Source organism: Hyalella azteca, unplaced genomic scaffold (assembly GCF_000764305.2).
Source record: "Hyalella azteca isolate HAZT.00-mixed unplaced genomic scaffold, Hazt_2.0.2 contig15360, whole genome shotgun sequence".
Taxonomy (NCBI): domain Eukaryota; kingdom Metazoa; phylum Arthropoda; class Malacostraca; order Amphipoda; family Hyalellidae; genus Hyalella; species Hyalella azteca.
In genome coordinates, this window is record NW_025945216.1 from 110371 (window position 1) to 241253 (window position 130883).

The following is a 130883-nucleotide window of genomic DNA, read 5'->3' on the forward strand; positions in this document are numbered from 1 at the left end:
GATCATTTGAAATGATTGTCAGTTACATCTGAAGTGGGCGGCGGATTGATAAATCGTCGCGTATCGGCTGCTTGTCAAGTGTCTACGATAAATGCAGTCAATAGACCGTCGCTGGCGGCGTAACGTAGTGGTTGGCAAGTCCTCAGTCCTCGATGAAATGGGATGTTGACTTGCCCAACAAGCATCAACAACTTCTGGCGCTATCTTGTGATGAGGCTCAAAATCTGCAGTATTTCGAGATCGAATCTCTAAGTGGAACAGCTGATCAAATTATTTGATGATCCGAACGGGGTTGGCAGCATTGCCTATAGAAGACTGTCTATTGAATTCAAATGAAAAAGTCCCTTTTCTGTAGAAACATTAAATATTGGGCTTAAATATTTTGGTTATAATCAATGTGTAAGGATTAAAAATAATGGAGAGTCAGTTTTGATATGCTTACTGCAAATTATGCATTTACCTATAAACAACTTTTTGAAAAAAGCTTGGACATATTTTCCAGCGTCTTGATGTATTTTATAACGAGAAAATGTTTCCCCGAGATAGAGATGCATTTAGCACGTTGGCCGCGGTTACAGATTTGGTCCGTTTGCCGTAAGGGCGACAGGTTCAAAACTTCAAAGTTCAAACTTGTATATCATCAGTTACCCGGTAGATAGCGAGGAGAAAAGTTGTGTGCAGCTCTGTAGAGGTAAGTTCTGTCTTTGTGTCACGTAAAATTGATGACCATATTTGGTGCACATCGCTCATGGCTGAAATTAGTCACTATTTCTGGCGATGTGTAGGTACAGATGCAGAGATGGATTCTTCAAGTGGAAGCTGCAGTAATGAATCAGAATTGGAGTTAGTCCGAAATCGTTCCTGTTCTAACAAAAAGTGAAGAAGAACCTCCAGAAGATTTATCTGTGAATGAAGATGAAGCACTGTAGTGTAGGAAGAAAGCAATGGAAAAAGTGCGCCTGATACACGGATTGCTGCTAGTGCAACATCAAGACAATATCCTTTTACAGGCAAAGAAGAACTTTGTCAAAAACCACGCCAATGCTGGTCCAGAAATCACACTAACGCCAATTGAAACTTATAATCTCTTTGTAACGGAACAAATTATTTCTGAAATAGTAACAGAAGCGAACAAATATGCTGATCCAGTTTTGCAGAACACGAAGATTACAAGAAGATCGCTCCGGAAATGCTGGACTTCCACAAATGCTCAGAAATAAAGAAATTTTGGGGGCTAATAATTGCAATGGGATTAGTACGCAAACCAAAGCTGGAACTCTACCGGTCCAAAAAGACAATTTATGACCATCCATTCATCTGCAATATCATGTTAAGAGATAGATTTTTATTACTCCTACGTTTCGTGCGCTTCAATGATAATGTTTTTTCTGATAACTCAAAAAGGCTTCATAAAATAGAACCACTAGTGCAAAAGCTAACTGACAATTACAAGTCAACATACACACCTGGATCACGACTCGTGCTAGATGAGTCAAGTATCCCATTCCGAGGCAGAGTGAAGTTCAGAGTTCCTACAAAACATTCCAGGAAAGGCACACAAGTGCGGCGCAAAGCTGTATAAGCTTTGCTCAGCTGATGCCTACACTTGGAACCTTCACATATACACTGGAAACATGGAACGGGAAGCCACATTCAGCCATTCTGAATCTGTTGTTTTGAAGCTATGTCAGCCCCTTCTTGGACAGGGTTCAACTATTTTCTGACAATTTCTATACATCTGCTCCTCTAGCTGAAAAATTGTTAATCCAAAATCACTGCTAAATACAAAAGTGAAAGCAGGAGAAATGGTTTCACAACAGAACGTCGCTGGCATCAAGGTGTATCATTGGAAAGACAAGCGATCTGTCGTGTGCCTCTCAACTATTCCAAAGCACGCAGATGCATTAGTTCCATCGGGTAAGAAAAACCGTAATGGCGTTGAAATTCTGAAGTCAGAATGTGTAATTGATTATAACGCAGCTAAAAAAGGCGTAGACATCTCAGATCAGATGACTTCCTATAATACGGTTCTAAGACGAAGCACAAAACGGTACCGAAAAGTGGCAATTGAAACTGGCACATCAATTGTAATCTTCAACAAGTACTATTAGAATAGAATAGAAGTGTCGGCACTGAAGAAATAGTCCCATAGGCCTATTCTCGCACTTCGGTTTAAATAACAGTATTTAGGGAGCAAATAGCAATGTTTCTCGTTACAGACAGCCATTCAGAAAGTGTAAAATATTTACGTAGATCTCAAAATGTCGAGGGGAAAAGAGGCCAGCACACTTTGATTGAACCAACTACAACTAAAACCAGGAAGCGCTGCCGTGAATGCTACAAAATGCTCTCAGCAAATGAGGGAAGTGCCGTAGCACGGGTGAAAACGTTCTGCGATGGCTTTGAAGGCAAACCATACTTAATTTGCATGCGTTAATTGTTTTGCAATCACGCATGCAATATAATGCTGATGGCATCACTCAATGTTCGTAGTTTCAGAGGAATAAGAAAATATTTTATTTTGCATCTATGCAAAGATAACAACATTTGGCTCTCGTCGATGGACACGAATTTTGTCATTTTGGTACAAATGCCTTTTGAAAATAAAACTATTTCTCCATGCAGTAGTTCACTTTAAAGCCCTCCCAAACAGGCCTAATGAGTTGTATGGTTGAAATAAAAAATTCGAAAGAAAAATATGAGTTTATAAAAATATGTAATTTTCATAGTCATGTGCCACATATGTCCACATCGCGATTCTGGAAAGTTCAGCGTGTACATATATGGCGCACATCGCGGCCAACGTGTTAAGAAAGGTCTGAAAGGCATACCTATTCAGTGAAGCTTCGGTAATGGGTGCCGCTGTCTGAGATTATGTGTGGAATCTTGATACTCAAACCTCCAGCACTATTTTTTTCTCGAAGAGCTTTCATCACTTATTTTCTTTTTTGAATTTCTATTTAATTAATAGAGAAAATTGTATTCTATTATTGTAAAAGTTTTTTGTTGATCTTAGATCCCTGCAAGGGAGTTTTCCTTCAGTGTTCCTTAGAGCGAATAGGACGAGAGGATGGCTTCCAGGAGGATTCGGTGTTCATGGCTTCCTGTCTTAGCTCTTCTTTTGGAACTCGTCTTCGGTGCTCAAAAAGCTCCGAAGCCCCCGCATCTCATTCTCATAGTTGCGGATGATCTCGGTGAGTAAGAAGCCTTAAGCGTACGGTATACTTACGTACAGGATAACGACGGATAGTTGTGATATATTTGTTGAGAAGGCAAATTTTGACAATATCTACCCACTATCAGCATAGTTTCGTGTGCGTTGAAATCGTATGCAAAGGTTTCTGGTGTAAAGCTGGTGAGGCTCAACATTAGTATGAGAGTTTTCGTTTTTTAGTCACTGCAGAGAATGTATGTTGATTCCATAGTAGTTAAACCATGCTTATTCTTAAAAAAAATTAATAATATGATTAGTTTTTCTTCTTTTAATTAGTTCGAGTTGCGTCATTTCTCACACTGCAGGCTGGAACGATGTTTCATGGCACAACCCCGAAGTGATAAGTCCTCATCTGGGGAAATTGGCCAGCGAAGGTATCATCCTGAACCAGTCGTACGTTCAGCCCATCTGCTCACCGACACGGTCCGCCCTCATGGCCTCACGCTACCCCTTCACCATCGGCAGGCAGGTAGGGGTCTAATTTACCCTCATGGCCTCACGCTACCTCTTCACCATCGGCAGGCAGGTAAGGGTCTAATTTACCCTCATTGCCTCACGCTACCTCTTCACCATCGGCAGGCAGGTAAGGGTCTACTTTACCCTCATGGCCTCACGCTGCCCCTTCACCATCGGCAGGCAGGTAGGGGTCTAATTTACCCTCATGGCCTCACGCTACCCCTTCACCATCGGCAGGCAGGTAGGGGTCTAATTTATCCTCATGGCCTCACGCTACCCCTTCACCATCGCCAGGCAGGTAGCGATCTAATTTACCCACATGGCCCCACGCTACCCCTTCGCCATCGCCTGGCAGGTAGGGGTCTAATTTGCCCTCATGGCCTCACGCTACCCCTTCACCATCGGCAGGCAGGTAGGTTCTCTTTCACCATAGATTGAAACGTTGGCACTAGTTTACATAAATTAGAAAAATTTTCATATAATCAAACCCGATATCGTGGCTGCACTTGTACATTTGAAGGATTAAATTTATAGTGTTTTCGATAGTATTTTGAACAGATGACTGATTGTTACTCCTACTACGGGTTCAGAAAAACTATAAATTATTCAATGGAAATAGCGGTTACTATCCCGTCATCTCGCTAAAGCAAATACTCTTGCTCTCTGGATGCAGGGCGACGTGATCTACCCTATGGACCCCACGGGACTCACGCTCAACTACACGATCCTGCCGCAAGAGCTCAAGAAGCGCGGCTACGACACGCACGCTGTTGGCAAGTCAGTTGCGGTTCATAGAGTGACTGAAATATTATGCAATGATTGTGAGATATGATGATAAAATTTGATGTGCATTATTGTATCATCAGAGAACTATTATGTCATTTATCATTAAATATATTTTAAGAAATAATTAAAAGATGTGTCATTTTCGAAAAAAAATACACTTCCATAATTTAAAATTCCATATTATAAAACAACAAATATTGAAATATAATTTATTCTCGATAATTGATTATTAGTTGTTAGGTTATTACCTATTTTAAATTCAATCTATTAATTAGACAATTTCAGGCGTTATAATCGATATGCACGGATGTACCAGATGGCACTTGGGCTTCTGCAAGTGGGAGTACACACCTACTCAGCGAGGTTTCGACTCATTCTACGGCTACTACACGGGGTCTGAGAACTACTACACTCATTACCGTAACTACTCCTACGCGGGCAAGCATACAGGTGATATATTGGTATACAATGATATTGGGGTGATATATTGATATATTATACTACACACAGGTGATATATTGATACTACTCCAGGTGATACAATGGCATGCTCGACTGTAAATATATCAAGGGGATTCATTCGTTACGTAGTTATAACGTAATATGAATGTTTAGTTTCCTTGCCAGGAGATTATATGAAATTCTTGACTTATATATTTAAATTATGATATTTTTCTTATTAAATTTTATTGCCTGTGTTCGGTACAATATTGCGAGTGGGTGTTCACTGAAATTGTTTCAACAGTTAAATTTATGTTCGAGCTTGGAACTAAATAACTGATGTGTCATATTTTTAAATTCATATGAACCTATTTACTCGAATTAAATTAAATGTGTTAATCTTTAAAAACATCATGCAATATAAGTTGGCATTTTACTTCTTCATGGCTGCACAGAAGCCGTTGACCGGAGAGAGTCAGGTTACGACTTCAGATCCAACACGTCCGTGAACTGGTCAGCGCAAGGCCAATACTCTGCGGTAATAACCACCTCTTCAAGTAAAATAATATCCCACCCAATACGTGCTAATGTTTCCAGCAAGTTGACCGAAGAAATGATAAGATAATAGCACATAGTAGAATTTATCTCCCTTTGTCCGCTTACATCTTCTGAAAACCATCTAATTGCATACCAGATCTTGTTTTAGAGGTATCAAAACCTGCATACATTTCATTGCGAAGAAATCGATAATTTTTTATGCAACTGCTTACTTAGATTTTCTGGGACTTCTTACTTGGAAACAGCTTTTTATTCGTGCCTTTTAGGTAAGAAGGTTTGCAATTTTCATGCAGTTTAAATTGTCTTCGAACTTACTCCAAAATTTAAAAGTTTGTAAACTTTCCAACCATTAATTTTAAATTTTCAAACTTATGATTTATTTTAGCAACACAATCATAATCTCAGAATCTTTGGTAAAATAAAGCGTAGAGAAGAAAGGTGGTAGAGAAATGAAGGTGAGGGATTGGTGAGGTCATAGAGATGTGAATGTCGTGCATGGAATGGTGAAGTTCATATAGAAGCGAAGGTCGTAAACTGGTTAAAGTCGCTGAGGGTTGAAGGTCACGGAGAAGAGACGGTCTGGTAGATATGAAGGTTGAAGACGGATGAAGAGGTGGAGGTTATTGATTATTGAAGGGCAAAGGTCATGGAGTGATGACTGTAAAAAGGGACTGTCAACATATCCTCATCAGCTCCATCTTGCCTCGTCCGGCAGTTCCTGTTCGCGGACCGCGTGGACGGCCTCCTGCGCTCACGTAGCCCCGGCACGCCGCTGTTCCTGTACATGCCCTTCCAGAGCGTCCACGCGCCCCTGCAGGTGCCCCGCAACTACTCCGACCTCTACAAGAACATTTCGGATGTCAACAGGAGAACGTACTTAGGTGGATATCTTGTTTTCTGAGAGCAGGTGACGTGCTTAGTTTCAGATTAAGAAATATAATGAGAAATATATGCTCAAATTCGTCATTGATTTGAGATTGTCGAGTTGACGATGGCGCATGCATTCATGATCCAATCAAGTGGCGTAGTTAGATAATGACGAATTATTCAAGCAAATATTCGACCTGCATGACAGGTTTCAGCGCTTCTACTAACAGTGCTAGGCTCGTTGATGAAATTCATCAACAAGCACTATGTTGATGAATTTCATTACTATCACGTTGCAAATTAGTATTGGTAGCATTGCACTTGCACCGGTAGGTATGGTGACCGCCATGGATGAGGCGGTGGGCAGGATCGTGACGTCACTCAAGGAGACTGGCCATTACGACAACTCCGTCATCGTCTTCACCACTGACGTGAGTCACAGCGAGTTATTGGCCTCTGTAGATATTTTCAGGTAGAGCAAATAGCACTGACTTGGCCAAGAACCTTGCTTAGGGTATGCGTACAGTTAGCTTATACCTTCATTGTTTTTCTATTCAGAACGGTGGTCCTACAATATCAGGGTCCAACAACTGGCCTTTGAGGGGCAACAAGACAACGCTGTGGGAAGGCGGCACCCGCGGCGCTGCTTTCATCCACTCACCCATTTTGTCGTACCCTGGATCCGTCTCCAACAGGTTCGTGACTGGGAGGCCGTAGTTAAAAATTCAACTTTATCTGTATGACCATGTCCTACGTAATGCACACCATGTCCTACGTAAGGTGTGATTCGTGAATTTGTTTCTGATATACCTTCTAGATTGTTGTTGCAAGCGTAAGTTGTGATTCATTGTTACAGATATCATTCATAACAATAGTTTGTTTCGCCCTCAGACTGGTCCATGTGACGGACTGGTATCCAACTTTTATGCATCTGGCAGGCATGAGTGATCCCCAAGGCATTGATGGCCTCAACCAATGGGAGGCTCTGAATAATGCTTCGTTGTCTGATGCGCGGGATTTTTTCGTGTATGATCTCGATGAAACGAACGGTATTCGGGCTGCTGTCAGGTATGTGCCGTGAACATTGTTCACTTTAATTACTTCGTGAAATTTTGTTCTCTTTGCATTCTTCATGCGTCCAATTGAAAAACGTGGCGCTGTTGAAGTTAAGCATGAAAAATATTTGTGCGTCACTGATTAACATTTTGGTCTCTACTTAGCAATTAAAATTCATATTAGACCTTCGAAGTCGATAATTTTTATATAATCAGTGCATACTCTCGAAAATTATCCATTAAAATATTCTATTTTTTAGTGCCTAGCGATTCGATATCAAAATGATTTCTCTGGTCATTTTAAATTCAAGTTCTCAAACAATGCAAATTGAAATTGCGGTATATATAAATTGTGGTCAAATGAAGTAAAATTTATGATAAACTTGATATATAAATGTGCGAAATTTCGCTCAAAATAATTTTCAGTAACATGCCATCGAAATATTATGAATTAATTTTTACCTCATGGTTTCAATCTAAAAATTTTTCTCTGGTAGGTGGGGAAGATACAAACTGATTGTGGGAGACCCTGGACCTTCCTCTTGGTCGCCCCCAACGCATATACAAGAGGTGACCCCAGCCCAGGAGGAAGCAAAAACTACAAACGAAGAACTTCATGCAAATTCCATTTTCTCCACTACTTTCCGTAAAGCTGGAAAGAGAACCAAACGTACCGACGCCGCTTTTATGCGAATGGCCGTAGAATATTTCACAGATAGACTGATGGACATGAAGGACATTCTCAAACCCTCTTCAAGACTCACCGAATCACGAGCAAGCAATGAAAATCGCAGAGACGCGACGCACGTCTCCGGGGACAGAGTTCAGAAGGACAAAGTTCTTCAGGAGGAACTGAAGCGTCGCTATCGCTTGTCTTCAGGAGCCAACCTGCGACTGTCAGACTTCAAAACTGTTCAAGACATCGTCGTCGCCAACGTGACAATGCAGCTCTACGATGTACTCGGTAAGAGAAATTTTCTCTGTTTGGTATTGTGCACGCTGAAATCTGTTATTATTTTTGGGAAGCTATTACTAGATATATTCAGATACTTTGGAAGATCGTCCGCCTCCAATACTGTGAAACTGCGCATTTTAGATACGTCCAAATAAATACCAAATTAAAATCAATAAATACCTAATATTCATATTCAGCTTCAATATTATTGTTTGAAGAATGCTATAAATTGTGTATTCATAAGAACGTTGACGTGCAGACGACCCCGACGAACGTTTGGACCTGGCGAAGGTGCGCACTGACGTGGTGCACCTACTGCTGGCGAGGCTGCAGGACGAGCTGCCGCGTTACCACCCCAGGGAGGTGTACCCCGACGCCATCCTCGCCGCCCCCGACAACTATGGCGGCACTTGGTCACCTGGCTGGTGCTGAGGCGCTGGCTGTTCAGGGGAAACAAACATGAATGTTAATAAAACTGAAATTGAACGTGAACATGTATGCGTATGGAGAACAAAATAGGCGAAGAACTCAACAACGTAATCTTTTTTTGAAAGCCAATCTATAATTGTCAGAAAAAAACTTTTAGAGAGATACAAAGAGGAAGTATTGCACTCAAAACATAATAATAGCGGTTTCAGCGTTTGTTAGGCTGTAGTCCTATCGCCGATTCTAAACATCGCAGAAGATTCCCAGCTTGTTGCGGCCTTGAACACGCAGCTCAGTGCTCCAATTCTGCTTGCTGTCATTTAAATGCATTTTTTTTGTTCATACAGTTTTTTTCAATAAGATAGTATAGTGACTATGAAGATGATAATGCTGGTGACGGTGATTATGAGGATGGTAAGATGCTCGAGACTCAAGAGATGAATTTTGTCAAGTATTGTTGGGACTACAGTAATTCATCCGTCTCGTCTTTACTGTGTTTCACTCTCAATGAGTGGCGCCAGTCCGTCAGCGTGGTAGTGTATTTGATGATGTGAGTTGTTATGAGACAAGCTACACCCAGACGTGATGGGAACAACTGTTGCCCGAGTGTGGCACGCACTGCTGAGGCGTTAATTGTACAGGGGTGGAGGTGGGGGACCTAGTGCGTGTAATTTGGAGCTTTTGGATAACTGGTGCTGCCTTGCGATGGCGTCGGGAGGGGATGTGAGTTGAGTTGGGGATCATATGTTTTGATGGTGGACCAAGTTTCGTGTAATTATTGGTGAAGAACTGTGTTTATTGTAGGAATGTCGCATTGTTCGTGTAGTGTTTGGGAGAACGTGAAGTCAGGTCAAAGTGTGTTTGGGATTAATTGCAGGACTTTGTTTTGTACTGTCTGTTATTTGGATATCTTTGATTTTGATTGGGTGTGTAACGGTATTGGGGGTAAATGAGGGATGATCTGACACAGGAGAAGTATAACGTCCGTTGTATGTTGGGTGGGAGGTGGTAAATCTGTGTATTTTGTGTAGGTTGGTGAGGGCCATTGTTTTTCTTTTCGCTATTTGAGACTTGAAGCCGCGTGTAGTGAAGTATAAATCTAAAACTGTTCTTCTGTTCGTGTATGAATAGTGGGTGTTGTCTATGAAGATGTCGGAAGTCTTTCGTCTAATGATGAGGATGATTTTAAATTTATTTGTATTTGTCTTAATGAGCCAATTATTTTCGAAGGTGTTGATCTGTTGTATGGCGTGCTATGTTTGTATTGATGTGTGGTTGTGTGGGTAATGAATGTCCTATTGTTATTTGTGTTATGTCATCTGGAAACGCTATGTGTTGGTTATGACTTATGTGGAGATGGGAGGTCGTGGGTTGTGAAGCTGTATAGTGTGGGGAACACACTATACACTATACTTGTGGGGACAAGCCTCTTGGGGGACATCTGTGTGGAGTTGTTTGGGGGAACTATGCAGTTACCTATTCTTATGGATGCTGTTCTATCTGTAAGGTAGTCTGAGAGTGTTTTGGTGAAGGACGGGTGAGGGTTGAATTGAATGATCTTGCTTTAGGTACTTCTATAACTGAAAGCTCAAGATTAATGTTGCATTACGAACACTCTAATACACCGGACGTTGCTGTCCGGTGTCAATCTGGCGTCTCATTATAATCATTATAATGTATGTAATTTAAACGAAATATTCGCTTGACCAGAGAGAGATTGATGACATGAGTCAGCATCTGGAAGACACGTGATAGATCGCGCGATCAAGACCTTAGCTGTGGGCGGAAGCCGAAGGCTATATAAGGGCTACAACCTTAAGTAAGGCCCCCGCAGTAGTTGATTTGCACTAAGCGATGTAGCGTGCCGGTAGAGTTCTCCGACCTTATGGTCGATGCCGTTGCAATTATACCTCTGTATCGAACTCCTGTATAACCACCCCGTATATAAGAGATGTTATCAGACGCACGTGTCTTACTTATCCTCCACGACCTTAGTCACGTAACCCGATCCTCAGGTAGAGCTTAATCCAAAATGATCTGGGACATTGCTTGCTTTACCAAGCTTAATGCGCTTGAACAATCGAGTGAATATTCCTGAATGTTCAATATACGCGGCAGATTCAATAATCTCGCGGGGATAATCGTACGATATTCCACGCTAGTATAGTAGGCCCTTCTTCTACAGTGTGAATGAATGATTTACAGCTGAATACGCTTGATATTCTTACTTTGCAAGGGCAGTAAGAAGAATATTTAATTGCTGCTCCTAGTAGCCACCTCAAAGCGAAGAAATTTAACGATGACATTTGACCCCATCCATACGCTAATGTTTCCTGCTCATACATTGAGTGGATAAAATTTATGATTCGACAAAGGGTCATTTCCTGGACATAGACCTATGAATTTCCCACTTCCACTTCCTCCACATCTTTGCCCCACCACTCATCCCTGCGAGACAGGCTCTTTAGCTGTGACGTTTCTACAACCGAATTTCAAGTCACAACTCCACATTGAGCATGGCTAAAGAGTGGCAGTTGAAACTGCAACAAAGTTGAGCAGAAATGTGCATATTTTAAAATAGCACGATTGCTTATGTTGAATTATTACACATCTTCAAGATTTGTTGCAAAGTTTAGCGCTAAAAGTGATTTCTTTGTGAGGTAAAAAACTGAGAGCTTCGAGAAAAATGTCTGCCTACTGAAGTTCGAGTAATGAATTTTCAGCTATTTGTGTCGGAGTACAAGTCTAACAAATGTGCGCAAATTAGAGCGATGATCTTTGATGTGAATTAGGGATCTGTCGAAAAAAAGATAGTCTAAAAACTTTTACAGTAAGTTTTTGAAATCTAGACCACAAATTTAACATTAACTTCAAATCTGAACACAAGCGCGTAAGCAATAGTATGAAATGGGAATTTCGGTCGTGGAGTTCAGAATTTGATATAGTATACAGTATACTTAGTAATGATAGGCTAACTGATGCATGTTTGGGAGCAAACCAACGCTAGAACGACAATGGAAGGAACGACTATGCGAAGAAAATCTACGATATGAATAAATGATACAAGACAAATCCTTTAAAATTTATCTTGGTTAGAATAAACGTATCACCTATCTGCAACATGTACTGCGAGCTGTCGGATTCTAGCGTAACTTTTATGTCTCTTGCCTTATTTCCCTGTAAGAGGAAGCACCCGCTTCTCCTATCGCCCTCTAGCTTCTGGTCTTCGGCTCGAGCAGGTTGCTCTCTCTTTCGGTGTTGAAGTAAACCTTAGCAGAAGACTTAGCTTTCATTCAATCCCACAACCGTAAGACTATCATGCCGTCACAAAGTGATAACGTAACAATCTTGGTTACAAGAAAACCTTAACCCGCGAAGGCATACAAGATCGGCATAACACCAACATTTCTAGGTGATTGGGGGAGCAAAATATGCCTAGTACAATTTGGAGTGAATAGAGTGAATCGTATTGCTATAAACTTAGATACACGATAAGGAGTGCGCACTTCTTGTCGATAAATAATTGATTAATTTTTTCAGACTCATTGTCTCTCTATAAACCATAAAATGTGGGTAAAGTTAGGAATTTTTAAAATAAATTTTTTATTTATCACATTTCAGTAAGTTAAAATTTTATTGTCATATTTCAATGCATTTTCAACTATGAATAACTTATTTTGCACAAATCCATGTTCCAGCCAATTTTAACTAGTGTGGAAACCTCCTATTTTAGTTTACTTGCGGCTGTATAATATTTATAATGAATTTAATGTTACCTTTGAGAGACATACATTTTTAACATCCTTCGTAACGTAAGTGTACCTCGTTTTAAATTTAACCTATTTGGTCGAAGTTTATTACGGCAGTTGATGTTTATAAGCTTCTGCGACTGGCAGACGTTCGACCCATTGAAGTTTGTTAAGAAATCTGGTGCTAGTGCGGCCTAAGTTAAATATTGATCACAGTTAGTTTTAACAGGAGAACGATTGTGCTGTTTTCAGAATGATAGGAAGAAAGTATTGTTAAGGGGAACGTCTACACCCTAAAATCATCTCTGTACGTTGATTTATGCGTTCACCAAAGATCGCGAATTTTTTGAAGAGCTACGTTGCGCCGAGGCTTTAACAAATGTCTAAGGGGCGAAATTATCTGCCTTCACATTATGTGCTCTCTTTCGCCGACTATCGGAGTATCGGCGTGGAACTTCAGTCACCCCGAGCTATCATGCGGGAAGATGTTAATGCAGTCGTTCTCTGTATCTCTGCCTGGCTTCCAACTAAAATAACGCCTAACTTTAGTATCCTAGCTACGATAAATGCCTAAAAAGTTGCCTGTATACAGCGCGCGGCGACCTTGTCGGCAGTTTTCGGCTGTCCTCAACAGTTGAACCTGCTCTCACTGCAAACCGATATCTCCTCCTAAAATTTTCGAGCTACAGCATTGAGAAATATACCATTCGATTTGCAATGAAAAGATGTAAAGAATGGTAGTAGTTTTTTTTGTAATTTCGAAATAGTTCGGAAAACAATTTGCAAAAAGGGGGGAAGGGGGGGGGAATTTACGCAAAAATCCCCTCCCGACCAACAAAAATAAAAATTTCGAAAAAACTGCAACCAATCGATAGATATGGTCTTTACGAATCGAATGACATGTGTCTCGATGTTGCAGCTTGAAAATCTTAGGACGAGATAGATTTCTACAGTACCCCCATAAGGCCGTTTTCTAAGAATTTCACATTTCCTTTCATTTTTTTCGAAAAATTTACACGAACAAAAAAGCCTTAGATTTCGGTTTTACATATGTATATCAAGTTTTAGAACGATCCATCCGTAAACAAAAAAGTTTGTTTATGGGAGTAGACGCTCCCCTTAAAACAAGAACAAATCTACTAGAGTTCCCTAGTGGATTTAATTGAGCTTTGCAGGCTACACCTTCCATAAGCCAATTCGTTTTACTATTTCAAATTTTGACATTACTGCATTGAGTGGTTAGCTGAGTCCGTAATTTGGAAATAAAAAGTGCAAGGCATCTCGACCACTGAATCTAGCCAAAGCTGAAAGAAAAAATTGCTTCTGTAAGAAAAAACGGGCATGACGTCTTGTCCTGGAGGAAAATCATACGTCGTTAGATTCTTTTCCGAGCAGTTAGGGTCTTTTCTGAACAGAACTTCCTAGACATTCTTAGTTCTCCTTTATCATCCTTGACGTCGTGGGTCTCTCTGGGCTTATTTCTAGGTTTGCCACGAAGCAATAATTTTATTTAAATAAAATGTTCGAGCTTGTTTTTGGAAATGCAATAGACGCTTTCGTTTTTCCGCCTCCTCCCTTAAAATAAATCTTGACAATGGAGGGGTGCCTGCCACATTATGAGTTACCCGGATCAAGCACCTGCAAAGTTGAATGCATCAGAAACATAATACATTTTATTTCCTCGCGTTAGATATCAGACGATTTTAAAATAATTATAACTCTGAGTTTCACATAGATTATATTTTTTTGTTATTCATAGAAAGACGACCGCTCGAATGACATAAGCTACGGTCATTACCGATTTTACGTGGCAGAGATGAATACTTTTTTGCGCATGGGCATTTTCCATGAAGATATCTTAATTTTAATTTCATAGATTTAATTTTTAAATTAATTTTAATTTGATAAATTTGAAAAGTTCAATCACTTGACATACCCTTTTCATTGATCTCGTTTGCTCCGCCTGGTGATATGATGGTATAATTTTTAATTAAACTTAAAGTTTACATTGACAACTGTTGCTTTATTGATTCACTGTACATCGTACATCTTTAATAAATGATCATTTATGTTGGGTGTGAATATCTTGGAGAATAATTTTTCAAGTACTCGTGTTTCATAACTAAATTTGTTTTAATGTTTAATTATATACCGCTGTTCAAAATACTAACGTACAGTATCTCCCATCATATAAGGCTTCTTACAAGCACTTGAATTAAGATCAGCGAACATTCAACTTAGAGGGCCTGGCACCACAGCCGCTTCCTGTTGTTCAACTTGAATTAAAAGATGCTATATTTGCCGTGAGTTGTTCCCCTTGATTGCTATTCATCATTGCTTGCAGTGAGCTCTTTCACTTGGCGTGCGTGACTTCGCTGTCACAAGTATTTTTGTACTTGTTAGGCAGCCTTTGGTCACACTCGTGATTTATTGTCCATGGTTCGAATGATTAAACTATAGTTGAAGATTGATTAAAGTATTTGAAACGTTTTCAGTAAGCGTTTACGGTTCGAACTTTTTGCATAATTTTGAAGATGAGAAAGTTGGAAAACAAAAGGTTGAAACTTGCGCTGGTCATCACATCAGCATCACTGGTTACGATGGCTGTGATGAGTCGTCATATCCAACTTCGTGTTGATGTCGACAAAAGAGTGCCTGAATTTCATACACAGAACACAGGTACGGGGTGAAATAAATCAAGATATGTTGGAATTTAAATGAAATTAAATAGGGAACGGTGACAGAAAGAGATGTGAAAGCTAAAAATTCTCAAAGAATTTCCTGATATTTTTTATTTCGGGCAGAATGAATTTCTTCGAATTACTGTTAATTCTTCAATTGAAGAACTCTTTCAATGGTTTATAGTGAAGCCTGCGAGGCAAATTCTCCCGTCTTGAAGTATTTGTTCCATGAACCATTTTTATAGTTAAATAAATGGGCGTTTCGAACACATATAAGAGGTACGAGAAAGCTTACACATATAAGTCGTACGAGAAAACAATAATAATCATTTATTCTTCCAGGACTCGCCGAGAATGAAATGTATCTGCGAAGAACGACGAATCTGGCACAAAGACACAATGATGTCCATGTTACGTGTCAAATTTTTGAAGAAAAGGTAATTTATGTGTAATTATTCACTCTTCTTTGCTTAATGGTTGTAAGTTTTCTCGCGATACTACAAATTAACAAAACTGAATGCAGAAAAGATACGTTTGAAAAAATGATACGACACATAGACGATTATGATGACGACTAACAAATAATTTTTTAAACGAGATAGAATTTTTCGTGTTTCAAATTTACCGACATCAAATTAGGATTTGCAGAAAACTGTGGACGTGGCGTGCGAAAACAAACTGTCGGACTTATGCATGGCAATACTCCCCTTATTCTGACAGAGATCAGGCTGGAGGGCGCATTTGTCGCCAAAAGTCTTAACCTCAACTATAAAAAAATATACGCCCCTTGAGAAAATCATTCTGGGAAGAGCGACTAAAGTCATATAGTAGGAAAAGTTAGACAAGAAACTAATTTTTATGCCTCCAGACTGAGGCATATTATAATTTGTTTACTTCTATTCCGTGGAATATATTATCTTTTCATTTGCTCTTATTTTTTGTGCTCATGCGTACTAATCCCTAGTTTAGTTTTCTTCCATTCTTATCGATCGAAAACTATTTACTGAAAATTGGTAAATCTAGCCGGCAATAGATCATTCATCACAAATCTAAAAACCAGTTGCTCCTGTTGATCCACGTAGATTTTTGTCCACATATTAAGGAAGCAATGGTAGTCTGCAGGCAGAGTGAGGCACGATTTGATCCAGTGTCTTCTTTGCAATTATTTGTTCAAATAACCTCAGATTAGTGAACTAAACCAACGGCTGACGAGGATATCGAAGTCTCTGGAGCGTCTGTGGTGTGCCACAAAAGACGTCATGAGCACCGGCGGCTTCTGCGTCACCGCAGACAGACTTTACACCGGCGGCAACAGCTTCTTTGACCCGGAGGTGAGGCAATACACCGGCGGCAACAGCTTCTTTGACCCGGAGGTGAGGCACTACACCGGTGGCAACAGCTTCTTTGACCCGGAATACACCGGCGGCAACAGCTTCCTTGACCCGGAGGTGAGGCAATATACCGGCGGCAACAGCTTATTTGACCCGGAGGTGAGGCACTACACCGGTGGCAACAGCTTCTTTGACCCGGAGTTGAGGCACAACATAGGCCATAACAGCTTCTTTGACGAGGATTTTCGCCATATTCGCGAATAAAGACTAGATTTAATATATGCTATTTTTCTCTTTAATGAGGAAACATGGACTATGAAACAAAATATTCTTCAAGTAGCCTCTTCTTTCTGAGGATAAACTTTAATGAAGACATTTCTTGAAATAATCTATGGGTCTTCATGGGCCAATTCTGGATAGCACATAAGTATTTTGTCGAAATAATTATTTTTTAGGTGATTATCAAAACAGTTGGAGCCTTAATTTATTGGTGCTCAGTGAAATAATTTGTTTTTATTTTGCCCTGAGTAGAAAGATATCTTAGCGATTATTTTTGTTGCTTTAGAAACGATAACGTTTGTTAGTTCCTTCTTTCTTTGGTAGGCGCATGCACTAGTTCAACTGTCTGTGGACACCAAATACAGAAAAATAATATATTGTAAAACTAAAGCATGAGTAAATTTTTTCAGTCATTTTTGACTCTATAAGAACTAAAGAACTAATAATCGAAGAGAACCGAGTTCTATTCACCGCCCTGCCAGCCTTCAGAACCGCGATGTGTTTGACTGTCGGCAGATGTGTTACTTCGTGGAGGCGTTGGTCGGCAACGTCTCGATTGCGGACTTCGGTGCAGGGCTCGGCAAGTACGGCATGTGCTTCCTGCGTAAAAACCAAACGGAATTTCGACTGGACGATAAACAACGATCGCAATACATCGCCGACTTGCAAACGGATTTGAACGATATTCAGAACAAGCCTCAAATCGTCTATTCCTGGCATGGTACGCGCAGCCTAATTTCCAACACTACTGCAACCAGTGTGTCAATATGTGTGAAGTTATTATTTAATGATTATTTTCTTAATGAAATTTTGCATTTGCATGTCACTTAATACATCAGACAAAACTAAATACGTTTTTATCTCACTGATTGCAGCCAACATAGTCGGTTCTTCTAATTACAGTCAATATTTCTGGATTTCGCTGCAAAACTTTCGAGAAATATTGTTATTCATCTGAGTCATTTCCAGGTCACTATCGCCTTTATCAACTCAATTAGTTACTTGGTGTAATTTTAGAAAGCCAAGTAACCAAACATTTTTGGTGTTTCTTTATTCAAATTTTCTTGATTATTTTTCGAATTTATACTGAGACCAACTAAAACTAAAAGACAAAATTATTATATGGTGTGGCAATTGGGATATCGATATTTCGCTTCATCACTCATCACAATCGTTCACTCTCATTATCGCTGAACACTGAAATCCGGCAATGCGAGCTATCCTGTGGAATTTGATACAATTTTTTCATACTATGGACGCATGGCAAAGATTTTTTGTAATAAGATTTTGAACGAATGATTCCTGATACTTTTAAACATATATAATGCGAATGCTCATGTTACTGAAAACCCTCAAGTTATAATTTAAAGAATACGATTTAAATTATTTTGAATTATTTCATCAACGCATGATTACTAGGATTTGACTGTACCTACATTGTTGTTGCTGCGGTGTCACCAGGAAAGAGTAGTAGAGAGCAATAGGTGGCGCAGAGTGGCCAGAAAGAGGAAGTAGAAGTAGAAAAGACAATAGGATATATGAAAGGCGCATTGCTCATGATTGGGTGAGCTGTAGGTGACTGGGGTCTGTTGGAGGTTGGGAGGGAGGGGAATAAGCCGTCAGGGCTTTTGATGGTTTATGCAGGCGGGTGATGAGGAGGTGGTGGTTCTTTATTTACATTATTTTACATACGGTTTCGCTTTTTTTCCTTAAGGGATGATATGATGATGACGGAGGTGATAACGATGGTGATGATGGTGATGATGAGGATGGTGAGTCACTCGAGACTCTGAGGGTGGATTTTGTCAAGTATCGCTTGACATTCATTAGTTCACTGATCTCATCTTTACTGTGTCGCTCACGGTGAGTTGCGTCAGTCCGTCAGCGTGCTAGTGGATAGGATGATGAGGGTTGTTTTGGGACCAGCGACCTACATAAGACTTTGGACCTTTTTTAAATGACGTGACGGAATAGAACTTTCTTCTTAACTCAAATCGCGTTAGTCAACAGCTCTTGTGTCGCTCCTCAGCAACGCTACTCTGCTGCTGCCCGCAGGTTTCGACGGCGGCATCGACATCGAGGAGGTGAGCGGCGGCTTCATCGCGCACGCCGACCTCAGCGAGGAGGGACTCTGGCTCGGTAGGAGGTGGGACTGGGTGATGAGCATCGAGGTGGGGGAGCACATCCATCCTAAACATGAGGACTTCTTCCTTGATAACCTCATCCGCCATGCTTGTGCAGGTAATAAGGAAATGTGTATCAGATGACGTCCTTTTAATTCTAGCATTTTATGCACTGGCTCGCAAATGAGGTAGCAGTTATTCTTTTCCTGATCATTATTAAATAGCTGTTGTGCAAAAGATACTATCAAATTAAAAAGAAATTATAGGACGCAAGAAGGCAATCTTTAAAATTATATTTTAGCCTGTTCTTCATAGTAACCAGTTTTGTAAAGGAATGAGAATGAAACGTTCCAAAAGTAAACAAAAATTCATCCTTAAAAAATTCTACTGCAGTATCATTAATGCCCAGGGATAATTTTGACGTGGGCGGTGGAGGGCCAGCCTGGTCACTACCACGTCAACAACCACAACAACGATTACATCAAGCAAAGGATGCGCGACAAAGGTCTCATCGTGGACGAAGATGCCGAGAAACTATTGAGAAGACTGATGAGGAATCACCTTACCAATACTTCCATGGTTTTCAGACTCCCCAGCTCAAGATCATGTCTGACCAAATAATGTTATTTTTTTGTGTCAAACTAAGATTTATTTGATCACCATCGAAATATTATACCTGATTAACAGCAAATTACTGTGGACTAATTGCCGCTGGTTGTCCAGTCAATTGAGTCAGCTTTCCCTGGCGTATAGGCCAAGTTGTAATGAGTAACCACTGTGATTAGCTTCTGATTTTTAGTCAACTTAATTGCGGAAGATACTTATTATGGAATTTAACAATATATTAACAGATATACATGTTTAACAACATTATTAATTACTTAACTGCACCTCGTTTGAAAATAATCTATTTGGTCGAAGCTTATTACGGCAGTTGATAAGTTTCTGTGACTGGCAAACATTCGATCAATTAAAATTGTTTGAGAACTTCTTTGCTAGTGTGATAATAATTTCAGTCGAACGACAATGATCATTGAGTTTCTTGAATTAATAAAAAGAAAGTTTTGTCGACAAAAAGAACAAATGTGAAAGTTCACTCATTGATTTGCTGAAAATTTTTTGGCTACACCTTTCAAATCCTATTGCCTATTGGTATTTAATATTTCAAATTATTTTAACGATTCTGCATCGAGTGGCCAGTTAAGTCCGTAAATTAGAAGTAAAAAGTACAAGATATCTCGACCAGCGAATCTACCCAAGATTGAGTGAAAAAATTGCCTGGTGGAAAAAACGGGCATTAGGTTGTTTGGCCTGGAGGAAAATCATAAGTTTCTTGAGCGTTAGGTTCATTTCCGAACACAACTTCCTAGAAACTCTCAGTTCTCCTGCATCGCTTTGAAGTAATACCCATTACATTGACTTCGTTTGCTCCACTTAGCAGAATGATGGTATAATTTTCTAGTAAATTCAGAGGTAAAATTGACCATTGCTGCTGATTTGACTCACTACACATCATACATATTTTATTCTTGATTCATGTTGTAATTCATTCATATTGACTGGAAAAAATTTGTTAGAATAATTTTTTAAGTACTCGTATTTATTATCAAATTTAAATATTTATACATGGATATTAAATACATTTAAATTCAAAATTGAATATTTATATTTAATTTTTGATTACCGCTAAAAAAATACCTAGCAAATCTAGCCGAAATCTAAAACTGCTTATCAGAAACACAGGGAATAAGTTTAGTGAGCATTCTACTTTGCCACAGCCGCCATCAGTTGTTCAATTTGTTTTGAAATATACCATAAACGCCCTGAGCTATAGCACTTGATTGCAAGATGCCAAAGCCGCCGTGAGTTGCACTTCACTGTCCTGCGTGTCACTGCATTCGTGAGGAAGCCTTCGGCCACGTCTGTCATTTTATGTTTATTGTTTAAATTATTTAACTGTGGTTGAAGGTTGATTATATAATTTCAAACGGGTTTCAGTAACAGATTTAGATTAAACTAAGAATAATGTTGAAGATAAGAAAGTTGGAAGACATAAGGTTGAAGATAGCGGTGGTCATCACAACGGCATCACTTGTTACGATGGCTATGATGAGCCGTCACATCAAACTTCGTGTTGCTGCCGTTAAAACAGTGCCTGAATTTCATCCACAGAACACAGGTACGGTAACATAAATCCACTTTCGTTCGGATTAAAAAAACAACAACTAGGGAACGGTGACAGAATGAGTTGCGAAAGATAAAAATTCACGAAGATTATCCCGATATTTTCTTTGCTTCGGAGAGGACGGATTTCCGCAAAATAAAGTTATTCATTCCATTCAATAACACGATCTGCAGTTTGAAATGAAACATACGAGGAAACTTGTACAGTCTTATTGTATTTGTTTTTCGCCCCACTTTAATAGGTAAATCTTTCAACAATTTGAAATAACTCAGATAAGTCCGAGAGAACTTCAATAATTAGCATTCATTCTAACAGGACTTGAAGAAAATGAAATGCATCTTGGAAAGGCAACGAAATTGGCAGAAAGGAACAATTATTTTCATTTAACGTGGCAAAGTTTTGAAGAGAAGGTAATTTAATAATAATCTTCTAATCTTACATACCTGCTTAAATGTTATAAATTTCATTTCGATATTATAAGTTTACAAATTTGAATGCAGAAAAGACGCATGAGAAATATGCTACGACATATAAACTATTATGATGACGACAAGGTGACTGATAAAATGGGGACTTTTTTCCCGGGGGTTCCATGTTTTTTTAATTTGTAGAAAGCATATGAAAACTGTGGACGTGGCGTTCGATAACGAACAGTCCGACTTATGAACTTTTACGCCATATGAAAAACAGTGCATCGAGTGGCTAAGTCATAGTAGGAAAAATTAGACAAGAAACTGCGCGGAGAGTTCGTTAAAAAAATTGACTTTTTCTGCGCTCAGACTGAGTCTAATATGTTCTAATTTCGATTATTCACTTCCTTGGAATATCTTAAATTTTTATTGATTTTTGTATTTGTGCAAGCTAGTTCCTAGTGTAGCTTTTGAACTGTATTTAGCGGTCGCAAAATGTTTACTACGAATAGTTCAAGCTAACCGATAATAATAGTTCATTCATCAGAGATTTGAAAACCGGTTGTTCATTTTGGCCAATGCATATTCAAGTGCACATATAAAGAAAGCTATGGTAGACTGCAGGTTTAGTAGGGCTTGAATCATCCGTAGTATTTTAGATTAAGCACGATATTATCCGGTATTTTATTTACAATTATTTGATCAATTAACTTTAGATTAGTGAACTAAACCAACGGCTGACGAGGATGTCGAAGTCTCTGGAGCGTCTGTGGTGTGCCACGAAAGACGTCATGAGCACCGGCGGCTTCTGCGTCACCGCCGACAGATTCTACACCGGCAGCAACAGCTTATTTGACCCGGAGGTGAGGCACAGTGAATTCAAGCCTCTGATTTTTCTCAAAACATCTAGACATAGGCCTGAAAATTTTGTCATCTATGAGATTACAAGCTAGATTCATGTTGCTATTGATACGATGTTACGATGATATGCTATTCTCATCGTAAATGAGGGAACATAAACTGTAAAATAAAATATTCCTAAAGTTATCTTTTATTTCTGTAAGTGAAACTTCAGTGAAGAAATTTTTTGAATGAATCACTGGGTCTTCATGGGAAAATTCTTGAGAGCACATTATCATATGTAAAAATAATTATTTTCGATTTTCAACATACCAAGCACCTGGTTGAACGATTAATTTATTGGTGCTCAATGAAATTAATTTTTGCGATTTCGCCCTGAGTAGGAAGTTTTCTAAGCGAATTTTTTTGTTGCTGGTGTAAAAGTAGCTTGAGCCTTACGATTCTTGGGGGGCTCGAACACGAGTTGCCACTATCATAGGACATCAACTACGAGTAATAAAATTCAATTAGACAGAAATTAAAGCAAAAGTCAGTTTACTCAAAGCTCTATTCACTGAGTTCTATTCACCGCCCTGCCAGCCTTCAGGACCGCGATGTGTTTGACTGTCGGCAGATGTGTTACTTCGTGGAGGCGTTGGTCGGCAACGTCTCGATTGCGGACTTCGGTGCAGGGCTCGGCAAGTACGGCATGTGCTTCCTGCGTAAAAACCAAACGGAATTTCGACTGGACGATAAACAACGATCGCAATATATCGCTGACTTGCAAACGGATTTGAACGATATTCAGAACAAGCCTCAAATCGTCTATTCCTGGCATGGTACGCGCAGCTTAATTTTCAGCATTTTTCTCCAACCGATATGTCAATATGTATGAAAATATTTTCAATAATTATTTATTTCTAAAAAGAATTGCATTTGCAAGTCAGTTAATATTTCGGACAAAACTTACTACGTTCACAGCTCATTGGTTGCAGCCAACATGACACCAATTTTACAAGTTGTAGTCAATATTTCAAGTTATTCATACAAACTTTCGGGCGCCAGTTTGTATTCGTACAAATCATTTACTGGTCAAAACCGCCACGACGGGCTCATTCTGTTAGTTGGTGTACTACATTTTTTGTTTTGTATTACATATTTTGTTTTGTACTACATTTTGTGCTCAAAGTCAAAGTTTTTGACTTTGAGTTTGTTTTGTTACTCGAAGTAAAGTTACCTTACATTTTTCTTAATTCAAATTTTCTTGATTCGTTTTCGCATTCATACTCGGATTGCACTTGATCAATTTGAACAAAGGCAAGTAACATGATAATAATTTGTTGAGGTAATTGTGATATTGATAGTTCTCTTCATTGCAAATCACAATCATCTATTGTCATCAACGTAGAACACTCAAATTCGACAATAGGAGCAATTCTGATAAATTTTATCAATTTTTTCTCTTATTGTAGAAAGAGAAGACTTTGTTGTAATGAAATTTTTCACGATTGATTTTTGATACTTTTAAAAATTTGATATTCAAATTATGATGCCATTAAAAACCAAATATATTATTTGGTATGAATCAATAAGTGATTTCAATGACTTCTAATGATTTCATCAAGACATGATCACTAGTTTTCGACCGTCCGTACGACTTAATTTATTTGTGTTTAATAATCAAATGACGAAAAAGATCTCTCGTCTCAACTCAAATCGCGTTTGTCGGCCCGTATGTGGCAGAAAATGAATGTGTCATGTTGTCCAAATAGTGACACACTTTCTGCGCGTAGCATTGATACGCTATTTTGATGCGTAAATTTCGGTCAGGATTACTCGCACAAGGGCAAAAAGTGTATCACAATTCGGATAAAGACACTGAAATCTTTGGGCGTTTGCCGGAGGCCAGCTTTGCCCAACTTCACACTTTGTTTATATTTCTTTTCATGGGTAAGCACGCGAGAGGACATAGCAGCCTCTGCTGTCAATTGCTCAAAGCCATATAGCGCAATATGTCCACACCCACCGCTTAAGCGTATCCAAGTTAAGTTTGGTTATACTCACTTATACAGCATCTGCCAAGCCTACTCCGACCTAAACTCTTCTGGTCTAACCTACACAGTACACACGTAACAACATTTCTCTACCCAAAGCAAACCTGAGCGGACCTGACCGAACTCAATTGGCTACAAGGAAGTTGTGAGAGGGAGCCTTTAAGCTGTGTGTCACTGGTCTAAATAACCGTGTTCCAGTGTAATTAATCTGCGGCTTCTAGCTCTGTGGCTGAGTAAAGTTGTTGCACGGTGAGGCTGGGCGTTGGTTCCAGGGCTAACTTAACAGTTACATTTTTGGCCCACAGCTGCGCCGCCAGTTCTTAGTGTGTTCTGCTGCTGCCCGCAGGTTTCGACGGCGGCATCGACATCGAGGAGGTGAGCGGCGGCTTCATCGCGCACGCCGACCTGAGCGAGGAGGGACTCTGGCTCGGCAGGAGGTGGGACTGGGTGATGAGCATCGAGGTGGGGGAGCACATCCATCCTAAACATGAGGACTTCTTCCTAGGTCACTACCACGTCAACAACCACAACAACGATTACATCAAGCAAAGGATGCGCGACAAAGGCCTCATCGTGGACGAAGATGCCGAGAAACTATTGAGGCAAGTGACGAGGAAGTACCTGATCAACACTCCCATGGTTTTCAGGCTCCCAAGCCCCAAATCGTGCCTCACTAAATAATGTTATTTATGTGCCAAACCAAAGAAGGAATGTGATCGGCCACTGTCGCAATATTAAACCTGATCAACTGTAAATTTCCCTGTAATAATTAAACCTTAATAATTACCGTGGCTGCCCAGACAACTGAGGTTTCCTTGCAGTCGCCACCAAAGTTAGAGTGTAAAAGATCAATCACTCTCTAAAAAGAAAAAGTCCGCCATGTTTGTGAAATTTGAAAACACAAATCACTTGGAAATTTGAGCTTTTTACGTGATCAAAATATTGATTTCTGTTATTCATTTTGGGGATCATGATGGAAGCCCTAATTGAGTAACGTTGAGAGGCCTCAAAAGCGTTGGGCGGAATAATCGTATTTACGTTTAAATATCAACAATCGCTCGGAAGTAAAAGTGTAGTGCAACACTACGTAGTCGTTTATCAGATGCATAAATTTTTAAGCTTGGTGACACCAGTTGTTACAAGTTTAATTTAAGCTAATCACCCCTGGGATCGCCAAGGAGATTAATTTTTGAGCACCGGTATAAATGAGTATAACGTGTGCTGAGAAGCACCTTGAGGAGTGCACAGTAGAGTGATGAACTCCTTCACAAGATTGGCGTAAGCAGAGTGGCTCCACCACTCAGAGTTAGAGTTCAACAACATCATTTGAGTGATGTTGTTGTCCTAACAGCGTCAGCAGACCTTACAACGCATTTGAGGAATGATGCTAAGCTAACGTCATCATTGGACTTCGCATCGCATAGAAGCTATTCAGATCGTGCTGCAAAGTTGATTGATTTCGACTGATATTGACATTAAGAATTTTATTACACAACCTGCATACGTCATTTAAATATGAAACAAATTTGCAATGTGAGACATCTATAGAAATAAGCTTGGTACTGGACGAGGAAAAGCCATAAATTATTTCCTGAAGGCATAGAAATGGTGGCTGAAAACTTTAGCTGACTTCTGTAAAAGGATGTTACATTACATTACATTTCACGAAACATATCCTTGCATGCGAATAATTTAAATAAATGCATCTTGTTTTGGTCTGAAATGCTTAGCACGGATTCAAAATGAATTACTCATAGGTTATTCATCAGTAAATGCTCCTACAGCGACATTGGCTTATGTTCAGAGCGCGTTTCGAACTACACAAATTTAGTCCCATTTCACGATGATATAAAGTTATTGAAAATTGTCGTTAAAACAGAAATTTCTTGCCATTTATTGTACACAAAGAGTAGATTAAACAGATAGAGAAAATAAATCTCAGGTTGGCTTATCTGATCACAATGACGTATCAAAAGAGAATTTTTCTCGCAAAAACTTTCTCGTTCCAACGAGGCTTTTGAAATCCCACATGAAAGAGTCCGGTTGAAATTAAAAGCCATGGTATATTAACTCTGATAATAATGTAAAGATCTTTCGATATGTTTGCATTTTAAACGAAATTTCATTGTTTGGTGGTTAGATATTTTCCTTTTTAGTCGCAGTTGTTTAAGCAGTTATGTCATCGATTATATCTTAGCGTTTCAGCACCAGCCAGGGGACCAGGCTCCTCCAAAGTTGCTGGGGTCGGAGGCGGGGTCGGCGGCCGGTTGATCCCTTGGGGTGTAGCGCGGCAGTTCGTCTTCAAGCATCGCCAGCATTAGATCCACGACTATCGGCTCTGCGTCGGCGAGGTCCACTGACTCGGAAGGGTCGTCTGAGAAAAGGGACAAAGGCAACTTCGTTCAAAATTCAGATAATCATAAAAGTTTCTCCGCCCAAACGAAAACCGTTCTGATGGATCATCTTCATCGGCTAAAAATGCAATTTGATAAGTGGAATTTGCATTGAAATTCATCTCAAAACACGAAAACGCTAAAATTTTAACGTATTCTGAATAAATTTAAAAGACATGCTCTACTTGACTATTGCTTTGTCAGGGAGCTTAGGAAAGATTTACTTTCACAACATTATTCTAATTCCTCACCAATGACGTCAAAGAGCTGTAGAGTCACGTTGGCATTAGCAAATATGTTACTGGACATGCGATTGAAAGGAATATGAAAGCTTGCTGTCTTCAAGCGTTCATCTCCAACTGCATTGTCGGGAACTGTGTCAGATGTAAGCTTTAGGGGGCCTTTTTGATTTTCAGAGTTTCTTGCTTCGTCATCTCGATGTTCAGGTTTGATTCGGTGCTTGAATTCTTCCCGAAGTGGAGGAGAAGGTGTGATTTCTGACGATCCAGCATTCCCAACGATAAGTTTATATTTTCTCCACCTAGTCGGAAGAAAAATTGTGTTCTTCAATCATTGATCCATTAAACATACGCACGCAATTTTGCATTTAGTTTATCTAAATAAGAATTACCCCGGCTAATCAAGGAAAGCTGAGATGACTTAAATCGATTAGTTGTTTGCAAATCATTATTTCTTCAAGCTGAACATGATTGAATGATAAAAAATCACAGTTAATTAGAAGTAAGATTTGAACTAACATTGATTAGATGCTCACATTTCCCTATTAGTTGGACCTCTGGCACAGTGACATACCTGACGGCTGCGCGTGGGCCGTTGGTTTGGTCAAGATCGTACACGAAGTAATCGCGCGCGTCTGGCAGCGACTCGTTGTTCAGAGCCTCCCATTGGTTAACGCCGTCTATGTCGGCTGGAGGCGACCCGCCAGCGAGGTGCACGAAAGTCGGATACCAGTCCGTTACGTGTACCAGCCTGATGATAGATAGTAGTTTGTAAGAATACATCCAACGGTTTATATCGTGTGAGATCTTATAAGGGAGGATTAATTGAGATGTGTATATACATTCAGCTCGCTTACAATATCTAGTGGTTTTATACCTGAAGCGAGACGTCTACTCCCTGTCCCTGGTTCCTGCATTCGATATTAAAAAAATGAAGATGTTGGCATTATTTTTCTCATGCTGAAAGTTGCCCATTCATCTGGGAATAATATTAGCACGCAATTGACATTCCGCACCTGCTGGAAATGGAGCCTGGGCGAGACAAGAGCGTCGAGTGGATAAAGGCTGGGCCGCGGGTGCCGCCCTCCCACAGCGTCTTTTTCTTGCCCCTCAGAGGCCAGTTGTTTCCCCCGGCCGAAGTTTGGCCGCCATTCTATAAAATATGCAAAATAAATTCAAATACAAATAAAAGCAAGAAGTCTCGATATCTCACGTCAGTGGTGAAGACGATGACGGAGTTGTCGTAATGGCCAGTCTCTTTGAGTGACGTCACGATCCTGCCCACCGCCTCATCCATGGCCGTGACCATGCCTGAACATTTAAGGTATAAACCAGAGAGACCAAAATAAATACAATAAAATTAGAAGACTGATAGCGGTTGCTGCGTTCAGAGAAATTTGCGGGTATTTCGGTGCTAAAAAAATATTGCACATAATTAGAACAAAAGGACTCATATTTCAGTGAGATTGAGTTTCTAAAGCACGTGAAATTAGTGAGCGCAGCGCGAAAATGAATGCTTACTATATGAGAAAAACAAATGAATGATTGGTGCATTTTGAACACACAGTGCACTACAGTGGGTACAAAAATTATGGAACTTTTTGTCGATAAAATTGTGAAATTCGCCAATCATTATTTGTTTTGTGGGCTCACAGCGTTACTGTCTGGATGAAAGTGTCACTGTCTGGATGACAGTGTCACTGTCTGAATGACAGTGTCACTGTCTGGATGACTGTGTCACTCTTTGATGACAGTGTCACTGTCTGGATGACAGTGTCACTGTTTCGGATGTTTTCTTTATTAAAAAGTTCTCTGACCACTTCCCGAGTGAGTGATAAGCTCTGATGTATCCCTAATTGCATCCATTGAATAATACGAGCGTGCCAAGCAATATACTGTATATTTCGAATCGATTGCTCACCGAGATAAATCTTCCTGTCGTGGTCAGAGATGTTGCTGTACAGGTTAGAGTATTGGGCAGGCACCTGCAGAGGCGTGTGGACGCTTTGGAAGGCCACGTACAGAAATAAAGGCGTTCCAGGGTCCCGTGACCTCAGAACTGCATCAGCTCGGTCTGAGAACAGGAACTGCAAAAATAGGACGAAATGGAATTGATTCAACGAAATGATAGGTACATGTTTTGATTTGATATAAACGCATTTGTGATGGTGCATGGGTACTTTGTTTTTATGCTCCTATATAGCTTTGCTATTGGCGTTGTCTCTGACCAAAAGTCGAGCTTTATCTAACTTTGATCAACGTGCCGTGAATTACCGACGAATAGTTACCGCTGGCCGCCCAGTCAACTAGCGTGTCACTTCGGTAGTCGTAGCCTGCCGCTCTAGGAGTCCCGGATGCTGTGGATTCTGCATTATGCAGAGGACCAAAAATTAAAGATGATTATGTTCATACAGCCAATGATGGAATATTTACAAAGTTTTAACACTCAGAAGATCTACAAAATTACTTATTTTTCAATTTAGTAGAAATCATAATTGTTTGTAGAGAGACTAATACTCAAACAGGTTTTTAAGCTTTCGCATTGTTCTCATCATATCCATTCGCGTTCCCCACGTAACTTTTAGACTACAACACTTTTGAATCTAAAGTAAAATACCAACGAATGCCTCATCGAAGTTTCGTGTGTGAGAATAATAGTCTTCTGCTCCTAAGTAGAAGCCAGAAAACGTGTCAAAGCCTCTGTAGGTGGGAGTGTAGTTCCAGTTGCAGAAACCCAAATGCCACCTGCATGAAGAAATTTTATTTTTCTTTAGAATTACTTGGACTCTACCCGCACTATTGGTCTTACAGGCGATTGAGGTAAACTAAGCAAATACAGTGTAAATCGGAGACTAAATGATATGGTTGATATTATTAGATTTTTAAAGGAGATTTTTCTCAAAAACTGCGTGACAAGTAATTCACGAATACTCACTTGCCAACAATATGCGTGTCGTAGCCCAGCCGCTTCAACTCCTCGGGAATAATGGTAGTGTTGAGGGTGAGGCCGGTAGGCGTTGTCGGCTCAATTATATCTCCCTGTTAAATAGAATCCGTTATTTCATATCTAACTGTATACCTACGAAATGAAACATACACAAATCTTAGAATCGTTTTATTGTCGATCTGTGTAAACACTTTATTCATTATTCGGAACACTAACTCCATCCGATAATTTCTGTTTTTTGGTCTTATTTTTTATTTTCCATACCAAAAGACTTAGATACAGCTTATAAAATAATAAAAATGTTAATTCAGCATCGTTCTGCTAATTAAATGTCGGTTCATTTTTTATACTTAAAATGTACTTTCCACGCTTCGAAGATAATGACGATATGAGAGCGAGAATGACTTGAAATTTTCTCTAAAATGACGAAAAGGTATAATGATTGAAACAGTTCATCAGCTAATGTTTCATTACAGCTGTGAGGGCAAATTAGACCCTTGCCTGCCTGCCGATGGTGAAGGGGCAGCGTGAGGCCATGAGGGTAAAAAGCGTGAGGCCATGAGGGCAGACCGTGTCGGTGAGCAGATGGGCTGAACGTACGACTGGTTCAGGATGATACCTTCGCTGGCGAGCTGCGCGAGGTTCGGACTCACCACTTCGGGGTTATTCCACGCAATGTCGTTCCAGCCTTCAAAAAACGAAATGGAAATTTTGACATAAATTATCAAATGATATTTCCAGCCGTTTGTGAACCTTAAAGCAAAATCAACTTACAACTGAAACAACTTGAAAAATTAGCTTCAAATATTATTCATAAAACACAAACTGTAGGCTAACAGATAGTAATGACGAATAACATCTGGTCTGTGTCACATCGCGAATTTGTACCCAGTTCAAGGCACTTTCATCACGCGTTAACCTTGACATTATTCGAGACTTTGAGGTACGCAAAAGTTATTTACGTGTGATTATGGGTTAAGGACAAAAGAGATCCAGACAAAATGGTTCCGACAAGATTGTTGACCCATACTCACCCAGATCATCTGCTAGGATGAGTATAAGGTGAGGTTTAGTTGCCGGAGCTGCACCTTCAGACAGCGTCGATGCGTGCAGCAGCAGCAGCGATAACAGAGCGCATGACGCCCGCATCTTTTGACGCCTCTGCATGTGGATTAAACGAATTCAATGCAGAAAATTCAGAACAAGTAATCACCAAAGTATTATCTGGGTAGATTTTTTATTTATTTGATTTGTAGTCTTTATATATTTAAGTGAGTTTCACTTTCTCAGATTTTTGGTAGCATTGAGTTTATGAATGTGAATAAATTAATGGGTGATAAGAAGTTAATATGAGTTAGGCGACACTGTCGACACATGATAACTTCTCGAGTAAAAATGATAATGTTTATAATTAGACGTCACCCAATCATGTGATTATTATCTGAATCAATTATGGCTACGGCGAAAAGTAGGTTTCGAGTTGTATAAACAGCAAATAGATTTCAGCATAAAATATTCTTGCGCGACACTGATGAGTGGTACCTTGCTTCGAAAAATTTTTTCTTAACATCAACGCGAACAACCAACTAATTATAGTTTAAATTAGGACGTGGTGATTGCCCCAATAATTGGGGAATTGCCCTAATATTTGAGAAATTGCCTAATATTTGGGAAATTGCCTCGCTAAGACGGGACTTTGGATGAAAATTAGAAACACGTGAATAATGTAGGGACGTAGCGTGAGGGACGTAGCGTTTTATTTATGCCTAACACATAAAAATGTATGACAATTTTGAGATTTGGGAAGGTATAGAAAGCGAAAGAAAATTGTATTGAAGGCGCTGAAACGTATATAAAATGTGCGAAGTAGATTAAGAAAACGAATGCAGAGAATGAGCGAAAAATGTCAGCCAAACTCAACGAAAACGTATTGAAAATTTAAAGAAATAAAGTGTGAGGATGACGTGAAAAATATTCAGAAAATGCTTAGAAATTCTCAGAAAATTTTGGAACCCTAGGAAATTGCACGGAAATGAAGGAAAATGCAGACACTCGAATAAAAATGTTTGAAAATTATGTATTGTTTAAAAATTAGTGAAAAATTGTGGAAAATATTTGGAAACTACTTTTTTATTGCAATTCGAAAATAAATCACAGATATCTTAACTATTCCCAACCAGCTAATAATAATAATAATAATAATAATTATATATACATTATTTCTACTATCACGTCCCTGGCTCATTAACTGTATGAACATCGAGGAGCGGGTTGGTTGCAGAGCAGCAGCTCAACCAGTGACCGGCTAACTTGAAATGGACAGCTGGCTTGCAGGGTAGCTTATCGTACAGAACTGCAATGTATCAGTAAGCAGCGCCTCTGTGCTGGACAAAAAACAGGCCGTAATCTTATATCTCGTGGGAACCTTTTCAACTGTGCTGCTCGGACAATTTTGGGCTGTTTTGAGAGAAACGCTGTATTGTGTCACTCTTCTTTTTTCTTCAAAATTTTCATTAATCTCCGGTATTTTACTTGAACTATAATAAAGTACCTGAGGACAAGAGATAGAATAGCATTACGAAAGTACATACCAGTATGTATTTTATGCATGTATAATTGTGCATAATACATACTCAATCCTTCTATCAATGTGCGTAATGATCAACAGATAAAAGTTATTTTTAAGTAACGTTGCTCTCAAATTATGAATGATTGGAGTACCTCAGGAATCAATCTCAAAATTTTGGTTATTTGGGAAATTTGTGTTGCTTATACGAACAATAATACTAGTGACTGAAAGCTGTTATCAGTCGCGAAATACCTCAGCGCTACCTCTAGCTTCATTTAATTTCACATAAGTGTATCTTATTTGGTTGCCTGTGGCTCAGTTATTATGCTCGAAAGTAAAGAGCGTTGAATTTTTCAATAGTCATTCTCATGTGTCTGAAATGCTGAACGATACCACACAGATAGATCACGTACAAAATAAATGATAGAACTATGGCTTCATCTTTTAATCCTATATTCTTTCATTCGTACTCTATGTTGATTGACGAAGACCTTAACCTCCTCAACTATATTTACACAATTTACCCTTGTATAAACTCCCTATTACGAGCTTCTCACTTCTGGCTTCAACGACCATAACATTTGCTATCAACTATCATCAAACATTATAACCAACCTTCTTCACAAGAAAAAATAATTTAAAAAAATATTTGGCAGGTGTTTTTCTGAATGCCTAGAAGAATAATTGATATTTTTGGAAAATGAAAATGTACTTCTCTACTCTAACTCCAGTGTAAGGACTTATTAGATATTTTAAAAGAATTTATAACAGGGGCAGGGTGGCCCAGTGGTTACATAAACGCTGAAACCGCTATTATATTATTATTATTATTATAACACTACTTTGTTCAAATCATAATTAACCAATAATTTTAAAGTGAATTCAATGCTTAGCAAATTTGCCACAGTTGAACTGTAAAACGTTTTTATTTTCAGTTTAAAACTTTACTGCATGAATACAATACTGAACTTCATGAGTCCGTCGCCATGACGTCGCACATTCAGCTGTGCGCAGTCATGCTGACCATGGTTGAACTAATACAAGGTTGACCCACGCGCAGCTGCGCCTTGCGCATGTTATTTGTTAATCCACCCGTGATGTCACCTTGGTCGTTGTGACGTCACCGTGTGATTTAAACTGATTTGTAACACCTGTTTTGCTTAACATATGACTAGTTACTGCAGTAAATACATTTATGGGGCCATTTTATGAGGTCAATTTTTTCATGGTTGAACTAATACAAGGTTTTTCCTAGTTCAGCTGCGCCTTGCGGATATCATTTGTTAATCCAACTGTGACGTCACCTCGTGACGTCATACTTATTTGTAACATCGGTTTTGCTTAAAATAAGACTAGTTGCATGCAGTAAATAAATTTTCTTGTGGCATTTTGTGAGATTAATTTTTTTATAATGCTTTAGAATTTAGATGACATAAAAACAATGCGTTGATCTACACTATTTACATTTTGTGCCTCTAGAGATGAGCAGAACGGCGAAAAATCGTCATCGCCGTGCGTCAAACTTATATTAGTTCGACCATGATGCTGACGATGTGACGGACGTGTGCCCGAGAGTGATTTCAAAATGATGTAAATAATGGCGACAAATCTTTCCAAATTAGCTGAAGCCATTACATGTGCAGGTTGGCTGAGTAATACGCAACCATTTCAGTCGTCTCGATCGAAATGAACTAACTATCATTCGTTCCGAAAGATAACTAGTTTATTTATGAATTTCAGGTAGTTTCGTTCAGAAATGAGCCACTTAAAATGTGTACGGTTGTGTAAATGTGGCATTTTTGATCGTATTGAGGGAGTTGTAAACTGTTTGGTTGCGTAGAAGATACGTTTTTTTTGTAGTTCAGTCAATAATGAAATCATGTGAAATCTGCAATGATGCCAGTCGCAGAGTATTGATGGTTATATTTTGAATTTAGAGAAGATCTGTTCAGAAGTGAAGGACTTGTGAGCAGAAATTGGGTTTTGCTCTTAGGAATCGGCGACTGGCCTAATAAACGCTAAAACCGCTAGTACATACATTAACACATATTAATTCCATCCGGTTAGATGGACCGTCAGTCAAAAAGCGGATTGAACTACTTGCCTTCCGGTTCACGCAGATTGGCACTAATTCTCGAGCATTTTGCAAAGGAAAATGTCGTCCTCACGCTTAGTTAACCTTCGAACCGCCCGTCAAGTTAAACCTATGTTATCATTAGATAGAGCTGAGGCAAGGACCCGTGTAATAAATCTTTATAAGGCTTGGTACAGACAAATCCCTCAAATTGGTAAGTACTATTAGCTACAATAATACAGTTTATCTCTGACCGTCGTGACCGAGATTCTCTATTACTCCTATTGAATATTCTGCAGTCTGTACTCCTAGTCTCCTACTATCAGTAGGCAGTACTAGGTACTGTACCAGTATGGCAGTACCATACTACCACTGTATGATCTGTACCAGTAGTTTCCTCAATTCTAACATGATTGGTCATCTTTTAGGCAAGTCAATAATGTAAGATTGGGCTGTGCCGCTGTGGGAATAGCTATAGGCCTAGGTATTAAAAAAACTCAAGCTGGCAGGCACTGTGAAACTATAGAAATGGTGAAAAAAAGAAATTGAATGTGTATCACCAATTTCTTTTCACTTGTTTGACAAATTGGTACATTTGATGTTCTTATGAAGTTATGAGTTATGACCTTTTCTTAGCTATTTTCTTTAGTGAAATATTAGAAAAGTTGCTTATTTCCCATTTGCAATTTCTGAAAGGTACCCATGAAACAATAGTTTTTACCTGCAAATTTAGGGAGCTTTTGCCTGATTACCTATTAGGTTGATATTTCAAATAGGTTTCTAATTCTATTCATTATGATTCTATTTCTATATTTCTATAGGGTAGTGACAAGAGAAAGGACTTTTAAACAACTGAAGTTAGGAATTTTAATTTAAATTTTGATTAAAGACAAATAGGCACCTAAAAATCTTCTATTAAATGTAAAGGTAACTTCAAACAAATAACTTAAAATCTGATTATTTTTTGAGATTTCATATCTAGAATGAAGTATGATTTTGCAAGTGTCAATTGTTGAAGTAGCAAGTTGCCACTTTCTCAGAGTTGGCAAAGCAATACAATATAACATACACATATACAATACCACACACACAAATTGCAATCCACAAAATAAATTTAAAATTAAAGAATTAATTAGTAAAATATTCTGCTTCAGGAGGTTGCAAAAAATGCCAACGATGAATGATTTAATGACTAAGACCTAATTTTGTAGATTGCACAGCTACTGGCATCATGGCATGACCTCAACTCAAAGACACTTTACTCATTTGTTCATATTTCAAACTTCACGGCTCACTCCACCAGTGCTAAAGACGTTAGAACTGTGTATCTCAAGCCATTAGAATTGAAAATCTTTGCAATATTGCTATCAAAAAGATTCATAATAAAAAATATTCCCTATATCACAATAAAAAAATTTTCTCAATATCCAGGCAACAGATGATGTGCCACTATGTTTGCCAGCTCAAAACCAACTAAAGCATTGGAGGAGGGACCTTGTGGTGACATCGCATGCACAACATATTGTGTGTGACGTCACATGCCATACATCATAAAGTAATTATTTGTAGGAACATTTGTAAGCAATTCTTGACCTAAAATATGGTTTAATTTTTTATTAAATTTTATAAAATTGTATAATTAATAATTGTTTTTGTTTAATATCAACAACTAAACTTGTGGTCAATTAATTTGATTCTATAATAATTTTCTTTATGGCTGTAGCTCCTAGAAAATTGCTTACAGATAGATTTTTTTACATACTACTCAGAAAGTTGTAATGAGGCAATTCACATGACATGAGTTTTCACATTTTACATGGAAACATGGGGATACAACTTTTATGATAAATTAGTAGCATAAACACATGTCTAATTCTTCACATAAGCAATCATTGTCAATAGACTTTCTTATAGTACTATACATATGATTGGACCAATTGGTTCTAAGAGCAGTTTTGAGCAACAAATATAGCCAAATTATAATTTATTTGACCATTGTAAATTATAAGGATAAGAGAGATACTTAGAAGTTTCTCTATGTTAACAGCATTGAAATCCATGTGGAAACATGATTTTTTTTTATATTTTTTAAGCATTTAATGACTTGAGTCCTGACCTCAATAAGTTCTTTCATTTCCCAAAATTTCAAATTTCTTGTCAGTTGAATCCTTTGAACTTATGTTGCCTTTGTTGTTGACCAACGCTGTTTAATGTTTATTTAGTATGCCATTGTGTCGTGTGAGAAGTGGTGTTAGTGTGCTGTGGACCAGTCCATAAACATTGATAATTGACTCAAAATCTCAAAATACCATGTTCTTTTATGTTAACTATAGAATTGCATCATGATGCACTGTTGAATTACATCATGAGGTATCTATAGTAATATAAAAGAACATGGTATTTTGAGATTTTGCCAAGAGATTTTGAGAGACCATACCAATGTTTACAGACTGGGCCACAGCACAGTAGCACCACCTCTCACATGACACAATGGCTTACTAAATAAACATTAGACAACATTGGTCAACAACAAAAATAAAATTCCGAGGAGCAACAATGATTTTGATAAAGAATAAAAAATTTTAATAATTAAAATCCATTTACTGGTTGCTCAATGAATGTTGAGTTTTATAAATGGAGCTTGAATAGGTAATTATGTTAACAGTTTCAACTAAATGCTTAACAGTGTAAGTCAACTAAATATTATTAAATGTACTATATCACTGAAATGCATTGACTTGCTAGGTACTCAGTAATAAAGTACAGTTGGTTTCATCACTTGAAAGTTTATCTATATTGACAGATTTCTTGGACACAGAAGTGTGTTACAGCATAATCATACATTAAATTGTGTGTTCCATCATAATCATACATAAAATTGTGTGTTATAGCATAATCATACATAAAATTTAGTGTTCCAGCATAATCATACATAAAATTGTGTGTTCCAGCATAATCATACATAAAATTGTGTGTTCCAGCATAATCATACATAAAATTTTAAAGCTATTTATAGTCATGGCTAGGAAAGTGGATATATTTTATTACTAATACACCTGCTGTTGCAAATGAATGTGACCTGATGTATTGGATAAAAATCTAGAAGTGATCACTCTCTAAAAATAAAAAATTGGCCAAAATTTTTGCATCAAGCGAACTACATGGCTGGATAAGCCTGCATCAATTTTAATATATGATCAACCTCTATATGATCAATAGAACAATTCCATGCTTCAAAGATACTGCATTATGAAAATGGTAGACCATGGTTGACAGTTTTCCTTCTCCATGGATAGAAATTTTTTATCAATATGGCCAATGTGAACAAGAAATATATATATAATTAAGGCCTAGATTGCATTGTGGGATTCTTAAAGAGATACAAATATCTTTGTCAAACCGGTCTTGCTCCACACCTGAGAGGCTCTGTTAAAAATCCCATTGTGCATATAATTTTCATGACATCTATTGTGTAATTTTCATGATTTAAAGGCAAACTTAATTTTTTTATTTTGATTTATTCCTTGGTCATTTACAAATCTATATATCATGTGTTGAAAAACTTTCACCAAGTGAATAATTGGGAGATCCCTGGAAAGCTACCCAGTGCAACTCTGACTGAAACTTGTTGAGTGGCAACAATTGAAATCATAGTTGAGTAGTTTAATATATTTTAATTGGATTTTTAAATCCTGTAGGTACCTATATATTTTATCAAGGACCCAATTACTGGCAGTAATCAGGATGCAATATCCAAGTTACTGTAGGTATATGTTGGAGGCACAAGTACTGGAATAGTATAGGTGCACTAGCTCTTGCTAGTGTAGGTATATATATACGGTACAGATTATCTACTACTTTATTATGGTCTGAAATTAACTTTCTACGGCATGGAACATGGCACTATTTTGACCTTTTTTGTGGTAAAATTTCAAGTCAGATATTGTCAGCATAATTTCATCTTCTTTTGTTTTTACTAAAAGGTTCATTGAAAAGAGAATTTTTTTTTACATGAAGGCAAAAGGTGATGTTGGTTGAATTTTTTCAAACCTGACCTGTCAACATTATTAGTATGTTGATAAGCAAAAGATAATTTTCTTCACAACATAGCAGGTGCTAATGTGTTATCTGCTCCTAATTCTTCCCTTCATTTCCAGCAATTGATTATGATCTTCCAAAGACACAATCAGAATGCAAGAAGAAGCTCAAAGAAATGTTCATGAAGAACAAGGACGTCAAGGACATCAGAATAATTGATGCTCTAGTTATAAAGGTAATTTTAAATGACATTATTACTAAACTGTTTCTTCATTTCATTTTGTGAGAGGTATTAGTTTTGAGTGCTTACAGGATGTCATCAATTTTGTTCTGTACGTTTTGCATTATGATCAGCATTTTTATGCTGTGTTTGTCCAAATGTTATCAATACTCATTATTAAATTTTATTCTTTAATGGAACATTTTGAAGATAAAAATTTTCATTGCATTTAAAATTCAATTTAACTTGATTTACCTAGTATTTTTTGTGTATTTTCTTGACTTGCATTCAGCAAGTTTAAATTCATATGGTGATAACAGAAATTCATTAAGTCTATGCTTAAATTTAACTAATAGTATTCAAAATCTTGGAATACTAGTTAAATTTTATGTTGGCTTCAGATGTATTTATTTTGTTCCCTTGTCTTGACTGAGGATAGTAATAGCAATAATATTTACCTTTAGAGTTATCAGTTACTTGGCAAGTTAGAGAAACAAGGGTCATGCGGAAAGTAGGTAGTACCTGTTTGGGAATTGAACAAAAGGTAGTAAATATTAACAAATGTAAACATGTTTTTTGAAAAGAACATGTATTACACTACTTCTCTGCATAATCTCCAGACAAATTTAAGCATTTTTCGTATTGTATCACAAGTTTTTGTATACCAGTGTCATATTACTCCGCCGCCAGTGTTTCTGGGATTGGCAAGGTGTAGGTAATGCTCATCGATTTCATGACCCGTGGAGACACATTCAATGCCAATGCATACTGTGCAACATTAAAAAAATTGTTCAAAATTGACCCCAAAGTCTGTTGTCTACTGGCGTCATTCTCCTGCACGATGATGCCAGGCCGCATACGGCTCGGATAACACAACAACTTCTCCAAAAATTAAAGTGAGAAATTTTCGACCATCCACTCTACAGTCTGAACTTGGCTCCATCAGATTTTCATTTGTATACGAAACTCAAGGGTTTCGTGGCAGGGACAAAGTTTCAAAATGACAAAGAACTGAAAGAACATGTGACTGCGTATCTCAATACACTGGCGGCGGAGGCATATGACACTGGTATACAAAATCTTGTGACACGATATGACAAATGCTTCATTTTGTCCGGAGGTTATGTAGAGAAGTAGTGTAATACATGTTCTTTTCAATAAACATGTTCCGTCAACTGGGGTGACTTCGGCTGCCGGGGTAACTTCGGTCGCGTTTTTGATTTTGTTTTGCAAACAAAAACGGGGTCGTAAACGCCGGGGTCATAAACGCCAGGGTCATAAACGCCAGGGTCGTAAACGAGGTCATAAATGCCGGAGTGACTTTGGCCATCGTTTATGACCCCGCTTTAGTTTGCAAAACAAAATAAAAAACGCGGCCGAGTCACCCTGGCGGCCGAAGTCACCCCAGTTGACGGTTTACATTTGTTAAATATTTACTTCCTTTTGTTCAATTCCAAAACGGGTACGTACTATTTTCTGGATGACTCTTGTAATATTAAATTTGTGTTCAATAATCACCAAAACCAAAAGAGGATTTAGAGTCTTTAAATGAAAATCCTTTCATTATTTTTATTTGTGGTCCTTGACCAAATCCAGGAGAGATACTAATGAGATGTACATTCCAGGGCCAGATGGAACTGAAAGAAACTGTGCAAGTGTGGAAGCAGAAGCACGGAATAATGGCTTTCTGGGCCCCAACTGTTGAACCCAAGCCAAAGGATTTCATGGGCAAGTTCTTGGACGGTCACAACTGAAATTTATGTTCAGTTTTAATCTGCTTAATTTGTACAGATTTATTCTGGAAGGAAACTCAGCTACCTAATATTGTGTGCCACCTGATTGACTATGAAAATTTTCAGGAGTTAGTTTCAAGGTTTAGATGATGCATTGCATGCTAGTCTTGAACTGAGTTGAAACATAATTTGGCATCATTTGTCACGAATTTGTTTCTCTCATGTAGGTAACATTTTATTTTGAGCAATGAGATAAATATGTTATCAATTATTGATAGATGCCATTTCCTAATTATATTCTTTGTTATGCAATGCAAAGTTTGAAAGGACCGAAATTATGTAAGCAAACTACAAGCTTTATTTTCCCTAGTGTTGTGATGATGCTGCCTATCCGTACCAGAAATGTAATTATTTTAAATGAGGTGCATAAATTACAATAAACTTGAAAGCAACACAGTTTCAATTTAGTTCCCATTCAGTAGCATTGAGAGAATCTTCACTTCTGAAGCTTTTACAAGTACCTACCAAATTAGTTGCATTGCACAATTAGCCTGATTTATATGAAATTTTGGTTTAAAAAGAATATCTCATGCTAATTCAGTTATGAGTGATAAACTAGCTTTTTGTAATTGCGGCAAAGACCTGCTTGTATGCAATCTTGAAAACCGCATTTCAAGTATCACTCCGGACTCCAGGTATCTGGTTGCCCAGGATGCTCTGATTCTTCACATCATGTAGACCTTGTTCTCAGTACCACTTCACAAGCTGGGCTATTGACACTATCTCCGAGGTGTGATTCTCAGTACGGCTTCAGAGAACGGGTCCTCAGCACCATCCTGAAGACCAAACTCCATTGAAGTGACTTGGATCCCCGGCAGAGGACGTGGGTGGTTCGTGAGGCTCCACATATTTCCGTAACTCGGGCACGAGGCGCCCTAGAATTCCTTCCAGTATCTCAGGCTCTCTCTCTGCCAGGTTGTGCCGCTCATATGGGTCGTCTGTGGGTTGCGAGAAAATTTTTGTATTAACATTGTATTTTAATTTTCTCCCTTAATGCCTTGTCAATGTTTAAGATTGTTTTGTCCAATTTTTGTGTCGATTTGCAATTGTTCGGCTATTCCCTTGTTTTGGTGACTGGCAAAGCTCGACAGGAATGCCCGCTTCATATAGATTATATGTCAAGTGCCTGTACGTAATTTATTCAGGAAAATTTTACTTCACTGATGTTAGCTCGTGACTGTATATGAAATAGGCCCTCTAATTCTAAGTTTTCTGAAGCCAAAATGGCCCCACAACATTTCTCTCACAGTGAAAAAAATTCATTCGAGTTTTAAATACAACATTCTTATTTTTTGGAATGTACTAATCATATACACCTGCGAGGTTATAGAGGTGAATGGGTATCCCAGACACGAGAAAATCGTTGGCGCTGCGGAAAGTGCTGATGTCTTTTTTTCGGTTACCGACGACTCTTTGTGTAGATTTTAATTTTATTTTCGTAGGTTTGAGCCTCTTGAAGGCCTTATGTTGAGCCTTCCTCTCCTTCTTGTCTGCCTTAGTTCCTTGCTTGCGTGCGTGTCTACCAGGATCTTCGTCCTCGACAGATGTGTTGCCCGTGGGGAAACTTCGCGCGTTGTCATCGCGACTCTCCAGCTTTTCGTCATTTGTGCCGTCGTAGTCGTATTCTGTGCGTATATAATACGATATTACTCTACATTCCTCCAAAATGTATTCATTATGAAATGGAATTGGATATACGGGAATAATTTCTTGACGAATAATCTCGATGTCTGCGTGGGGACCTCATTGAAGCATACAAGTTTACTCATGGCTCATACAAGGTCCCAGAAGGATTACTAGAATTTGAAACAAGAACCAACACCAGGGGTCACGGCAATAAGCTAAAAAAAAATTGCGGTGTAACACGTCCATGCGACAACATTTCTTCTCGCTTCGAGTCACCGACTTGTGGAATAGCTTCCCTGATCGCATCGTATACGCTCCGAGTATGAACGCCCTCAAGAACAGACTAGACGAAGCTATGCAGGAGCATGTGTTCAGTCCTAAAATGCCTAGCAAATTACGGACCAGGCAATAAGTCCAGAAGGTATCTCAATCAATCGGGTTACCAAGGCCAGAAGGTATCTCAATCAATCGGGTTACCATGGCCAGAAGGTATCTCAATCAATCGTGTTACCAAGGCCGGATCCTTTGTGAATCAAGTTACGAAAAATTCAAGAATCGGCAACAGGCCATGGGCCTATTTCTTCAATGCCGGCACTTCTATTCTATGTAGAGTGAGTAGTGAGTGTCATCAGATGAGGCAATGTTTCTGAAGACTTTAGAAGTACGTTTCTCGCACATCAACATTAGTCAATCTGCGTTTTGGAATGAAATAAGGAGAATCACGTTTTGAGTTGACATTTGCTTCAACCTAGAGACGTCAGCCAAAAGGCAGAAGTGAGAGTGTACGTAATTTAAGTGGAAACACTTAAGTTATAATAATTCAACCTGGGCAAGAGATCATTACCAAGTATAAAGAAAGCAAACGAACGTGTGTGCTATCTCGCTGTTCGTTCAGCATGGCATGCCGAAGTTAACGATCTAGACTTTTCGCAGCAACCAACCTGTTGAAAAGACTGCTCATGTTACGAAGAGAGTTGCCGACTAGCAAGCACGGGCCTCAAATAATGATTATACGAGAAGCTGCTGAATACACGAAAAATTTTTTTACGAAAGATCTCTACGTGAGGATCCAATAAACCAATCATAAAACGAAGGAAATGTGTGAAATTTTATAGGTCATAGGCTAATACTATCAGCGAACTAAACTTGCCTACTGGGGGCCCAAAATCTGCCATGTCTGTGGAGCTGGACAAGTAGAGCTCCTGGTCAACATAGCGCGGTGCGGTATCGTTGATACGAGGCCTTGGTGGCACGATGCTCATCGCTGCTCCTGAGTCGAGGAAGCCCTCGAGTGTTGCCTCGGTGATGTTTTCGTACTCCGGTGGTACCCCCCAGCCCTTGTCCTTGAAGTTACCCAGTATAACTTTGTAGTTCTTGTACCTACAATGGAAGTGTGTGTATCGTTTGGCATGATGTGAATACTGTACACATAACGCATTGAAAAAAACGTCTTAATTACACGTCATTTATTCGACGTAAATTATGGCCGTCAAGATGTTATGCCTTATGCAGCTGCAGAAATTATCGGGTCTTAATTGGATGTTATGAAATAATTAACTTACGATAGCTGAACAGAGCGATCTTTTGAAAAATGTGATCAAAACCGTAAGAAAAAATTCGTAATTACCTACGACTTCTCGTAGTGACGTCGTGATCTTGCAGTATATTCTGAGTAAACGACCTTCATTGAACACTGATTCCATTCAGGAATTCCTTGAGGTTTCAAAGCACGTAATCTTAGCGCCCCACGTTGCTAAGCTAGCTTGCGTTGCTTTCGGGTTTGATTGAGACCAAAATCGTAGCAGCTCTAACTAGGCACTGGCCTAGCTAAGGCCGGGCCACATTCCTGCCTCTACTCTCTTCGACCGCTCTCGCTCAGGCAGCATCTGAGCTGACCGCCTAGCTAGCTAGCTGAGGCCTCTGTCGTGAGGGACCGCCATGTGGGACTGCACCGGTGTTCTGGCGCTACACGTCGCTCTTCAGTGCTGAGGCGCCTGGTGCTATTGACCGCATGGCAAAACTGAGGCTCCTGGGCTGGCTCCATAGTATTGCTAAGGCCCAGGCTCTACTCACCGCAAGTCAGTGTTAAAGTTTCTGACCCTACTGACCGCATGGCAGTGCTGAGGCCTCTGTGGTTGGTCATTTGGTAGATCATTTGTTGGCGCGGTGGAGGTGCGCGTCCGTTCAGCGCCTCCCATTGGTCGACGCCGTCCAAGCCCTCACTCGCGGATGCGGGTGCCCCAGCTGCTCTCAGCAGTGTGGGATACCAGTCGGTCGCGTGGAAAAGCCTGCAGTAATTCAACGATTGCTAATGCGCTGTCTTTCTGTTATTTTACATGTGGACGAGTTGCGATAGCTGAATCGGGATGATTTTTATCTCTACACCGATATAAAAAGTGGCTATTGACTGGTCAGACTTTTGTTTTTGCTAGAAGCGTTCTTTCTTTTCTTTAAAGATCAGTCATTGACTGGCCTCCTGAACCGATAAATATTTTGGCAGTTTCTGTCACACTAGCGCATGAATAAAAATTCTAAAAGAACTACAATATTCCAACCATAATTATTATACGTATAAAATTGTAATTGCTTGCAACATTTGCAATGGAGTTGACTAGGTCTGACCCAGCGTAAACAACTGGCAAATGACCTATAAGGTTTTACCCTGTTTAGACAACTGACCAGGTTTACCCTGTCTGGACGAGTAGTAAGTTAAGTGACCTTGCAGGTCTTACCCTGTGTAGACAACTCCTCGCTGCGCTAGTCTCAGCGAGCTCACCACGGCTGGCACGCGAGTTCCGCCTTCAAAAAGCGAACCTTTGCTGCCCCTCAGGGGCCAGTTCAGCCCCATCTTGTTCCAGGAAGCTCCATTCTGGTACATGCAGATGCATTGAGATCACGAAGTTTATGAAGCATTTTTTTCATTCTCAAGCATTGTTTATGTAAGGAAGCGTTTAAATGGCCGGGGGTTCTTCAAAGTGCACCTAATTTTGGAGGAATTTAATTGATAGTTAGCCTCATCCTTTACAAACGTTGAGCTGACAACACAGGTAATGAATACGAGATATCATATCAGTCGTGGCTTCCTCTACCCTGCGGCACTAGTAAAAATTATTTAGTGATGATTGTAATTTAGTGATTGTAAATGTGATTGTAAATGTGATTGTAAATGTTCAGTTTTAACTCACATCTGACGAGAACACGATGATGGAGTTCTGGAAGTGGCCGGTCTCTTCGAGAGCTGCCACTACTGAACCGACGGCGTGGTCGAGCGCTGATACCATGCCTGCAATGGGAGGTCAGTGATCGGGATCCGGTATTTGCGTTCAGTGGTGAGCTTAAATTTAGGTTATCCTTCTCATGAATTATTATTAGCATTTTAATATTATATAATATCATATTATAAATAGTCTGATCCGTTAAAGCTTGTTATTATATATTGTACAGACATTGATGTGATAAATGAAAATTTACCTGGTGTACACTTATTCACTTATATGACGCTTATTCTGTGATACTCATAATCGATATCTACGGAATTGTCATGCTATTGAGCTCTCTCAAACGGTATTATTTCTTGCCTAAGAATGAATGAAAGCTAACCAGGATCATAAAATAAATAGTAGTGGCAGCTTTGATATTGCCGTGCTGGCCTTTAGCCAATTCAAAACTAGTACGCCACCATTGAGATTTCGATCAAAATTTTCATTCTCATGCAGCTGCGGGTTTAGAACATCCAACTCGCTGCTACAAACTTCTTTATCTTAGTCACTCGGCCGTCTCGAATATAAAAATAAGAAATAGTAAAATGTTTAATCGACCATTGGCTTGCAAAATCTTGTAATCAGATCAAAGTTCAGTGCCTCCCCACCCAAAATAATCCTCCTTTTAGGGTTTGCTTCGTGTGGGTAGAGTTCCAAAAACCGCCTGGGAACCTGTAGGGGACCGTGCGGGTTCTGGAACGCCGCGTACAGGAACAACGGATCTTTAGGGTCGCGCGATCTCAGCAACGACTTGATTTTCTTCACGAACTCGAACTGGCGAAAAAAATGTGATATTTTAGCGTCACCTTGTGGATAAGCTGAATATAGTAGATTTACAAATGCCAAAATATTATTTGTGATGAGTTGAAAAATTATCTTGTTGATGGGAACCATTCAACGAATAAAAGAAGCCTTCAACGAAGTATTTTTAAATCGTACTTCCTCATACGTATTCTTCTAATCAGGTCATTATACTCCTGTAAATCTCAAGCGGCGTATCTATATCCTTCAATTATTTCATTGGAGTGAAATGAATCTGAGATAATATTCTGGACTGGGGTTTTTGGTTCAAATTTCAATTATATTTGCCTAAAACGTAAGAAATTTGAATGTGAAGTTATACTTTATTTAATTGCAAACATCACTTAATAAATTCCTTCGTTCATTCAGTTTCAGCTCATTTTTAATGTAAAAATATACAAGTATGTTCCAGAAGTGACGCTACAGCAGAAAAGATACATGCTTCATTCAGTGCACAAAGCGAAACCAATGCCTTCTTTGTCGAGTAGACGAGATACACACACGCGTCATGAAGCTTATTTAATGCTCATAAACAACTCGGGGGCGAACGGATGATACTGAATTAATGGCAGGTTTACCGTAGAATATTTGCCGACCGCCTCGCTGCTTGCCGTGGCGTTCGAGTGGAAATCCAGGCCTGATGCCTTCCTCACCGTGGCTGTCAGGGAACGGAAACTTTTGATCACCCGTGATGCATGAAATATCTACGTGAATGTATCGTTTTCTCGGCATAGTTATCTATGCCGAACAGAAAGGAAAATTTATCCATGGTTGAAGGTTTTTTTCTGCTATGAATTCCAGCTAACGCGTATTGAAATAGAATTAAAAAAATTTAACTCAGTACTCACTGCAGTGAGTGACAGATATATAGCGCATTTTCTCGTCGACGAACACTTGAGGTCACGGACAGACGGACGGACAGACGGACAGACAGACGGACGGACGGACATGGCAAGCAAAATAGTGAATTTTTTCCATAAATGAGAAAGTGCGCTAAAAAGAGAATTCGTTTGAATCGATTTTCCCAGAGAGAAAGCAGCTCTAATTAAATCTCTTTAATTTTTTACAGATTTCTGTTATGAGAAACTTTCATTTCCTGTGTTTACTGTTGTGATATTCTGCTTCTTGCATTCTACTGTATCCATAATTTACATACATTGATTTTGATTTAAGAATGAAACAAGTTAAACATAAGAAAATGCTGGCATTAGGTTGATCTTGACCGAATTATACACTATTAACAGAGTTGGCATTCGGGCTGCTTGATGAAGTGAATTTCAATTTCTGCTCCGAATTATTACAAACTTATTTAATGGCGACATTCTTACATTTTTCTCCAGATGGATCGACTCTCTTGGTGCCCTGCGAGTGCTCGTAGTAGTCCAGGTTTCCCGTGTAGAAACCATAGAAGGAATCGAAGCCTCGCTTGATAGGCGTGTACTCTTCCTTGCAGAAGCCTAGATGCCATCTGAGAAAATGGTAATAAAGCAACATTAAAATTGTAATAAATGACCTCGGTGCCATCTGAGAAAATGGTAAATCTTAGGCATATAATTTTGTCAATTTGCTGTAATTTCTCGATTAAATGCGGAGACAACTTGCTCGTGTTTACGTTATCAACATATATTGATTATGTATTACATTAAATTCTAATTATCAAATTATCACGCAAACTACAATAATTGAGAAGGATGAATGAAAACTTTCTGTGCGATTAGAGCACTCGTTACATAACCTGGACCCTTTAACTGAACCTGGATGAATTACGGTTGAATCAAATATTATTCGAATTTTAATTCGCATAATCCTCATTTTATTACTGTGTCATTTTGATTTTTCGGACTGACTTGCCGACCGCGTGTGTGGAGTATCCAAGCATCTTGAGGCTCTCCGGCAGCAGCGTCAGGTTGAGCGGTAGGCCGGTTGGCTGCAGAGGCTTGATGTTGGCTGACTAGTCATGGACAGGAACATGCAGAGAAAATAGAACTCAGTACTCACTGCAGTTAGGGACACAGAGCGCATTTCTCGTCGACAAAAATGTGAAATCGCAGATGGATAGACAGACAGGCGGACATGACGAGCACAATAGGGCATTTTTTTCCATAAATGAGAAAATGCTCTAAAAATACCGATAAACACTGATTCCATACTTAGTGCTCATATAATGAGTACAAACAAGGTAACTGATAGTGCTGTGGGATAAACTGATAATTTTATTTGTGTTTTTTTTTTTCACATTTGCACTCAATAGATGCATAATAATATTTGAGTGCACTTGAATTTTTCCATTCCTCGTATGCCAGCTAGTACCGCAGTATCATCAGTTTGATGATGTTAACTTAAAGGTTAAGTAACACGATGTTAATGCCTGCCTGATGCGATAGGATTTTACTGACGCCACAGGCGCGACAGCTCATTCAGAGACGACACCTTCGTACATGTTGCCGCAACAACTAATTTAGCCTAATAAAAACATTTAAAATCAACACAGCTTAAATTTGATAGTCGTTATCAGGTTCAGATATGAAGTGGGAAGTGTAGTTTCAGGCGTAAACATCAGGAAGGCATAATTCAGAACCTGATTTTACCATACCAAATATCTATAAAATCTACCTTAGGATTTATTTCTCATTTGTCAAACCTTAGATTTTTCCAATATTTTTTAACCCCTATCTATCACTAGCCATGCAGTAGTAGGGCGATTTGTGGGAAATCGCGAAAAAAGTGAAGTTAAACAGAGTGGACAGACGGCAAGGAATATTTTTAGATCTGAGTCTGCGGGATGTCCACGACATTCTTTGCTAAATACTATTTTTATCGACAAGACGATGAAATTTACTCATAGAAGCTCGAGTAAATGTCCAAATCACTTTCCATGAAAATTATTTGGACATTTTCCTGATAAATGCGATTACAACTTGAAGAAGTCTGGATTGCACAAACGCTGCGTTCAATGAAGTTGCTGGCTTGTTAATTTCTACTATAACTTCTACATCGCTACTGTGCCTTCGGTGACGTGACAACATGACGGTTGTTCGTACCTTCATTCCGTTCTTGTGCGGGTATCGGCCGGAGATGAGAGCAGCGCGGCTGGGGGAGCAGACAGGCAGCATGTAGCTCTGCTCCAGCGTCACGCCTTCGTCCACCAGGCGCTGCAGGGCGGGCGCTCGGATCAGAGGGTTGTGCCACGGCACGTCGTGGAAACCTGAGGGCAGCATGGGTAACTTTACTACCTCCCTGTGAGCTGTGGTGCCCCAATACAATGTGAAAAACTCCCATCCTCCTCAGCTATGATGTCCGACTACCACATGAAAATATCTCATCATCCCGAGATATTGTACAGTACCCGACTACCTTGCGTATCTATTCCATCTTCCCGAGTAATTGTAATCGCTTTCAACGCTCTAAATTCTTTCAAGTTTTTGTGTCGATGACAACTACTGGTGAAAGCGTTCAACGTGATTGGATATAAATTGGATATACATATACATAGATCAATCACATCCGTTTCTGTGTTAGCGGCTACGTATTGTCTACCCATGACATTAGTAATTTCAACTTTTTTCACTCTGAAGATACTCTAAGAAATAACTGAAAAAGATTCGTAAAAATTCCAGTTTCACTTGACCCACTTAAGCTACGACTGGTAAAAAATGTCTTGCAATGAATAAGTTTTTATCGTGCTGTGGTTCTGTTCGATGTGCCTCGATTCCTTGATCATTATTGCCTTGCTAGCGGTCAAAACCGAAATTTAAATTCTACCACGAGTATTGACTGAATGAATGTAACGCTTCCCAAAAGATTATAACTTCAGCACGAGAAGTTGCACTCGTTAACCATCTACCGCCGTATNCCCCAAAAGATTATAACTCCAGCACGAGAAGTTGCACTCGTTAACCATCGACCGCCGTATGTCACTCTCTGGCAACATAACTTTCAACTTAAATTATACGTAAACTATTGAATGTAACAACCATGATGACGTTTGTACGTAACAGAGAACATTTTAAAGATGTCGTCCGTGACGGCAACCATCAGTGCAAGTTATTTTACGCTCACTAGCAACGCATCCTCTTTGGATAGGGTTGTGTGACAATATTGCAGCTGTTACTCACGTCAGGCGGTAGAGGGTTAAGTGTTGTGTTAAGTTGCACCTACCCAAGTCATCAGCTAATATGTAGATGATGTGCGGCTTGGAATTCTGACGATCAGTTTCGGTTGTTGCCGACCACACCAGTGACAGCTGCGTGGTCATAACAGCTAGAATAATTACTAATGTACGAGACATGTCTATCTAACGATAGGAAATTATTAAAAAAATTACTAATCCTCTTATTATTCACGAATCGAAAGCTTTCAGTAGAAATACATTCGGTCGATCTGTAAAATGCCAACAGAAGAAAACAGATTTTTTTTGTAAAATCACATAACTTATGCACTGACTTGAAAGATATTTGGATTACTCGGAGGAAATGTAAACTCAGCGTTTACCACTTTGATAACACTTACAATTGTACCTTATCGATTGCTAATCTTCTTGAGAGGCAGCTAAATTATATGTAACTGAAAAAAATGTTGTTGAGAAGGGTTTTTAATCCGATTTAGAGGCTACAAGTAACCTGACAAAGCCAATGTTTTCGTCTCGTCAAACGATCATTCAATACCCAATTCAAAGTCACTAAAGGTTGTCTTTCAAATCATGTACAGATTACTTATGCAGAAGTATAGTTGTCTACATCCAAATATCTTAAAAACACAATGTGTTATTTTTTGCAAATTTTCATTATAGCAATTGTAAAACACAGTCTCACATGTGTGCACCGTTCAATTCAGGACTAATTCAGGTTTTGTGGGTAAAATGATTAATTATTAGGTTGAAGTTTCAGTTCGCGCCGCGAATTTGTGAGAGCCTGACTACACTCCTCTCTATAAACACATGAATTCTACCGAATAGCCATCGAGATTAACATCTGTACGCTGGTAAACATCTATTCAAACTCTATTCTTGCAAGCGGCATCTATTCAAACTCTATTCTTGCAAGCGGCACTTGATGCTCTACAGACAATACCGTCACAGTTACTGCTCTCGGTGTACCTGATCGACCTGCAGTTGACACACAAACCTTGCCAGTGTTTGGGAGTGCAGATCACGCCGGTGCGGCCTGGATGCAAGGAAAGTCCCAAGCCGAGCAACGGGACCAGCTAAATTAGGTGGAATGAGGCTCCTAGGTTTCGTAATATTTGAGGCCTCGTCTCATCGATCAGTTTAGGCACGATTTAATCAGATCGAGCTGTTCTATTGCTAAGAATAACTAAAATATTTAGAAATTGTAATGAAATATTACACATTCATTTAGCATGCACGCCAGGCAAATGTGAAATTGTAAAAATGATATTTTGCACAAAAATTATGAGCGAACAAATGTTTATAGATTAATTTAGGAGCGAGAAAGATATGTGTCGCGTAGATGAAGTATTCGTATGCTCGAACTCGATTAATATAGAACTCTTAATAGTGAATGCTTTCGTTCGTAATTAGAATAGAATTTAATGTACTTTTGGTGTTAGAGTTTACGGTGATTTTTTAAACTGAACTCAGGATCTAATCGTGGATATTCAACGTGAAAGTTATCTCGGATATTTATTCAGAAGAATTAAAGGAAATAAGTGCGAACAGTCATGGTGACGGAGCAGGTATGAAAGTATCGGAAACTCCATATCAAATAGCGACTTAATTAACCGATGAAACCTTATCTAAACTTACATTAGTCGTCTCTGAATCTGGATTAATATAGCCGTCTCTGGATAATTGCATAAGAAGGCCTCAGCAAGCTTTTCATCCGCATTTTGAGAAGAAACAATTTATAATTGATAGAAACTAACCTGAAATAGGGAAGACTAATCAATACCTGCTCTGAAGCAGTATCAGAATTTCCTTCAGAAACGACATCAAAAACGGCATCTGAACCCGTAACTAAACCGAATTTAACCTGACGAAGAGTGAACGTCTTGATTCATGGATCAGCCTGCACCAGAATCAGGGCTACATCCTCACCCTCTAGCTAATAATTACTCGCATTGGTCTCCTTAATTAGAGTAAATTTGATCTGTATTGATTAAAGGGCTGAGCAGCTGAACTGGATTGGATTCCATCGCCTCCCCAAACGTAGGGTCTGGTCCTTGATATCTTGTGTGAACCACTTCCGGAGCTGTTGTGTGAACCACTTCTATATCTGTCGAGTTAACCACGTTCATACATAGCTGATGAGCGAACCGCTTCCAGAGCTATTGAACCACATGTATAGTAATGGAGTGAACCAATTTTGTAACAATGGAGCTGCTTCAAGAGGAGAATGCTCATCACTGTTTGAATTATATAGACAACAGCGCTCTCAGTTCAGCTAATATTTTCATGTGTGGTGATATCGAAAGTAGCGGACGGTGATTAGGGCACATTCAATTTCTCTAAACATCTTTTTTTTCATATAATCATTAACTTCTCAATTGTACTCGTTGGAGTTTATCAAATGCTTTAATGTCTTTGATAATTGCATATTTTAATTAATTAGTCAACTGTTATGGTTTATTTTAAAATATAAATAATTCATATTTGAGTAATACAAGCATGAAGGTTTTAATGAATTTTTCAAGGACTAAAATCTTTTAAGCAACTTGCACAATTTTGAGCGTGCTTTCATAAATACCACATCAACAATAATGAGTTTACATGAAAATCATCAATAAAGTTTCGTGGGCCAAATTTAAAGACCAATTCATTGACTTTGGAAATGGGTAAATAACAGGCATTCAGTTGAAGGACAATTATAGTTTATTACGTATGTTGGATTTTATTCACTGTAACCTCCTAGAGCGTACAAATAAAATTAACATTAATCTAATTTTGAAATGAAGACATTCGGGAGCGGTCTAATTCAGTTAGTAGATACTGGTTAGAATTTCATTGCTATTCGACAATTATGGGCCTGCATCTAACTTTTCATCTCATTTATATATTTGAGTTATAATAACTATTTGCAGTGTTTTAGATGTTGTTCTATATGTTTGCCATAAGCTTGTATAGTGGCTTGTATTCATGAAGTTAGATAACATACATTATATAACGGAACGCATTCAGGCCTTAGAACGCAACGACCGTATACAGCCGTCAGTCGCTAGGACGCTGTGACCGTACAGCAGTCAGTCGCCAGGACGCTATGACCGTACAGCTGTCAGTCGCTAGGACGCTGTGACCGTACAGCAGTCAGTCGCTAGGACGCTGTGACCGTACCAACACACGACCAGGGGCGTGTGTTGTAACATACAGTATATTCAATTCGAATATTATAAAGTGTAACGTTTTCTAATGATAACATTGTATCGATATAACACAATTAACCATCGCTATTGAATTTATTGAGGCAGCTAGTCAAATTGCGTTCTATGATGAAGCTTTTCTTGTTTAGAATTAAACGAAATTAAATTCAACTGAATGCAGGTGAATGCTTTGGCAATTTTGACAGAGGAAGTTTGATTTTTTGACATTACCCTCGATGCGCTGGTGAGACATGGCGTAAGAGGGAAAATAGGAATTAAAAATTACACACTACAATCGAAGGTGGCAGTTCGGGTAAATTTGTAGCCTCTTTGAAGTAAAAATTGATAAAACAGGTTTAACAGCCTGAAAATGAATTAGATTACGATTGTTTTTCCAAATCTTCACAAGAAAAGTCGTTGAAATGCACGGCTGTGCAAATAGCTGAACTGCTATGTGTAAAGTTACATCGAGTTCGAGTTCTTTAAATAGTGAACAAAATGACGTTGTGAGACGGCTCTTGCAATTAGATATCATTTTATTGCAGTCATTGCTAAACAATCAACATTCATAAAATATGTTAGGAAATAGTTTGGAACACCTTTGATCTATACCAGAATAAATATAGAATAAGGTTATTTCATCTAACGTAAACAAAATGATGGAACGTGTATTATTATATGATACCATCTTAGAATATTTTTAAACAATATTTTATCTTTTTTGTATAGATACCATCTTTTGAATTTCAGTCTTCTTGCCCTCAACCACGCCACAGACCATAATTATGGTAAACATAGCCGAATTTGAATTAGATTTGTAGTATTTACATAAAACCTTGTCCTGCCTTCAAACACTTACTGAAGCTTTCCCAGGAGTAATGTAGAAAATAAAACAAAGTTAAACCTGCTGGAAATAGGAAACTAGCTGATTTCTACGCATATAGAACATTTGGCATAAAAAATATGATGCTTGCATCGGGCGCTCGCTACATGAGTTAAACTTTGAAAGACTTTGGCTACTTCAAAATTATGCTTGATAAAGTCTAGAATACATATGATGCAACAGCAATTAATTGTTAAAGAACATCAAACCTGAGATCCATTCTAAAACATTCGATAAAATTTTAACACATAAATGCATTAAAAATCATGTAATTTATACGCATGTCATCACGGCAGTGTAAGATATGGAAACTTCCCAGCAGACATCTGACATTGAAACAACGTTTATTGCAGCTTGATTTCAGATTGAAATGTTGATCAACCAAAATTATCTCATCTAGCAGTTGAAAGTATACTGATAGACGCCTATCTTAAATCATACTTAACTTTTATTACATAGCAAAAGTGTATGATCGGGTTGATAGAGAACTTCCGTGTCAAACAGTGGAAAAAATTGAGATACGTGAAAAATATGCAAAGCTCGTGAGAAATATGTATGCCAAAGCTAGAGCAAAAATATAGACTGGAAAAACGTGTGAAGGTTGAGTGAGTGGAGAGGTTGATAAGAGTGGGGCCTTTATGAGTAGAGGGTTGAGAGAGGGGAGGGTGGGAAGGCAAAGGAGACCGTACCGAATGTTTTAGTACATTCTTACTTTTTTTAAGATGTTTACATGTAAAACTGAATATTTCAGTCTTATAGGATTGTAGTGAATTGTATTGTAGGATTGTAGCAGCATGAATGACGGATCAAAAGATCTTGACCGGAGTTCAGCACGCACCCGATTCCATTACATAAAAATATTCGTGACATTATTTCATAAAATCATGTTTTAATCTCAATCATTTCGCTAGCTTATTTTTTGCTCCTCATTTTCATTTAATTATTCATGAGTTGTAATTTGGCCTCTTAGATCGTGGAGACTTTACACGAGCAGTGACATCATTCATCGTTGCATACTTCATTCGAGCCGATTTCTCACATTAATCTCCACGTATCAACGCTAATATACAATTGTTCATGTACTGGGAGAGGAAACATATACTGGCACGTACGTTTTCACGTCCTGTTATTTACATTGACTTAAATTATATTTTTCCTACTCCTAAACGTCTACTCAAAGCGTATTTTGAATGTCTGACTTTGCTATGACCATTTTGTCCAAGAATTGCCAATCGTATTGCATTTCTGCAACTTCCTATAACAACTTTTGACCGCTTGTAAGATCATTAGCTATCAAAAGGCGTCAAATCGGCTTCAAACTTTCAAAAATGCTAACCCTCATTTTATTCTGTTTGTTTTTAATTCTAAGCCCGGTCGGTTGAATAAAGTTAATAATAATTTGCCATGAGACAATAAAACAAACATTTAAACACTTGGATATAGGAACTGTTAATCTTTGTTAATCTTTGAAACATAATTTTCGAAACATTGTGTTCGGACGAAGTGAGTTTAATCCTAAAAATCCTTGCACAGAAGATTAATTGTAGGTTTTTAACTCCTCAGATATTTTCTATACATAGTAAACTTTTAATACAATTTCAGCACAAACAGCGTCAAAGATATCAGCAGGTATAAGCGTACCGAATTGAACGTTAGACTTCGCTTGCATACACACTAAATTATATATTTGGCCGTCAACAGAAGCCGTAAGGAAGCTGTTTAATATCTACATTATCCGAGCTATAATCCTTCAATAATCTTCCCATGCAACACCATCTCTCGTTGCACAGTCAAAAGGATGACGTTTGACGTCTACAATATACGAGCTATAATCGTTCAATAATCTTCTTCCCAACACCATCTCTCGCTGCACAATCAGAATGAAGACGTTTGACGTCTACACTATACGAGCTATAATCGTTCAATAATCTTCCTCCCACTATCCATCTCTCGCTGCACAATCAGAATGGTGACGTTTGACGTCTACACTATTCGAGCTATGAGCCTTCAATAATCGTCCTCCCACCATCTCTCGGTGCACAATCAAATGATGACTTTGACGTCTACACTATACGAGCTATAAGCCTTCGATAAACTTCCCAACACCATCTCCCGCAGAATTGTCAGAACGACGAACCTGATAGCTGGGTGTATATTTTTCTGCCTAAATGCTCACTACGAGGACTGCTTCTACACAAAGACCAACAACATTGATATGGACTGATGGAAGCTCCGGCAATACATACTAAATATTATGTACAAGTATCACTAGACGGTCAGAGTTAAGCAGTAGCAATTTGAGGCATTTATGATAACGCTTCATAGCGGCTGATCAATAAAGGGGAACTGCTGTTGACATATTATTACGAGCTCATTCTATTTGCTTTTTTATTTTTAAAGAATCTAGAAGAATTTGTTATACTTTAAAATTCTGTTAAGTCACTCCACAATTAGAGCAAAATATCGCACTTACGTGCATTGCAGATAAAAACTATATATTAAAATTTGACGAGTGGTATTTCAGTTAACAGGAGTTTTCGCTTTCAATCTTAAGATCTGGGAAACAATTTGAACTTTAAGTCAACAATTTGCAGTAAACATAAAAAATGGATATAAGTAATACGTTAATTATAATTTTTTACAAATTACAGATGCCACGCAATTTTTGACGTCATTTGTTGAAGGACATGCAAGTGATTGACATGTAATCCACAAGATCATAAACACCGCGAACATTGTAGAGGTTCTTCGCTCATAGGACCGACGTCTTTTTCTAGGTTGTTCCTCATGCTAGTTGACTCAATCTAGTGGTAAAATTTAGAACGTATAAATTATTTTTAATAATTTAGTTATTACACAATTTTCGAATTTAAGAAGATGTGCCTAAATATCCATAGTAATTCATACGATTCAACCACATTTTGAAAACACGCCGAGAGCAGAAAGGTTTATCCACTTCTAGGTCAAATATTTGCAAATAGCGAAATATTGCCACATAGAAATAGTGAATAATCATCATGTAAATGGCAAATTATTAATTGAAAAAAGTTTAAAAAACGTGTAATATTTTAAAATCTGATTTGTTATTTATTCCGTAAAATAGATAGATATCTAAACATCATCATTAAATTTGACTTTTAGACTAAACATGAAGCAATCATGGGTCAGTTATTCTGGATTGCGATTCCTAAATAGTTTCAATAACTCATTCAAATGACTTATTATTGTACAAGGTTGCTAGAAATACCATAAGGACTGCCATGGCTCTTGTCACATCACTGCTACAACAAGTGTTCCATGTTGTTGCACTGCCAGACCCGAAGAAGTTGAACACGTCGTACCCTTTAGGTTGTTCCACAAAACCGGGCTGGTGTTCACCTATTCTTGTATTTCTACCCTGATTTTCTAGATTTTCGTCTTCGAATACCCCTGTGTTGATCCCCTCAACTGGTATAATTTGTCTGCCACTTTCGTCGGTCGGGATGGGTAGGTCATCTGGACTGCTGAGTGCAAGGTTCTCTTTGCGCCGCAACTCGTCTTTGCTGATCTCGTTCTTGGGGGACGACATCTGCTTCGGGGGGCGGTGCTCCTGCTCCGGCTTCGGCGTCGCTGGCTTCGGGATCGCTGGAGTGAGAGAGACAACGAAATTAATGCCGGGATCGCTATAGTGATAGATACAAAGATAAATCGAAATCCGGTCAAATCGCCATACTACGTGCGTCTTCATGTATGTTTTACTTAGAGTAGCTGTCATACTTTCAAAACCAACTGAATTAAATTTTTATTTATACCCTCATTTTTGTTTTGTTTTTAGTTTGAAATATTTATTCAGATTATTATTATTTATAACAAATGTATTAGATTCTAACTGTTTAAATGTATTAATTCATTGCAAATGAAATTATAGATAACTATTTCTTATAAACACAGAGAATAAACATGACAAAAATGGTTCATAAATTAGGAAATCGCTTGTAGAGAATTAATTGGTCAAGGAAAGTTGCCACGATATTACACACTTAGGCATTTGCGATATGACTCCGCAATTAGAGCAGATTGTAAACTGGAAGAGAAATAAAAATAGAGTTAAATATCGGTGAAACTTACCTTCGAAATGCATGTTGAGTGAGTTACTGTATCGTCACTATATTGTACCGCGGAAGTCATTAACCATTGAGTGTTTAGGTGGCGTGACTAGAGCCGAGGTAGTTACTTACCATTGATGGTTATGATGGCTTCATTTAAGCCCAGGAGTTACTAACCATTGACGGTTATAGTTGCCTCACTGGAGCCAAGTGAGTTACTGGCAGCGCAAATGTAATTAGTGGCATCTTTCTTGGTGAAGTACATCAGGCCTACACTTCAGCGCCGACATCACTATGTTATGTTATGTTATGTTATAATACATACATTAGACATTTGCGATATGACTCCGCAATTAGAGCAGATTGTAAACTGGAAGAAAAATGAAATAGTGTTAAATATTGGTGAAACTTACCTTTGAAATGCATGTTGACTGAGTTACTGTATCGTCACAATATTGTGCCACAGAAGTTACTGAACATTGATGGTTATGGTCGTGCGACTAGAGCGAGGTAGTTATTAGGGCAACGTGGGGCAGCGCGCCCCCCACTTTTTTTAAACTAAATTTTTGATGAAGTTTTAAGTGATACGAGGTGGTTCTTTGTTTTGTTTAAAGGTGCAACTAATGGGGAATGTATGATGTGAATTAGACGCCTATAGAGTTATTCAATTTTTAATGAAACACTTTTTTGTAAAAAGTGTCAAAATGGGCCCATTGCCCCACCCCTGGGGCAATGGGCCCATGGGCTTGGGGCAAGAGTTACTAACCATTGACGGTTATAGTTGCCTCACTGGAGCCAAGTGAGTTACTGGCAGCGCAAATGTAATTAGTGGCATCTTTCTTGGTGAAGTTCCTGATGGTGAGCTGCATGATGGTGACGTAGTAGTCCTGGTGGCTCTCGGTCGCGTTGTACTTGTGGCTGCTGATGATCATCTGCTCGCCTGGACAGGGGGAGGGAGCGTTGTCTCTATTAACACACATGCACGACTCTACAGGCTCGAAATACGATAAAATATTTTACCCACATCCTAAGATTTCCATCCAACGAGACCATAATATTCTATCGCATGGAACATAGATCACTCCTTCAAAAGAGAAGTTAGATCATACCAAAACAATTCTCGTTATACTATCGAATACATTGTTTCAAGAGATAAGAGCAAGTTTATTAAGAGGCTTTTTTTATTATTGTATCGAACAAATTATTTTACGCGAGAAAGTAGGTTCATTAAAAAAAATTCTTTATTGGAACGAATACATTATTCTACGCAAGAAGAATTAGTTTATTTCCCGTGACTTTATCGAATAGATTTTTCTACACCAGAGAAGTTAGTTGATTAAGAGAAATTTTCTATTATTTATCGAATAGATTTTTGCCTGCTTCGTAAGTAGGACAACATAAATGCATTTTCAATCATTAGTTCGAACAATTTTTGTACGCAGGAGGAGCTAGTTCGTTTAGGAACGTTTTATGTCACCATATCGATCATTTTACTCTGCGCGAAAAAATCTAGTCCACTCAATAAATTATCTACCTTCACCTCGAGAATATTGCTCTACTTAAGAAGAGCTAGTTCCTTCAAGTAAATTTTAAACATTACTTCGAATATATCAGACTACGTGTGATGAACCAATCCATTCAATGACATTTTTGTAACGAAAAATTATCCTCTCATTATTGGGTCGAATATATTATTCAACGTGAGAGGACAAGCTCATTTAAAGTAATTTTTCATAATTAAAATACACCATTCTACGTGTGAAGGGTTGACATTGATAATTACAAGTCTGAGTTTTCATTCGTTTCTGAATTAGATGATTCACAGAGAACTGCAGCAAATGAACTTGAATCTCTACTAAACTCGAGGAAAAAAATTATTTTAAATCTGCGCAGTGTCTGTAATACTTTCAATTTATGTGTTCAGTCTGTTCTGAATTTGGTAATTAATCTTTAACTGCCGCAAATGAACTTGAATCTCTACCGAACTCTAAAAAAGTATAAAAGTCAACTAATTACTAAAGTCAGCGACGACCAAGCCTACAAACCTGTAATTATCACAGCTAGTGCGCAGTTCACTCAATGACAATTTTCATTTAAAGCAATTTTTCATCAATATGTTGAATATATTTTTGTACGCAGGATGGGCTCATTCATTCTTTAATAGACATTTTCATCGTTAAAACGAATAAATAACTTTACGCGAGAGTAGCTAGTGCATTTAAAGTAGTTTTTCATTAATTGATCGATACATAATTCTTTTATTTCACGCTAGAGAAGCTAATCCAGTTGAAAACATGTTTTGTTATTATATTGAATCCAATATTCTACGCAAGATGAGTTACTTCATTCAAAGACATTTTTCATTATTGTATCAAAGAAATTATTTTACACAACAGAAGTTGCTAATTCAAAGCTATTTCTCATTATTTTACAGAACCTTTATTTTTGTACGCCAGAAGAAGTAGTTCTCTCGTGGGTATTTTACATCATGAAATCGAACAATTTACTCCACGTGAGAAGAACTAGTTCACTCATAGGAGTTTTCCTGTATAATATCAAACATGTTACTCTACGTGATCGGAACTAGTTAAACGATCAAACATATTACTACTATACGCCATAGCAACTAGTTACCCTAATATCAGACATATTATTACTCTACGCGATAGGAACTAGTTACCCTAATATTAAACATATTACTATTCTACGCGATAGGAACTAGTTACCCTAATATCAGACATGTTGTTACTCTACGCGATAAGAACTAGTTACCCGGCACGCGGCGCCAGGTGGTGACGGCCTGCGGCGACGACTCGACGCGACACTTGACGGTCACGTCGTCGCCCTCAGGGAAGCTGAACATGTTGATGGGCAGCGTCACGAGCGGCTCGACTGTGCGGTGCGGGGGGGATAGCCGGATAGGGTTCTATTAATTATTAATCCAGGTTCTATTAATTAATAATAATAATTTCTGTTATAACTAAATGTGGCGAGGTAGGACGGATATTATTAATTTGTAATTTTTTTTAAGAAAAAAAGGAAGAATTTTAAGATAATTTCATCAGAATACTTTAATCGGGTCTGACAAATGACAGAAAGAATTTAAGACTAGTGTAAATCAGTCCTGCATGAATCGCTTTTAGCCCGAGGCTTATGAACATTTGTTGAAATGCGAAATTATTGACTAGGAAATGACGTAGTCAGCATATTATTCAGAATAATCGGAATTTTAGATTATAATTACAACTCTATGATCAAAGTAATAATAATAAATATCTCACAAGAACCTATAAACTCAACAAATGAACTTTTTTTCACATGAGTAACAAAAAATATTTTGAAAAAATATTTGTTTGAATTGATATCAGAAAGGTTTTAGTCAATCTATAACGACGTCTACGGAAAATATTTTTAATTCTAGGGAATTATTTTTCGAACCGATGCTTCAGGAGTGATTGACAATTTGCTATAAAATGTTTCCCTCTGCAGTGCGCGACAGCAATTCATGGCGGTGTATGAAGGTTGCTCAAAGTCCATCATGTCACAGATGAAGTTTTAAGTGATGGAAAGTAAAATCTTCAGAGACTGTTTCATTTAAAAAAAACTTAAATTCTGAAATGAAATGTCAATATCCTTAAATTGCAGTGAATTAATTTAATTTTTACATTAGAACCCCATTAAACAACAAGGCATTACAAGTTATGTGATATTACGTATTGAATTAAGTTGAAGAGACTTCGTGGAAAATTGTTAAGATCTATTTATAAATAGAATATGTTCGAAACAAGCTGCGAAAGCGTCGCAATTTGCTCCATGCTGCCATCCAGACGCTGCAAAAAGTGAGTAGAACTCGTAAAATTAAAGTAAATGGAAATTCTATGCAACCACTATAGTAAATGCTACAGAACACTAACTTCTAAGCCATTACGGTTGACGTTCAAACTGTGTGTTTTCACTATAAAAGACTTTGATTGTCCTAATTTGTAAAAGCTGACAAATTTCACGTTTTAAATCGAGTGACACATTTTTAAATATATGTGCGGATGCTTCTTCATTATTGGCTCTCAGGACATGAATGACGTAACATTAAAAAAGCGTGAGTGACTAACAGTTTACGCGGAGCATGATGCGCTTGCTGACGGAGGGCGGCACACCATTCTTGGCGATGCAGAGGTAGTGGCCCATGTTGTGCCGCGTCACGCGCGACATCGTCAGGTTCTCGCCCTTCTCCTGCACCTTGTCGCCTGGTCAACAATGTCACGGTTTTTTAGTAGAGTGGTGATGTTAAGTGACGATTGAGCTAAATCTAGCTTGTCGCCGATTCTCGACATCACAGTATTACACGGTTAACTGTGGCTCGTACCCCGCAACTCACTCTAACAATCTTGGTACTATGGACTTTTACTACTCAGCCACCTTTCCGTTAGGTTCTTACCACCTGATAGTAAAGCGCTATGCCATCTGTGATGTGTCAAGTGCCAAACTTAAGTAGTAATGAATGACCTGCTGAAAATAAAAGTTTTGGACTGGGCTTTTTGAGATAACAACCGCTTTTGACTCCCAATTTTCAGCCCAAAACGGACGAATGGAGTACATTATAGTTGTTTGTTAAGAAACTTCCCAAGATCTTAAAAATTACTGTGTGTGGCCTAATGGGTTGTGAAAACTTACGTAATACTTCTAAAATCTAAATAAAAATTAGATCTGGATTGCTTTGAAAATGCAAAGTGAATGCTCTTACACACGCTGCCCCCAAAGCACTGCACGTTTCGAGGCGCCCTCAGACGCGCTGCCCCCAAGAGGCGCCCTCACAAGCGCTGCCCCCAAGCACCCACGTTTAGAGGCGCCCTCACACGCGCTGCCCCCAAGCACCCACGTTTAGAGGCGCCCTCACACGCGCTGCCCCCAAGCACCCACGTTTAGAGGCGCCCTCACAAGCGCTGCCCCCAAAGCACCCACGTTTCGAGGCGCCTTCACACGCGCTGTCCCCAAATCACCCACGTTTCGAGGCGCCCTCCTTCTTCCAGTATATGGTGGGCGTGGGGTATCCGGTGGCCTTGCAGAAGAGGTGCACGTGACCGCCCTCCACCACCTCGGTCTCGCCGGAGCTCTCGTCGTCCACGATCTCAGGCGGCACCTGCACCTCCAGGAACCCCATCTGCCCACAGGCTAACATGATCAAGTTTGGTCCTCTAAAATAGCTTCAAAAATAACATAGCAAATTGGTGTAGTATTCAAATTTTAACTAATAAATTGCATATTGATAGATTATTTTAAAATAAAGCTATATTTTAGGGAAAAATCAAAGTAAAAGAATGCCATTAATGCTGCTATTTTACATCATTAAATATATTTCTGAATGGTCGATACAGAACATTGTACCTGCAGCCAACAGCTCATTCTATTATTATTCTAGGAACCATAAGGAATATTTTTTGGTGGCCATTTATAAAGCGTTTGATTTATAACCCTTCAAGCGAAAAAGATTCATACCGCAAAAATCTGGCACAAAAGGACCTCGCCTATTCAGGATCATGCGGCATGGAGCCATGAAGATGATATTCCATGGAGAGAAGCACAGCAGCCCCGTCCTAACATCAAGAGATGTCCGCCCTAATGTGGTCCTTCTGCTCGGACACAATTGCTAAATCCGCAATACCATTTCTAATTTTCTTTTATTGTCCCCAAGCAATGAAGTGAGCTTTTTGTTCCTTGAGAAGTGGCCGAGGCATGCCGCGCCCTGAGGTCTCCACGAGCTCCAAGCTTTCTTTGCTCCGTGGAAAATTTTGCTGAGTTTTTCTCGTTTCCACCAGACAAACTCAAGATTTCCAGAAATTCAGTGTAACTCAGGGTATGTGGTTAATGAAATTTATTGTCCTAAGTAAATTCCGTTCAAGAAAATGTGAAAGATTGGCGAAAGCAACATATTTGAAAAGAATAATGCCTCATTTTATGTGTGGTTGAACAAAGAGTGAGCATACTAGCTGAAGTAAATGTCAGTTATACGATGAAGAAGTTTAAGTTTATTGTAAACTGGTAACCATTTCCGGCTTCGGGCTCCTGTGACCACATAAATTACTAGCCATGCAAATTACAATCGTCGCCTGCACTACAACGCTCAATAAAATTCTAAGCGTTTCTGAAAACATGCAAAAATAAAGCACTTATACGCTGAGATTCTATCATGGACAAAATGACGGCAGGAGAGCTGATGCTCCCAAATAATTCCAGGCCATTTCCTGCTTTTTAAAACAACCAAGTTTCTCGAATTCGTGTCTTTCCTCACAGATATATATACGTGTCATTCATACAAAAATTGCAGTTTCTTTCTATTTCATGGTGTTACATTTTTGTTTGCAAGCATTTCGCTTGTAGAGCGAGTTGTGTGATTGTCTCTGCAAGTCCGAGCCTCGCGGCGTCGAGTCTGATGGCATTTGAAGCCCCCTCGTTTGCCAGTCATTTCCATGCAAATATGCGGTGCCAACAAATCTGTTCAAGACTAACTCAATTACTTAACTGGATTATTCAACGCACGAGACTAATTGCCATGAAGTCTACTCCATATTAGCGTTGTGGCAACAACAAACATGCGCTCGATTCCTCATGTTATGAATGTGCGGGACGCTGCTCCTCGTAAGTTGCTGGTCACTTATGACGAAATATCGACCAAAATATCGTTGTTATACTCTAACTGAATTATATATGCTATACTCTAACTGAATTATATATGTTGTACTTCAACTGAATTATATATGCTATACTCTAACTGAATTATATATGCTATACTACTCCAAATGAATTATAGATGTTATACTCCAACAGAATTGTAGCTGTTATACTCCAATTGATGTATATTTCTTATACTACAATTGAATTACAGATGATATAATCGACCAGGATTAAGGATGATATACTCAAACTGTATTATAGCTGCTCTATTCCAACTGGAGTATAGCTGTTATCCCCAACTGGAGTATAGCTGTTATACCCCAACTGAAGTACCTATAGCTGTTATACCCCAACTGAAGTATAGCTGTTATACCCCAACTGGAGTATAGCTGTTATGTCCTAACTGGAGAATAGCTGTTATGTTCCTAACTGGAGTATAGCTGTTATACCCCAACTGAGTTGTTGTGCTTCAATTGGCGGATGAGAGCAAAACTCCAACTGAAGTATTGCTATTAAACCACACATTTAGCATAGCTGATATAGTACTCCAAATGGAGGATTAATATTATGCTCCAACTGGAGCATGGCTGTTAAACTCCAAGTGGAGCATTGCTGCTATACTACAAACGTAGGATGGCTGTAAAATTTCAACTGTAAGATAACTGTTACGCAACAACTGCAGGAGTGTAACTGTTAGAATATAACTGTAGTAGCTGTTATATCTCAGCTGGGATATAGCTGTTATATAATACACTGCACACTGTGCGTTGTATGCACTGTTAAATAACATATTTTTAAGTTTTTCAACCCTATTTATTTTTCTCGCTCAATGGCCGTTTAAGTCGTACAGTGAATAAGACTACTGAAAGATAATTGTAGCATCATCAGGAGGTCATACTTGCATTTTCTTAAGCATTTTGATGACTCTTTATGTGTCATGTTTACATTTTAACAATAATTTCGGTAGTATCAGGTAAAATTGTGGGATGTCCAGTACAATTAAATTTTGCATGAAAAAGAAATCTAACTGAATTTCCAGCAGGGAACTCAAAATTACCGGAAAATATGAACGAAATTTCATTCATGCATATTTTATCACTTAAAATTTTCTTGCAGGGAGCCATCGTCGGCAAGCAAAGCACTGACATCTTGATTTAGCGCCGCAAGGTAAGTTCATTTATTGTTGTACAAAAATTTAATAGAAAATTATTAATCATTTGTATGTCTCCACATAATTGATAAACAATCAAGCGTTATCTCTGTAAGTTAAAATTTCAATGGTTTGAAAACTTTTTTATGGATACATCGGATTTATTGCGCTGTTCAAAATGTCAGATCCAAATCAGGCCCAATCTTACTAAACGATGTATGTATAATTCAATTCATTGGACTCCTCAAAAACGTATATTTCATGGAGTTAATTGCGAGTTTGATTTTTTACAGACGCGATTCAACTCTTAGATGCGATTTGATCTTTAAGCTTTCTTCTTAGCGTGGGCGAAGAAAATCCGGAAATAGGGCCGCCTCTCTTTCTTGCTGGCAATCGTTTGCGTCGGACGCGTTTTTGAGAGCGCGCTTCGCATCGTCTCATTTAATTTATACGACTTCTTCGGCTATCGTGTTCCTTGGCTCGTGAAACAAGAGCTTGCGCCCGAGAAGCGACCTAGGGCGCCTCGAGATCTAATTTGTCAGGAATCTCAATAAGTTCCGGTCAATTAGGCCAGGCGAAGCTTCGGTAAGACTTTACTAAAGTAGCTATTACAATGCAAAAGCTTTCAAGTAATTAAAACTGAGCAAAAAGTAGCGATCGCCATGCAAATGACCCCCTAGCGTAACCCGGGCCTCACACTTTATGGACGTTCCACGACCGACACACTTCGGTCTTTATGGGTAACGTCAAGCGCGAGTTATTGGATGACCAGTTGCTCGATGTTCTTACAGTAAATATGTGATAAACTAATAAAACCACGACGATTATCAACCAACTGTATGTAATATACGTGGACACTTAATCCAGCTTTAACTTTATAGAAAGTGTTCAGGCGCTGATTATTAATTATTAGTTAATTTCAGAGATAGCAGGAAAATAATTATGAGTTGTATAAGAATACTTGCTGACGAATTAAAAATTTCAGATACTTATTGTATGTTTATGAAGGCATTTTTTGTGTATTGAGTTATGACAAAGAACATTGAAAAATTAATTCTTCAATCTTCTCGTCAAATTAACACAGCATAATCATTTCCTTTCAGCTTGATTAATTTATCATGATAAATGGGTTTGAAACTCACGCGCAGAAGCTTACGCGGGTCGCCCTTGTTTACGCTGGTCGCTCTTGCTCTTGCGGGTCGTAAGACCGATGAGTGCGCAAATTTATAGTAAATTTGTTTACTAGGTCATACCGAAGCACCAACCCACCCTCGGTCAACGTAATCTGTAGTCGCTGTAGTTCGACCAATCTCTTAAACTTATCACTGATTACGATCATTCCTGGCCGGTGAGCCGACCTCGCTTGTATCACATCCGCGTGATGCATCGCATCCTAATCCAGTCTTCAGTTTATTCCTGGGTGCATAAATGTGTGCATTAAATCGCAAGCGGCGCCTGAAACGGTTTACGATAGGAGCGAGGTACGTAATTTCGCACCGAATGATAAGACGTGAGCATTTAAGAAGCGAAGCAGGGCGATGCAAGAAGAGCTACTTCATCATCGCAAACGATGGCAACGGCTTTACGATCGCCAAGGCTTCAAAAATGTCATAATTGACGTCTCGACGGGCTCTACTGATCCCCATATTGATTTGAGGAAGCGCAGTGATGCCAGTGGAAGGACGTTGGCCTCTGTTTGTGCCAGGCTTTGTTTTAGGCACGGGAATCGGAAAGCAGGCTGTGCAGCTCAGACGGAATAAATACCTTGAACCAAGACATTCTTCAATAGTATGAGAACTGGGAGCTATACAATGCGACATTTTTTCACTCTTTCCGTGCTTCTTCAAGTCCAAAAAGAATTTATTATAATTAGCCCCGTGATTTTGTATTCATAGCTTGTAATAATAGCCGGATGAGATTGTAAGGGTCAAGTTGATTAGGCATAGACTGAAGTGTAGAGTTTATGCAATTGAGCATAGTTACAAGAATGTCATTTCCAGGTTGGGAACGGGACCACTGCAAAATGCAATTTGCAGTAATGAGTGTCGACTTCCACTAATATTGAAATTCTGAAGGATACTTCAGCCAACTACAATTGCAATAATGCGTGTTGAATTACATTTGTCATGTTACATGAATTTAATATGATCCCTGTGTAATGTCATAATATTATAATAAAGACTCAATTTAAATTACAAGCCCTCATCCCATAAAATTGAAGCAGCTCGGCCTCCTCGCCATCCGTAACGCAGTAATGGTGGAAGTGATGCAAGTTGGTCTAAGGCGAGCAGAACGGTTCTCGGGTTTATAAGCAGGGCTGCCGCTGGTCTCATAATGAAATTGCTTAACTTGACACAATTAATGGGGTTAATATAGCGAGCTGAGGAGCGACATCTGGAGGCGTGCAGGTTAATTAATGATCGTCAGTAAGTGGCCATATTGTCTGGCACGACCCAACCTCAGAGTCGTCATGAGCAGATCAGAGCCTGTGGCAGCTGGAACTGAGACGCAGCCAAAGGCTACATTTGCGGTGATTATTGCAATCACAGTATCTTTTGTGTGGTCTGCCATACAGTATAGGAGTGGATATTAACCCGTTGCCATTAAGGCATTATATTAACTATGTCAAACTTCAATCTTGGATGTCGGATTTAATATAACCAAGTATGCAAGCATCCATAAAGTTCTATAATACTCTTTCAAGTATTGCCTCAAGAACTATCATTGTGCGAAACATCTGATCCATAATAATAAATGACAGGGCTCATTCGACTTGCACGAATAATGCGATTCTTCGGTTCCTTATTAATTATTATGCGGAGACCTTTGCCATGAAACTTTTACGGTTTAAAAGCTACTAAGGATTGTCTTATTCACCATTTAAAGCTACCGTCTTTACATACAACGCATTTTATGTCATGCTGAAATTTTCACCATACTCATTTGAACGTTACTTTTTACGTAGTTTAAAAGATTTAATGCCGAAACTTATGGTCCTAAGCGTCTATTTTAAAGTTTCACGGCGCGCCCGTGGTGATATCCAAGCCGCGAAATAGAACGGCCGTGCAGTTATCAGAGCAGCAACAGGCTATAGAGGGCTAAGGAGCCAGGGAGGCTTATCAGCCACGCCAGGCCTATAGACAGCCACCTTCAAAAATGAGCGCCCGCACAGAAATGAAAAACATTGGCGAGTTTTTAAAAACTTGAATTACCCGCTACACCAGAGTATCAAGAAGTGCAGTTTTTCATTGAGGAACTAGTAAGGCAAACCATTACCCTACCATCATTGAATTCGTCATATGTTAACCGACAGTCGCTAAAACGCATTTATTCTGAATATAACTAAATTTTAGCAAATTAACAAAATTCCTGACTTATTATTTCGAATTTGAAATTTTGACTTTTAGATTTTTTAGACGGACAGATCAGACGAAAAAGCTAGTTATAAATCGACTTTTCGAGCCATGTCTAATGGTCGCAATGAGCGAGTAATTATTATCTGTAGCCTTGATTATTCTCTACCTGAAAGGGAAACTGAATTAAAGTTAAGATATTATTTTCCCCTGCTTAAAAAAACTTTCACCTGCTTAAAACTAAAAAAGCAAAATGCTCAATCTCAGGGCATTTTGCATTTACAAAAATTCGCTGCACGTATTTGAGCCTCTTTCTCTTTCTTGTCTAGCTGAACTTTCTGAAAATGAGAACCGAAACCATTTCTTCCTAGGAAATATGTTCACGCTTGAGGTAAGAGCGGAATTTCGCGCTCTGCCAATGTAGAGGGCGGATTTGGAACCATCGTAGACCGGCCATCAATTCTACTTCGCAGGATCAGCTGAGGTCGAACGCAGGACAAATGCTGTCTCTTCCGTAAATTATAATCTCGGGACCGTCGCTAGATGTGTGCCTCATGTGACGGGACAACGCGGCTACACACACGGAGATTGTTTCTCTGTACACAAATTCTTTTAAAAACCCATAGCAGTTTCTGCGGTTTAACTGCTTGGTTGCAATCGAATTACTATCTAAAGGATAATTATATTATTTATGAAGTGAAATGGCATTTCGGTCAAAGATATATAAATAATTCGTTAACCAATACTGAACAAACTTTTGTTCTAACTCTAAAGATTATTAAGATCATCAACAAATACTGGAAGCAGACTATACTGCAGACCTTCTGAAGTGGACGGTAGTAGAAATCGGGTCTTGAGTTTCGTATCCAACCTTCACGGGCGCTGGCGTCTCGATCAAATGGATTTCGAGGAACGTTTCGGCGTAGCGGAAGCTGCGTTCGGAGAGCATTGCGATGTCTACAACAAAAGTTGTATTGCTTGGACGTGGCTTAGGGAAGGTGTGCAGGATTAGGCTCCATCAGCGACAGCAGCGTCGCGTAAAGCTGCAAATCTTGCAGTGTTACAATGGGTCGGGGCTGGAAGCTGCGAAAGCTGCGAATGTTGCCGCTTTTTCCTGGCGATGAGTTGCGGCTTAGGGCCCATAAGGTAAAAATCAGGCCGTATCAATGTTGCCCAATTTCTTCCGTTAGGTGGCCTCTTGCACAATAAATTTTGATCGTGTTATCAAACGTCATTTGAACTGCCCACAATGCTATATATACGAACGCTATATCCGAGTTTATTTGCAATTTTCATACGGACTTGTAGCACTTTTGTAAGACTGTTAAATACACGTACGAAGCAGAATAGAGTTTAATTGGATATAAAATTAAGATATAACGAAGTTTTAACAAATTTTCGTTCGAAAGTTGATTGCAGGGAGACGTTCTATGACGTTATTTGTCAGGTATGCATGACTTTATGCAATTTTTGTTGGAACGCAATAGTGGTTAGAGAGCGACAGTCGTTAGATAACAGACAATTCGAATGACAATGGCAAGCTTTCAACTTCTCGCGATATGAAGTAATATGATACGTCACTGCTTCAGTTCCATTAAAAACAACAAAAAAAGTTGTACTTCCCAAAATGTAATTGAAGAGAGAACAAGTATGGTGGAGAACGTTGAAGTTCGTTATTTTCTTCATTTGCTCAGGTTAGTGAAGAAAGCGCAAATTGCGGTAAGGAGAGCGGGAGTTGCCGGGAGCGTCAGATTTGCATTTGAGGAGCGGCCGCGGTCGCGTTATCAGCGTCGCCGGGTCGCTCTAACTTATTAGTCGAGCGGGCGTTTTTTAGCCTAACTAATGAGCTATAATCTGCAGGCCGCAGCTTGGAGCACCCGGCGCCTCAGGCAAAACTTGTGCCCCCCAAAAATGCGCGGCGCTTCATACTTCGTGCGAGCAGAAGTTGCCTGCAGAGTGCACAACTTTGTTGAGGTGAGTTAACCTAATATGATAGTCACCTGCAAAATTTCTTTTGTCACCTCGGAGCCTCAAAATTTGGTGCGATTTTTCAGAGAGACAATATGTTGCATAACTTGTGCCGCTCATGACTTGTGCCTCACTGGAGATACTTCAACAGACACGATGTCAACTGACAAAGGGAAGGGAACATTTACACTTCTGGTAAGTTTACGGCTTTGAGATTCCTTTCTTGGGCGGTTTAAACATTGTTTTCTTTTTGAGACCAGGCCACTACGGGCTCCGTTAAATGGTGTTAATGCTCCGGGCTGCCGTTTCGAGTAAATCCTGATTTGGTCTGTAGGTGATTTTTACGCGTATTGAATGCTTTCTATTATTTGCCACAAAAGATATTCCGATTTCAATAAAAGTACTTAATTATGTCACTCATTCCATGTATTAGAATTATAGCCAAGCCGGAAACAAGGGGTGCGCAACCAGACCATACAAGAGTACGCGTGCGTCATTAGAGAGCATAATTTAATCGCAAAACTTTGATAAAACCTTTACCATACTCCAAATCCATAAATTTGGAGTATGGAGTATCCATACTCCACGGATTGGAGTATCCATACTCCAAATCCGTAGATTTTTCACGTTTATTATAAATTCAGAGCCAGATCCGAAGCAAAAATGTCAAAAACTGTTAATTTGAAAAAATTTCGAAATGCTCAAATATTTCCGCAATTATATTTGTATTGCTCGATAAACTGCAATTTGTCGGGCCCGTAGCAAAGCCTATAGTATGAAGGCACATCTTGCAGAGTAATTAAAGCGACCACATTGGAGCGCTGTATGGCATTGAAGAGCGTCTCAGCATCGCTGCTCCTCGTAAAGCCGAAACGTTTACGACCGCCTGTTCTTAATCTGATTGCCTTCGTTAAAAACGCGAGACGGTGAGGGGGCTTCAGCGCCCCACCTCATGAGAGCCGCGCTGTATTTATTCAACTAAAGCCTGGCAAGCAAATTGAATGCGCTCGCTCCGCAATTTTTGCGTGTGGTTGAGTTCTGAAGCCGTTAGATATCGTCGTATTTCGCGGGAATTACTGCACTGTAAAATATGGAGAGTCTCACCGGCAGTCGTTGGAGGTTTAATGTGCCACGCAAAGTGTCGGGTCACCCCAGAAAACTTTTGTTTGTGCTTTTTAATCTTTAAAAAGAGCCTGCAATACTAGATGCGTCAACAAAATAATGACGCCTCGAGCTGAAGGAAAACAGCGCGGCGAATCGCTGGAAATGTCCTCGAAAGATTCAAAAGAGACGATCAAAGCGGGAGGGATTGAGCAAATGTGGGCACGGCAACGGTTGCTTTCTCTGCAACCTTTACGGGGCGGTAGTCCTCAGGGGGGCTTATGTCAAAAAACAAGGCAAGGCTGCGCCGTGCTGGATTTTCAGGCCTTTGTAGGTATCCACATTACAAACAGTTTAACATATAATACTCAGCGCAAATGTTCCTTTGGAGACAATATTGTACATATTAGCGACGCGAAAGAATAAATATCGTCCTTATTCAATGATTTCTTTACTAGTTACATTTTACTCGCTTTGCAATACTGATTATTTAAATTGCAGCAATCGCAGAAATAAAGCCTTGCCCCTGTCATTTGGAAAATATTGATCATTGTTTTGCAAGAGCACATGACGCGAGACTTAAAATTATTTAAAGTTCTGAAGAGTAAAATACTTTACATGCAGTTCCAGCAGTACCAAACACAGAACGATTATTGGCATAATCGTTTGTTTTACGCACATGCAGCAGATATTTAACGAAAAATTTGAAAGACATTACCTGGTGCCTCGACAAAAGAAGTGGCAGCACTTCATGCGATATTCGCTATCGTTCCATATTTTAACACGAGACTAGCCGGAGTAATAAAAGATTGAAAGTAATCGCAATGAAGAATGTGCAGAAGGAATGTGTTCAGCAAATAGCGAATATACTGTCAGACCAGACATGTTTGTCCCCTCAAATCAGGCCAATTCATTTGCCAGTTAAGAGCTGATGCCATTAAGTCTCCCCCTGTGTGGCAATAATTGGTCATTAAAGCCATCCCAGTCGCCACCCCGCCCATTCTATGACCAGCCTGGCGGAGAATCGATCCAGTAGCTCAGAAACGCTTAGTGGCGTCTGCAAGTGAACGTTCAAAATTCACCGCACCAGCAGCACGACCATCGGTCACGGTCGTCGGTCTGGACGTTCCTGATGTGCAGGTTCCAGGTGGTGTGGTCGCGGTAGGTCACTGACACACGCGGGTTGTGCGTCACAACTTGGTGGTGGATCGCTTGTATAGCTTTTGTGTCCGCCTTCACCCACCCGACCTGACGGACAAGGTAAATTTGTTTTGATTAAAATAAGTTGGTGAAAATTACGAGCTAAAACAAATAATGGTTTAGTTTTTATCGCACGAAGCAAATCATTAGTTGTTTATTCGTTTTAATGAAGTGGCTTTTGAAGCGTCTGCGGCTGCAACTGCTCGAACATGAAAATAATTTTTGAGAAACAGGATTGAAATCAGGAATCGAACTTTTTCAGGATTGAAATCGAACTTGTTTTTAGTTTTGAACTCTTTCTTATTTTTTTCGATTTTCTTTCCGTCTTCTCGAAAAGATTCAACTAGTATCTCAATTTAGTAGTCAGAGGTTTTTGGATCATCATAACAAATAACGCGTTTTCGGACAAAATTGTACCCAAAAACCGATAATGACACTCATAATATCTACACGACGGTCGCCATCCTTGGGCTTTGGAGAAAGCCTTCATATTATCGGGGACCAGACTCTTACATGCGAACAAGATTATATATGACGATCATTTTCATGTTCCAGCCTCAGGCAAATTATGATCATAAATCGCAACAGATTTCATACGATTCTTTACTCAACCGTCTCAAAAATATCGGAGGTTTGGCCATGCTCTTCCAAAAAAAACTTTTATTAAAAGATTTCGCTGCCATTTGTAATTTTGTGGAACTCAATCATAAAAAACGATTTTGTGTGTGGAGAAGTTCATTGGGTTTACAATATTTTTCTCCCTAAATTATGTTTTTAGAATCTGCACTATATTAAGTTTCTTAGCAAAATGGCACAAAATATTGGACGTGCCGCGACCACCGCGGTCTCGTTTATTTAGCCGGCAGTACGGAGAGGTAAGCAAGGCATCACTTGAGTGTCATAACCAATAATAAGACATGAGGCTCGGTGCAGCTGCAGGCCTCTACAGCAGCTCAATATCTCATTGCTCTGATCCACTGCGCCTCGAGGTTATCGACTTGTTGCGCCAACCCAGGGCGCACCGAGCTAAACGAACAGCGTCCTTAGCGATAATATAATAAGTCAGGGAAATTACAATACTTGAGCTAAAAATGTAGTTGGCTTTTTAGAATAAGCACTAAGTAATAATGAGTCAATATCCAAAAGAAATTCCGTACAACAGAGTGACACTATATTATTGCATTCCTCGAGCTCGCGTATCCGATGGTCTACCCGCGTTGAGGTTACGGCATAGAAATAGCACTTGGTAAAAATATGAGCACTTGGTAAAATTGTTATACACCATATTTAGAAATGTCTGACGAGCTTTCGTTTACAAATAAAGATGAATAGCTATTCTCTTCCTTGTGAAAATCCTAACAATGTTACCATTCCAGAGGCTATTTTCTTCAAACTCGCGTTATGTGCAAATGCACGAGTCGAGAAGAACCTTTTTTATTTATCATAGGTTCATGCGCGCTGACCCAAGCAGTCGATGGCATGATGTTTCATTAAAGACATTGCTGCCAGCCGTGATCCTGAACTTGTATCAATATGCGTATTTCCGACTTCGCTGCTTGGTTCCACCAAACATAAATACTGTACCCCATGCTAACTCTGCGCAAAAATGTTGTGATCTTTCAATCTTGATATGGTCAGTCTGGATTCAGAGGCGTGCAATCAAAAGGAATCCCCGAACAAGGTAATGCTGGTCCGCCACACAGGCTCGTCCCGGAAGGCAGTTTGTTTGCACCCAGCGAGCCACTTAAAGCGATGTCTCGACAAGCCAGCGATGTTTGCGTATCTTGTTTGCCTTTATTAAGAACTCTCATAGAGCGGCGGCGGTTTTCTTACTTTTATAATTGGAGGCTGGCTGACCAAATTGCCTCGACGTGCCTCCCGCAGCCGCTGTGGTGGGCCTCTAGCTCCGCAGCCTTTACATTAGAACAGGACTGTTGCTGTTTGGGCTTCATATCAAATTCGATCATGCAACTGAATATAAGAGATAGTAAATTGCCCCAATATGGAATAATGTTTATATTAATAATTATAAAATATAAATTAGTACAAGGCCTTCGTGTGGCCTCTAATTTAAAAAAAACTGATCAAAGCAAAGAAAATGTTACGTAAGGTGTTGTGTTATTAAAATAACATTTATTTGCATCATTACTGATTCACAATGTTATTGCCCTTGCCAACTGAGAAAAAAAAATTCCTCTTAACCGCCGTTGAAAATTTTCACACAATTTTCCTCACTCAAATCGTTGAATGTCAAAATCAAATTTCAGGGCCCTGTTCATTGACATGAAACCATTCCATGTTTTTAATTAATAAAATCAATTCTTTTTTTTTTGTTGGAATGGTGAGTGTGGGAGGCCTTTAAAAAAAATTGCAGAATCCAATTGTTTTTTCGTATAGTTCTGCTCATTCGAAGTAAAATACTGCACTTGTTCAGCAGAGCGATTATAAGCATCCGTGCATAGAGTTGAATGTAAATAGAATTTTTTTCATTTACTAACGAAAACAAACGGAAAATCTGAATAGAAAATATTTTAGTTGTTTGCTGGAGTCATTAATGAAGAGTCTGCTTCATGGCCAACTCTAGGAACAGATAAAACTCGCATTATTTCAGCGCTATTATAAAATGTGATGCGAGTCCTGGGAACAAGAAAATAATTTCCAGTAAAACTTGCGTTGAAAAATCTTGATTTAAAGCGGCTGTTGAGGCCTTCAAATTAAGAGGCGCACAAAAGAGGCCCGAGCGAGCGGTGTTTGTTGCGCAAATGACGGACTTTTGAGGCGCTGGCGGGAGGCTGGAGCCTCACAAAGGTGGCTAAGAGGCTTACACACTGAGGGTATGAGCAAGATGTCGTCTGCAGCTAAAGGGATGTAACATGTAGCCTGAGAGACGTAGCTCGTAGCCCCAGGAATGTATCTTGCTGCCGGAGTGGTGTATCTGAGGAGTGTGGTTTGCAGCCTTATGACGCATGTTGATGATGAGATAAGCACATCACTGATGGTCTGGATTCTAGAATATACATGGCAGGTGTGAAGATTAAAGATAGAAAATGTGTAACCTTTAGTCTAGACTCTAGAGGAACCGCAGCCGATAATTACCGAATATAGCATGACGTCAGGGTGAAATGCCCATAGCTATCAAAGGCCTCGTTATAATATTATCATATTATATTTGCTATTGCTTGCTACCTACCGACATGGTAGCAAGTGAGTAAATCAAGTAAATGAATTGAAAAACTTCTGATATTATTTTCTGTGAAAACTTCACAAGATTCCACTGACGCGCCGAAACACATTTGATTTTGTATTTTAAAATGGAGTTTTTGACAAGAGTTTGCAGCGAGATGTTGTTGCGTGTAAGGAGAGGAAGAGTCGAGGCTTTTTAACTTAGCAAGCGATCAGCCTGGACTTAGAGAGTTACGGCGGCGCTCTACACAATAAGATCGCCCGCCGGAACTCCCTTGGTCGCCATCCACTCTCGCTAACAAAACATATTTGTCATTCCTGTTCGACGTGAATCAATTCCTTAAGTTAAGTTTGTAAATATTATGCATACTATTTAAAGGTTAAATTGACAGCTTCCAAATGTTCGTTAGCTTTATGTTTCGAAAGTAAATTGGTAATGATGAACCTCAACGGTAAGTTAAGTAGACCCCATTGAGAAGCACCACTCGGTACAGTCTACTAATGCTATTGCTACGAGCTTCAGCGGGGCTTATTGAGAAGCAGTGCGCCCTGCTAATGCTATTGCTACGAGCGTCTGCAGGGCTGAGGCTCGAGATGAGGTGTGGCCTGCTAATGCTATTGCTACGAGCGTCTGCAGGGCTGAGGCTCGAGATGAGGTGTGGCCCTGTCTCTTATACACATCTAGATGTGTATAAGAGACAGCCTTANCCAACTGTTACAACTGCAGCTCTTGTTGCTGCTCCAACTGTTACAACTGCAGCTCTTGTTGCTGCTCCAACTGTTACAACTGCAGCTCTTGTTGCTGCTCCAACTGTTACAACTGCAGCTCTTGTTGCTGCTCCAACTGTTACAACTGCAGCTCTTGTTGCTGCTCCAACTGTTACAACTGCAGCTCTTGTTGCTGCTCCAACTGTTACAACTGCAGCTCTTTTTGCTGCTCCAACTGCTGTTACAACTGCAGCTCATATTGCAGCTCCAAATGTTACAACTACAGCTCATGCTGCTGCTCCAACTGCTGTTACAACTGCAGCTCTTGTTGATGCTCCAACAGCTGTTACAAATTTAGCTCAAATTGGTTATAGAACTGCTGTTACAATTAATTGCAATAACAATCTTGAACTGCTTTTATAACTATTGTTAAAGTGCTGCTAACTAAAATACTCATCAGTGTTATAACTGCTGTTCAAACTGCTATTATAATTGATATTGTAAGTGTTCGGGATACTGCCTCTACTACTACCGTTGAAATATTGCAAGAATTACTACCTTTAATCCATGTAGAAACTCCTTCTCTACGTTGTGCTTCAAAATTGCTGTTAGTAACACTAAAACATTCAAAGCTGCGATATCCGCTGCAGTTCCATCACATCGAGGCTGTCGCGACTGCTGTAATTAAGCTATGGAACTAAGGTCCAAGTGAAGCCCTACATGTGTTGCATGTATAATTACTGTACAGGATGGAGTCCTGCATTTGCTCCTTAACCTCAGTGGCAATTGAGTATCTCAGTTATCGACAGATCATTAATGTTGCTACGTGTTAACTACAACACGAGACATCCAAAGTACAATCATTACTTTGAGGTGGTAGACTGCTGAACGGAATATGCACGCCAAGATATTGTCTCTGATGCTTGGAGGTTTTAGAGCTTCTTCCTGCCAAATTGTGTAAATTCAGAAATTGAACTTCGTGGGGTTTCGGCAAAACAAATATATAATTGATAAACATTATTTTCAGCTATTTGAAATAGGTAATTTTGGATGTCTCATAATCTTTATTAGTAGAAATTGTATTTGATGGCTGATCGAGAATGTGTACGAAACAACGTTGAGGTAATTTCTCATGCGTATAAAGCACAAACCAGTCGTTTGATGTATAAAGGAAAATCAAATTTTATATAAAAATTTAAATCAAATCAAAGATTATGATTTGCGTGTGTGTTGCAGGACTAATCAATAAGAGTTAAACGCTCGAGCACTGTGATAATTGTCAATTATTTTGTAGATTATTTTAGGAAAGTTTTAGTGTACACAAATCGAATAAATGTTGGTCAAAATGATCATTTGAGGAAAAGAAACAGGCAAGTTTTCAGAAAAACATTTTATAAAATAGATCATAGCAAGAAAATTAGATGCAATAAAATAATTGTGTAATAATGAACTTGATTACACATAATGTGACGTGGGAAGCCTAGGACATGGCAAAAGCGAGAGGAAAAAGTTGCCGTGCAAGTTCCGGAGTCTTAATTGCTCTCCGGTGTCCGGCGGCTGAACTCTTCTCACTTCCATCCCTGTGTTCACTTCCAGTCTCCCTTCACTTCATTACAAATAAAATAAAATTTTTTATATCTTCCTGCAGCCAGATATAAGCCTTTATATCTTTAAAATTTTCAGTCAATGAATACGTACATCACTTCAGGTATTTTTACGCTCTCATTCTAATTCAAAATTTAAAAATATTTATAAATGAATTCTTTCAGATTAATGTGCATTATATTTACATCCATACTACATCCATACTACATCCATATTACATCCATACTACATCCATTACAATACTGGTCAAATTTTATAGTTAGGTCGTTAATAAATACATTTATTGATTCTAAGTCCTCCACATAAAATTGAAGCATATATTCGCTTATCACATAAATAAATTGACTTGAGAGGCGACAAATAAACTTTCAATGGAGGAGCTTCAATTGGAGTGATTTGTTATTAACGTGAACTCTAGCCAAACTGTGCTCGAAATCAGTCATCATGCAAAATCCGGCATTGCACATTCAGAATCTCAAGCACTAGTGATATAACTTTTTATTGCTTGTCCATCTCAACTGGCGCGAGCTTAAATTCTATGAACGAAAGCAGATTATTGGTAAGATAATTGTTATTCATCGCTATTGGCATGTGGCTCCCTAACATTTTTTGTCATTCCCTATTTGAATTAGTGGGACTTTTCGCACCACTCATGTCCCGCTGAATACAAAAATATACCTGAAAGATTACCTATCAACTTGATAGTGTCATCTCCACGTCTCATGATAAGTTGAAATTGCTAGGATTAAAATTTCAAGGTCATGTAGATGAAAAAATAGGATTCCTTTAGAAGTCATAGAGAAGCGAAGGCATTATATCATATTATTTATTGTCACCTTCGAGGCAAATAGAAAACCTTCACTTTTTCACTGTAAAAAAAAGTTTAAATCGAAGTTGTGGAAACTAGAATAATTTTCTCGCTATAAGTCACGTTTATACCATCGCTTTTCACCGGTGGGGCGCACCCTGTACTTTGGGAACCATTCTCTTAATTTAAGGTAAACTTCTGCGATTAACATAACAAATTCGGGGGTTTCCATATCATATCTCGGACGCTGAGCATAGACTCAGCATTAAATTTCCTAAAAATGGATGTTATTTTTCTGTATGCAATCGACATCATTATCTCTACGCATGCGCAATAAGTTCGAAAGAAAACTAACATCAGCTGCGGGTAGATGCTGTCAGCCTGACGTGCAGCAAATCGACAAGATCAGATTAACGTCGTTCCGCATATCGATTTTCTTTGGTTAGCGTTTTTACTGCATTTTTAGCGTCATCTGCGTCTGATAACCTTCTTCGGCATCAGGATCATTTTTATAGCTTCAACATAGCTGTGTCCAGATTGCGCTTTCAACATCGTATCTGCGTTTTCAACGTCATGTTCATTCTTCAAGTTTCAACGTATTCAACGTCTAACAAGCGTCCTCACCGCCGGATGCGCGTCTTCAGCGCCGCATTAGCGCAGTCAGCCGACATTGACCCAAAGTTCTCCCCTCGATCTCAACCGTCAATCTCACCTAATGCCTTTTTACGGAGCTGCAGACTCCAGCCTAATCGAGCACTTTTATTTCGGACTTGTGTGTGTCCTTAAGAACTCTGGCGCTTCACTTCAGAGTCTGTTTGTGTCAAGGATTAAAAAGTTAATTGTTTTAATGAGAGCTGCGGACACTACGAGGAGGCTTCTTTGTTTTGGCTTGATTACGAAACTGAACTTTTCTTAATTAACTCTCCTGGAATATAAGCTTGCGTTTCTGATGTTTTTTTAATAAAATATATGTGGTAGACGAGAGTAGACAAATGAATGCTGCAATGAAAATGGAAAGATAAATTAAAGCTACTTGCCCTTTAAATGAATCGACTTGAAAAATTGAATCAGTTCATTCTGAGGTCCTCTGATGATGATTTGCTTTTTTTCCTTCATTCTATTCCTCAAATAAGACTTCGTTGATGATGTTAAAAAATATATATTTTTATTACCACTGAGGAAAAATTTTTAAATAGAAAATTACACGTAACTGCTCAAACCACAGAGAATATAAAAAATATTTCAATATAAATAGATATTTGGGAATTTTTCAAATGAGCGAGTGCGAGCCAGCGGCCCGACTCGATCGGCAGGACCACTACCGTCCCGGGCCGGGAATGTCGCAACAACAAGAGGCTACCGCGGATTTACATAGAAATTGAATAGGGGACTTAAAGTTACGGCGTGATTTGATATGGACGTGTTTTATTGGAAGCATTTTGTGTTGTTTGCGGCATTGACCGGACGTCAGTTTACGAGCCCTCAATCGAGCTGACTTTCGCTCGTGCTTTCAGGCTTCCGTCAGATTGTTTGTCCAGTCCCGAAAATATTGTTAGGTGTCTGAAAAAAATGTAGGAGTCTCTGAAATATTTTTAGGTTACATGAAAATGTTTTGGGAGTCTAAAAAATATTGTTAAGTGTCAGAAAAATATTTTCTTTCTCGAAAAAATTGTTAGGAGTGACGAAAAAAATGTTTATGAATCTCTAAAATATTGTTACGTGACGGAAAAATATTTTGGGTGTCTCAAAAATTGCTGTCAAAATATTTTTTACTTGCTCCTATTTGACACACTGTTCCGGGAAATTGTTCTGTTGTTGTTTTTGAGATGGAACGTGAACGGAATAATGCTTTAATATTTTCATGTTGAAGATAAGTGTTTGTGGTGTTGCAATGAAATGGACACATTTGTAAATATATACCAAAGTCTTAGGTTTATTTTGAAAAAAAGTTTTTTACGGGAATTTTATAGTAAAATTCGTATCATGGAAATTTATATTGTCACCAATACAAGGCTATTGAAGCATCATATTTTGTTACAGCATATTAAGATAACATGAGTTATGGAGATATGTATCACAGAAATCGCGATTAAATATTTATTGGTATTATTAAAACTTCATCATTACGGGATCATGGATGGTTAGATCAACAATATTACAATGTTCACCTACGATATGTAGTGTTATTGATCATATCCTAAGATCAAATACCTGCTTAATTGAATTGTCACATAACCCTTAAATTCAATGTACTGAAAACTGACGGAAATTTTCCTTATATAATAAATCATTTGTCCCGATTAAGCTATTGCAACTATCAAAAGGTTTTCGTAGGTTAAAAAGTAGATCACTCAGGCCTAATTGCCAGGCCTAAATGCTAGGCATCGTCCTACACAGAAAGAAATAGTATTTCCTCTAATTAAGAAATAAACTCCCAAATAATAACATATGGTATATGATTCCAGCTTTAGAATTACCCAAATGGAACACATTCCTCCAGTGTTAGGTCATGCCACAGCACAAAAATATTAAATAATGCACCTAAAATAAACAAAACTACTCATAAGTGTTGCACTTCCCAGACAGAAAAGTGCACTGTACGCACAGGGTCTAGACCTGTACATCGAGCAGCACGGTGCAACATCAACCTGGAAAAGTTTTGTACAGTTTCGACACATCACAAAATCGCGATTAAATATTTAATGGTATTATTAAAACTTCATCATTACGAGATCATGGGAGGTTAGATCAACAATATTACAATGCCCACCTAAGATATGTAGTGTTATTGATCATTTCCTAATATCAAATACCTGCTTAATTGAATTTTCACATTACCCTTAAATTCAATGTACTGAAAACTGAAAATATTCTTATATAATAAATCATTTGTCCTTATTAAGCTATTACAACTATTAAAGGTTTTTCGTAGGTTAAAAAGTAGATCACTCAGGCCTAATTGCCAGGCCTAAATGCTAGGCATCGTCCCACACAGAAAGAAATTGTATTTCCTCTAATAAATAAATAAACTCCCAAATAATAACTGTGGTACATGATTTCAGCTTTAAAATTACACAAATGGAACTCATTTCTCCAGTGTTGGGCCAAACTACAGCACAAAAATATAAAATAATGCAACTAAAATACACAAAACTACTCATAAGTATTGCACTTCCCAGACACAAAAGTGCACTGTACGCACAGGGTCTAGACCTGTACATCGAGCAGCACGGTGCAACATCAACCTGGAAAAGTTTTGTACAGTTTCGACACATCACCTCGCAGTGCATCCACTGCAATGCCCAACAGCCCGGTCATGCTACGTACTTCAACGTATGCAATGGAGAATGGTTCGCATTATATGCTTTTCTATGTATTAATATCATTTCCGTGAACTTCCTCAATATTACGTTTATTGAACCTATCGTGAGGCGTATTTGTTCTATGAAGAATGTTAGTGCTTTGTCCTGTCTCTTGTAGTTTATTTTGTCGAGTAAATCCATTTCGTGCAAGGTCCAAGGAAAAGAGCCTATTAGATTACTGACCTCTGTAGTGATATAATCTATAAAAAAATTGCTTCCGCTACAAGAAAAATGCGAGTGTGTATATTAACTTAACACTATGTCTATTTGTTCTATTTCCTGTACGGAAGACGTCTAGGGTTCTACTATAGAGCGTCTCAATTAATTATTGCTTTTGATTTGATTAATGTCTATGTTTCATAGTTTTTTTCCCCACCCATAACTTTTTCCGGCGTTTAGCCTTAAATTCAACAAAGCTAGAACAATCATAAGCAACATGGGATGTGGCGACACAGATAACGAAAGGCTCCGTGCTATCGCTGTACAATAAAAGGCAGAGAATTATGACAGCATATCGGCGCTGACAGACATATCTCGACACAGCACCGACCACAGAGCTGCTCAGCCTCGACACTGCCTGGAGATCTCCACCACAGCATGACACAGCAGCATTGCTACGGTATTGCATGGTATTACTACCATGCACAGCATGATACAGCAGCATTGCTACGGTATTGCATGGTATTACTACCATGCACAGCATGACACAGCAGCATTGCTACGGTATTGCATGGTAAGAAAAATGCGAGTGTGTATATTAAGTTAACACTATGTCTATTTGTTTCATTTCCTGTACGTGCGGAAGACGTCTAGAGTTTTACTATAGAGCGTCTCAATTAATTTTTGCTTTTGATTTGATTTATGTCTATGTTTCAAAGTTTTTTTCCCCACCATAACTTTTCCAGGCGTTTAGCCTTAAATTCAACAAACCCAGAACAATCATGAGCAACATGGGATGTGGCGATACAGATAACGAAATGCTCCGTGCAAGCACTGTAGAATAAAGGCAGAGAATTATGACAGCATATCGGCGCTGACAGATATCCCGACACAGCACCTACCACAGAGCTGCACAGCATCGACTCTGACTGGAGATCTCCACAACAGAATGACACAGCAGCATTGCTACGGTATGGCATGGCAGCACTGCCACAGCATGGCAAAGCAGCATTGCTACGGTATTGCATGGTAGTACTGTCACAGAATACTAGCACTACACAGCAGCACGGCACAACATACCAGCACGGCACAGCATCACAGCACAGCACGGTCATCACCATGACAGGGAGTGCGTGTCAGAGCTCAGCTGTCCGGCTTTAATTAATCTCAGAGGCGGCATCACTGAAACAATTCTGTGTAAAAACTGCGCTATTTAATACAGGCATTTATGGTGGCATGGCTCAGCGCTTTGCTTATGTTCTGCTGACACTGCAGCGCTTCGAGCATCCTCCGGCGCTCACTTAATTAACCTTAATTCAAGCGATCAATGCAATTCTCGGCATCAAATATTATTGCTTGCTACGTTATACTATTTATATTTTCTGATCGCCTGAAAACTTTTCAAAACTTCTATTTACAAAGTATTCCTGAATTTCTGATAAATTTAACTGAAATTCTCTGAATTTGAACAAAAAAATGTTTTTTTATGTCCCCTTGCGATAATTTTCATAAAGTTCGAATGTTTTCTCGGATGAAGTGGCATAAAAAGCTCCTATGTTCCATGCGCGACTCTCCTGCTTAGCAACCGTTTGTTTCTGTATAGTGGGTGCATGGTCATGTTTAGACATATATTAATCCACTACAATAGGTCTGGTAATTCACTAAAAACTTATATGCACCATGAAAAGAATATCCTAGCTTACTTTCAATTTGTCTCCATTTGTTGCACCTGCTACAGGCACGGCGATCTAATCCTGTGATATCATTCCACCTCTCATCCATCTGTTTAATTATCGGCTATCCTCCAAACGAGGTGCAGGAGGTAACCCTGCCCTTTGATGACGGTGATATTTGAGACTCACCTTATATTTGCCGAGGTGCTTGACGATGCAGGTGAAGGTGATGTCCCTGCCTTTGATGACGGTGATGTTTGAGACTCACCTTATATTTGCCGAGGTGCTTGACGATGCAGGTGAAGGTGATGTCCCTGCCCTTGATGACGGTGATGTTGCCAACGGTGTCCATGAAGCTCGGCATGGGCGTGTCTGGGTCGTGTTGACCTGCCAGAAGTCATATGTTGCATTATATGGATAGCTTCAATGTAAGTATTATGTAAGGATCTTGTATCGTATCTAATTCAAATCTATTTGATAGTTTTTTATCCTATTAAATGAGGGCAGGTAAAATTGTTAATTATATATTGAAATTTTTTAGGAAACAACATCCAATGGTTTGTCTTTGACGCTTGCTTTGGCACAGTGAAGGTTGCAGAGCCCTTATTAGTACATCATTTCTTTGTCGCAGACTTTATTAAACAAAGTATAGCTAAAGTTAGGCTGTGTTTTTAGAAGAAAATGCTTTCAAACTAAGTNTTAATTCCAATCCAGGCTTTAAATCGTTTAGCTGGACGCATCTCCGAAAATCAATGTCATAGATAATAAACTCCTATAGTTTTTCATTTTAGAGTAATTGTTATTTTTTAAAGACACGCAAATACTCACGATAAAAATGAAATAAATGTTAAAATCTTCCGGAGTTCAGAGACAAACTCAAATTTATTCATAGTGCAGTGGTTACAGACTATATTTAATATCACTACTTCTACAAACGATTAAAGGTGAGAAATAATTCCAGCATGAAATCAAGCAGGTTACATGAGAGCCTTTCTCCCTACACATGCCCTCAGGACGTGAGCGACTGCACTACAGCAGGGGACCGCCTAGTGACGTGAGCGTCGTTACTTGGGCTCCACAACCTAAGGCTCTCAAAACCAAAATTTCCCTTTTCATTCTCATTAAAAAGTTAATGAGGCTTCATCTGCCGCACAATCGTGTAGTGAAGTCGCTTCTAATTAAAGTCTCAGTGCCTCCTTTAGTGACGAGTGCTCGAGCTGATGTAGGTCCCAGCGCTGTGTAATGGGCTTACACTCTAGGCGCTGTGTAATGGACTTGCAGTCCCAGCGCTGTGTAATGGACTTGCAGTCTCAGCGCTGTGTAATGGACTTGCAGTCCCAGCGCTGTGTAATGGACTTGCAGTCCCAGCGCTGTGTAATGGACTTGCAGTCTCAGCGCTGTGTAATGGACTTGCANCTGTGTAAAGGATGGGTATTGATGACTTCCTACGGAAATATACAAGAGAAATATTAATTACATGAGATTATATGACTTGATGAGTGAATGCTGTGGTCTACACGCCTGGCCTGGTCTTCAGTTTTGGTCTTATATTGTGACCATCAAAGCGTCGCGGCGGGCAGTGAAGCATGGCGTGTTAAGCCAGTGCAGCGTGCAGCAATTCGAATAGTTATCCCTGCTTGGGTGCAGACCCTGCCAATATGCCTGCAACTGCAGCAAACACCTGCATATCTGCAACGCGTCGCACTCGCTGTAAGACGCATTTATGTCGTAACTTGAGGCTGTGGTTCCTTTGATCTCACGACGTTATAATGGGCCAAGTGTAGCTGGCATCCTTAGATTTTCAAAATAGGCAATAATTAAAACTGCTTCAATTATCAAACAAGTTTTTAGTAGATCCATTCTTAACTACATAATGAGAAAATGTATTTTCTGTATTTTGTCAAAAGAATATGAAAATATTTTTTAGAGAATCAAGAAAATCCCATAAGTATCTTTGCAACATCGTAGCTAGATCATCGCAAACAATGACTTTAATCGCATCTGAAGGTGCAGTCCCGGTAGTGCGGATCTGCAGCCCGCATCAAGACAGGACGCGTAGCCGATAATTGCTTATTGATTGAGTCCGCGCCGAGCGCCGAGATCGAATTAACGCTTCACGCGACGCTGACCTCGCGACGCCAGCGCCTCCCGCGGCCTCGATGCGCGTCACGTGTAGCAGTGATGCGTCACATCGCTTCTTGTTGGTGACGTTAATAGAAAGGAGGCTTCATGTGATGTGCACCTGAGGTACACTTCGTCTTTTGCAGCTTCAGTTCAAGTGTCGTCACTTCTGAGGAAAGATTTATCGATAACTGTGCTATACCAGTTCATTGGTTTGAAGCTTAACCTCCAATGGAATACGGATGAACTACAAATCCAATCCACGTAACCAATTAGTGGTGATCGAAATATTTATCTAAGATACACAGAGTATATTTTGATATATTGATCATTGAACCTTAATATATATGCGTATCTGCACCAACGTTAATGCAGTATTTTGCAAGCAGGAAATATTGTAAGTGCGGCTCATAAAACCGCCTGTAAAGGTTCCCATTCGGCTAAAATGTTCCACCGGGTACAAAAGTTTGATGAAGAAGTCTGTGTAAAAATGCTCAAAGAACAACAAAATAAGTTCGCATTCGCTTCGACAAGGGATGCTGGTAATTAGGCTCGAGAAAATTTCTGTTGAAAGTTCAATTTACAACTCAACGTGAATTAAAATGTGAAGAATTTAATTCGGATGCTCAATCAGAGACAAGTTTTCAGCGTGCAATGTTTAGTCTAAATTAGCGAACAATCGTTTATTGGTTTCACCCACTAAGTATCGACAGTAATGAAAGTTACCGAGCGGAAATTCTGCAATTTAATTCCTACTCCATTCGTTGATGAAAAAAATGAAAAATTTAATATTTCTGAAATTCGGTACCAAAGGCTGACCGTAAAAATTGTCTTCGGCGATTGAAAGTTCTACTCCGATCCCGCATTCCCCGATTTATTGGGAAGGTTTTGCTTACAACCTATAGTGTACAGTGTACATGGTGATGGCGGTGCGATGTAGTGTGCACCCTGTAGTGTACAGTGTACATGATGATGATGGGGCGATGTAGTGTACAACCTGTAGTGTACAGTGTACATGGTGATGGCAGTGCGATGTAGTGTACAACCTGTAGTGTACAGTGTACATGATGATGATGGGGCGATGTAGTCTACAACCNTTTTGTACCAAAGGCTGACCGTAAAAATTGTCTTTGGCAATTGAAAGTTCTACTGCGATCCCGAATTCCCCGATTGATTGGGCAGGTTTTGTTTAAAACCTGTAGTGTACAGTGTACATGATGATGGCGGTGCGATGTAGTGTACACCCTGTAGTGTACAGTGTATATGGTGAAGGCGATGTAGCAGTCGTGTAGCAGTCGTGTTGATGTAGCAGTCGATGTGATGTAGCAGTCGTGTAGCAGTCGTGTTGATGTAGCAGTCGATGCGATGTAGCAGGCGTGTTGATGTAGCAGTCGATGCGATGTAGCAGGCGTGTTGATGTAGNGTATTTATTTTTACAGAGATCATTTATTGTATACGCAGAACGCGGTGCAGCATTTCGCGCCTGATCCCGACATCCTGGCGTAATTCTTTCTGTTATCCCACTTTAATCCTGCGACTCGCATCCTTTTGTGCGTCACCCTCGTAATCTGCTTTGCTGCGGCGCCTCGCGCTTTTCTGCGCGCCATCCCGAATTTTTCTGCAAACGTGGAAATCTTTGCTAAAAACTGGGTCGTGGGAGCGATCAAATCTTTGCTAAAATAAAATCTTTGTTAAATGCTAAAAACTGGGGGCAAGGGAGAGATCCGTGACAGCTGTTCATGTTCGTCAAGACCTGTTCTCTGAACACTGCCACTGAGTTATGAATTGGGCTTCGAAGGGAAGGATATCTTCAGGCATCCTAAGACTTCAAAAGCATTTCAATGTCTTAGTAATGTACTAATTGAAATAGTTGCAAACTCTTGTTGTACGACAGTTAATGGTTTATTGAACTGCGGGTAAGTTTCAGTATTTGAGAACGAATTTCCCACGAAGTCTCCAGAAGAAAGCTCTTACTTTATTCTTCCGTTGCACAATTTAGAGACGCATGACGTTGATAAGTTCAACACGTGGTGCGTTAAAAATGCAGCAAATAAAGAGGATAAACCTCGTACATAAAATCTTACAAATCTGATGCTTTATCTTCCTGCTGTCGTTGAATGACGACATTTCATGATTGATATTGTTTGAGCCTTGCAACAGATCTTGATTATCACAATATTGTTTTCATTATAGACCTAAAGATTTATCGAGCTTAGACGGCAACATATTGAAAAAGCAAGATGCTGTTCAGAGTAGAACAAAGATAAAGGAAACTATTATTTATGATCATGCGTGTAATTTTAATATATTAAAATCCTGGCATCGAATCCTCAAATTGAAACGTCTGGATTTATATTTGCAGTTTGATCTAGTTTACTTATCAAAAGTATTTTCAGTGCGTTTTAAAATTATTTATGCTTATTTAAAAATCATTGTAAATATCCTCAAATTATGACCGTCACAGTTGGCGCATCAATTATTAATGAAAATTTATCGCAATTATTTTTTAATATGGCATTTGAGGCGCATTTGAAGCTTCTCGATAAATTTGTTCTGCTTTTCATTGAAAATAACGAACAATCATATAATAAAATTTAATTTTATAATCATTTATTAAAATTCAAACAACGCTCCGATTGGACAGAAAGTTAATTAGTACTCTACACAGGTACTCTGCCTGGGAGCAGTTGGAGGAGCAGGTAACATTCATGCAGTTGGGGATCAGCTGCAATTGGTTGACTGCTTTGAATTCTGTGTTAGCGTCGTCAGAACGAAACCACATTGACCTAATTAGTGAGCACATAGTTCTGTGTGTGCAGTTTAGGCGCTGCATTTGTTAGTGTATAAATAAGAACCAGTTATAACAGTGTAGTGTTATAGTCTTGTTTTCCCAGTATATCCGCACTTGTGTCTCTTCCAGTTATGTAAATATTTGGTTAGTGATTTTTTTATTTTTCAGGTTCAGTAGCTCAGATGCTGCAGCTAGAATTTTGTTCCTATTATTTATTCTAATCGTTATTTTTCTATTTTATAAACTTCTTGCTTCATACGTCTTTAAGTCTAGTCACAATCTCAGTAAAGAACCGAGCCTTCCTCTGAATATCCGGCGAGGTTTTGGTCTTGAGTAGGACGGTTTCTGTTTTAATAGTGTGTATATTTTTTAACACTGTTCTTACTGAGATGTGCGATGCCAATGAGTGTCACCTAATTTTTTGACTCTCGGGTGCGCAAAAACGATTTCCATCCTTTTAAGGTTAAGGAAGATGTTGGCTCGATTCCTGTAGCCGTGTGTCGAGCAGCGAGGAAATAGCAGAATATTACGAGAAGAATAAAAACCCTAAAGACCATTTATAATGGTGAGACACACTACGATTGTACTCAAAAATTGCTAGATATGAAATTGCAAAGGAAATCTTAACGAGCATGGGCCATACTTTCAAAATTCGCAAGTGAACGTAAGTACTTACGCTCTATTTTCTTGTCTATGATTGGTGGATTTTACTTGAAAGGCCGTCAATGATTGGCTGATGAACTTACGATCTCTTAACTTTTTTTGAAAGTATAGGCCCTGGACTCTGAGTGTGGAACCTATGCTGTCACCGCGGTGTCACAGCTCGGCAGCGCGAGGACGGGCCGCGACGTCGCTGTGGCTGCGTGTGGCTGCTGCTCGCCGCAATATCGGCAGGTGTGCGGCAATAATGCAATGCAGTAACTCTAATGTATATTGCAGGCCGCGCACATTGCGCGCTCTATTACCATTTTTAGCCCAGCGTCCTGTCATGAAGCTCCTCTTCATATTTTAGCCCCTCTAGAGCTTCCAACGCTTGTTTTTTCTTATACGAAAACATTCTCCAGTTTGTTTGTCATTATCAAACTAAAGCTGGCAGTTTTTTCAGGATAGAATTTTTAATACGTGCATGAACTTTGCGAAACATTTCTAGACAGTAACGATTACTAAGTCATCCACTTTAATCAACGATTTATGAAGCCTAATATCGGCGCCGATACTTAGCCTCTATTAGGCCGCCAATAAGGCACCATCGCCTGCTAGTTTTTGACTGGTCACTATTATATTAGTGCTTTGTTTATTGATGGTAGTGATAAATGACGGTAGGGTAGTGATATAAAGGAGTGCGTTGTTCGGACCATTTTTTGTGCGTGAATTTATTAATAAACTTTTTTGTTTGTGTGGATTAGCTTAATTAGCACTTCGCTCGATCTAAAACACAGCTGAGAATACAATGTTATATTGAGTTTGACACTTTGGCAATATGGCTTTGAAATGCCATTCACGGTCAGTGATTCCTCTTTAATATTTTTCTAGTTAAATTTAGCAATATAAGCAAATATTTTTGATATTTATTTTGAATGAGTATAATTGCTATAACTTCTTGACACGGTTAAAAGATTTTAAAATGACCTCGCCAACTGAGATACTTAAGTATTGGTTTCAATATCCGTAGATTTTGAAAATATTCATGTCGAAAATTTGTTGTAAATCTTATAACGATATTTTATCGCGATTTAAATCCAGAAATTAATGCGTAAATATTTAATTATTCATTCCGTGTTTTAAATGAATATACCTTCTGTTTCCTAATTATTTGAAAAATTAATAAAACATTCCAGGCAGATGCGCGAAAGGAAAGTACAAAATATCCATTACAACCAAATCTTTTTTTCGGACGCATTTGCTGATTATTTTACTTGACTTAATTAAATTAAGAATCATGTTGTTAATCAAATTAATTTTCAATATATCGTAAAGAAACATAATCAGCTGATCTGCAAGTGACCGACGAAGTGTTCACGTTCACTAAGCATGTATCATGTTGCATAGAAAAGCTGCTCTTTATGAGCTTGCCAATAGCACCGATAAAGACTCGTATTTATCACAGATAAAGATTTGTCTTTATCGCAGACAACTAATCGTATTTGTCGCAGACAACTAATCGTCTTTATCGCAAAGACTCGTTTTATAAGATAAAGACTCAGGCCTCATCAAAGCAGAAGTATCGCTAGGCCCAAGACAGCAGCAACGTTCGCGTCACAATTCTGGAGCTCGAGAAATTATCTGTTATTCGTTATGTAAAATACGCCGTGGTGTGTCGGATTCATTACTCCACTCTTTTTTTTCTTGCTTTGATGTAATTTAAAATGATGAATATTAAAGTTTCATGATCATAGTAGTTCTTATCAATTTAAAAAATGTATGTAGAATCCTATTGTGTTTGATTGTAATTCGTTTGCATAATCGACGCAATAAAATATATATCTATCGAAGGTCAGGTGAGATTATTTTGTGATATCATTTAAATTTTGGAGTATTCAATCGCTATCGCAAAATAACTATTAACAACTATATTGTTTCAAACTTTAATTGCTAAATCAAAAATTAATTCATGACCATGAACAGCAATATGTTTGGAACATCAGAATGAAATATCAATAGTTTTGTTAAGTGTTAATGGATTAATGTATATAAAGAAAGAGAGACAATTTCGCAATAATATTATTCTATGTTTTGAAGAAGACATCATATGAGCTTCATGTCTCATCAACAGCACCGCTTTTTAAGCAATCAGCAATACAATAAGAACCTACCAACACACTTCCTGAAAAACTCCGACGGCTTTATCCCGACGACGCGTCGAAAGCATTTCGGTAATTCAGCAAAAATCGCTAGGCAACGTTCGCGTCACAAATGCTGGAGCTCGAGAAATTATCTGTTTTGTTGAGCAAAATACGCCTTCGTGTATATCGGATTCATCTATCTGCACCTTTTTCTTGCTTTGATGTATTTTTAAAAGTATGAATATTGAAGTTTCAGGATCTTCGTAGTTCTTATTAAATAAAAAATGTATGTTGAATCCTATTTTGTTTGATTGCAATTCGTTTGCATAATCGAGGCAATTAAATATATATCTATCAACGATGTTGTGAGATTATTTTGAGATCTGATTCTTTTTTGGGGGGAGTTCAACGCTATCGCAATATAACTATTAACAACTATATTGTTGCAAACATTAATTGCTCAATAAAAAATTAATTTATGACCATTAACAGCTATATGTCTTGAAAATCAGAATGAAATTTCAATAGTTTTATTTAGTGTTAATGGATTAATGTGTATAAAGAAATAGCAATTTCGCAATAATATTATTCCATGTTTTGGAGAAGACATCATATGAGCTTCATGTCTCATCAACAGCACCGCTTTTTAAGCAACCAGCAATACAATAAGAACCTACCAACACACTTCCTGAAAAACTCCGACGGCTTTATCCCGACGACGCGTCGAGAGCATTTCGGTAATTCAGCAAAGACCAGACACACAAATTCTGTAAAGCACCAAACAACTCAAGCGTCATCTCCTACAATGGGGGAACGTGGCTGTAAAAGCGCACCAACTTTGAAGTCTTTTCTAATGAGGCACAGGTCTGTACAGATGCTGGTGCTAGAGATGACACCTTTTACAGAGTGAGGTCCCGACCACTAAACGGTCCAACGCCTCTCAAACCGCTACAAAAGAACACTATATTTAATCACAACGATGTCATTTCCATTTAAAAAGCAATAACTTAAGCATTGTCGCAGTGCTCAATGGGCCTCGTGATGGAAGGAAACGCTTAAGTTGTCAGAATATTCCTAAATTTCGCGTGATCAGATGAATTTTAGATTGTGAAATAAGTTTCACAGCACTACAACATAACGCAGGCGTCACCAACACACGACGCAGGCGTCACCAACACATGACGCAGGCGTCAGAGGCAGCAGGCAAATGAGGCCGAGGCGTGAGTAATGAGTGAGGCGGCTGGGCTGAGGCGCGAAGTGTGAGTAATGAATGAGGCTGAGACTTTCACACCAATTGCTGCTTTTCCTTTGTGTGTTTTGACTCTGCGCAGACATTTGGATGTCATTTCATCAATTGATTTATTTAATGAAGTGAAGGTTTCCTCCGTTTACTGACAGAATAGCTCTAAGTTGTACTTTTTAACATGTTCCGGCCGCAAACATTTAAGTATGGCAGAATGCGACATTTCGCATTCGTCTTGACATTGTCGCATTCACGACATTTCGTCATCCATAAGATTTTTGTGATCAATTCTTCTATTGCTATATTGTTCCTTCTGTATAAATAAATTAAATAAGGACGAATGTTATTTGACGCTGAAACGTATATGTTGAAAATAATATCGCGCATAGTACTTAATGAACTGCAACTGAATTAAGGTTTTGCAAATAAACTAAAAATAAAGCGACGTATTAAAATTGAGCCTGCGCCCGCATAATATATTTTGGTATAACCTTAGAGATGGTGTTAAATATATCGCTTTTCTACAGTGATTGACGTCACTATAGTTGAACTATTGCCGTTATTTGAATGTGACTTTAAATAAATAAAATGCGTTTAAAAATTACTTTTTAAAGACAACACTTCTAAAGAATAGTGTCTCTTATGTTACACATCTACAATGAATTTCTAATTTTATTTCAATATATTAATAAAAATAATTTTTATTTTTTTAATATTAATATATTAAAAAAGTAAATTTCTAAAATTATTTATTCTATCAATTGATTCATGCCTTGTTTTCAACTTTGCACAAGTGTGCAAAATTTCAGATTGATTGGACAGGTAGAAAGAAGTGCGTTGAATATCGATTATAAGATTTGTAGAAGAAAAAATTATTTTTCAATTCTTCAAATTACAAAAAAAAAATTTGAATTTCAAAATTATATATTCTGTTTATTGATTCATGCATTGTCTTCAACTTTACGCAAGTGTGCAAAATTTTAGATCAATTGGACAGGTAGAAGTGTGTTTAATATTGATTAAAAGATTTGTAGCAGACAGACAAAAAACAGACAACAAGTGAAGTTAAAGAGAAGTGTTGTAATAAATTACAGCTATTGAAATGATTCAAATTTGATTCAAATACGATTTAAATTAAGTGGTGATGAAGTCTCACCGCTAAAATGTTGCATTCATAACTAAGGTTCATTACAGAAGTTAATTTGTTTAAAATTTGGTTCAAGATCTAGATAATTTCTTGACAAATTTGTGCAACAAGCTCAGAGGTGTTACCGGACAGACTCTTGAAGTTTTCAATCCCGTAGCATGTCAGTTCTGATATAAAAGCCATTCGTAGGAATGCTTGAGCTGAGCTATTGTCAGTCAAGCTTGATTTTCAATTGGTAAAACGGCAAGGGTCCTTGACAGTTGCAATGGCCATGCATTCCAGCAGTGACAGGAGCAGTGAGCAGAAGTGGACGCGTATTTGGCTCGATAGCGTTCGTTTATGTGGTCATCAGAGGGAGAAGCCCCGTGCTGGGTCGTGCATTTGGCTTCCCTATCATCGAGCCTGCGTTTTGTTGTCGTTCTGCTGTGATCTTCGGCGTGGCGGTCAACGTAAATGTCCACGACGCTATCGAGATATTTCTTCGCCGCCGTTTCCACTGATATTTGCAGTATCGTGTTCCTGGCCTGTTATGGCAACTTTATGTATTCATTGATTGTAGATATGTGTATTGCATGTAGTTAGTACCAGAAACATGTATTTATTAGCCCGAATCAGTACGTATGCCAGCAGTACTATATCTACAACCATGAGTAACGGGAATTTTTCATCGTTCGTAATATTAGATGGTAAAGATCTTTTCCATCCAATTTAAGGCCGTGACAACTTTTTAAATTATTAAATCAGATCTTTGTTCACAAAGTAACTTTCTTCGTTGCATATCTGATTTAAACTCATTTCCACAGAAAGGAAGAATGAAATTATCGTAATAATTCTTTTAAATGCCGAGATGAAATAACTTATTTATCCGCGTGTACCGGCTAGCAATGTTTGAGTTGTGATGTCACTAATGGTGCTAGTAAGGAGGCCAGAGAAGAAGATTGCTGGGAAACCGGAAGAGGAAAAGAGTCTTCGTTTCTAGTACAGTAAATTGAATTGTTGGCAGCATAACTACAGCATTCATAAACGTCCGTAACAGCTCAATGGGTGCCTAAAATATAAAACAAATCAATAAAAATTAAAATGGAACAACTTTTAAATTCATACTCACTCGAGTTCAGTAACATTAAATAATATAGGAATATTTTATTTATTGAGCTTGATTTTAACTTAACTTAGATTGTTATTCAGATGGATCGCAGCCGCCCAGCAACCAATGTGAGTGTATCCTGTTTTAATACTTCGCAGGCTGTATTTCCAGTTGAATATGCGAATAAATATTCTCCAAATATATATAAACTTCTGTGATGTCTAGGAAGGAAAACGTATTAGAATTTAAAACGCGTGATAAAATTATTCACATTAATCAATTGTTTATAAACAAATAAACTGAGAAGGCTTAACTAAACTTTACATTTTAATTTCCAAGTGCACGAAGCTGCACTCAGATATTATGTTTCTTTGGCCAGTCAGTGGTATCTATTAGGGTGATTAGAAATTCACAATTAAAAAGTTAATCTTGATGAACTTGTAGAAGCTCGAGAGGACTGTTCGCACGACGTTCCGAATAAGAAGAACCTCTCCAGCAGACTCAAGCTGCTTCATAATAAGAGGCATGCGTGGTGTCCTGTGGGTCCAGGCACTAACCGCTTTACAAGTGCACATTCAAGACCAAGTAGTCAATGAAGCGTGATAGCAGTAGAAAATGGGTCGAATTATTGGCATCCCTTCTATTAATTTTTCCCGGTCATTTGCCTCACACACAAGGACCCATAAATAGAGAGCTTTAGGCCTGGATCGTAACGTCATTTTTTACAAGCGGCCCAGTATCCCGGCTTAATTAACTGCCATACATCGCGGAGAAGGAGGCAAGACCTCCAACGATGCTGCTCACTTGCCGGGGTCTTCAGATGGACAACTAAGGATGGAACTAAGAGCAGTTCTGGCGGACATTTCTTCTCTCTTGCGTATGCTCCTAGAGCTTGCAATTTTCCTTCCATGGGATCTGCTGGTATTGGGACTCGCTGGCGCCGCGTCTTAGATGCAGTGTTTTGTAGCGTGGTCGACCAGCCGATAAATTGCGAGATGTGCCTTCCTAAATGGTGCCTAATTCAACCAGTCTCAATAATATATTTTACTCGTGCGATAGACCAGAATAATATCATATGAATTTTAACCGCATTGCTTGAGTTGTTTCATGCTTTAATGCGCACGCTTCGTATCTTTGTTTAAAGTTTCTCTATTAATATAGGTAACAAGCATAAATATTACAAGTAACAATTTTCGAGTATTTAATGACGCCAAACTCATTTCGAAAAAAGTACGACTGACGAAAAAAAACATTTAAAAAAATACGAAGTATTAGTGCATAAAAATTGTGGTTTACATCTGAATTAAAACATAATACAAGTCTTCCAATATGATGGATTAAATTTATTTGATGAATGCATTTTTTATGGACAAAATGTCTTTGCTGGAACATTTAATTAAACGGTAAATAATTGGGCTAGAAAGGCTTGACTTTTTCATCACTACCTGACTTTCCTCATTCACGACAGGCGCTGAAGACCGCCTTCTTCGGTGCTGGTTTTTATTTCCGAGCCAGAAAATCAATCACAAAGAGCGAGCTATTTAGATTCCTGAATTCCCATCTTAGACGCGCTGGAGTCAATGAGACGTTGAAATACTCAATGGGGTCGTAAAGTGGCGCTAGATCCGTGGACTTTCGGGATTTTTCCTCCAGTCTTAAGATAATTACAGGATAAGTTTTTTTGCGTAATTTTTGCATTTGAAAGAGAAGACTCTCATGTTTTCTTCTGTTCAAACTATACTTTTAGATGATAGGACGTTTCGGGAGATTTCCGTACACAGTTTTAAACGCGATCATCAATTGAATGCGTACGATTTTCAAGATATTAGATTTTAGTTTATATAAGGACAAATAGTAATCACATGACATTACGTTTATTTTTTAGGCTTGTTAAGTTGTTATTCTACTGCTTTAAAAATATAAATAGCATTTAGACACTTCAACACAAAGATATCGATCTCACAGAAATATACTTATTTAACAGGTTGTAAATTGATTGATGAGAAATTGCACTCTACTATGATGCAAATATGGTATGTTATATTATAACTTGAGGTGCATTTGGGAAATATTTTCATGACATGAGTTATAAGATATCATTCGAGGACGAAAATATGTTAACAGGTGTTATTGTAGTTTTTTTGTGAATTATCTACTTTTATCGAAAAAGGTATGCTCAGTATATTTGGAGTGACTTGTATAATTAGGAGTGCTCCAAAACCAGGCAAACAGTTCTTCATTCTTACATTGGTATAAATTGAGATGCTGTTTATTTTGAGTTTATTTAGTCATCTCGAAAGACCGTATCGTAGCTAGATTATTATAAGGTGAACTTGTGATAACTATTTCTTGTGAACTTCTAGCATCTTCATAGGATGATTTTTTCCTCATTCCTTGCTATAGCGCTTCTATTAAGGTACTGATAAACAGATAATTTTTATCCCTATTAATGACAGATATATTATAATGTGTAATAAGCACATAAGTATTAGGGGATGGCATAGAATTCGTACACAAGCCTCACTACCGGAATGAAGTCGTGGATTTCAGCTCAATGGTTTTAATGTTTCGAAATTATTGATGTGTTCGGTTGCTTGATTAACAATTTCTTTTAATTATGCGCTCAAAGTAATCACAGAAATTATTGGAGAGTGCATAAAGTGTCCAAGAATTAAATACTCAAGCACCTATTCTAAAAGTTTAATGAGCAGCTTAGCCGTGGAGACGACAGGTCCGCAATTAAAGACTCTCAAAATTTAATGCACTGGAAATTCAAATGCGTACGCCCGGCCCTCCTTTGCCTTAAAGTAAACTCTGAACTCCAAAGCATTCAAAGGAAATAAGCGAACATGTTTTATGGACCACGTCGTACGTATCCACGACATGGCTAAGCTCAGAATTTAAAAACGACAAAAAACTCCAAATAAATCCACATATCATCACGAAAATGTTTCGGAGACCAGCTCCATCATCGGTTTTTAAATTTTTAGCGAAAACAAGTACAATCCGCAGAATAATCCAAATATATACGAAATTGATTAAACCTTAGATGACCAGAAAACGACTACAGAAAAGTTGTGGTTTTCGTTCCGTCCTACATCGGACAGTCGTAGACACAATATCGCTCTCTTCGTACGTGGCCCACAATGGATGAACACATATACAGCCGTCTACACAATATCTTCGGCGTCGTAGGTAAATTCTACAACATGACCGTCATCGTATCAATTACTTCAACAACGATTAAAAAATTAACTTTGAATATTTCACTACTCTAATTTTCAATTCTGATTAGTTCTTGGAAGCGAGACCGCGATCGTTAATATCAATGTAGTTTTTTGTGCGAAAGTAATCGTTGATGAACAATTTCCTACTGTCCGATAACTTCTGAGAATATCGGTTAATTTTTACCACCCTACCATGCCAAAACTAAAAAATGATAATGTAAGCCCCTTGCAGTTCGCACTTTCGGCATAAGTTTATATATGTCCCGCAATTCCAAGAAGTATTTGAAGCCAACTGCACTCATCAAGCGTGCGTGGTCACAATGATATTATGGAGCTTGAATGTTAGGGTTTTAATTGGAGACATTTTTTGATATTTTAGGTTTAGAGACAACCTCACTGTTCACGTCGGTACTCTAGGAACGCTGCGTTAGTTATTGTTTGGTGCGGAGACGTGACGGAGGTACGTGTCTTGTACTAGTGAAGGATTTTTAAGTGACTATTTTTTATTTTAAGGGTTAAAGACTACCGTGTGTAAATATTATTGTGAATAGATATAATTATATACTGATTTATTTGATTTATGTCGTAAATATTTTATCATTCAGGGTAATCCGGTGATCTTTAGCATTTTATTGATTAATTTTTTGTTTATATTTCCAGAAAAGGTTAGGGCTTGAACTTGAAATATTAAATGTGGAATACAAAAGTGGATTTTGAATTACTCTCGAAATACGTAAAGGTTTGAGTTTGAATTACGGTCATGAGCCGCAATGAAACGTTGATTCTTGGGCCTAGCTGGGAAATAAAAATGAAAGAATGAAATGCAGGGATAAAATAATATTAAGAAGCATTGTCGAGAATTATTCGCATTTTCAATAATAAAATTCAAGATATTTCAGCATTAAAAAATTTATGAAGACTGATACCATCCTAAATTTCATTTGAAAAATTGTCATCGACCTATACCAGTTATTTTCAGCCGGAGCTCTGCTAGGCACCAATGACAGAACTTGCCGAGAAGAATAGGCAACCTTGAGTTGGTAAAACGAAGCCACATTGCACAAAACATGCAAATTTTGAAACGTGTAGCTCCAAACAAATGCAGATCATTTGTGTAAAAAAAATTGGAGAAGCTCTCAGCGGCTCCATCTGTCTCGAGCCGCAGATGCGGCTGGCAAAAAAGTGCATGCCGAGGTCGAGCTGGCAGCTCTCGAGACCACAATAAAAGCCTTCAAGAAGTTACTCGAGTGACCGATATGAAGACAGCGGGACCAAACTTTAGCTTATATTGCTACCCTTGGACCTCCACGACGACGAATGCAGGCTCCACTTCGCCGGTCTGGAATGCTGCGCTACACGAGACGCGCCACACAAAATTCCTTACTCTTCACTTCCAGGAAATTGTGTTCAATATAAGGCTGGCTTGGATGGCTCATTGATTTAAAAAGCAGCTAGCATGGCTTAGGATTTATCGAGATGATTTTATGGGGCCCTGAGGGTGACTCTGTCAAGAAACCAGGAACCATCGGTCCTCTGTCAGAAATATTACCTCACGGCAATCAAGAAACACCGCGATAGGCAATAAATAATGGGTTATTCACATTGTTTTAAATAGTAAATTGTGCTTATTTTTTATAGTGATGTAGATTTTATTCTTATTATGGCGCGAGAACTATCAAATGTGAAACAGTCTTGTTTTTTATTATTGCTTGACAATGAATTATATATTTTCATATGTATATGGTAAATCGAGCTATAGTAACACATTAATAAAAGGCTTAAAAAGTAGAAACAAAATGCCTGGAAAGAAGAGGCTGCACCATGAGACCTCATAACCATTTGTCACCACCACAATGGCGCGCCACGGAGCTCGATTTAGTGCAATAAACGGACTGCGAGATTAGCGCAGTGTGGGAACCTTTTCAGGTGAGGCAATCACTTCACTCCTTGCAAAGAACATACAAAAATATAACGCGGTGAACACACGTGCTCTCACTTGTTTCATTTGGAGCGGTCACCCCGCTTCTTCCTTTCCCCCGAAGATCGTAGAAGTTTTTCAAAAAATGCTAATATTCTACCAGTTTTGTTTCTAATGAGACTGATTTAGTTTAGTTTTGGTCTCATAAATTTCATTAGATTCAGCCTGCTCGTGGAATGAAACTGACATTTTCTAATATGGAATGATAAAATCCATCTGAGGATCCATCAATTGAAATAAATTTTCGAGGTAGCAAAAAATTTTAGAATCATCTAGCTCGATCAATGGCCATTTGCTGTACCAATGTATTTTTGTACTTCCACCAAAAAAGTTGAAATTGGGCTTGATTTTCTTTTGAACATTAATAAAAATCAATCAAGTGGCGTGTACTACAAATCCAATAACATACATAAACGACTTCTCGTTTTCCACGGAAACTTCTGCTTTTCTCAAAAAATAACCATTTCTCAATAGCACACCCTGAGAATTAGTAAGCTTTACGCTCAGTAAAACATAAAAGTTCACTCAGTTATATAAATCTTCAAAACTCATATCCCCATTTCAGTCCTTCAATCCCCTCTCAAGGGGAACAGAAGAGGCCTCTAAATCTCGAGCCCCTCGGCCTATTCAAATCCATAAGGTGTGGTGGCGGCCTAATGCTTGTGTTTACTTTGTCACGGCGGTGACTTCGGCGCACAGAAATCCTGGCGTAAGCCTAGGCCTTGCCAGTCTGCAACGCTGTCTGCAAGCTTCTCCTCTACCGGCCCAGACATGGAGTCTTCCACTGAACGGAGTCTTCCACTAAGTCGGAGATCTCTAGTCTTCCACTTTTGCAAGAGATCTCCGACTAAACAGGGTCTGAAATGCTCTTTAGTTAGAGGATCTTTTATTTATTCTCAGTCTTCTCCTACACTTTATACTTGGGTTTTATTCAAACATCTGACTTCCCTGTATAGAAAAAATTATGAAATCGAATTGCATCAATATCTTTCCACTGAGATAATTTTCCCTAAATATTGTTCCTAAAACTTTTTCACTAGGATTTTGGCTTCATAAACGTATAGGAATACTGAATAGATAGGAATTACTATACTAATCCGATAGCGTCTCGTGCCACCTTCTTCTTACTCAATATATTGTACAATGAAATTCCCATACTGTAACTACAATGAGAAGGTCTACAACATGAAACTCTGTAAATAATTTTCCTTGTTTATGTCGCATTGTTGCCGCAAATACGAGTATATTTCAAGCATTAGTTACCTATACGAGAATCGGAGTTAATGTCAATGTGTAAAGAAACACAATGAATATACTTCATTATTACTTTTACTCTTGTTACCTAATGTTCTAGGTATGTACCACTTGATATTATAATTACATATGCTAACGAATAATAGATTTGGGACATAAACTTTGTCAAGTCCTTCGTTTACTATCGTATCATAATTTAAATGTTATCTTACAACTGTTAGCATGGCTGCGACAGCATTTCACGCTATTCAAATTAACCGCGTTAAATGCCTTTTTTTATTTTTACATCGCAGCAAAAAGTTTCACAAGTTTTTCACGAAAATGAAAATGCTATTTGGCACCTGTATAAAAAAATTTTGTTTGCTTCAGGTTTTAAAAACCCAATTTAATTTTTTACACTTCAATATAGCATTATATCAATCACTGTAGAGTAACGAGTTATTTTATTGTTCGATATTTGATTGTAGCCAAACAAGGTCTCTGCTTTATCTCAGTACGTACTCGCAACTCACACTAACCTTAATTATATAGGGTAACATGGGGCAGCGAGCCCACTGCGGGTCATGGGCCCATAGCGGGTTTCTCGCTAAGTATGGCAGATATTGGTCCGTGTTCTGTACTGCCGGTCGACAGTTTCACTGGGATGAAGTGTACGGATTTACGTTTTGCTAAGTGTTTGCGTTATTAGGATATTTGTGGATAATTGTTTCAGCCAGATAAAGTTTTTTTTTTTTGCTGCTAAATAAAACTGTTTTCGATTACTGTAGATGAAGCTTTTTAAATTACTGGGAATTATATTTTGAAAGTAATATTTATAGGGATAATTTTGAGATCAAGTTTAGACAATTAGCTTTTAAAATAAAATGTTGACACGATATAAATTGAAATGATACCTAGTGGGGGAAACGGGCCCACGCGTGTCACGGGGCAAAGCGCCCATGGGGAAGTCATCATTAGATTTGTCTCAATGACCTTTTCAAAACTATGACTAGCTTTTGAATTACCAATCACGCTTCATATTGCATGATTTTTCGATTTGCCGCCTCAAGGCAGCAGGTTTAGTTTCTAGTTATGCATATTTATGACCCCTTATCGAGTTATTGACTCTTGCCTTGCCAAAAGTTGATTTCAGTCAACACCAATGAGCCAAAAGTTGATGAGTTTATATGGTGTTGGCTGAAATCACGATTAGATAAGAATTCTCTGCACATAATATCTGGATTATGGGCAAAACTGGAACGAAGTTTTTTTCTGATCAACTAAATATATTTTTTCTAGTCGTGAATACATTTTTTCATGTCAGGACAAATTTTTTATCGCAAGGATATATTTTTCAAGTCTAGGATATATATTTTTATGTTAATAAAATATTTTTCTTCACGTCAGTGATAGATTTTTTAAGCCAAGGGTTTATTTTTTCATGTCAAGGATATGATTTTTTGAGTTCTTAATAAATGAATGTCATGTTTTTAATACATTTTTCTTATTTTTAACTGTAAAGTGTTGTTTTTATCATTTTTAAACGAAAATTATGTAATTGTGGTAGAGGGACCAAGGGTGGGCGCCTTGCCCCAAGCCCATGGGCCCATTGCCCCAGGGGTGGGGCAATGGGCCCATTTTGACACTTTTTATAAAATAGTGTTTCATTTAAAATTGAATAACTCTATAGGCGCCTAATTTACATCATACATTCCTCATTAGTTGCACCTTTAAACAAAACAAAGAACCACCTCGTATAAAATAAAACTTCATCAAAATTTTAGTTTAAAAAAGGGGGGGGGGCGCTGCCCCATGTTGCCCTATTATTTATTCGTAGTAACTGGGTGTATTGGGTACTCTCAACGCCGCTAATTAACTTCCTCGATACGATCATTTTTCACGATGATGTCTACGCAATTTTTTCACGGTGAAAATTATGATGATATTAATCAAAATTATTGTTTAGTACAATTAATTAAGTGGAGAAGTGCATGAATATATTTTTTTCTCTTTGTTTATTAAAATGCATCCTTGAAGTTTCTCCTTGAAATAAGCTATAGATATTATGTATGTCAATTTATATCCTAGACATCATATTGAAAAAACAACAAATTATATTATATTAATATAAAAAGTTAGATATATGGTGTTCACAGAATTTCTAGACAATTAGCACTTGAACAGATGACGTCAAATGACACCATTAGCATCTGTTCTGATGATGTCAAGACACTGTGTACTTATACAAATAGTTTAGGCTATAAATAATTACATCACAATTCTATTTAATTACTTGTCAACAATCCAGGTTTCATCGCCTTGTTGTAATAATTTTCTTTCTCATCATTAATAACGAGTCGGAAATATGAATTTAAGATTTTCGAAATCATGAATTGAAGTTCAGTATCAGTCCGTTGTTTCGCACCAGTTTCTTCTAAATCATTTACGCGCATATATCTCGTATATAATTGTCATTACTCTAGTTCCGTTATTACTATGTTTTTGTGTTAACTACATTTCAATTTTTGCTATACATTCGTAACAACTATTCTGATATTTAGCGCGCCAACGCTGAGTACATAATCACTGCTTGATTTCTAATTTGATTTGTGAGTAGGGAAGAAGAAAGTTTCAATATATTTTGAATAGTTTGAATAATAGACCGAATAAATTGAAGCAGTTATTGGAGAGAATGGTACCGAAAAAATTATTTTCACATCAAAATGGTACCCAATCGTCTAAGACGCAAATGTCACTAACGACCTTAACTAATTGCCGGAACCCTAGCGTTCATTCTGAGAATAGAAGGGCTGAGTGCTGCAGACTGGGTCCCTAATTAGCGCAATATTGGTAGAACAACAGATCATTACTCACAATGCCAGCCAGAACCTGACCGCGCATAATCACAGCCAATGCCAGCACATAACCCGTCTTGAACACAACCGTCCGCAGATAACAAAACCTTCCAGGATGCCGTCTTGACTAGCTAATTCTTTGAAAGATTCCAGTGAATACGCTTCAGCTTATGCCTTTTAGTGTTACGCAATAAATAAAATCAATCCAGTCAACGAAAAGCAGCTACGTGAAGTCAGAGTAATTCTTTACTCCACTGAAAACATTTCTGGCATTGCTTTCAAAAGTTTTTTTTCTACAAACACGATTAAACAATGATTTTATCTGCTGAATTCTCCCTGAATAACTTCAAAAATATTTCAACCGACAGCTCATTGCGATTTCGGCATTTAGATCACACAACCTACACAGCTGAGATGACAAGCGGCACGGATCACCTGTTCAATATGTCACCCTATCATGTACTGGATTTACGAAAATGAATTACGACGTTGTGCCTCATGAAAAGTTTTTTCTCTTATACTTAGCAACAGCTCACGGTATTTTCGTAAGGCAAGCTCGTATGTGGATCTACGTCGCCAATCATGTTTCTCAAACGCAGCGGATGCATAGATAAATGACAGTAAAATTAACACAATTGAACAAGTATCGCTGTTAAATAAGATGCAGTAGAATTAGGTTCGTGAAACAACACCAGCATCGGCAGAAAATATGAATAATTCTCACCTGGACACCATTAGCATCAAGAAAAAAAGCAAATTGCATGAGTGGCATGAGATTTGCCAGTAGCATGTCAACGCAGGATATCTGTCTCACAGACACGAGCACACCAGCATGAACTGGAGCTGGAGAAACAACGACTGAAGAAGCAAAGAACGCAGCAACAGGAGTAGCAGCGTTGGCAGCAGCAGCTGGAGACAGCTGAGCTCAGTATGTTAATAAAGCGAGGCTGTCAGCTAATTGCTCTGGCTAGCCAAAGCATAACCATTAAATGGAGCACGGCTGCTGTGCACCACGCGCACCTTGCCACAAGGTATGTTCCAGAGCTGGTAACATCTTACAAGTTTATCAGTTACTCGGCCTCATGGAAAATTCGTCACTGTTGCATATGTTGTGCATTCTCCTGTTTCATTCGACTTATTCAGTGATGATTTCACCTTCATTAGGATGCATATACTCCAAAATTTCATTCAGACACCGTTCACAAAAAAAATCACTAAATCTTAAATCGCTTTTCTCCCCTGCTCACTGTTCCTCAGGAAGCCAGCATGAATGTAATGTTGCAGTTAAATATGAGACGGTGTCGTTCGAAAAGCGTGTACGCCCAAGCAGCAAAAGCTTGCCCATTAGGCACTAAGCAGAGGACCACCATTACTCTTAAGCGTCTTACAAGTCTCATTAATTGTATGTCGCCCGAGGTATCCAAGACGACCTAAATGCTCACCAGGCTCCGCTCTAATGACTTCATGCGAGCAGCGACATCGTTTTGTTTTCGACGTGTGTTAGTTATTGGAGCAACATTATAACTCGAAACTCTGAAACTGCACCCAATTGTGAAATACGGCAATTAGCCTAGACTGGTCGAAGCATTTCAGCGTTTTGAACGAATTTGGGATAATTTACGAATGGAAGTTATTGCCAGAGGGCTGGAAAAAAATTAATGGGAAACCATTTACTGAAATAAGCCCAAGGACTTTTTAATTTTTTACAAAGACTCTTTCTTTCTAGAGAACTTAACTTAAGAAGAAAATGGTAAAAACGGAAGTGTTCACTTCAGAATCTCTTAAAAAGAATAATATGTTCCATAAAATCACAGTAAATATTTATAAATAATCATATGTTCCATAAAATCACAGTAATGGTATTGCTTAATTCGTATGACCTGCCTTCGGGAAACAAAACGTTTACCACTCAGCAATTCCCGTCTCTTCAAACACTCAACCAAACTTTATAAAACTTTCATTAGTTTATATTGCAGATTCATAATTGTTTTCTAGATGATCGTCAGTCACGCCAAGTGCCGCAAAGTGCCACTACCACTGCCACTCATCACCATAAATAACAACAAGGAGCCACCGGCTCAGGCGAAGAGAAAATTTGGCGCGAGTTTAAGAGGCACGCAGATATTACGAGCTCACTTTTTGGGCACTAATTGAGCATACATTATTAGACCTCTTAGTGCACTCCTGGCCATTAGTTACGAGTGAGGCTCGCGCCGTCATCCGCACGCCAGCGTGGAGGGATCCTAGTGCCACGAAGTGAGATGAATTTTAGTCTACCTGGCGATACAAGAGTATAAGTTCAAATAGCTCTCTATAGTCATCTATAGGCAGATTTGCTGTAACAGCTGGTTACAAAATGCCAATCATGACCAAGGTACAGTCAGGGACTGTTCAGCCTACTTTAGAATGAGGCTCTAACTGGTCATTTGACATTTTGTTACACTAATCTCTAAATCGTCTGAACAGTTGTACGACTATACCAGCACTGCTGGATGGTACCTTTATGCATTTTCATGGTTAATTTCATGCATAAAATGGGAACAATCAAACTGAAGTGCAGAAGCCGCAAATTAAAAAAAATGCGAGCAAGGCTATGTATATTATTTCCTAACCATTAATTTCCAAACCACATATAATTCCAAAACCACTTTATTTCATAATTTCATTGAACATATACTTTTTTCATTAGTAAAATCGTGAGGCAAATCGAAATATTTTTAAATAACGGTGAATATGTAACACTATATACATTTAAAATTGAAAAAAATAACTAAGTCACAATTTGGCTTACAAAATTTATTGAATGATTACAATTAAACCATCGATTGCAAGCAGAGCACCAAAATGCTATTAAGAACACCCTAAAATAACTTAAAAAACAGATATAAATTATAATCGTTATCTCTGAATATAACATGTTAAGGAAAAATATTAATAAAAGTGGTCACGGGTAAACCTGGACCGGAAGTGGTTTTCTGATGTTTCGGCGGTGGTGGTGGGAGAGCTCGGCAAGGCAGTTATTGAAAGCCAGGCAGGGGGAGCGCACAAGCAGCTTCAGAAGTCCAATAAAAGTGCAAATCAGCAGGGAAATATGACGCTGCGCTCTGGCATTGCTATTGCACGCTGCTCCCTTGACATAGCACCGACATCGCGACCTGCGTGCTTAAAAATCTACGCAAACAAAGCTCCTTGCTTGGTGAGATTTCCTGCTGCCATGTGGGGGCGAGGTGCGCACGCAGCACAGCTAACATCAGAGCTGTGGCATGAGCTGTGTTGGTGGTAAGCTGTACTATAGTGAGTCGTACTCATGTGCTGACTTTACGAGAGTACATATACTGAGTACGTGTAGAACATCGTTAAAGGACATTGAGTACACAAAAATGCAGAATTTGTAAGTAACGCATGTACCAAATTTCGAGTGGTGAATGCCAGATTGCGCATTGGTCTTAACGTCGCTTAACTTTTCATAAACAATCAAAATCGTTTTCAACTTGATTTAAAATTTAGCACTTACATGTGATCAGATTTGCAGTGAATGCAGTGTTTAGAATCGGGTGGGAACTTGTAACATAAAATTTAAAAAGAAGAAGTAGCATAGTAATGTCATGCAAATTTCAATTGTAGTTGATTCGTCAATTTACTTGAATCTTTCATTGTGGAATCTATATCGCTTTCTATTTCTCGTACAACGTAATGATGTGCACACATGTTTGTTAATAAACGGACTCCGTTGTGTAGCATAAATACAAAGTGTTTCTATGCCCGGCAATAATGTAAAAGCTCAATATTTAATTGCTGAACCTTTGGAAGAGTATCTCTCCAAAATGAGCCGTTAAAACGTCATTTGAAATCCATGCAAATGTCAGCTATAGGTATGGATCCTGGCTCCTCCATGACGAGCGTGTTAACATTACAACAGCAATAATCAGATTTTTTTGTGTATTGACACTGTCTAGTAGTTCAAATATTTAATAGAATATTTGTGGCTATGATGCAAATAATTACCGGCGTCGTCAGATAAAAAATTACAAAAAATCAAAGTGTCACCAGATTTACCGCTGCCAAATGCTTCTACGAATAAATAACATGAATAAACAGGCTTGTAATGCGCTTCATTATAACGATAATTGTTACGAACTCCCTAGCTTAATAATACAAGTTATTTCAATTAATTGCAATTAATTAATAATAATCAAGTAATTTCAATTATTTGCATGAAAACATCAGTAATGTTGCAGTTTTAAATTCAAAAAGTATTCTTAAAATTTTAGTGGAAGTGGAGTGATATTATCACTCCTTTTTTCTTAAAATTTTAGTCGAAGTGGAGTGATATTATCACTTCACTTCCACTAAAATTTTAAGAATACTTTTATAATTTAAAACTGCAAAATTACTGATGTTTTCATGCAATTAATTGAAATTACTTGAAAATTAATTTCCTAATCGTTAATTTCTTTTCAGTACACACAAATTAGTTGTGTTTATACTTACAACTATAAATAATAATTGATGCGCTAGCCATTATGTCAAGCTCAGGTGACCACAATTTATTTAGCAAAGGTTTTACGGCGCGTCATCTCAGATGGTCTTTGGTCGCGCCTAAACTAATCCATTCATCTTCTGCAGATGATAAAATTTCCCCAAGATGCTCATGGCAAGCTCCCTGAGTGGCGAAGAAGCGAGTCATCCATCTCTCTCGGTCGCAGGGCTCCACAAACTCTTATGGAAATCCTGCCAATCTTAAAAATTTGACATCACGAGCTCAATGATCGATATCTAAAATAATTTAGTGAAGTTATTTTAGATTCAATTTAAATATTTTCATAGCTGGTGCTTAAAAATTATATACCCAGAATAATTAACATACGGCATGTTTTAAAACGAAATAAGCCTCAAGAATCTATACTTGCATTCCCCGGGAGTAGTTACTTCTTTTATTTTCTGTGTCAGTTCATCCCAGGAGCAAAAGATCAAATTTCTGCCAAACACTATGTATAGTTCGCAAATTATTCGCCTAATGTTTCACACCCTAGGCTTTAATCTGTTTAATTGCATTAAATGAGGGCATTCTGGAAAATGCATGGAATTTAGTTTTTCTCATTCTCAAAAACTAGAATATTATTTACTGCAAAATAATTATTATTAGCTTCCTTTACATCGCTTTATAGCCCGTGGCGGTTTTATAGTGGCCGAAATATTGCCAATTTCTACATGTTGATCTCAAATGATCCTAAAATTTACGTCACAACTGAGACCAATAGTTTATATGTTCAATTAAATTAAATTTCAATTTATCCAACCGTCTTCCAGTAAAAGCATAGCGAGCTACACAAAATCGGACCCATACATACCTTCCATGAACCGTTATTTCTACTATGAAACATAGGCATAGAAAATAAATAGAATCTCTAAGTTTTCATAATAATACAGTATAAGTAATTGCGTCACTCAACCTAATTCATATGACACTTAGCCACCATAGGCGTCACAAGTCCCATTAGAATCACATGCATCCCCATGCGTAACTCACCTTTAGCAATAATGAGCGGAATGCAGACGCTCGCGACGACTGCCACGGCCCACGCGGTGACCGCGGAGGTCTTGACGTTGGTCCGCATCGCGTGCTGGCGGCGGTCGACGGTCACGGTGAGAAGTTTGTGAGTTTGTTGGAACCTTAAGCTTATTGGCCGGCAGCTAAAAGTTATTTCGTACAGACTTTAAATTTGTTTCAATGATAGAGTATAAGTTATTATGATTGCGAAATTCCAGAGACACATTGAACAATTCCGGCTGCGATTAAATTAAAACTTGAAACTTATGTCAATGAAACTTATGAAATATTTTCTGATGAGTTAAGATAAAATGAAAAGAACATTGTTGATAAATTAAAGGAATGTTGAATCTTTGTCACATTAGTTTCTTTAGTTGTTATTGTCTATCTGGAAAGAGAGAATTAATTACACCTGATGTGTAGAACCCTGTTACACAGGTATAAAATATGTCAGAAATTTTCAACCAAAGAAAGGTTAAAGTTAATAATATAACTCAGTATTCACTGCAGTGAGTTACAGAGAGCGCATTTTCTCGTCGATGAAAACGTGAGGTCACGGACGGACAAACGAACAGACGACGGACGGACGGCCATGCATGACGAGCACAATAGCCCCTTTTTCCCCATAAATAGGAAAATGCGCTAAAAAAGAAAGGTTAATTCAGAGTTCTATAACAAAAGTATTGATTAAAACTGAAAGAAGATTTTTCGGGGGAAATGAAGATATTCGATTAGATTTTGCTCGCCTAACTAACGTAATATACCCGCAGCATACATACGCATGACGCATGATCAGCCTAATGTACGAACAGCGCATGATCAGCCTAATGTACGAACAGCGCATGATCAGCCTAATGTACGAACAGCGCATGATCAGCCTAATGTACGAACAGCGCATGATCAGCCTAATGTACGAACAGCGCATGATCAGCCTNCTGAGGCGGCTACGTGGTATCGCAGCCACAATCTAATATCAGAGTCGCGGTCGTCCTCAAGAGTCCTAAATTAGATGTGCATATCATATCCGTCACCGACGTTCGCTTTCCAGTCTTCAGGCGCTCAAAATTCCGAAGCAGTTGCTCTACTTCAGATTTTATTTCATCGTGCGGATTTCCAAACATCGACACAAATTTATTTCCAAAATTGGCAGGAATGCCAAGCGGAGAATTTTTCGAAAAGGAATACTTTTGTGGGCATTCGAATGCACGAGCAACTTTTTACAATAGACTTTGCATTCTGAAATCTAGTTCCATTCTAGCAACTGTTATTATTTTACTCATTGAAAACTTTTCTACTTGATGAAAGAATAAATTTATTCAATGGTATGGTTAATTATAGCTAATAGGTCTCGAATAATATACCTCAACCAAAATTCGAAAGCCTCTTATTTGAAATGAATAATTTTAAGCATTTCATTATGATAATGTGTATCATTTTCTATCGTTTGCCGCAATTTTTTATGTCAATGCCATCAACGGTGATATAACTATTTTGCCTTAGATTTACGTGTTGCCTAAGACAGCTGATATATTCACTTGTGAAAACAAAAATTGTCACTAAAAGCTATGACTGAAAACAACGAAAAATCTAATGCATAATTTAAATTCATGCAAATTATTACTGTACATTGTCTGATTTAAATTGCAGGCAAAAAAATGATACTTCAAATCAATGCTAAATCAGTATTATTGTGGATATTTAATTTTTCTACCGCTAACCCGCCAGCTCTGCAGCGTTTTACTACCATCCAAAGATGACTAACATGGAACAAACAACGTAAGTGTATCGTTGAGATTTTCTCCTACCGCAGTCAAAACTGACGTTCAGCTTGAAGACGCTCGGCCAGCTGTGGCCTTGCTGGCCCTAAAGCAAACGCAAAGAAACTACTCCTGTGTCGGATCCGAGCTGTCGCTCGCAGGGTTCAGACTGCGCCCCACAAAATCCCAACTGGCTCCAGTGATTTATTTGCGTGTGTGCCAATCGATACTAGATCTGTTGCGGTGCGTATGGAGCAGAGCACCGCTTCGACCGTCGTCACATGGACTCCTCAGACTGCAACTCTTTACTGCATGACTCCGTGCATGACGTCGTACGGACAGAAGGAGAAGTGGCAAGATAATTTGTGTGTTCAAACTTATTAAGAATTTATAATCCTCTTTTTTCAACCGTCCTAAAATTTTTCTTTTCACTTTATTTCAGCGGAGAAGTGTACATAAAAGTAATTTTATATCACATTTGATGTTCAGTATACAATAAATGCTCACTAGTTAAAATTTTAATCGTTTGTGAAATCGCACATCTTCGATATCATACATATCCGATTATGTTTAAAATGTTGCTGTATGTCTGTGGAAGGCGATGCAACTATAATAAACGAAAAGAATAAATGTCGTACAGATAGTTGGTACGTATTGTATCTTGTTCGCATAATAGCAGAGAAGAAGACAGTATAAAAAATAACTCTTTGGATCGATGATTCCATCAGCTGGAACTGTGAGCCACTGATTGCGATGGTACGGCCGATTGCCCGCGTAAGCAGCGGTTCAATATAAGCCGATTAGAATAAGCACTTCGCTCTGCACGGATTCTCGAAAATTGGCGTCCGTGTATTAAAAGCGAACTCAATGAGCGACTAAAACAATGCACATGGAGCTCGATGAACTCGCAGGAAGCAACTGCGTGGACAAATTTAATCAAAACTACAGCTGTTCTCTGCCCATGATGAGTGGTCTAATATAAAAACATTAATGGCATTTCATAGCCGCTAAAATTTAGCCAAAATAAATAGCGCCAAACTGCAAATGAACAACAATCAGTCTTCAACAAAAATCTGGGATTTAAGAGTTTGTCTAACAATCACTTTTAAGGTTCGTCCCATGATGGCCGCGACGTGTCACGGTGTTCCGTCCATCACTCGGAAGGAGCTCGGCATATCAGCTGATGCGCACATCCGCGTCTCCAAACGCCGCTTCAATCTTTCTATGGCGTAATATCCGCTGGAGCTGCGCCGCACTTTAGCGACTGGACCATATCAAACCTCGCGAACTTCGGAGGAAATCGGTCCAGATGAATGGCTCTGAAATTGCCTGAGATATTTTATTTAAGGTTTTTGATACGCCTTTGTGGGATGATCAGAGAGAAAAGAACGTTAAATGGTATTCACAGAACTACTGTACGCTTGAATGTTCTGGGCCCAAGTAAAAAAAATATGACCATTGAGTCCATTAATTAGAACCATTCAAAGTAATGATAGCTATAGTAATTCCAACGAGCCAACGAAGACGCTCACCGAATTATAACAATTGGATATCCACAAAACCAATTCATTATAATACATGCTGACGTCAAACTATTGAAGCTTGAGAAAATATTCGTGTGAACATTTCTAATGCAGCAATGATCAAATTTGCATTTCCTCAATAAATTTGTAATTTTAGTAGGGGTATATAAAAGAATAAATATGTTAGCACTCGACTGTTTGCAACATCAAAATTTATTTTCAATTATAGCGTTTAGACATTATACAGTTTTTCAGATTCAAGTAAAACGATTTTTCTGTTCTATCTGCAATTGCTTTATAATCGACCACGTTCATTTGTTATATGCCAGATTTTTTCTTTTCATTGATGGATGTGCAAATCTCTTTCCATTCAATTACAAAAAGGAAAATTATTTCAGTGTACAGTTATCTGTACAGTGAAATTATCTGACAATGTCATTTAGTTGTCGCATCTTTATATACGAATATTGAACAAACCACTCGACTTCTGCAAACTTCCTAGTGTTTGTGCTCCTTGAAAAATAACTTATAATTTTTTTATTTTCCTAAGATTTGCATTTCATTCATACAGTAAAAATTATTAGATGCAAAAATTCCATGTTGCATTTATGTACATATGTTTTAGCATATGCGAATTATGTGCTCAAAAGGTCATTACATAAGAAACAAGCCTACATGAGCAACGACACCACAACCAACTACCTGCTCAAGTCCCAGATCTTCCGTGAAGGCCATTGTGCAGGCCCTGAGAGGCCGCAAAGAGGCACAGGCGACCCATGTGGTCAGTAGGCCTATAGTGGCCTCGAGTCCATCACTGATGGCCTCTCTGATCCCCAATCAGATCGCTGATGGCGGCTCTTGAAGCCACTCAGTTGGAGTGCCTGCATTGTCATGACCTTCCTCATTCCACTTCGCTGTCGTGCAGCAGCGTTCATTACTATTATTATTACTATTATAATTATTTTATATAGATATTGCGTCCTCGATCGATATACTTGCGTGTCGTTTAGTGAATTGCGTTGTGCGTGTCTATGCTCAAGGGATCTTACCAGCATTTCCTGCGTTGAAGAATCTTGGACTTCTTGGAGTATTACTTCTTTTAGGAATATACATTATTTAATAACATTTTCAGTGACTGATTTTGTGTTTCTGGCTTAGAGAAGCACAAATGAGAACGTACCAACAACTTCTTTTTGCATTGCTTATCTTAAAGTTCGATGCCTCCGGGTTTCTCTTTTCCCACAACAATGCACATTTTTAATTCCATATTGTGTTTACTTCCTGACTCCAGCTATCTTCATTCTTCCTCAGTTTGCTGAATTCCTTTCTCATTTCCTTCAGTCGTAACGTCCCTCTCTGCCCTTAATGCCACATGCTGTCTCTCTTCCTAGCTCTGCTCATTTTTTAAGCACTCCTCTTCCTCTCATCATAATTATCTGAACACACAATTTACATACGTACCAGCCACATGTGCTCAACTTCAACCTGACTCCAGTCTTTGAGTACTCACAAGGCCCTCTCCTGTTTTTCCCTTCTACACTTCCATCAATTTCTTGCCTACAATACCAACACTCGCATTCCTCTCCTCGAGTTCTTATCTTTACAATTTACGCTATTTTTTCGTGTGCTTGCATTACTCTACATCCACACATCAAGCAACTTTCGGCACTTACAGTTATCAAACTTCTTCCTTTGATTCACCCCCTCACTTGTTCGCTGATTCTGTTCATTTGCTTCTCCCCCCTCCGCTAGTCCCCCCAGGGACTTCGTCACTCCGCAGGTCGGTGTCCCCTCCCCACCCTCTCCTAGTCCTTCAGAGGCACTCCGTCACTCAAGAGGTCAGTATTCCATCCCCTCCACCACTCCCCCAGCCCTTCTCCCTCCTAATATATGTAGTTCCCCGCAGGGTCTCCATCACTCCGCAGGTCGGTGTCCCCTCCCCACCCTCTCCTAGTCCTTCAGAGGCACTCCGTCACTCCAGAGGTCAGTATTCCATCCCCTCCGCGACTCCCCCAGCCCTGACTAGCACTCCGCCACTCCGTGGGTCGGTGTTGCAGTCACCGCCACGTGGTGACACTGGCGTCAGGGCCGTGCAGCTGCCGCTGTTGCGCCAACGCAACACAACGAACGCGTGCAGGCATAACATTGTCATCTGGTCTTGAGTTACTGAATGCCCAAGAGAAAGTGTCTTCCAGTCACTCTCTCTTGTAGTTATGCAATAAATTTTGCTTAATTGAATCATCATATTCCTAGGAATTAACAAGGAATTGTATCTCATTCTTGCATTAGTGTTTGAGAATATTACAATTATCTTTGTGATCTTCAGGTATGCGTTAAACGTCAGCTAATACGTTTGTTTATATTTTTTCTGCCGAAGAAAATAAGCTCGTGGAGCCGAACTTCATTCCCTTAACGATGTCCACTTTAAGTACGTTTATAAAGTCAGAGTGAGGAAACAGTGAGTGGGGAAGTGATTAATGAGGCCGCGACAGTGGTGATTATAACGTGAGTCTCCAATATGATTTTTTGATTTATCATGATGGCTGAAAGACTTTCTCATTTTATTTTTATTCACAGTTTGGGAACGCAAGTTGCAGATGAAAATTATTTTACACGCAGCTCATTTTAGTATTGTCCTTATAAGTATAATACTGATGTCAACAAATATGTTGTTTTCTACTCAAAATATTCTAAATGTCGTCAAACACCGATGTGATTTTTAGAACGAACTGTGTCTTCGTAAAACGAAAGATCATGGTTGAAATTTAGGCTTAAATAAATTATGAACGCTTTAGTTCACTAGCTACTGTACCCCAAATGCACCAAATTAGAAGGCATTGTAATTGCACTTATAAATCTCGCTCACGAAACAATGACCTTTCAGGTAATTGTTGCTGTAGCTCAAAATTAATTTTGATTGTATTTTAATTATTAGATTTCCGGTTTTGATTAGAAACTTTGATGATTGCCATGCAAATATTTATTACAAATATTATAGGGTTCAAATCAACGTAAAATATTATTGTTATAACACAGCATAATCTTCTGAAACAGGCATCAATTTTATTGATTATTTTTGTATTAACGCCTTTATTTGCAATATGAAAAAAAATGTTTGCTGCAAACTCAAATCTCTTACTCTCAGAATTAATTTCATTTACTATCTCCGTAAACGAAGCAATATACCTGCATGATACGTAATAGGTACTTTATCTCTCATGCAAATTTACACTTCTTCTCTTACATAAACAGATAACCAACATTTTCAAACATAAAGAATTTGAATTTTAAATTTCATTTTCATTTTCAAATTTTGCAAGCTTTTCATCTAAACAAAACTTCAATTTTTATATCCTATAACTTTTACAGAAAAGATCAAGACTTTGCTCTTTCAGTGATCATTCCAAGTAATTTAACTCTGAAATAATTTCGTGTTTATAAAAAAATTATTGGGAGTTTTTATGTTATAAGGAACACGCAGGCTGAGCTCCGCATGATCTGCAGTCAATGGTTGGCGATTTTTCCGCTCAGTTGAAGCTATCAAAGCCAGAGCCTTGGAAGTCTTCGATTGTTATGGGACCCGCAGGCTCAAGCCAGGCATACACCGGCCCATTAAAACCTGCCAACAAACGCTCGCCTCTTTTATTTATCTTCAAATAAATTGCGTTGTCGTCGCTTCAGTGATTTATTTCGAACCATATTCTGGCACATGCCAATTATTAAGCCAAAACACAGGAATTAAAATAATCGGCATTATTGCGGGCATTTTACGGAAGTAATTAACTTTAATAAATAATTTCAGTAGTCACGGAAGTCCGCTTCCGGAGCTTAACTGAAAGGCTCTGTACTTAAGAGTTTTCGGCTCATTTGGTGAACACTTTGAATTTTTTTAGGAGGGGTTTCATGTTGAGTAAAACAGCGACGCGCTACGGTTTTGGAGGATGGCGTGAAATTTCAGTGCACAATTGAGAATTTATTCCGTCTTTCTTAGTCTCACTAAAACCTGAGTGTTGTTCAGCACTGCAGAAAAAAGAATTAAAGGGTTTCGTTGAAGTGTTGGAAATTAATCTCACGTAGTTTTCTCTCACAATTATCTGTTAAAGACCGATTAAATTTGCGCTGATTTTTAATTGTTCATTGTAGTGAATATTAAAATGAGGTTCATCAAATAATGCTCCAAGTTTAAAGAAAAGCTATGAATCTCTGTCATTTTGGTGTTGTTCAACGATTTTATTAATTTTAAATTACCATACCATCTTACCATCTTACCATCTTTTAAAATCGTGCATTATATTTTCCCTAATTATAAATTCCCGAGCGACTGAGATATGTTTTTGAATGTTATGCTTTGTAATGCAATACGTTTCTTGTAGGGCGTACCAAAATTTAACACTTACAATTAATGGAAATAAATTTTCGTCATACGAGTTAGAATAAAGTTCTTAATTTATAAGGTATATAGACAGGAGCTACAGTTGGGTCCTGACCGCAGTGCCCCGATTCAACAGTTGCTTATCCCTTATTATGGCGGGATCACAAAACGAACTTCAAGCCGAATATGACTGCACGATGGCGATGCATATAAATTCATTAAATATGGCTTTAGTAAAAGCGCTTCGAGTCTTTCACAGAAAATAAAAGAGTTGAATTTTAACCAATTAACCGTATAGCCCCCTTCTTTAGTTACGAACGGCACCGTAAACGTAGAGCAGCGTGTTCCGAACAGTGCAGTGTACGTGTTACGAACAGCATCGTAAACGCTATACAGTATGTTACGAACGGCACCGTAAACGCTATACAGTATGTTACGAACGGCATCGTAAACGCGCTGTGCAGCGTGTTACGAACAGCATCGTAAACACTGAGCAGCGTGTTACGAACAGCATCGTAAACGCTGTGCAGTGTGTTACGAACGGCACCGTAAACGCTATACAGTGTGTTACGAACGGCATCGTAAACGCTATATACAGTGTGTTACGAACGGCATCGTAAACGCGCTATGCAGTATGTAAAACGTAGCGTCCGTAGTCAGGAGGGCAATCTAGCTTCTCTTTAGAGCCAACGAGGAAGGAATTTATTTCGGATCATCAAATAAATTTGAATATATTATTTCATTCTCGCCCGCGATGACGCAAATCTATTAATAAGCCCCTAATATAACGAATTTCCATCCAGGCTTTGGTCTATTAATTGTTGGAAGATGCACTAATGTACGGTGTCTGCGAATTGTATCGAACTTAGCCTTTTTATTGTAGATACACGAGAATTATTTTAAGCTAGAAACAACTTAAAAGTATGAGGCATCTTAAGAAAAAATAGGAATTAAAAACTACAAATTGATTGAAGTAAAAAATTGTAAAAAATACAAAAAAAAAATAAAAACATTATTTAATCACGGTATAACCAGTATAAACAGTAAGAAAAGGAAATAGCATGTTTTAATCACGGTAAAAATATTGAGCAATCAGAACCATTTATTCCATCACTTTTTGAAAAAAATTGGATATTAAATTAGAAACGAAGAGAGTTCGCTCAATTAATTAAGTCACAAAATTTATACACAAGCCCCTTAACTGGAAGATTGTTCGTGTGTAGAGTATGATTTTAGAAAAATTGCTGTGTTATAATTATTGATAAGAATGTATCAAAATAAATTTTCCTTACCGTTACCAGCAATAAACACTTCTGACTAGTTCTGTTCTAAGATTTAATAGCACGACGTGCGATTCAGTCAGTGTACATCAATGACACGGCAGTAGTTTCAAGCGAATTAGTGTAGATCAATTTAATCACTTGTCATAAAGTTGCTGCACTTGTTTCCTTGTTGAAACAAATGGAAAAACCGTTATTCAAAAAACTGATAGATGAGAAACGGTTATTCATTCTTCGTTCAAGTTTTACATTGTTCTAATTCATTAGTTATGTGAGTAATATAAATATTCATTGATCCACAGCACCTCCATATCAGTTTTCTCGTCCGGTTTGTTCAACACAGTATAACTAGGAACGTGTCAGGCGGCTCACTTGACCACGACCTTCTGCCATGCCTGAAGAGCGGCGAGTGACTGCCGTAGACTGGGAGCAGCTGGCTGGAGTGAGTGCCAGGAACTCGAGACATCAAGGCGGTAGGCGAGTCTTGCAGAGCACGCATGCTCGCACCCGGTGCCATTGTATTGGCCGGAACCTGCGAGATCAGAAGGCGATCGCACCGCCTTCTTATCTCTAACCGTCCGCCCATATGTTGTATTAAAGCCGTGCCTTGAGCACCTAAATGCATGCCACGCAGTGGCACGGCCACCATTGCCATCATCATCATATCCTTGGCGATGGCCTCACGCTGCCACTCATAAATGAGCCTCCTCTCCAGGCGTCAAGTGTCCAGGAGGCGTCAGGTTGATTAGTAGCGCCATTGCGGCGGTCTTAAAAACAACCGCAGTGCCCATGCCAACTTGCAGCGCTACCCGCTCTGATTGTTCTTCGTGTGCAGCGTTTCATACGGTGTATCTACGCCATTTTTACTGTATATAAAGAAACTAATAGGATTTTAGTCGAATTTTTACCAATTACCAGAAAATTATTTCACTAATTGGTAAATGAAAATCAATAGTATAGTTACAGTTACTCTACTTTCTCGTAGTTCCTCCAATTCTAATTCTATAGTAACATAGAGATTTTATATATAGTGACCAAAACTACCAAATAATACGAAATAACCAATAGACTTACAAAACTCGATGAGAGAATTCGTGTGACTACGTATAATAATTTTCCCGTGATTTTGATTTACTTTAATCACGGGATAAATAATAAATTTTATAATAAATATAATAATAATATAAGTATAATAAATTTTCCCCGTGATTTACTTTTTTTTTGTTAACTTTGCTGTGTTTTCATTGTCTTTAGCGTGATTCGTTTATTTTTTCATACAATTAAATTAAAGAACATCAATGGTGACTCCAGATAATATCCTATTTTAGCAGAAGTATAATTCTACTCTCAATGATATTAAAATATAGTCCAATCTTCACTGTTTCTTCTTCCAAAGGATCTAGCTAATACTTAACGTATTAATTATTACCTTTATTCAGTTCTAATACGGAAAAATTCATATACACGTTCATGTACTTGAAGAATGGCAATTAATAATATAAGCCTTGCATAAGGCCTGCTCTGTCATGCAGTTCAGGCACTTCCGAGTAACTTAGTTAGATAAGTTTTGTTAGCACAGCTTGAGGAAAATATTTTTTTCTTGCGACCATACCTCAGATTAGGACGCTAGAATACAGACTAAAGATTATGACGCAAGAATACAGACTAAAGATTATGATGCAAGAATACAGACTAAAATTTATGACGCAAGAATACAGACTATAGATTGGCCTCCGCAACTCAACTCACTCCACATCCGCCGCGCTCGCCTTATATAGCCCCGATCACGTGTCGACCCGCACTGGCTTGAGGCGTCGCTTGAATTTCCCTGACGACAAGTGTTTTCCCCTAAATCTAAGTTTCCTTTTCTTGTGTACAATCCCTATTTATTCCTATTCCTAATCATCGTCGGTTTTAATAAATCTTTAACGGTTATAGTTATATTCTTCTATACTAATCATATGTNCATTTCTTCAGACTCTCCCAAGATTATTATTTTCCGCTTTTAAGCCCCGTTTCAGAACAGTTTTATGTGGGAAGAAAAAATTTGCCCTGCTAATTATTTTATAAGAATGATTTTCATTGAAACGCGTGAGAGCATAAACATTAATTGTCCGGTTAATTAATCCGGTCAAATGACACGAGTTTAGATCTATGAACAAGGCACGAAAAGGAAAAGAATCGGCGACAGGCCACATCAGGCCTACACTTCAGCGCCGACATCACTATGTTATGTTATGTTAAGAAGATGCAGTGCCACTGCAACGACTGATCATTAGTTTTTAAGCGAATTTTCAGTACATTGAAGAATATGCCTTCTGACATTATTTCCGTAAATCGTGAAATTTACGTTAAATCAGAGAATGCGTGTCGATTAAGCGATACCCGTGACTTTAGCAAATCGAATCGACAACGGTCATTTTTAAATTTTCTCTCATCAACACCATGACGAGAAACCCTTACCTTCACTGATCGTCAGTTTCTTTTAAGAAGAACAGTTCGAAAAAATACAAATCACACATGTTCGGAAGCATTGTAAGGCTAACTTTAGTCATTATCGGCCCGCTGGACGAGAATTCTTCCTACTTCTCCAGCGCCAATCCGTCAGCCTTTCTTCCGCATCAGCGACAACCTGAACCAATCCCAACCGAGTGCGGAACCTGGCTGTCCAAATCCGCCCTTCGAGACGCTCTCCTTCCAATAACGAAACAAATTTACAGTGGGATGTATTTTAGCAAACACCGACATTGAAGCTCAATGCTGGGGAAATGTTCGTGAAAGTTTAAATGAACTGATATAATAGAAAAAAACAACATTCGTGATTTTTTTAAATATTTGATATCTCTAATCTACCCACAGACAATTAAATTAAAATCAAAATAAAAATGTATCATTTTGAATTCTGTTACGTGTTTTGAATAAAAATTTACGAGTATTAGTTTAGGTTATCTATCACTTACTGCATTCTTCGATTTGAAAAGACAATCTGTTGCCGGCGCTCGACATGAGCGCAGGGCTGATGTATGTTGTTATAATCCATGGATATTTCTGATCGCTGAAACCTTTATACACGTTTAATTTAAACCTTTATACACGTTGTCTATGTTTAGCTATCGTTAGTAATGATTGAAATTGCCAACTGTTTCAGTAGAGCAGTGACAGCCGAGTGCAGAAAATATTAACAAACTGAATCCTTTATTCTAGAAAAACCAAACCCATCTTTTGAAGCGATTGATAAACCAGCTTTCATGACGGTTGTTGCAATGAATTTTATAATTGATACAAGAAGATTAGTGACATAGATATGTCCTATTATTTACGACGTGGTCATTAGTTTTTACTATCCGGCCTTGATAATATAAGTGACCGCAGTCATTTAGAAAAATCTGCTGCGGAGGTCCGTACGCACTCCGGAACTCATCAACATTCGGAGGAAGTTGTACATGGGACCTTGTTCAAATAGCGGTGCAGATCTTGCCTTTGTCTGGGCTATCCTGAAATAGTTAAGGCCGGGTAAGAGAACGCATCATTTGTTACGTGCATTTTCTACTCATACTTTGGGTAAGAAAGTGTGTCACTTTTTGTACAATATAGCCCTTCCATTTTTCTAAGTGTATGTAGACATGCAGTGCCTTACCTTCTGTCTTATAGGTCCAACGGTTCGAAACTCGCTGAGTTTCATGATAAACAAAGTTTTCACAAAACAATGTTTGCAAAATCTCATGATAATCAGGCCTGTCTTTGATGCGATACATTAATTTATGTAAGCGCTGGTTGATTATGGTAATTCTCTTAGATTTCCGGCCTTACGCTGAAATAAGTTGATTAGCTCCACGAATTTAGCTATTTTTTCTGTCATTGTAATGACAATAAGCATTTATTTTGTCCCAGTGAATAACAACTACCGTTTTAAAATAATTTTTCCGCTTCATTTTCAGTTCATTTGATGCAGACCTGCACAAATAATTAATTTTGCTCATGAGGGATGATGAACTTTAACTTTCATTCCCAGAGCATGACGATGGCATTCAATCTAACTAATATTATTGACTTCCATCATAATACATCATAATTATTGTAATATAATTTAATAATTATCTTTATCAATACGTAACTGCGCAACTTGTAATTTCGTGCGCGGCTAGAACATGGTGATGGAACTAAATTAAGACAATTTCAGTTAAGGTTATTGTTCAATTAATTCTTTCATAATGCATTTTGCAGTTTGTTTCTATTTATGTCAAATTCTGTATCATTTTATGTTTTAGAAAATCATATAGCTTTTTAGAATTAAAATTGTATGTTTTTAACTATTTTTTCCTGCATGTACTTAGAAAACGAATACAAAAATCTCATCTCTCATCTTCGGCGCACCACGGTCGTCTCGTAAATCTTACGGCCTCGAAGAAATGATCGAGCGGCCATTAATTGTGACCATGTGTGAGAATAGCTAGTGTAATATGAGAATAAATCACGTGGAATTGATACACCAAATCTATTTGTATCTAAACAGCTTGGTATTTCAATTATTCTCCAATTATTCTTTGTAATTATAAAGAGATTCGTTGGCAGCACTCCCTTCGTAAATCACACACGGTCTCGAAACAAAATAATCAGTTCTGAACAGTTTTGAGTTTCAAAGCTTTTTACTTTAAAATGTTTCGGTTATGTTCACTTTGACAATGCACAAAGCGGTTCACAGTTTCAGTAATGTAGTTCAAAAGAAGGTTATGTTCGGGATAAAAACATTCGAGATGGTCCCACTAAGACTTGGAACTGTCCGATTTATTAAGGATAAATATTAGCCTATATAAGATACAGGGAGCCTACCACAGATCCGGTTTGTTAAACATTTATAGAAATTAAATGTTGTATTAACTAATATGTTTCAGATTAGTTTATTCGCTCATAATTATAGGTAGGTTAAGATGAATCTTGGGTTATATTATTCACATCCGTTCAGAGATGAGCTGCTGATTTCACTGATCCAGCTCCATAAATCGTAGCTAATAATTTCTGCGCTATACTTTACTTCAATTTAGGTGACACACTATATCACTCGCACACATCAATATAATTTTATTTCATTTTCATTCCTAATATACGTAAAAAATTTGTCTCGGATAATAGTGTATTCACATTCTTACCGATAAAAAATATGAGCTTTAAATTGAGATAATTAAATCATAAGCACTGAAAATTCAAAGCAATTTCGAGTCAGTTCATGGACACCTGAAAAACCTGTACACTCAGACATGCCCATGGGTCTTATTGTGCAAATAGGGTCATAATTGCTGCTCTGATAAATCCTTTTTCCGGGCAAAATTTGGTAAATATGAAATGACCAAAATAAGGGTAGAAGTGCATCGATATTTGGACAAAGTCTCATTAATTTCTGTGAGTGTATCATCTCGTCCGCATCAGTATAGTTCGTGCCAGCAGGCAGGTGCTGATGGCGACGTCGCTTATGGCTCTCAACACGTTGATCACCTCGCGGCCGCCATTAATTAATAAACTGGCACGGGCCTTTAAAAGATCATACGAGAGGTGCCGGTCGTCCCGCCCTCGTGTGACGTCACCGGGGGGGCGGGGACCCCTAATATTGAGCGGGCATTGCGGTCAGGATTGCGGCCTGGCTCTCATGTTCGGGGCAGACTTCGCCATTCATAACTTCTTGATAAAAATTAATTTCCTCGCCCGTCTTGAGCGTGGACACTCCTGTTAATTTAAGCATTAAATAGGAAATAAAATATTTTGAAACTCGTAAGTTTCATTTTCTTCGTTAAAAATCAATTAAGCGTGTCACGCGTGACGGTAACAAGTATCTTGAGCATTTTTGGCCTTAGATGAACGAAATAGACTAATATGTTTCTAAGCACGTTTCTGAAATGCAGTAAAATTCCAAAAATATATTGGTTAAAATTACTTGTGTGAATTTTCTTTTGCCATATTAGAAAATCATTCGTGCCATAAACGATCAAGCATCCGAAGGACATGGTGCCAGTGCTATCGCGACCGAGTGCCACTTCAAGAACAATCATCACTGCACAATATAAAGAAGTCCAAAACATGTTAGTAGCTAGTCACCTATTGACAGAAATAAACAGATGCTATTGAAAATAACTATAAACTTATAAACTATAACTTATCCTAAATGTTGAGGAAACTCGAAGTCTCACTTGATTTATATTATCCGTTAATTTTTTCCTGGCGAGGAACGTACGAGTGGTTATTGTCGAACCATTGTTGCACATTAGGGCTCTATCGTGCCTACAAAAATACTGATAGTCACGATACAATTGTGAGTCGAAGGACCGTTAAATAATGATATTTTTTCAGTGTGAATCGTAATGTACTTCAAATCGTTCCAGCATTTTACACTTATTAGATTTAGACCCTCATTTCCGATTTCAGACTTATTTCTCAACATTGGCTTACCATAAATACTTGCACGCACTAAATGTCAATATAGAATTATATTCTTACGCTTTCTAGACATACCATCTCTAACATATGCAATGTAATTTATTTAAGGAAACCAATTAAGTTGGATTTGTATGAATAATTTAATCACCGTTCTTAAATGCGGAAATATACAGATTCAGAAATCATTCGAGATTAGATCGCCGATTTTCAAAGCCTATTCTGAAACAATTTCGAAGTGAAAATGCGTTAATTTAGCATATTTTCATCATGAGTTTGCAGGCTCTTGCATCTGTTCCCATTGTTGAGAACAGAATCCTTTATTTTAGCAGCTGTCGATGCGCTGGTGCCTGGTTGCTCCCAACCTCAAAAGGAGGATTGATGCAGGACTGGTTTGTCCATTGAAGATCAAGTGGTAGGAGACGAATTGCAGTTTAATTTTTTAGTATCTATAGTATTATTTTAAAATCTTGGAAGTTAACAAGCACTGCAAGTATTGTTGGCGGAGTTGGGCACCATCTGGTGTGGTGGATCACTTGAGTAAAAGTAGGATCTCCTGCAGGCTTAACATAACATAACATAACATAACATAACATAACATAACATAACATAGTGACCTCGGCGCTGAAGCGTAGGCCTGATGTGGCCTGTCGCCGATTCTTTTCCTTTTCGTGCCTTGTTCACAGAAGATCTAAAATCGTGTCATTTGACCGGATCTTTTCATGACTGACGATAGTTTGAAGTAGCTACTAGAGCTTAGAAAATTTCAGCTCCTTGTCGACATAAACTCCGAGATCTTTTTCCACACTAGACTTTTCAATCATTATTCTCTCGTAGCAACCATGTTTTCTAATACTGTAATCTTGCTGTTCATTGTTCTTTCCGAGGTGAAGGAAAAGAATCGGCGACAGACCACATCAGGCCTACACTTCAGCGCCGACATCACTATGTTATGTTAAGTACTTTACACTTGTCAGCATTAAACCGCAGCTGCCACGTATCATCCCAGTTAACTAAACTGTCAAGATCATCTTGTAATTGTGCTTTATTTGACGCAAAAATTTTATTTGACGCATTTTATTTTATTTAAAACGTCATGTGTCCACTAGAGGCTCTAATTTGCTTCAAGTTCTTTGTACGCACACCGACACACTCTCTGACTTTAAAATGTCAAAATTAAGTTGAGCTTATACTACCCGACGAATATATTTCGCGCATGCCCCCATGCTTGTTTTGACGCAAAAAGTTGCAGCTTTTGTTCCGCGTTCTAATAATTTTTGTGATAGCATTTCTCAAAATCAAGCATGAGTGTAAACGGTTTCTAAATGATTTTCAGCAATAATCGTCATCGTGATTACTCGAACACTTAATCTTAGCTTTCTGAAATCAGCTGTACTTAATTAAACTTCTGGTGCCTTTCATATAGCAAATTCAATTGAAATCTCTTAAAATATTTATAAGAATTTTTATAAGCTGAAGAGTGCGTCGTTAGCAGTTGTCTGCCCTTATGACTAATCACAAATCAGTTGAAAACATAGAAGTTACCCATAATTTTTTTTCTAAAAATTCGATTAGAAAATAGTTTATTTTAGAGGTACACCTTATTACAATGAATTTATTCATGTTTCTCTAATTCTCTTGGCATAACATAGTGATGTCGGCGCTGAAGTGTAGGCCTGATGTGGCCTGTCGCTGATTTTTTCCTTTTCGTGCCTTGTGCACAGAATATCTAAAGTCGTGTCATTTGACCGGATCTTTTCATGACTGACGATAGTTTGAAAATGCTACTAGACTTATAGTTCCTCCTGGTTCGATATAGTCTGAACATATTTTCCATATTTTTTTATGGATGTCTGTCTATCCGTCCGTGACTTCACGTTTTAGTCGATTTTAAGAAGCGGGCATGCCTGTATCAAAGATACGACATCTCTAGCTGTAATGCACTGTACTAATCGCAATGAAAACTGATTTATGCACGAGAAAATGCGCTCTCTGTCACTCACTGCCGTGAGTACTGAGTTATATTTTTTTAATTTTAATGCTGAGAAGATAGCTGTTGGTTGAAGACTGAACAATATTATATGCAAGTTGTGGGTTTGAGACCTTGACTTAGAAGTTAAAATTTTGCAATGTCTCGAATTTAAGACAGGCAAAACAGGGTCTGATTTTCAGCCCCTACGCCACAATATCTATGTTATTCGATATGCATTATTTTCATAACATTAGAGAAATTGAAGAACAAAATTTGTACGCTATAGTTATATTGCATATTTTAATGATTTTTAAATTCAAGTTTCACGAATTTTGGCTCATGTAAAGAATTATACTTAGGTTCTTTTAAGAACCTTTTATGAAATTATTCACATTTTTTAAGGTCGTGTAAATGCAAACACATGTGCAAATTTGGAGGTATGTAAATCACACGAAGAAATCCAAACTAGCATGCGCTTAGCATTTGCCGTCTGCACTAGATTCAACGAAAAGCACTTTTTCCATAAGACCCCACGGTGTGAACTAATCGTTGAACTGCACTCATCATGACAGAGCACGACACATTAAGGAAAACTTGTTCTTTCCTCTTATTTCGAAGGTGCTCGCTCTTCCCCTGTAGGGATAAATCTCTCTTTACCGAGAACATCGCCATTAATGGGGCATGCAATTTACCAGAATCTTAAGACATTCCGTCACTTAATGCGATGCGATGGTTCAGAGTCCGACATTTCATATTAAAATTATATAGATCTGTCTCTTCTTGCGTCACACTTTTCATAAATGCCTTTTCATCAGTCTGTGCCAGGAGTTCTCGAAAATGTACTATGGTATGCATGTCACAAGACGTACGCATCACTACGCGTAGACAGTCAAAATCTGGAATTTTGTTGTTAATTTTTCTTTCTGCCGCAGATCATTTTCGGATCAAAATAATTTTTTTTCAAATTATTTTTGCTTAATCACCTGGTCTCCTTGCCGATTCTGACCAGAAACTAGCGCACAGAGATGGGATCGAACCCGCACCTCTCTGCTCCTATCTTGGTACTCAGGAACTTCGACCACTGGGCCACCCAGCCCACCTGAGAATTCTCAAACTGGGTGGCCCAGTGAAATATCAAAGAGATATCTTTACCATATTATAAAATGTTCACTCTATATTTCCAAGGCTCTTTGTATATTTTTTGAAGCATATTGCACTGAGGCAATGCCAATCTGTATAAGCATGTATTTTATTCGAGGTTTCAATACAGATTTTTGCGATAAACGAATATTTATGTGTGCGATCCTCGCTGACATTATCAACTCATTCAAGTAAATTTTTAGGATAAATTTTGAATGATTTATTAGTAGGTTTGCTGATGACATATAATATACATAAAATCGTTTCTTGCAACGATTTTCGAACCTACCGTCCGTTATTTGATCAAAAGGCCAGTCTAGTCAAGAAAAAATACAATATTCGGCGACAGGCCTATCCAGGCCCATTCTTCAATGTCGAAGATAGCCTACTATACTATACCATTTCGAAAAATAATTAAAATACATAATTCATATATACCAGCAATATGAATTTTTATGAAAATTAACAAAAATCCATTTCTTCAAATTTTTTCATTCGACACTGCTCAGATCGATAATTTTTATCAATTTACATTTAGTTTTAATAATGACACATTCGCAACTGTGCAAGGAATATATTCAATCAAATCCGCGATGTCGGACATCGCAATTACGGTGTTCGGTGAAATGGTGACATGTAGTTAATCAGCGTTGCCAGATGGTATATTTCTATACCAGATTTCACAAATCTGGTATTTTCAGAAGGTGTCTGGTATGAACATTCTAGATCTGGTATATTTGCCTAAATCTGGTATTTTTCTGGTATTTTCAGACTTACTGCATTAAGTTTCACCTCTGACGTTTGAATAGA

General features: G+C 38.4%; 5 protein-coding genes and 1 pseudogene across 5 annotated transcripts; 3 read left to right on the forward strand and 3 right to left on the reverse strand.

The window, feature by feature from the left end:
* The first annotated feature begins 2967 nt into the window (after positions 1 to 2967).
* On the forward strand, positions 2968 to 10463 carry LOC108677828 (arylsulfatase B). Its single transcript, XM_047884384.1, has 11 exons — positions 2968 to 3194; positions 3520 to 3683; positions 4344 to 4447; positions 4773 to 4906; positions 5352 to 5434; positions 6170 to 6335; positions 6655 to 6752; positions 6880 to 7016; positions 7213 to 7389; positions 7874 to 8340; positions 8591 to 10463. Exons 1-11 carry the CDS (start codon positions 3071 to 3073, stop codon positions 8761 to 8763), a joined length of 1827 nt encoding a protein of 608 aa, XP_047740340.1. The 5' UTR covers positions 2968 to 3070; the 3' UTR covers positions 8764 to 10463.
* Positions 10464 to 14864: 4401 nt separating this feature from the next.
* On the forward strand, positions 14865 to 25256 carry LOC108677820. Its single transcript, XM_047884386.1, has 7 exons — positions 14865 to 15185; positions 15530 to 15624; positions 16372 to 16518; positions 17314 to 17518; positions 18853 to 19038; positions 19330 to 19365; positions 24915 to 25256. The coding sequence occupies exons 1-7, from the start codon at positions 15041 to 15043 to the stop codon at positions 25088 to 25090; spliced, it is 990 nt and encodes a 329-aa protein (XP_047740342.1). The 5' UTR covers positions 14865 to 15040; the 3' UTR covers positions 25091 to 25256.
* Positions 25257 to 26287: 1031 nt separating this feature from the next.
* Positions 26288 to 31898, reverse strand: LOC108677829 (annotated as a pseudogene).
* A 2748-nt stretch (positions 31899 to 34646) lies between these two features.
* LOC108677827 (NADH dehydrogenase [ubiquinone] 1 alpha subcomplex subunit 6) lies at positions 34647 to 40801 on the forward strand. The gene is made up of 3 exons (XM_018166116.2): positions 34647 to 34845; positions 38789 to 38904; positions 40515 to 40801. The coding sequence occupies exons 1-3, from the start codon at positions 34713 to 34715 to the stop codon at positions 40641 to 40643; spliced, it is 378 nt and encodes a 125-aa protein (XP_018021605.1). The 5' UTR covers positions 34647 to 34712; the 3' UTR covers positions 40644 to 40801.
* A 555-nt stretch (positions 40802 to 41356) lies between these two features.
* LOC108677826 (arylsulfatase B) lies at positions 41357 to 50742 on the reverse strand. The gene is made up of 12 exons (XM_018166115.2): positions 50528 to 50742; positions 49411 to 49574; positions 48217 to 48320; positions 47698 to 47837; positions 46948 to 47027; positions 46177 to 46342; positions 45494 to 45591; positions 45041 to 45177; positions 44417 to 44596; positions 43459 to 43688; positions 41999 to 42307; positions 41357 to 41620 (listed from the first exon to the last, which is right to left on the reverse strand). Exons 1-12 carry the CDS (start codon positions 50655 to 50657, stop codon positions 41448 to 41450), a joined length of 1911 nt encoding a protein of 636 aa, XP_018021604.1. The 5' UTR covers positions 50658 to 50742; the 3' UTR covers positions 41357 to 41447.
* A 6890-nt stretch (positions 50743 to 57632) lies between these two features.
* Positions 57633 to 121055, reverse strand: LOC108677822 (lachesin). Its single transcript, XM_047884385.1, has 9 exons — positions 120911 to 121055; positions 85859 to 85977; positions 74002 to 74140; positions 69230 to 69262; positions 63653 to 63820; positions 62761 to 62895; positions 61424 to 61543; positions 59418 to 59591; positions 57633 to 58190 (listed from the first exon to the last, which is right to left on the reverse strand). The coding sequence occupies exons 1-9, from the start codon at positions 121053 to 121055 to the stop codon at positions 57772 to 57774; spliced, it is 1452 nt and encodes a 483-aa protein (XP_047740341.1). The 3' UTR covers positions 57633 to 57771.
* Between the last annotated feature and the right edge of the window lie 9828 nt (positions 121056 to 130883).

What these genes read in the sequence shown, in the direction of transcription:
- LOC108677822 (XM_047884385.1), bottom strand. Translation starts at nt 121,055, where the DNA reads ATGGCACCGGGTGCGAGCATGCGTGCTCTGCAAGACTCGCCTACCGCC. An exon ending in AGCACCTCGGCAAATATAAG is followed by an intron (nt 74,141 to 85,858) that starts GTGAGTCTCAAA and finishes CTTGTCCGTCAG; the next exon opens with GTCGGGTGGGTGAAGGCGGA. An exon ending in GTGCAAGTCGAATGAGCCCT is followed by an intron (nt 63,821 to 69,229) that starts GTCATTTATTAT and finishes TGATCATGTTAG; the next exon opens with CCTGTGGGCAGATGGGGTTC.
- LOC108677826 (XM_018166115.2), bottom strand. Translation starts at nt 50,657, where the DNA reads ATGTCTCGTACATTAGTAATTATTCTAGCTGTTATGACCACGCAGCTG. An exon ending in CGCACAAGAACGGAATGAAG is followed by an intron (nt 48,321 to 49,410) that starts GTACGAACAACC and finishes GTCCATGACTAG; the next exon opens with TCAGCCAACATCAAGCCTCT. An exon ending in TCATCGTGTTCTCGTCAGAT is followed by an intron (nt 45,178 to 45,493) that starts GTGAGTTAAAAC and finishes TGCATGTACCAG; the next exon opens with AATGGAGCTTCCTGGAACAA.
- LOC108677828 (XM_047884384.1), top strand. Translation starts at nt 3,071, where the DNA reads ATGGCTTCCAGGAGGATTCGGTGTTCATGGCTTCCTGTCTTAGCTCTT. An exon ending in CGCAAGGCCAATACTCTGCG is followed by an intron (nt 5,435 to 6,169) that starts GTAATAACCACC and finishes CTCGTCCGGCAG; the next exon opens with TTCCTGTTCGCGGACCGCGT. An exon ending in CAACAGGAGAACGTACTTAG is followed by an intron (nt 6,336 to 6,654) that starts GTGGATATCTTG and finishes TTGCACCGGTAG; the next exon opens with GTATGGTGACCGCCATGGAT.
- LOC108677827 (XM_018166116.2), top strand. Translation starts at nt 34,713, where the DNA reads ATGTCGTCCTCACGCTTAGTTAACCTTCGAACCGCCCGTCAAGTTAAA. An exon ending in CAGACAAATCCCTCAAATTG is followed by an intron (nt 34,846 to 38,788) that starts GTAAGTACTATT and finishes CTTCATTTCCAG; the next exon opens with CAATTGATTATGATCTTCCA. An exon ending in TTGATGCTCTAGTTATAAAG is followed by an intron (nt 38,905 to 40,514) that starts GTAATTTTAAAT and finishes TGTACATTCCAG; the next exon opens with GGCCAGATGGAACTGAAAGA.
- LOC108677820 (XM_047884386.1), top strand. Translation starts at nt 15,041, where the DNA reads ATGAGAAAGTTGGAAAACAAAAGGTTGAAACTTGCGCTGGTCATCACA. An exon ending in AATCGTCTATTCCTGGCATG is followed by an intron (nt 17,519 to 18,852) that starts GTACGCGCAGCC and finishes TGCTGCCCGCAG; the next exon opens with GTTTCGACGGCGGCATCGAC. An exon ending in CATCCGCCATGCTTGTGCAG is followed by an intron (nt 19,039 to 19,329) that starts GTAATAAGGAAA and finishes ATTAATGCCCAG; the next exon opens with GGATAATTTTGACGTGGGCG.